This window comes from Mustela putorius, unplaced genomic scaffold, assembly GCF_011764305.1.
Source record: "Mustela putorius furo isolate JIRA1106 unplaced genomic scaffold, ASM1176430v1.1 tig00003858_pilon_pilon_pilon, whole genome shotgun sequence".
Lineage (NCBI taxonomy): Eukaryota > Metazoa > Chordata > Mammalia > Carnivora > Mustelidae > Mustela > Mustela putorius.
In genome coordinates, this window is record NW_025422010.1 from 46,676,182 (window position 1) to 46,820,360 (window position 144,179).

Genomic DNA, 144,179 nt, shown 5'->3' on the forward strand with positions numbered 1-144,179 from the left:
GAGTTGCTCATAGTATGTTGTTATAATTGTTTGTATTTCTTTGGTTTTGGTTGTGATCTCTCTTTCATTAATGATTTTATTTATTTGGATCCTTTCTCTTTTCTTTTTGATAAGTTTGGCCAGGGGTTTATCAATCTTATTAATTCTTTCAAAGAACTAGCTCCTATTTTCGTTGATTTGTTCTATTGTTTTTTTGGTTTCTATTTCATTGATTTTCATGTGACCTATTCTGGAGAATGTTCCATGTTCACTAGAGAAGAATGTGTATTCTGTTGCTTTGGGATGAAATGTTCTGAATATATCTGTGATGTCCATCTGGTCCAGTGTGTCACTTAAGGCCTTTATTTCCTTGTTGATCTTTCGTTTGGATGATCTGTCCATTTCAGTGAGGGGAGTGTTAAAGTCCCCTACTATTATTGTATTATTGTCGATGTGTTTCTTTGATTTTGTTATTAATTGGTTTATATAGTTGGCTGCTCCCATGTTAGGGGCATAGATATTTAAAATTGTTAGATCTTGTTGTACAGACCCTTTAAATATGATATAGTGTCCTTCCTCATCTCTTGTTATAGTCTTTGGCTTGAAGTCTAATTGATCTGATATAAGGATTGCTACCCCAGGCTTCTTCTGATGTCCATTAGCATGGTAAATTGTTTTCCACCCACTCACTTTAGACCCCCTTGGGTCTAAAGTGAGTTTCTTGTAGGCAGCATATTGATTTTTTTTTTTTAAATCCATTCTGATACCCCTTGTCTTTTGATTGGGGCATTTAGCCCATTAACATTCAGGGTTACTATTGAGAGATATGAGTTTAGTGCCATTGTATTGCCTGTAAGGTGATTGTTACTGTATATTGTCTCTGTTCCTTTCTTATCTACTACTTTTAGGGTCTTTCTTTGCTTAGAGGACCCCTTTCAAGATTTCCTGTAGAGCTGGTTTGGTGTTTGCAAATTCTTTCAGTTTTTGTTTGTCCTGGAAGCTTTTTAACTCTCCTATTTTCAATGATAGCCTAGCTGGATATAGTATACTTGGTTGCATGTTTTTCTTGTTTAGTGCTCTGAATATATCATGCCAGTTCTTTCTGGCCTGCCAGGTCTCTGTGGATAAGTCTGCTGCCAATCTAATATTTTTACCATTGTATGTTACAGACTTCTTTTCCGGGGTGCTTTCAGGATTTTCTCTTTGTCGCTAAGACTTGTAAATTTTACAATTAGGTGATGGGGTGTGGACTTATTCTTGTTGATTTTGAGGGGGGTTCTCTGTGCCTCCTGGATTTTGATGCTTATTCCCTTTGCCATATTAGGGAAATTCTCTACAATAATTCTCTCCAATACACCTTCTACTCCCTTCTCTCTTTCCTCTTCTTCTGGAATCCCAATTATTCTAATGTTGTTTCATCTTATGGTGTCACTTATCTCTCGAATTCTCCCCTTGTGGTCCAGTAGCTGTTTGTCTTTCTTTTGCTCAGCTTCTTTATTCTCTGTCATTTGGTCTTCTATATCACTAATTCTCTTTTCTACCTCATTTATCCTAGCAGTAAGAGCCTCCATTTTTGATTGCACCTCATTAATAGCTTTTTTGATTTCAACTTGGTTAGATTTTATTCTTTTATTTCTCCAGAAAGGGCTTTTATCTCTCCTGAGAGGGTTTCTCTAACATCTCCCATGCCTTTTTCGAGCCCCGCTAGAACCTTGAGAATCATCATTCTTAACTCTAGTTCTGACATATTACCAATGTCTGTATTGATTAGGTCTCTAGCCTTCGGTATTGCCTCTTGTTCTCTTTTTTTTTTTTTTTTTTTTTTTGTGGTGAGTTTTGATGTCTTGTCATTTTGTCCAGATAAGAATATATGAAGAAGAGGAAAAAAAAATACTGAAAGGGTGGCAAAGAGCCTAGGAAAATGTGCTTTAACCAAATCAGAATAGACCCCAAATCTTGGGGTGGAGAAAGGGGATAAAGAGAAGTCCAGAAAAAAATTTTAAAAAAAGAAAACAAATTTTTAAAAATATAAAAGAGAAAAAAAGTATATATATTAGCCTGTGACTAGAACAGGGTCAACCACTTAATTCTGGGAGTATTTTGGTCTCTTAGAAGACACTACCTCCCAAAATTTTAAAGAATGAAAAACATATATAAGGGTAAACACAATGAAGGAATGGAATATGCCTATAAAGATGAAAAAAATATATTTTTTTTAATTTCTAAAAAAGGAATTTATAAAGTAAGTTGGCTGGGAGAATAAAGAAAAAGAAAGTGGAGAGATTTTGCTCAGACTGGAGACTAGTACAAGCCCGGAGCTAGATTTAGGGTATATTTTGATCTATTAGAAGAAGTTATACCCCAAATTTTTTAGAAGAAAAAACCCTATATATATACAAAAAATAACGTTAGATACAATAAGGAAAAAAATATGACTATAATAATAAAGGTTCAAAAATATTATTATTATTTTTTATGAAAAGTATTCTTAAGATAAACTAGTTAAAAAAACATTAAAAGAGGAAAGGGTAAAAGTTAAAAAAAATTTAGAAGAGGAAGAAAAAAAAAGAAAATTAGAAAAAATTAAATTAACTGCAAGACTAAAGAATCATGGGGAGAAAGCCATGAATACCATGTTTCACTTTCTCCTGGGTAAATAAACTTGGTCTTGGCTGGATTTCTTGTTGATCTTTTGGTGTAGTGATTCTCAAGTGTCTTTGCCCCAGGCGGAATTGCACTGCCCTTGCCAGGGGCTGGGCTGAGTAATCCACTCGGGTTTGCTTTTGGGAGCTTTTGTTCCCTGAAGGCTTTCCGTAGAGTTCCGGGGAACAGGAATGAAGATGGTGGCCTCCCCATTTCCGGCCAGAGGAGCCTAGAGCCCGGGGCCCCACTCCTCAGTGCACTCTCAGAGAATAGCACCCAATTACTCCCATCTCTGTGGCCTCTGGCCACGCTCTGAGCTCACCAAGCCTGTGACCGGTTCAAGGTAAGCCCGAGTTGAGAGAGCTGAGAGCTCACTCCTCTGCTCTGTCTCTGTCGCCGGCTTCCCTACTCTAATACCTGTGAGCTCTGCGACACTCAGACACCCCTGATCCTTCTGTGACCCTATGGGACCTGGGGCCACGCTGGCCCCGTGGGCTTCACCCTGGTTTAGCCTCTGAAGTGATGTCCCTCAGTGGAGCAGACTTTTAAAGGTCCTGATTTTGTGCTCAGTTGCTCCACCACTTGCCGGGAGCCCCCCCCCCCCCCAACGGGTCTATCTTCCTGTCGCTTTGGATTCACTTCTCCACCATCCTACCTTTCAGAAAGTGGTTGATTTCCTGTTTCTAGAATTCTTGTTCTTCTCTTCGGTCTCCTGTTGGATTTGTAGGAGTTTGCAATGGATTGATAAGCTATCTAGCTGATCTCCTCCCAAAGGGCACTTTTGAGACGCAGGACCGGAAGCTGGAATAAACCCTGAAGCGCTGGCTCTGCGCATGCGCAGTGTCCAGGACTCCGACCCAGTGACCTTGCCTGAGAGCCCATGGGTGGTAACGCCCAGTATACACGAACCCAGATCTCAGGCTCTGCACTAACCTCTCATTTTACATTTCCTGGCTTACATCCTGAACTTTTTCTGCGTGGCTTGAGTTTGACTCACATTTGCTGAATGGCTACCCCATTTCAATGTATTTTATTTTCAGTTGACAGAAAATCCTGTTCCTTTTATACTGTCTCCATCTCTAATTTTGCTTTTCATTTTCTTTGAGAAACAGGTGTTCTGTTTTTAGGTCCAGAAGGGTCTAATGTTTGTGTCCCAATCTAGTTTGTAGAGTGAAGCCAACACAGTCTAAGACCGGGTAGCCAGGACTTGAAACCTAGTTCTCTCCCTTTCCATGTGAGCTTCGGCAAATTCCCTGATCTTTCTGTACCCTAGTTTTCTCAACTAAGAAATGGAGATTAAAAACCCCACTTCATGCATCTGTTGTGAAGAGTGGATAGATTAATATATATATATATCAGTCAGCCCGGCCTCTGACAAATGTTCAGCAAACGTTATCTGAGGATAATGGTGAATTCTTAGGTCAAAGATGCTCTTCCCTTGCTACCTAGCATGTTTCTGGCCATTTCTCCTTTTATAGTTTACAAGTATTCATAAAATTACAGCTCATATTGACATTCAACTAAGAAAAAGATCACAGGAGAGTTGAAGCTTCTCAGACACAATTTTCATATTGGTACCTCAAAGCTGAATAGAGGTTAGGTTGTGGTGGAGTTAAAAAGTACACGTGGAAAGACACTGCAATGATTAGAGGTGAAGGTTGAGTGGGAGATGAAAGGATTGATTCACCTTTCCTCCTGCAGGAAGAACAGAGTGAGTGTACTCTTAGCCAGCTTAGCCCGATCAAGAATTACACTACGCTCAAAGTGAGAAGTAGCCTTAAACTAATTTATTTTTTATTATTGGGAACCAGTAAGGACCACCATAGTTCAGAAAATTAAGATTTAAATATTTAAAAACTGTTTCAGTGAATGAAATATATTTTTGTATATATTAGTTTTATATGGTACTTTAGTTTATATGGCACTTCAGATTCTTATAGTCCCTTTCCTCAAGGATATCTTAATGACAAATATGCATTGAAACCAACTTCTCTTGACTGGGGTTGACTCAGGGCAGGAAGGTAAATTCAAATACTTTGGCAGATCTCTCTTTCCTCTGGGAAAGTGTTCTTATCACACACACCAGAATTTCTTTCAATAAAATGGCTGCATCTCTACAGAAAACATGGCTCATCACCATTTTCTGCCTAAACTAGCATCAGCAGCTCGTGGAATCCACATATGGAAGCACGGGGACTAGATGAAGAGCGTGCCTCCACCACTTACTCATTTGTGTATCCTTGAGAGAATCTTTTTCAAGTTATTGGAAATCAGCTTCTTCATCTATAAAATGGGGTGTTTGAACTTACTTCTAATGTTATTTTTAAGATAATCTGATGTCATGAGCCTGAAAATACTTTGCAGCTATAAAAGATCATAACAATAAAGACTGGTGTTATTATTTCTCCTTTTAGAGATGAAGAACTACTTGATTTTTTTAAATGTTAGGTGAAGGATGGTTTTATTATTCTAGATGATGGAAACTGTGATCCACTGTGGTTAGCAATAGGGGCTTTTTGAGGAGAGAGTCTTTGGTTTTAATCTCAAATGTAATAAATTGTGACTTCATGAAGGCCCTTAACTTATCCAAATCTTGGTTTCCTCATCTATAAGTTGGAGATAATAGTTGTGTATAATCTATAGAATTTATAAAATTAAATGGACGAATGTTCTTCGGTAGAGTACAGGCATTACCTTGGAGATATGACACATCTGGATCCAGGCCACCACAGTAGAGAAGATACTGCAATTAAGTGAGTCAACTTAACTTCTTGGTTTTCCAGTACAAATAAAAGTGATGGAAGCTATGCCAGGTCTATGGTGTCAATTCCAAACACTCAACAGTTACTCAACAGAGGTACCATAATGGCCATAATTGGTCAGTGATACCAACAAAAATCTAAATACACTGATAAAATTTCTTCTTTGCAACTTTTCATAGTTAAAAAGGAAAGTGGTAGGAAGCTTGACAAAAGAAAGCTTTTTTGAGAAGACAATATGGAGGGATAGGTTGTTTTTATGAATTTCGTGGTTGTGTCGTTTTAAACAGATGATGGGAAATATTTCCTGAGTGTTCACCATGAGCAAAACACTGAAATGAAATTTGAAATGAATGTCACTAAATAAATAGTTTGTAGCTTGGCTCAGAAGTTTTAAGAATAGTTCTGGAACCATCTGTGTTCTATGAGTGGCTTCTCCCTTTGGATGAAATATGATCATCCAAAGAAGGAAGATGAAAACTATTGATTAATTTTGGGACAGAATGTTGGGAAAATGTAAAATATCATAAGTACTAAGTTGACAGTTGAAAGCTTTGAAGACTGTATTAAAGTTAAATGCCCTCTTTAGCAGTACAAGCTTCTAGCCCATTTACTAGCCTTCAGAGCTAGTAATCCTTCCAAAATTCCAGGAGTCTCTCCCAAAGAGTCTTTAGTGAAATAATAACATTTGTTTGTGAAAAGCACCTGAAGGAAAAGAATAACCCTGCTGAGTGGCACAGGTAACCAAATCACAGAATTGTAAATAGAGCCAGAGCCTTCCTAGACATAGAAACAAATGCTAATCAATGTGACTTGGCAGTAATTTCAAATTTGGTAATGAAGTATGGGGGCTAACCATTCATCAAGGGCATCACTAAAAAGATTTGGCCAGGTTGCCAAATTTGGCTAGATTTTCTGAGAAATAATAAATCTTCAACAACAAAATCAAAAGCTAAAGAATTTGTAGTACTCACTGGCCCCTCCTGGACTTGACTTTCTTCCCTGTTGTTAAGGAGCTCTAGTTAGGAGGAGGTTGCTGCTTCCTTTTTTCTTTTCTTCTTTTTCTCCACAGCTATATATTATCCATGATCATTGGCTTCTTCTCAAAGTATAATTTGTTCCTTAAAGAACTTTACACAGCCTGTTGGCAAAAAAAAAAAAAAAAAAAAAAAAAAAAAAAAAAAAAAAGTAAATAAATAAAATAAAATAAAATTAAAAAATGCATATTTGTGTTGGAAAAAAAAGCAAAAAACAAAAAACAAAACAAAACAAAACACCTCAATTTGTACTCTCTGATTTTGGTATGGGTGCGAGGTCATGTTCATTCTTTTCTTTCCCCACTGTGCACAGAACTGAAAAAAAAACGTTAATCAGCTATTTTACGATGTCTTCCAACATTAAAATCACTTTGCTATAATTAAGAGCTTGGTGTCTGAAAGGACTAAACTTAGGACCACTTGAAATGAACCAGTGAAGGCAATGCCGTCATCTGGTGGAAGAAACCAAGGAAGGCAAGAAGCAGCCATTCTGACTCTGAGATGGAATCTGAAAGACAGAGGACCACCGAGCTGGCTTTTGCCTCATGGTGCTTCCCTTGGAGGGGGGCGTCTTAGACTTTCTCAGGGGACTGAGGCTCCCCTTCAGGACTCTCCATCTCCTGCCCCACCCCAGCTGTCCTCCACCCCCAAGCTACCAGAGAACCTCGGGGCTCCCGGGAAACAGAAAGCAGATCTTGCTAAACTGTGTCACACCTCCATGTCTCAATTTATTTAACAGTCCTGAATTACCACAGAAATGATTAGATGAAAACCTACTGATGGAGCAAGATCTTTCAACTAGAATGTGCCTGCTCATCAGTAATCCTCCCTCAGCCTTTCAATGGAGTCGTTTTTTTTTTTTTTTTTTTTAATTTTTTATTTTTGATAAACATATATTTTTATCCCCAGGGGTAATGGAGTCGTTTTGATGTGAAGATCAAAAGAATTGTTAAGACCGGCTGGCAAGTGTGGTCATCAGACATTCCAGCCCAACCCTCTATTTGTGGAAACAGAAGTCCTACTCCTTCCCTGGGAAAGACACATCTCCAAATGGGATAGAGAAAGTAAAGAGAGAGCAGACTCCTTCCCCCAGAGACACTATCCTGCCCCATTGGAAAGAAGAGGAAATCTCCCCTCCTTTAAACACTTTTCTAAGCTCCAAAGCAGTCTGGATCAGTCTCAGGCTGAAGTTAGTTGAATTTACCATTAATCAGTTCAAGTGTATGTTAGACTTAGTGCTGCTATACTTTAATAGTATTTTTTATTTTTTAAAATGCATTTATTCCAGAAACCGAGTGGGCACACAAGCAGGGGGAGGGGCAGACGGAGAGGAAGGGAATTTCAATCAGGCCCCTACTCCCCGCTGAGCACAGAGCCTGATGCGGGGCTTGATCTTGAGATCTTGAGATCATTAAATGTGTAGATTACTTTAGGTAGCATAGACATTTTCACAGTATTTGTTCTTCCAATCCATGAGCATGGAACATTTTTCCATTTCTTTGTGTCTTCCTCCATTTCTTTCATGACTACTTTATAGTTTCCTGAGTATAGATTCTTTGCCTCTTAGGTTAGGTTTGTTCCTAGGTATCTTATGGTTTTGGGTGCAATTGTAAATGGGGTTGACTCCTTAATTTCTCTTTCTTCTGTCTTGTTGTTGGTGTAAAGAAATGCAACTGATTTCTGTGCATTGATTTTATATCCTGACACTTTACTGAATTCATGTACAAGTTCTAGCAGATTTGGAGTGGAGCCTTTTGGGTTTTCCACATATAGTATCATATCATCTGCAAGGAGTGATAGTTTGATGATTTCTCTGCTGATTTGGATGCCTTTAATTTCTTTTTATTGTCTGATTGCTGAGGCTAGGACTTCTAGTACTATGTTGAATAGCAGTGGTGATAATGGACATCCCTGCCTTGTTCCTGACCTTAGTGGAAAAGCTCTCAGTTTTTCTCCATTGAGAATGATATTTGTGGTGGGTTTTTCATAGATGGCTTGATAATATTGAGATATGTGCCCTCTATCCCTACACTTGTCTCAAGCTGCTACTCCTCCACCATCTTGACTACTCCCTAGCACCTTGAGATCAGACCTGAGCAGAAATCCAGAGTTGGCTGCTTAACCGACTGAGCCATCCAGCTGCCCCTTTATTTACTTATTTATTTTTTAAAGATTTTATTTATTTATTTGACAGACAGAGATTACAAGTAGGCAGAGAGGCAGGCAGAGAGAGAGAGAGAAGAGGAAGGAGGCTCCCTGTGGAGCAGACAGCCTGATGCGGGGCTTGATCCCAGGACCCTGGGATCATGACCTGAGCTGAAGGCAGAGGCTTTAACTCACTGAGCCACCCAGGCTTCAGCCACCCCTTTAATAGTATTTTAAAAATTAGAAACATAAAATTTGCTCAAAGCAGACTATTTGGAGAATTAAAAGAGGTAAAAACTGTATTCACATTATCACTCTACAGTGGCAAGCACTAGAAACAGTTTGGTGTAGAGTTCTTCAGACTTGTGTGTGTGTATGTGTGTGTGCGTGTGTGTGTGTGTGTGTGTGTGCCACAGAGGTATCATGATTTCCCTCCAACATATATAATAAAGTACCTATCTTATTGAGAATTATTCCTTTTACCCCATTAGCAATATATCCTAAACTCTACCAGGTCAAAAACACTATTGTCTGACAACATAATATTTTTCAAGTATTTAAAATACTTTAAAATAATTTAATTTAAAAATTTTTAAATTTGAAGTATTTTAAAATACTTTAAAATATTTTACTGTATAAATTCATTATAGTTTAACCAGTTCCCTAAAGTTGGACATTTAGGTTGATTTCTATTTTTATAATATTTAAAAATATATATGCTGCAATGAACATCTTCAAACACATGAGTAATTTTTTAGTATAAGATAAATCTTTGTGTCTGCAATTTCTGGGCCAAAGTGTATGTACATTTTTAAGAGACTTACAACATTTTCCTACTTGTTCTTCAGGAAGGTTATACAAATTCTTTCCCACCAGAAGTATGGGAGAGTAGTTTCTTCACACCATTGCCAAATGGAAGAGTATTGTTTTCAGTCTTGACCAGACTGAAAGAAGATTGTTAAACATCAATTAATTTCATTACTAGTGAGATCGGACACCTTTTAGTTTGTGCTATTTCGTATTTTCTCATCACGTGTATTTTTAATGGAATTGGCCTAGTCATGTCTTCTGCCCATTTTAATGGGGTCCTCACCTAATTGATTTATAAGGGATTTTTACACATTAAAAAGATAAATTCTTTGCCTGTCATATGTGTTGCAAATATTTCCTCACATTGTAATTCTGTATTTTGATTTAGTTATGGTGATTTAAATTCCCAAGTATAAAATCGTTCTTCTCTGTAGATTGTCCTATCTTTATTTTTCTGTTAGTGTTATGCTTCTAAAGTTTCTTTCTCCAACACTAAAATTATATGAATATTCAAATGCAGTTTCTTTCTTAATATGGCTTTTCCCCCCACTATAATCTTTAATCCATAGGATTTATTTTAATTTTATAGGATAATATTCAGTTACCTTTATTTCTGAAGGGTTAGAAGTTTAGAAACTTGAAGGTACTAAAAGGCAGATGTGGCACATCTGGAAAAAATGACCAGATGCGGGGGAAAGATCTGAGTTCTGTGTTCTGGTCTCATGTCAGATGTATGTGGCAGGCAAGTTTCTTAACCTGCGTCTATGTTTCAAATAAGCTTGCCGAGTTGCCATGAAGATAAAAGGAAAGAATACTTTGGAAAAATAGGAGTACCATTTCTTCATGTCATCTTCAATTTCCTTCATCAGTGTTTTATAGTTTTTGGAGTACAGGTAGGTCTTTTACCTCTTTGGGTTAGATTTATTCCTAGATATCTTTTTATTTTGGGAGGAACTATACATAGAATTGTTTTCTTAACTTCTCCTTCTGCTGCTTCGTTCTTCGTGTGTAGACATGCACAGATTTCTGTACACTGATTTTTGTATCCTGCACCTTTACTGAATTCATCAGTTCTAGCAGTTTTTTGGTAGTGGAAGTTTTACTTCTTCCTTACCCATTTGAATGCCTTTTTTCTTTTTGTTGTCTGATTTCTGTGGTCAGGACTTCTAATGTTGTGTTGAATAAAAGTGTCTGGAGTGGACCTTCTTGTTTTGTTCATGACCTCAGGGGAAAAGCTCTCAGTTTTTTTCCCATTGAGGATGATGTTAGCTGTGGGTTTTTCATATAAAGGTTTTATTACGTTGGCATATATTCCTTCTAAACTACTTTGTTGAGGATTTTTTTTTTTTAAATCATGGATGGATATTGTACTTTTTCAAATGCTTTTCTTGCATCTATTGAAATGATCATATGGTTCTTATTCTTTCTCTTATTGATATGATGTATCACATTGGTTTATTTTTAACAATTGAATCACTCCTGCATCCATGGGAAAAATCCCACTTGATCATGGTGAATGATTTTTATGATGTATTGTTGAATTCAGTTTGTTAGGATCTTATGAATGAACATTTAATATTTGTATAATTTAGCTGTACTGGCAAAAGTTCACTTTGAGAAAATTTGAAAGTGTTAAAAAAGGTTCTCATAAAAATATAAATAGGGTTAAATGCATTTCACTGATAAGGGGGTATGTATCCTTAACACAACCAAACAATTAGTTTAGTTGGTAGATTCCCTTAAGTAAATAAGTTTCACGTCATTAAGGTACATACTCCCCCATATGTAATGATGTTTTTTTGAGGGGGAGAAAAAGTATTTTTCCATTATGGATACAGTCCTGTTTTCTTACACCCCTCCAAATGGAGGAAGTGCTATTAGTATCTAGCCATTTTGACTCATGATAGGTATTAGTTCTTCTCTGTAGATTGTCCTATCTTTATCTTTCTGTTAGTGTTATGCTTCTAAAGTTTCTTACTCCAACACTAAAATTACATGAATATTCAAATGCAGTTTCTTTTTTAATATGGCTTTTTTCCCACTATAATCTTTAATCCATAGGATTTATTTTAATTTTATAGGATAATATTCAGTTACCTTTATTTCTCTCAGAGAGAGAGATAGCATACACAAGCAGGGGGAGAAGTAGGCTCCCTGCTGAGTGAGGAGCCCAATGCAGAACTTGATCCTAGGACCTGGGATCATGACCTGAGCTGAAGGCAGGTGCTTAACCAACTGAGCCACCCAGGTGACCCTTGGTATTAGTTCTAAAAGAAGTATTTTCATGTTTATTTTTAAAGAGATAAGTTGTGCCCTTAAAAAAGAAGACAAGTCCTATGAAGAAGGATTTAAGTTTTGCTCTACCAATACTTCCAAAAGCAGTAGCTTTGAGGAAAGCACACCTTAGTAGAGGAGGGGAGACACCTGCTGGATGCCGCTTAGAAAGGACAAGAGTCACTGGACACCAGGCCTTAGTGAGGTGTTTTATTTCGTTTTTTTCCCATGTATCTTTGTGAGACAGTAACAAGTAAAATGACAGAGGAAACGGATATTAAAGATATTAACGCTGACTGATTTGCCTTCATTAACAACAATTAAATTTTTTTTAAGATTTTATTTATTTATTTGACACACAGAGAGATAAATCACAAGTAGGCAGAGAGGCAGGCAGAGAGAGAGGGGGAAGCAGGCTCTCCGCTGAGCAGAGAGCCCGATGTGGGGCTTGATCCCAGGACCTGAGATCATGACCCCAGCCAAAGGCAGAGGCTTAACCCACTGAGCCACCCAGATGCCCCAAGGATTAAAATTATTTTAAATGTGATTCAATTCTAAAAGTTTATATACATGTGTATATATACACACACACACATACATACATACACACACACACGCACATTTTTTCTTTAGCTAGTACCTCTAAATTTTTAATATAATTTTTAGCCCTGATATAGGTATTAATACGTTTTTTTGAAAACAATAACTACTATGAGCTATTCAAAGATATGAAGGAAAGATTCCTCAATCTATTTTTTGTATTGCTGTTGGCATTTTCTATCAATATTGTTTAAAGTGCACATGGAGAAAAAGCAATTCCATCTCTAGGACATTATGTCACTTGCCCACTGGCAAAAGTATACAAAGATAAGTGGAAACCATATTTATTAATTTGCAAAAAATAGAAACCTAGAGACAACTTGGATTTCCATTAAAAAAAAAGAAGAAAACATTTTTGTTATCCTGATCCAAAGTCTTCAAGAAGAAACAATGAGATTATATTTCCCAGCATTCTTTGCAGTGGGGGTAGACATATGACTGTGTGTCATGTGTGTTAGCAGGCAGGAATGATGCCTGCCACTCCCAGGCTGAGCCCCTGAAAACCTCCATATGCACTCTCTGGTGCTCTTTCGCTTCTAACTGATGGGACTGTTCACCCCCCACTGTGGGTTTGGAAGCTGGGTGATGGCTGGCCCAGCCGCTGTTGGCCTGTTCGGTCCTTCTGCACCCATCTCCATTGACTTAGAACCGTCTCCTCCTGTTTTATGATGGAGAAATAAATGTGTGTTAAGCCAAAATAGGTTTGTATCTATTATGTACTGCGGCCTAGCCAACCCTCACATACTGGTCAAAGAGGAATTTAACCAAGTCTAAATGATTTAGTCCTCTTTCCTCATTCAGGCCAAGTTAGCGACGAATGTCTAGGAATCCGTCCATTCAAATATTTAGCCAGAACCAACTGACTACTCACCAGCTGCCACATTCTCTGCTGTCTGCTGAAGATACCACAGTAAACACAGAAGGCACGGGTCCCGCCTTCGTGGGCCACGCAGAATAGTGGAAAAGATAGGTGATCAACAAATAAGCAAAACACAAAATGTGTTTTTAAGTTGCAATAAGTTCTATGAAGGAAACAAATAGCATTTGAGCATAGAAAATAAAAGGTATGCCCTAGGAGGATTTTATTTTATTTTTAAAGATTTTATTTATTTATTTGAGAGAGTGCATTGAGGGAGAAAGAGAAGCAGACTCTCTGCTGAGCAGGGAGCCCAATGTGGGGCTTGTTCCCAGGACCCCAAGATCATGACTTGAGCCAAAGGCAGATGCTTAAATGACTGAAGCACCCAGGTGCCTCATCTGAGGAGGGTTTTAGGTGGCTGAAGGTTTAGAAAAGACCTCCCTGAGAAGGCGATGTTGAAGCCAGGACCCATCAATGTGAAGACTGGAGTTAAAATCATTCCATGCAGAAGGAGTTGCCATCAGAAGTTGCACGAGAAATAACTTGGCCAAGTTTGAGGCACTATAGAAGGCCAGTGGGGCACATGGAATGAGAGATGTTAGCTGAACAAAGCTCATCTCCAGAGCAGTTTCCAGCCAGGTGAATGTGCCAGCATTCTGGCTCCCCGCTCGTAAATCTACTGTTGGACTAACCGAAGACAAGGATATTCACATCTTCTGTTTGCTTTACCTGATTTATTTTGTCCTGTGTAGACAGATGTCACTGTGGGAGAAAAAAACACAGCGCCAAAGTCAAAGTAGCCCAATGCATTTGATTCCACTTTTTTTTTTTTTCAAAAATAATTAAGGACCATCTGGGTTACTAAATTAATTTTATAAAACAAAAAAGCAGTTCTCCATGAAAATATCTTTTACTCTTTTTTATGCATAGTCATTTACATAAACCACTGATTAGAGTTAATCATTCAGAAATAGGAATGAACACATTGTCTCTTCCAGGAGTTAGATCATTCAACAGTATGTCATTATAATTTACTGATAGAAAACTACCACTTGTTTCAATTACTGTTACTCTTATTTAATTACCGAAAGATAACATACATAAAAGATACTCAGGTTTTATCCTTTTTTTAAAATGGCAATGACTTCCCTTATCTGTGGCATTCATGCCAATGATTTTCTTAACAGCCATGTCCCACCCTGGGTTAGCCTCAGTGCTGCTGTGACAAATTATCTTGTGGTGGCTCCATTGTAATGGTCTCCACAGACTTCCTGCAGTTTTATGCACAAAGTGGCACCTAAAGGATTCTTCACTCAAAGTCATGAGTCGAGGACACCTGATGTGAAAGCCATGGGGTATCATTTCAACAGCTCTATGTAGATGGAACAGACAACCTCCCATCTCGGAAATAGACCCCGGGCTTCTTCCTGGTAATTAATCTTACCCGTCTACACGGACATTTTGAAAAGGCATCAGCAGGTTCCTGGGCAAATTCAGGATCTACAGAGCTGCTGGCCCAGGACCCTGATGGATTCCCGTGTTGTCTGCCTCAGGGTTCTTCCACCACAGCTGGCCTTGAAAGGGAAATCACCATCTACCAAGACAGCCATGATGTTGGCCACCACAAATTGTTTCTTGGGAATTTCACTCTGGCAATGTCTTCTTCTCTGAGTTTTAAAGCTATACAAACACCATTAAACTCTCCCAATTGTGTGAGACCACAGGAAATAAAGCATCCTGGTTTTCATTCTTTTTTAATACCTTGGCATGCTGAGAACTGCTTGACTAAAGTAAATCGGGGTTTTGTGGCATGCGTTGTCAGACGACCCAGGATTCTGCATCAAAACTAAGTGAGATAATGTGATGTGCTTTATGTGAAATATTTAGCCCTATGCCAGGCACACAACGAACATGTGATATACAGCAGCTGTCATCGTCATACTGTTGTTATTCTCAGCTCTTACAAAATCTGTTAGAGACTGATTCCTTGAGCTTCAAGCCTACATCAATCAATTGAATTAACAGATGTTTATTGAGAACAGAACATGACTGGTTGTTAATTCAGTCGATAGCCAGAAAGTGTTACAGTAACTCAAGAGTGGGACAGTTCACAGTGGGGCAGATAATAAGATAACACACACACACACACACACACACACGCGCGCGCGCGCGCGCGCGGCGTTTAAGTCAGGATTTAAAGGATTTAGTTTTTTCATAGGCAGCAAGGGTGTGTCTTCTATCTCCTCCCCAAATTCTATTTTAATTTTGAAAAATTAAAGACCTGAAAAGAATGGAAAGAAGCAACACCTATTTCTCTTGACCTAGATTCCCCCGTCATCATTATTTTTCTTGCATTTGCTTTATATTCAGACTTCGTTTGGCTGAACCATTTGGGAAGAAGTTGTAGGTGTCCTGACACTTTAACCTGTGATATTTCAGCACACCTCTCCAAAGAGGTAACCACAGTGTCATGCCTTTATTCAAGAATGTTAAAAAATACTGCCTTCATATCATCTACTATACAATCCATCTTCAAATTGTTCCAGTTGTCCCCAACCTGGTTGTCATAGCTTTATATTTTTGATCTAGGACATTATCACTAAACAAGCATTTGGTTGTTGGCAGGGTCGTATCTCCTGGTTCAGACAATTCCCATGAAGGGAGAGACTCTTGATGCCACTCTCTACGCATGGCAGGATCGGGAATCATCAGTTCTTAAATTAATCATTTTGGGTGGCAAACAAATCCTCAAAATCGAATTCGTACTTGATAGGACTTTCTAGAAAAATCAAGCAGGATATTAAAACAATTACTCATATAGTTCATTTTTTAAGAGAAAAAATGCTTCATGTTAATTTTCTGATAACTAGGGGAATAAAGAGGAAAAAGGGGGGGGCACAAGTGATTGCTTTCCTTTAATTATCTGTATAATTGCTTCTGTCCTCCAGGATGCTTTGTCACTGACAATGTGGACCTAGCATTACACTGGGAATACAGGTGGTTCAAGGTAAATATTTTTCTGCATTCTGTGGTTCAGTTGGAATAGTTAGAAACATAGAGACCTATTTCTTTCCTTAGTGTGTATTTGTTTGTAGCAGAGAGATCACATCTCTTTGGAAATAATTAAATTAAGTTATAATGTTCTGCAGCTGCTGAGTTATTAGCCAAATGTTCACCACATGGGATCTCTCATTAGGATTTGTGAACAGGTAATCTTTTTTGATAAATGAACTTGTAATTTTCGTAACCATTTATACAATACCCAGATATCTTTTATATTGATTTCTAATGTCTCGGCACTTAGGATGCTATATTTGATTCCCCCTTTAAAAGGATATAAAAATCATTACTGACACTTGATTGAGCTCCTTTTCGAAATGGCATAGGACCCACTAGAAATCAGATGCTATGGATAGTGATACTTTATGCAAGAAGACTTAATTTTTTTCCCAGTTTTAACTTCAAAGGGAAGTCATATATTCTGATACCTTGATTTTTTTTTTAGCATTATGCAAACTTAGATGATAATTGTTATCCCCATAAAAATAGTTCTCATGTTTTTATTTAACCAAAGCTGCTCAATAGAAGTGAAAATTAAATCACAAATGAAAACAGGTGAAAGAATTAGTTTTTTTCCTGCATCTGAGCCAGATTGTTTTTGGATCTAAACTGCTCCCTGATAGCAATCTAGGAACTTTAGGATGGTGCAATCGTTTTCTTGATGAACTGAGAGAACTCCAGTATCTTCTCTCATTGCAAGTAGAAAAAACTTGCCTCATTTACAGGAGTTAATAAATACACCTGCAGCATTTCCATTTCTTTTTCTTCATTAAAAGACAGTGTTGAATTTGGAACCCTCCTACACTGCTGGTGAGAATGTAAAATGATGCAGATGCTTGGAAAACACTCTGGAAGTTCCTAAAAAGGGGAAACAAAGAGATATTGCATGACCTGAAATCCCACTCTTAGGTATATACCCAAGAGAAATGGAAACATGTACCCATACAAAAACTTGGTATCATTCAAGCAGCATTATTAACAATAGCCCCAAGTGGAAACAACTCTAATGTCCACCAGTTGATAAATGAAGATGCAAAATTTGAAATAGCCATACAATGGAATGTTATTTGGCCATAAAAATCAGTGTAGTACTAACTCATGTGACATCACAGAGGCTTCTTGAAAATGTTATGCTAAGTGAGCATAAGTCCCTTACAAAAGAATATTTTATGATTCTACTTTTTAAAAAAAGATTTTATTTATTTATTTGACAGAGATCACAAGTAGGCAGAGAGGCAGGCAGAGAGAGAGGAAGGGAAGCAGGTTCCCCAGTGAGCAGGGAGCCCGATGCGGGGCTTGATCCCAGGACCCTGAGATCATGACCTGAGCTGAAGGCAGAGGCTTTAACCCGCTGAGCTGCCCAGGTGTCCCTATGATTCCACTTTTATTAAATGTCCAGAATAGGCAATTCTATAAAGACAGAAAGTAGATTGGGGAGTCTGGGTGGCTCAGTCAGTTAAGCGTCTGCCTTTAGCTCAGGTCATGATCCCAGGGTTCTGGGATCAAGCCCCTCATTGCATTGGGAAGCCTGCTTCTCCCTCTCCCTCTGCCTGCTCTTCTCCCTCACTTATGCTTTCTCTCTCTGCCAAATAAATAAATAAATCTTTTTAAAAAAAGACAGAAATTATATTAAAAAATTATTCTTAGGGCTGGAAATGGGAGAGTTGGGGTCATAAGGGGTAGGGCCTGCTCATGAATACAACACTTCTTACTAGGGTGTGGAAATGTTCAGAAATAGGTTCTGAAAAAGCTTGCACAATTTTGTGAATAGAGTAAAGACCATTGACATGTACATTTCAGATGGATCAGTTTAAATGGAGTGAAGTGTGAATTATATCTCTAAAATGTTTTATATGTAACTAGTATATTTCTATAATGCATTAATATATTACATAATAATATATAGCATAATATTTTATATATAATTGCATATATTATATATATGTATTTACTTTCTCCTTCCACAGAAAGGAGCTATATATATATATACACACACACACACATATATATGTATTTACTTTAATATATAGCATAATATTTTATATATATATATACACATATATGTGTGTGTGTGTATATATAAATATATAACTCCTTTCTGTGGAAGGAGAAAGTGGTGGTTTTATTGTCATAAAGCCATGGAGACAATGCAAAAATTATTCCATAATTATTAATGCTTTTGGAAAAGTATTTTAGAAAGATCTCTATTCATCATATTTAACCAATTAGTATTTGAAAATGGACAGAGCAAAAATGTTATGGTTGTATGTCTGTGTTTATCATAATGTGAATGGGGCATTAGACAAGTCATAGTATATACGGCCTGGGGAATACTTTCTCCTCAACAACAATGAGGAAGTTTGAGATCACTCTTCTTATAGGCTCTGAGTTCCAAATATCCTTGGATGATACTAGCCTTGACACCTTCACCAAACATATATTGGGAGTGAAAATTACTGTCTACTGCAAAGCTCTTTTGGAATCTCTTTTTGCCTCAGGAGACCTCAGGTGATCTATGGTTTTCTGATCATTCTCCAAAATAGAATAATTCAGTTGAAAACCCTAATTTTTATCTTTTTTCAGCTTAGATTTGATCCATAGCTTCGGGAAAATGAAAGGGACAGGAAACCGTAGTCTGTTCTTCTGGGTCACCTTCCCTCCTTCTTGTTCTAGGTTTTCCAGACACCAGAGGTTCAGAACAGGGAGGAACAGGGGGTGGCTACCGCAACAAATATTTATTTCTTTATTTCCCTGGGTATGAAATGTGTAGGTTGTGATTATTCTTGTCGAATTAGCTTTAATTTGTATCCACTCTTTGGCACATGTCCAAATGTTGGCTCCCTCATGGGACACGGGTAGGACTTCAGGGAACATCACAATATCCAGTCTTATAGCCACTAGGGCAGGCTAGCTTCTTCTGCAGCACAAACAACACTGTAAAATTAGTGGTTTAAAAATGAGAATTTGGGGAGGCATGGTATATGTCTATCACACATATCTTGCACAGAAGGTAGGACTTCTACTTCAAACCTGCTCACTGACCCTCGCTGATGGTATCTCAAAATGGTCTCCATCACGTAGAGTTCTGGTGGGTAGGACCTCTGTAATGAATGCTTTAGAATAGAAGAGAGAGATGTAACTTCTGCTCACAACTCTCAGGCCTGAATACGACTTCTTCATTCCCTCACCCCACCATGAATTGGACAAGAAGTGAGTCTTGCCATGTGCCTGGGAATATTTGGCAAACACTCAGCATGGGAATTCTGGCTTTCTCAAACTCAGTCCATTTCACCATTAGCCTTTGATCCTTGCCAGCCTCTGGCTGCTGGAGTCCCTTTATCTAGAAACATGCCTGCGTCCCCATAAGCCTGTGTCCTCATTTCTAGATTCATGCCTGGCTATCCTCTGTGGTATCCATTGAAAAGCTCAGGCATCGCTGTCACGCAAAATTCACAAAAATATTCCATGTGTTTGAGCAACCAGGTGTGTAATGTTGGAAATGTTGGAGGCAAGCTATAGCAAGCTTGGGGACACCCCACCTTGCCTTTGCCCCCCTCTCTCCATCCTTGCATTTCTTTTCCCTCCTGTTGGCTTGAGGTTGAACTGTCAAACAAGGCATTAATGCTTCGTCTTTGCCTCTTACTCTGTTTTCTAGGGAACTGTGCTAAGATAACTAGTCATCTTTGGGAGAAAAGAGGGAGTAGTGATTTTGAAAAAGATAGAACTTCTTAGAGGCTGGTAATATTCTACTTCTTGACCTAGGAAGTTACAGTGTGTTTGTTTTGTGATACGTCATTGAACTGTACATTTATTTTTTGTATATCTTTCTAATTTAAAAAAAAAAAATTAAAACCTATGGGAAAAAATCCCCAGCATTACATTTTCTCTAAACCTGCCACAGAGTCAAATTCTAAAACTGGAGCAGAGAAACAATGGAAAAGGAGTTGGAGATGAACTGAATACACGAAGCCCGGCTTTGTATAGAATGTGAGCTCTTAAAAGCCTCCCTGTTCTTCCCTTCCTTTAGTGAGATTATTTCTTCTGTTTCACAGCTGGGGCTCTGGAAGCCCACAGAAGGAACAGCAAACACCATATCCAACAGGTCTTCATGGCAGAAGGTAAGAGCAGTCTTTGGTGGGACCAAATGGTCCCACTTTCTTGTTCCATAATGAATGTCCTTCACAAGCAGAAGATACTCCGTAATCTTAGCTAAAATTCAACTACATTGGCAGCATTTTGTGATTTTTCCCAAGTCTGTTCAACAGAGTGCTACGTCTTCAGGAAGGACTGTGAGTAACACCTATATTAGCGAGTAAAAGATACAAGATCTAAAGTTGTCAGTGCTATGAAAATACAAGATACCCAGTGATGGGTGAGAGCAGATTGCATTCTGTGCCCCTTGCTATAAGTGCCATTCATTAGCTCTTTTTCTCATTAATTGGAACTGGGCTTATAGTTCCTTAATGCTTCTAAGTTTCTCTCTCTCTTTCTCTTTCTCTCTCTTTTAGAATAATGCACAAGAACTGTTTGGCATGGCTCTACATCCGAACAGGCAATTCTATAAAGACAGAAAATAGGTTACTTATTCCGTTGGGTGGGAGAGTTGGGAATGGGAGAAAGAGTGGCGGCTGCTAATGATTTGAGAGCTGTTTTTTTAGGGTGGCACCTGCCACCAGAATGTGTCACCCAGAGAAACTGCAACACGCCACAGATGATTTGGCAGCCTCTCACCTTGCTAGGCAAGATCCTTCGGGCCTTCCCCCCAGTCTCATTCCCTCCTCCATCCCTATGGCCCAGGAGCTGAAGAGGTAGACCCGATAAGGAAGAGGGAGGGTTGACGAGCAGATGGGAGCCCCTTACCACTCTGGGTTCACTCTGGAGCTCGGGACGAGAGAAAACCTGTGCTCTGAGCTTCGGGGGCTGAATAAATCCTATAATGACTCAAATGAGATCTGCTTGTTTTGCAGCAGGCTCTGGCCACATTGCTTTACCCACGTGAATTCATTCGACTCCCAAGAGTCGATAAAGTCACCACTGTTTCTAGCATAATTTTATACTAAGGAAACTGAGAACCGAGAGATTTAATCAACTTTCCTGAGGTTACACAATTTTCAGTGACAGGCAGGTGAGCTCAGTACAGGATAGAATCTTTTTATGTGTTAAGGAGTAAAGGAAGAGATTTGCGAGTGTCCTTGAAATGGTTGAAAAACGGAAGAAAAATAAGCCACTTCATGATTGTACCCTCACAAATTCAGAATGATCTGGGGTGGAAATATACAAATATGAATAAAAAATACATGCAAATATATGCACAGAACTTAAGGCTGTTTATCAAATATTAATAACAATCCTCACCGGGAGGTAGAATTATGAGGGGTTGTCAATGTTCCTTTGTATTTTTAAGTGGTTTTCCCAAATTTATACTATGAATAGATATACTTTTATATACTAATTAGAAACAATACAGTAAAAATTATATAAATAGTCATAACTTAAGTCTGGATCCAAAACACACCCTTTACCCCTTAATTGTATTTCTGCTTGCAATACAAGTGAGAGAATTTAATGGGAGTTACCGCATTCTTAGGAATTATGTACATAATTGGTAAAACAGATAGCAAGAAAGGCAGAGAAAGGAATGAGAACTGTGGGTGTATTCTACGAGAAAAGACACACGTTTGTCTGGTTCAGCAGTGGGCCCAGCAGCAGTTAACCCAGTGCCGGGTGCAAGGACCTGCCAGGAAACCATGTGGCCTTTGTGTCTCTGTGGCCTCAGCTGCTCAGCTGTCATGGAGAACCACAGTGCTTCGTACCAAAGGTGGCACTTGGCAGAAGTAGCAGAAGTGCCTGGGGGACCCGCTAGGTGCTGAGCAGAGATGGAGCTTAGAGAAGAAATTAAACTGTAGAGAACACTATGGTTACTGAACAGGCAACAGACCTTTGGGATCTTCATAAATCCTCTAGGAGCGTACACAATTTGGAGATTAAGGTCCTACAAGAATAACGGGGCCGGGAGTGGGGAATGAATTGACCTAAAGTTACTACCATTAACTTCATCCTATTTCTAGACAACAAAATGGGGGCAAGATAGGCAAGTGCCATGCCTTCAAAGCCAGCTAGTGTTTGACGATGCATTTTGTGACATCGTGTAGACCAGCCTCCGAATGAGATTGGGATATTTCTACAGGAGGACACGTATCTCCATACTGGCAAATATCTGGGTCATTATCGGGAACTTTGAGCTCTCCTCTGAAGTCTTGGCTTTGTGTGGATAGGATACAATATTGCTAATTTTATGGATTATTACCTCAGTACCTTGGACAAAGATCTGTCTAAATGATAGGATATCCGTAAGTGAAAATGGTTTGATATTCACCTTTTACCTACCAGAGCTTGGTTAAGAGTAATTATAATTCTCAGTCCAAATTATATATGAACTGCTGCTCCTCGAATTCCTTTCCATTATTTTTTTGTTCCTGTTGTTGAAGAAGCTCTATTTCTTTATAAACACACAAAATTCAGGCCTTCATTAGTGAAATCTTCTTTGATGGAATTCAAATGAGTGCAATTTAATTGTAAAAATCATTTTGTTTTATTTTATCATTGTATTTTAGCATGTGCATTGAATTCTTAGTATCTAGCTCTGTTTCTATCTAATGACTATCGGCAGTAATATTTCTTGAGTAAATATCTCTTAATGGTACTTTAAATATCATCTTACATGTAATCCATGGACTTTGACACTAGGTCTGGCTGTTTGAAACAACTGTCCCCTCAATTAATAGGATTCTATGTTTCTTTGACCAGATAGACTGGCCCTGTTAAAAAAAAAAAATTTAACAGTTACTTAGTGCCATCTAGCGGGTAGTTTGTTGTGAACAAAAACTCTAAAAATCTTGTTTAGCAAAAAGGCTTATTTACATCTTATTTTGTTTGTGATGCTACTGAATGTATATTACTCGAATCTCAAGTTTTATAAATTAGGATGTAATAGAGCCAACAAATTCTAAAATTATTTTCTATTGCACTAAATAACTAGTTTTTGATTAGCTAAGAAATATGTTAGAGATTTCCCAAATAGTTTATAATCACTCTCTTTTATTGGAAAAATTAAAGTTCTCAAGACCAATTTAAAATTCTACAACACATATTTCTCATTAATCAAAAAATTTAAATTATGCTATTCAGAAGGAGTGATTTGATATTGCCGTTAAGTGTAGGAGTGTTAATAACAAGAACATAATTTCTTACAAAATTACTTAGTTTGGAGAGCATATGATTTACTACGAATAACTATTTTTAGGGAAATAACCTAGCATATTTTAGCATAACATTCATAGTGTTAGTTCTGTAGAATTTTTCTCTTTGTTAGTTTCAGAAACAAAATTTCAGGGTATATTCTGCCATTATTAAGCAATATATTCTTTTTAAAAATTTCATCTATTTTAGAGACAGAGAGAGAGAGTGTGTGTGTGTGCAATCAACGGAAGGGGCAGAGGGAGAGCGAGAGAGAATCCATAAGCAGACTCTGCGCTGATGGGACACAGTCCCATGACCCTGAGATCATGACCTGAGTCGAAACCAAACTGAGTTGGCTTCTTAACCAGTGGAGCCACTCAGGCGCCCTATAAACTGTACTTTTTTTTTAAGTCATCACATTTGTAGTTTAATGTGGAATTATTTGTGTACATAGTTGGTCAACATTATTTGTTGGTCAACATTATTTGTTGAATATCATTTCAACATTGTCTATCGAATGGAATGAATATGTGGGTGGAATGAAATAAATGAAGATGGAAGACACACATTTTTGTCAAGGATGGCAGTGCACAAGCGCAGGTGACAGCAGGGAAGGATACAGAAAACTAGAGCTCATGTGCCTTGCCAATCTGACATTTTCTTCTTTCCTTAACTGACAAAAGTTTGGTGATAATGAGACCTGTGCAACTGTGAGATGCACAGTCTTGTGAGGTATAGGTCTTGCACTGGATGTTTGCAAACTTAGCTGGATGGCAATGATGGTAGGGATGTGACAATGACAGGGACTGTATCACGGCATCCTAACAAAACTGCCGTTGGATGCTTGCTGTGTACCAACAAGTGTTCTCATTGATTTTCATAAATTATATTAATTACTCTTCTCCCAAACATGTGAATGGGTATTCTCAGTTTTCCCATTTTATAGAACAGGGGAAAAAGTTGCAGCGTGGTTAAGCAACCTGTTGAAGGTCACACAGCTAGTCAGGGGTATTAGAAGGAATTGAACCCATGTCTGTCTGGTTTTGCTTTTAATTTTGGTCTGTTACTAATTGCAACAATTATTAATGGGTTTTGATGCCATTTGTTCATCTTACTTCATTGTAAATGAATTTCTGGTTCACTTAGAAGGCTCTAGAATACCGTTGAAATGCTAACATGCCGTGTTTCTATAAAAGAATCTTTTCTCACAGACAAAAGAAATACTACGACCTTGCATTCTTTCCATCTCTAAGAAATGAATGTAAAACTCCCCTGGTGCGTCAGAATTGGCATTGTCGTTGACAGTTGGCATTGACAATTGACATTGACATTGTCGTCATCTGCGTTTCCAGGAAACTAAACCCCTTTCTGATTCCTGGGAACTGTCTTTGTGTAGGTCAAGGCTCCTATTACTCAAACTGACCCCAGCGAAAGACCAATGCTTGGTCAATCAGATACTTTTTCCTGGGACTCTAAGTCATGGAAAAATGATAGAAGGAAGCAGGGACAACCACCCTTCATAATGGTGATGATACCTGGAGACATTTGGTGGAGAAGGGGGCCTGTGCAGGCTAGTCCTACCAGAAGTTGATGTCCTTTCTGCTCCTTGGCCTCTTATGTTTTACCAGCCTGCTTTGGCAGGTTCTCATTAATTCTGGGAGCTGCTATTATGCTTCCAATGAATCCTATTTCTGCCTAAGATCATCAGAGTCAGTTTCATTGCTTGAACCTGAAAACCTTGACTGATACCCCACTTATAATACCAATACGGTGATATCTACAGCTACTGATATTTGTCAGTGTTGAAGAGATTATTTTGGTGCTGTCTCCAATAAATCAGGTTAAAGCATAGGAGTATAATTGATTATGGTTTTCCAGTGTAATAGAAAGAAGTTTCATGAGAAATTTGCTGACCCAACATTTCAGACTAGAGATTTTATCATAATGATGTTATAGTTTCTCAATACATCTCTGATGTATTTCACTTACAGAATGTTTATTGGTGTTTTCAATCTGTTGTAGAGGGTGAGACTCATGGTTATACACATGGAAGACCAAGAACTCCTTTGTCTCCCTGGGTTATTAGAGTGTGGACTTAGAAGAATTCTACATTCGGCATTACTGCATCTTGTGGATTTTTATATAGAGGCAGTACAACATGATGATCTTGGAGCATAGACTGGGGCCCAGGGACAGGTAGCGGGTCTGAATGACTCTCTGATCTACTTACCATGTGTGATCTTAGGCAAGTTACTTAACTTTTCTGTGCCTCTTTCCCCCTAATTTTTAAGAGATTTTATTTATTTATATGAAAGAGAGAGTGCAAATGGGGGGAGGAGCAGAAGATGAGGGACAAGCAGACTCCGTGCACGCAGAGGCTGGAGCAAGACTCTATCTCATGACCCTAAGATCATGACCTGAGCCAAGATCAAGAGCCAGATGCTCAACCGACTGAGCCACCCAGGCGCACCTTCCACCGATTTTTAAATGGCAATAGTCATAGAGATTATTTTAATAATCTTACAACTGAGTAATTTAAGGAGTCACACTTCTTGTAATTTTCCATCAACACCTAGCATAAAGACAAAATGAAGGCATATACTTATGGCATGAACTTAATGCATACAAATAACATTTTCTTCTGTTAAGGAAGAGGCAAGGTTCACAAGTTACCCTACGGCCTCTCAGTAGCTTTTGTTTACATTAATTAATAGAAAAGCGTCTAAGTGACAAGCCAGGAGTTAACATGAATACCATATTCTTAACTGAAGACCTTATTTGAACTTTACTAGTTTTTCCACTAATGTCCTCTTTCTGTTTCCCGCTGGGTAAGGGATATTTGGAATCTCTCTGTGTTATTTTTTGCAACTTTTCTATAAGTCTAAAATTAGTTCTGCATCAAAAATCATTTTTAAGTACAAAAAAGAAATGAAAGGCTGAAAGTTTGGGAGAGGAAAAATAATGTTTTACTTTTCTCTTTAAAGAAACACGCTGAGGGGCGCCTGGGTGGCTCAGTGGGTTACTGTCTGCCTTCTGCTCAGGTCATGATCCCAGAGTCCTGGGATCGAGCCCTACATGGGGAATCCATGCTCAGCGGGGAGCCTGCTTCTTCCTCTCCCAAGCCCCCTGCTGTGTTCCCTCTCTCAATGTCTCTCTCTGTCAAAAAAATAACTAAAAATCTTTAAAATAAAACAATAAAATGATGATGTGTAATAAAGTTATATAAAAGATTTTTACACATAAACTTTTTTGTTTTAAATTCTAGTTAATTAACATATAGTGTAATATTGGTTTCAGGAGTGTAATTTAGTGATTAGTCACTTCCATACAACATCCAATGCTCATCACATCATGTGCCCTCCCTAATCCCTCTCACCCATCTAGCCCATCCCCCACCCACCTTGCCTCCAGCAACCCTCAGTTTTACACGTAAAATGTGTTAGAGACTCTTTGAAGCTAGCCTGTCCCTAAACACTGAATGGCTTATCATGTATTTGGCAATACAGCAACAGTAGAACAGTGATGGCTAGAAAGATCTAGAACATGTTAGTGGAAAACAAAATTTTATTTCATATGTTTATTTTATTTTTTAAAAAAGATTTTATTTATTTATTTGACACAAAGAGAGAGAGACAGGGAGAGAGAGGAAACACAAGCATAGGGAGCGTGAAAGGGAGAAGCAGGTTTCCTGCTGAACAGGAAGCCGGACATGGAGCTCGATCCCAGGACTCTGGGATCATGACCTGAGCTGAACGCAGATGGCTAACGACTGAGCCACCCAGGTGCCCCGAAAACAAGATTTTAAAGACCCTTCTGCTGCTTGCCTCATCCAGCCCTCCATCACATGTAGACTAAATTCTTTTTATTGTATTTGTTTCCTTCTATCTCTCGCTCTGACTCTTCTTGCAACACACTTTTTGATCTTCTAGGAGACAGCTTTCTCAGATCAGTCCCTAGCTCCAAAGTTGCATTGCTCATTCAATAGCCTGTGGACAAATCACCTAAGATGCATGTTAATAATGTTGATTCTTGGATGAAACCTCAGACCTATCATATCAGAACCTCTGGATATTGGTCTCAGTAATCTGCTTCTCCCAAAATACCCTAGGTCTAACTTACAAGACCTCCAGGATGCTGTTTGAATGTCTACACTTCACATCTAGGACCCTCTTACCCCCAAAATGGGCCTTAGTGTCCATGGTTAACAACCTGGCTAAGAAGCTAGTCTTGGAATTTTTTTCTTCTGTATATTACTATATACCTTCTCATACTCATTTAAATTATTTTGTTTAAACCACAAATAAGAACTTTCTCACTAATTTCCTTCAGATTTTGGTGAAGAAAGAGGCACAAAGGCAAGGAAGACCACTGATGATGTGAAAAAATACTCGAGCAGTCAAGTGCTAAAAGGACTTTGGATGAAATGTTATCATTTACATTTTATTTTATTTATATTTCTTACTCAACTGCATCTGTATTTGCAAAATTATGCCTGTTACATGTGTACTGTTTGCCACCACATAGAAGTTATAAACATGTAACTTAAAAATAATATTATTTGCCCTGAAGTCAACTTTGATTTCAACATAGATGAGCAGGCTTCTCCATTCATGGCTGTTCTACTAGGACTGGCTGGTGGGACAAACAGAAGCAGGGGTGGGAAATCTGGGCTCTAAGAAAAAGCACGGTAGGAGCGTGGGAATCCGAAGCCACATAAGGGATTCCACAAACAAAAGAAGAAAATGATGCAGGGCTGAACAAGGCATGGGTGTGTGGCCTTCAAGGAGGTCAGATGTTAGGGGAACAAATGTCTGCTTCAAATCAGCAAGGTTAAGGGTCCTCAAGGAATGGGAGAGTTGGCAATTAGAGAAGAATTTTACCTAATTCTCACCTGGGACCTCCCACCTCCCCCTCCTTTTAAGGATTTTTTATTTACTTACTTGACAGAGGGATAGAATACAAGGAGGGGGAGGCACAGGCAGAGGGAGAAGCAGGCTGTCTGCTGAGCAGGGAGCCCAACATGGGGTTCCATCCCAGGACTCAGATCATAACCTGAGCTGAAGGTAGATGTTTAACTGACTGAGTCACCCAGACACCCCACATTAGGCCCTTTTAAGGGTCCATCTTCAGCAAATTTAACTGATATGTCCACAGGACATGACTAGGGTAGAAAAGGGAAAATCAGAGGCCAGGGATATCCTGGCATGGTCCCTGACTGATACTAAAAGTTTGTAACTCACAGTGGAGCAAGAATAGGACTCGAAGAGGCAGAAATAGGACTGATATTCTATCAGTTGCTTGATAGGACCTAAAATGTAGTACATTTAATTAAAAAAAAAAAAACACAATGCACTGTGTTTTTATTTTTATTTAAATTCAGTCAACATATAGTACATCATTAGTTTCAGACGTAGTGTTTGATATCTATCTCATCAGTTGCATATAATACCCAGTGCTCATCACATCACAAGCCCTCCTTATTTTATTTTTTAAAGGAAGAGAGAGCATGAGCAGAGGGAGAGAGAGAATCTTAAGCAGACTTTGTGCTGAGCTTGGAGCCCAACTTGGGGCTTGATCTCACATCCCTGAGATCATGACTTGAGCTGAAATCAAGAGTCAGCCGCTTTAACCCACTGAGCCATCCAGGCGTCCTGACTGTGTTTTGTTTTTAGTGGTGATGACAAAAAACAAACAAACAAAAAAAAACAAAAAAACCCCACAAAACTTGCAATATGTACTTTTTCCAAAAAGCTTTAGCCTAAAATTGGTCAGAGAAATCTTTGTTCTTCTCCTTTCCCTGGAATAGATCATGTAATTCCCGGCTTGATAGGGAATCCTGGTTTGAAAGAGATTATCTGTATGGTTCCAGGAGCAGCCCTTGTATTTGCTCATAGTTTCTAGGCTGTCACATTCCCCACCCCCCACCCAAGCACAGGCACAGCCTGTGACACTTTGAGCGAGATCACAGATTGGCCCCCACTAATGGTTAGTCAAGGATGAAATAGTGTTTGCTCTTCTGTGGGAAATTTCCGCCTCCCAGGCTTGCCATTTGGAGGCCTCAGACAAGATCATTTATTTCACAGCAGTGGGCACTTAACTTTGAAGCCTGTGTTTTACTCACGTGGGCTTGTCATCAGCGAGGCCCCCACTATCACTTGAAATCATTTCTGCAGAAAGGAAAACTATTACCGTGGCTCAGCACAGATGAATACATTGTGGCACAGATGAATACATTGTGGCTTATATCTCCAGTTATATCTCCAGTATCTTCCATATAAGTTCTTTCCTGATGCGTCAGCCAAATGTGGCTCCGCGCTCCTGTAAATTTCCCTGCAAATATATCTGTATTTCTCATGTCACTTACCACATTGTGGTTATATCATTGCTTTTCATATAAGACAGTGCTTAAATCTAGTTTGAAATGTGGGCTCTAAAGTCATAGACATCTGGGTTTGAATCTTTGTTCTAACACTTATAGGCTGTGTGGCTTTGGATGTTTCCTAATTCTGTTTGTTAATCTGTAAAATGGGGATAAAGAGAGCACATAGTTTGTAGGGTATCTGTGAGAATTACGTGATTAAGCATCTAGCACAGAATGATTTCTTGATGAATATTGCCTTCCATTATCATTATCTCTCTAATTAATCTATAAGCTTTTTGAAGAGCAAAACTCATGTTTTATTCAATAGTATCCTAGTCTGGTAGCCCATAGCATAGTGTGTTATGCAGAAATAAGCACTCAAAAACAATTTTTGAATGGATAGCAAAATTATGAGGCCTTGAGATTATGGAACACGAAAAGAAGAAAGAGAAACTCATGAAGGAATCTCGCAAGAAATTGCTTCACATTTGGTTATCATCTCAGTGTATTTTAGATATTATTGCTTAATTGGATCAAAACAACCCTGAAATAGAGATATTAATTTGTCCATTACATCTAGGAGGATGTTAAGGCTTAAGGGTTTAAATAACTTGCCTAAGGTGCCTGGATGTCTCAGTTGGTTAAGTGACTGCCTTCAGCTCATGCCACGAGACCGGAATCCTGGGATTGATCGAGTCCTGCGGTGGGCTCCTAGCTCCATGGGGAGTCTGCTTCTCCCTCTGATCTTCTTCTCTCACACTCTCTCCCTCTCTCAAATAAATAAAATATTAGGGAATAAATAAATAAATAAATAAATAAATAACTTGTCTAAAGTCGCCGGGACAACAAGGGGTGTAATTGGGCTTTGAGCAAAATCCTTGTTCCATGACCCTGTCCATCCTAAAGGGCTTTGCTGTCCATATTTGTTAGCTTGTTTTGTCCCATTAAAGGCTGTTGCTAGTGCACAACCTCTTTTCTCCTTTCTACGCCCTTAGCATCAGCCTGAGGGACCTCTGTCACGCAGGGTCTCACATGGTCAGTCAGATTACTGAAAGTCTAATGTGGATGACTGCATGCTTAATCCAATCAATTGTGCACTAAATCAGCCATAAAAATGGCTGACAACACAGACCCCTGCAGGCCTTGGGAGAAGTCACTGGCCACACACAGGGGCTGCGTTTTGCGTCACACAAACAAGGCCATCTGAGAAAGTAGGAGAGAGTAACATCTCTTGCATTTTCTGCACATTTCTACAATTAATTACCTTGTTTTCTTTTAGCTTTGCTGATTTTCTCTTGGGACATGGGAAGTTCTTTCCCTTCTCCCAGCTTTATTGGGGTATAATTGACAAATAAAATTTAGAAATATTTAAGGTATATAATATAATAATTCAGTGTATGCATATGCTGTGAAATTAGAATCACAGTCAAGCTAATTAATATATCCATCATTTCCCATAGTTACTATATTGTGTGTGTATGCTGAAAACACTTACGATCCAATCTCTTAGCAAATTTCAAGTATACAACTCAGTGTTATTAATTATAGTCATCATACTGTGCACTGGAATCCAAGAACTTCTTTCTATATTATTTAGATCTAAGGCTGTGCCCCAAATTCAACTCTATATGAATTTAAGGAAAGAATTGAAGTGAAATTTGCTCAGCAGTTTCTAAGCACTGTAATTGCTATGGTGTAAAAATATGCTGACTGCTATGTCATCTTTCTTCACTAAAAATTAGGGACAAAATTAAATTTATATTTATATAGAGGTGCTGTATATCCCATATCAAAACTCAGAAGCTATTAAGATAAATATTCATATTTAGCACTGCATGAAAGTCCTTAAATTTCTGCACAGAAAAGGGAAAATAACTCAAAATCAACAGCAAACTGGAAAAATATTTTCAACATATAGGGCAATTTAAAAAACATTTTTGGGTGCCTGGGTGGCTCAGTGGGTTAAAGCCTCTGCCTTTGGTTCAGGTCATGATCTTAGGGTCCTGGGATCAAGCCCCACATCAGGCTCTCTGCTCTGTGGGGAGCCTGCTTCCTTCTCTCTCTCTCTGCCTGCCTCTCTGCCTACTTGTGATCTCTGTCTATCAAATAAATAAATAAATAAAATCTTAAAAAAAAAAAAAAACAGGGGTGCCTGGGTGGCTCAGTGGGTTAAACCTCTGCCTTTGGCTCAGGTCATGATCTCAGGATCCTGGGATCAAGCCGCACATCAGGCTCTCTGCTCTGTGGGGAGCCTGCTTCTTTCCCTCTCTCTGCCTGCCTCTTTGCCTACTTGTGACCTCTATCAAATAAAATAATTACATATATTAAAAAAAAATCAAACATTGTTTACAGGGACACCTGGGTGGTTTAGTCGATTAAGTGCCTGACTCTTGGTTTTGGCTCAGGTCATGATCCCAAGGTCATGGGATAGAGCCCCGGGTTGGGCTCCATGCTTAGCGGGGAGTCTGCTTGTAGATTCTCTCTCTCCCTCTGCCCCTCCCCGTGCTCATTCTCTCCCCCTTCCTCTCTCTCAAATAAATATAAATCTTTAAAAAATATTCTTTATGTATACTGAGTATTTTCAAATTCATAATGTATTTTTAGATTCACAAAAAGATGGATGAAGGATATGACTGTGCTTATCCCAGAAGTAAACTATAAGTAATGCCTGTACGTGGGGGGAAGACATTAACTTCACTAATAATGAAGTACATAGAAACTACAAGAAAAGTGAGATTTTAAAAATAGGTTTAGGCAATGTTTCTGAAATTAATGTGTTGGGGTTTTTTAAGTAAAAGAGTTACATGTGCTTGGTTTTAGAAGCCCACTATGAAAAGGAAACTGCATTCTTAAAAGAACACATATATATAAAAGAACATTTTTATATTAAAAATAAAGCATCAGAGGACTCTACTACTATCCTTGCACATTGAACATAAAGACATAGGTTTTCCCCTTTCCCACTGTATTTCTCTTCTTTCCAGCTATTCTGGGAGACATAAGTGGCCACCGGCCTCTCTGTACAGATGAGTAAAACCCATGGGGTTATGGAAAGAAAATTCAGGTGTAAGGTATTCAGGAAAATCAGAAAGAAACAACTGTCCCTTTGAATTTTTTCCCAAAGGAGATGAGTTTTTAAATCAGTGGATTATGAAAGTGGTTCCAGTGACAGCTCTGCCACTTATTAGCTGATTCCCCTTAGATGTCATTGTTTCTTGATTTCCTCATACATTCTTTTAATCAGGAAATACATGCACCATTATAAGCTTCCAGAGGGCAGGGCTCATGTTTATTTTGCTGATTCATGTCTATGTAATGCTTGAAATATAGGAGGTGCTTTATCTGCTGTTTGCTGAGTGACTCTGAGTAAGATGAGGGGAACAATGTTTCATGGCATTATGAGAAGAAAAGAGGATTGCCCTCCGGCTTGATGGATGAGGGAGAACTTACAGGGGACCACAGATAACAAGAGAAAAAGGCCTATAGACGAGCTAGGAGAAATGGGGAAAGACCCTCAACAGGAAAATCAAGCCTTCTGATTACCACCGTGGGTCAAAGAATACTGTCTTTTCAAAGGGGATATTAGGGAAGACCTAGTATCTGGATAATAATAGAAATGCATTTTATTTTTTTTATTTTTATTTTTTATTTTTTATTTTTTTTAGAAATGCATTTTAAAGAGATGAAGTTTGAAACAATCAATTTAGAAAAGAAGTAGCAAATGGGTGACAAAGAGTCTATGGTATGTTTTCATACTCACTCTTCTGTGTATATGGGCATACTTGTATACACATATAGACACCAAAAGGATATACAGCAAAACTCTTGGCAGTGTTTTTTTTTTTTTTTAATGTGGAACATGATGGGATAATAAAGGGTTTGAATTTTTGCAATGAGTATGGACTGTTTTCATAATTAGTAAAAACAATAGGAATCCTCTCTCATAGCTAATGCTTATGACAATATGATCAATCTCCAAATCGATTTTAATAAACCAAAGGAAATGTGCCTCTTTATTTCTCTTCTACAAATCAATATCAATATAGTTCTGTCAGATACTAATGGAGATACATTTTATATGAAATTTGCTAGAAGGGTAATCTTTTTGTCTTTGTTTCTAGCATAAACTTGTGCTTTTTCCTCATACAGAAAGCAAGGGAGGACAGCCACAGGGATAAACCATAACTCTTTGTGTCAAACATTTGGGTCTTTTGTGACCCTGGGTCACCTCATACGTGCCAGATTGATTCTATAATCAAAATTCCATCAAATATTATACAGCTCAGCTTGTAACACTGTCCCCCACGATTGTATTTGAGGTAATATGTTCTCGATAGTGAGAGCTAAAACAACCAGGCCTCCAAAGATGACTATGAAGCAAGTCCAGAACAAGAGTTGAAAAATTCTAGAAACCTGAAAGTAGCGTTACAAAGTGTCAGCAGATCATGAAGCGGGGATATGGAAGATTCTATCCTTTCTTGTCCAAGTGGTCAGGTGCCTTCTGGGGGCCCACAGCCTGATGGACTTACTGATGTGTTTTTTGGTCTTTCCTCTTAAAAATGTACCTCACGTTCTGGGCTTCCAATGTCCCTGTAAGAATATGTCCCAAACAAGTACTGCTAACCCTTAGCTATTTTCCTAATTACTGCCCATGCACCTGAGCTATAGGGAAGAATCTGAAAAGCTGCGAGTGGCCACATGTATTTTTTCAGTTGGGTCATATTTGTGAATTGCCTTGTATGTGTTCCGCCTGGGCCTCACTCATTGGGTTGGACAGGGTTGGCTCTTTGCCATCTTGGCTATCAGAGGCCCTATAAAAGCCAGTGGAGTGCATGTGATGAGAAGATTGGACTATGAGCCCGTCATTCCCTTCAGACTTGCAATTAATTGTCCCAGGATATGGAGCGATATAATTTTCAGCACAGCCATACATACAGGGCTTACGTGCAGTGCTGAGTGGTGCTGGCGAGTGACAATTCCCTATGACACATCATCTTTTAAAAGCCAGACCAGAAGCAAAGAAGCCAGCCAGTAGATGTCTCTGTGGCGCTGCAGTTCGGTCAGTCATGTTCTTGGGTGCTTAGCACTGTTGTCTGTGGGTTTAGAAATGCACTGATAAGAAGATTTGCACCTTTTATTTTGCACAGGTGGGGGAAGGCCCCAAGTGCCCTAGAAATATACCTAAGTCTCCAGCAATAAGTTTTCTGTATGATCTAAATATAAACCTTGCCATTAACATCTGTCCTTCTGATCTCATCTTAAAAACAACCTCCCAAAAGTATGTTTTACTTAAAAGATGAGCAGTTATGAAATGTTGAACAATTTTTTTTTTTGCAAAATGATCACATTTTGTGATCATTTTCTTAGTACAATCATACTTAGTATATGTCCACGGGAAAGATGTCTGGAGAAAAAAACATATCATTTCCTACTCAGCAATTCCAGTCCTTGAGTAACAGGGGAAGTGACACTCTGGAAGGAAATGGAACATTATAAAAGGAGCCCACGGACAGGACAGATAACAATAACCTGGGGAGATTCTGGGGGCCACTGTGAGCTCATGCTTCTCATCTGTTTTACCTTTCAAACATTCTCCTGCTTGATATTAGATAGAAAATTCATTTTTTTCTTTATGAATTTACTATAGAAAAATATTTGATTAGTTAAAGAATTCCTGTGGCAATCCTCTTGTGAGATTAAAACTTTTTTTTTTAAAGATTTTATTTATTTATTTGACAGAGAGAGATCACAGGTAGGTAGAGAGGCTGGCAGAGAGAGAGAGAGAGAGAGAGAGAGGGAAGCAGGCTCCTTGCTGAGCAGAGAGCCAGATGTGGGACTCGATCCCAGGACCCTGAGATCATGACCTGAGCCGAAGGCAGCGGCTTAACCCACTGAGCCACCCAGGCGCCACAGATTAAAACTTTTTAAATAAGAATTTCCATAATATGTCTTTTCTGTAAGTACGAATCTTTTTTTTTTTTTAAGATTTTATTTATTTATTTGACAGACAGAGATTACAAGTAGACAGAGAGGCAGACAGAGAGAGGAAGGGAAGCAGGCTCCCCACTGAGCAGAGAGCCTGACATGGGGCTCAATCCCAGGACCCTGCGATCATGACCTGAGCCGACGGCAGAGTCTTTAACCCACTGAGCCACCCAGGCCCCCTTAAATAAGTGGAATCATACAGTATGCAACCTTTTGGGATTGGCATTTTTATCCTACCTAAATTCCTGGATATTCATGCAAATTGCTCAGTGTACAAGCAGTTTTTTTCTTTTATTACTGAGTTGCTTTCTGAGATATGTATATATCCATTTAACTGGATATATGTATATATCCAGTTAAAGGTGAGTAGTTAATCACCTGCTGAAGAACATTTGATCAGATTCTAGTATTTCACTATTACAAAATTCATATGTTGCCACAAAATTCATATGGAGGTTTTTGTGTGAACACAAATATTCATTTCTCTGTGATTAATGCTCAGGAGTGCAATTTCTTGGTCATACAGTATGTTTAGCTTTTATGCTACTATCTAAATTTTCAAGAGTGTACTATTTTTAGTTCCTACCTACAGTATATGAGAGATTTAGTTTCTCTGCATCTTTGCCGGCGTTTGGTATTACCACTTTTTAAATTTTAGTTATTCTGGTAGATATATACTAATATCTCATTACATTTTTAATTCCATTTCCCTAACAGCTAATGATGGTTGAACATCTTTTTGTATGTATATTTGCTCCATATACGCCTCTGATGAAATGCCTGTTTGTGTCTTTTGTCCATTTTCTAATTGGATTTTTTTTTGTTGTGTTTTGTTTTGTTTTACCGTGAGTTTTGAGAATTTCTTATATTTTAGATACCACTCCCTCATTGTTAGGTATGTGGTTTGCAAATATTGTCTCCCTGTTTATAGTTTGTCTTTTCATCTTCCAGTTTTATGCAATACTCCCTCCATCTCAGCAGAGCTACTGGAGCCCAGCATAATAGTGCCATCCCACATAAATCCTGACATACATTCACCTCTTCTTCAGAGTCGTGTCTGGATACCAAATCCAGAGGTGACATGGGAAATTTGAAAAACAGGGATGTGGCTGGAATTCTCAGAATGATCTCAGAGCCTGAGAATATTTGTGTTCCCTTGAGCATACTCCTAAAAGGTTTCTAGTGCAACAGAGGATCTTAAAAATCAGGCAGGAAGAAGGATCCACTTTGTAGATAATGGGCATCCTTCCTTTGCCCGTCCAGGGCTTGCGGACTGGAATCATGAATAAGGTGGCCATGATGATAGGAAGGGAGATTTGCCTTGCCCAAAATGTCAGTAGTGCCCTGATTTAGAAACAATGACAGAGGGTACGATCTGAATTTTACAGCCCCCCAAAATTGACGTTTGGTGAATCCTGACTCGACCAGAACGGCTATAGTGGAGATTCTCAGCCTCTTGTCTAATTTTAAGAGCTGAGTCCTTGAATAGAGGCAAGTCTCCAGCCTTTAAGAAATTGGGAGGGAGACAAACCATAAGTGACTCTTAATCTCACAAAACAAACTGAGGGTTGCTGGGGGGAGGGAGGTTGGGAGAAGGGGGTGGGATTATGGACATTGGAGAAGGTATGGGCTTTGGTGAGTGCTGTGAAGTGTGTAAACCTGGTGATTCACAGACCTGTACCTCTGGGGATAAAAATATATGTTTATAAAAAATAAAAAATTAAAAAAAAAAAAGAGTTTTCTTAGACACTCCCAAATTCTGTGCCCATAGATTTACTTCAGCTTGAAAAAAACCAAAAATAATAACAAATAAATGTCTTTAACCTTTTATTATGAAAACCTTCAAATACATTCAAAAGGCAGCAGGGTGTAACCTACCACACAAGCTCAACAATTATCAGATCATTTCCCCATATATTTGACAATGACTGTAGCCAAGTTCTGTAATGTCTTCCCTGAGGATTTTTCTGTTGCTTGCTTGCTTGCTTTTCTACGCTAGTTTGTATTTCCCCATTGAGAGCACATTCAGTTTGAACCCTGGACATGTTTCAAAGGCCATTAGGAAAATAAGACTTGAAGCCATAGTAAGATGTCACTCTATACTCCCTAGGATGATTACAACAGTAATTTTTAAAATCATAAAATAAAAATTGTAGGCAAAGTGGAAAAATCAGAAATCCTATACTTTTCTCACAGTAGGTTTGTAAAGTGGTACAAATGCTCTGGAAAATGGTTTGTCAGTTTCTCAAAAAGTTAAACATAAAATTACAGCCCAGGAAGTCTCCGCTCACGTATATACACAAAAGAATTAAAAACACACATGGGCAAAAATGTGTATAAGAATTTTCAGAGTAACATTATTCATAGTAGCCAAAGAGTGGTGTCCGGCAACTGATGATGAATAAACAGAAGTGGTGTATCCATATAATGGAATGTCATTCAGCTATAAAAATGGTTAGAGTAGCAATACATGCTATAACATGGATGAACTTTGGAAGTGTTATGCTAGGGAAAGAGTCCAGAAGGAAAAGAACATGTATCGTGTGATTCAGTTTCTATAAAATCTCCAGAACCGGCAAATCCATAAAGGAAGAAAGTGGATTAATTATGTTTGCCAGGGCTTGGGGGAGAAGGTGATGGGGAGTAACTGCTCATGAATTTGGAGTTTCTTTCGGGGTGATGAAAATATTCTAGAATTTAATAGTGGCCTTGGTTGAATAACCTTGTGAATATACTAAAAACCACTGAATTATAAGTGGTGAGTTTTATATGTGAACTGTATCTCAATTTCAAAAAGAGCACCAGGTCGCATTTCAGGATCAAGAGACTTCCAGCTATCTTCATGTTAGTTGCTGGGATCCTACCCTTTCTGCATCCTCCCCTAATCTTAGGTGAGAGATCTGCAAGGTTGTCCTTGTAGTAGCTTCTGAATTAGAGATCATTCCCTAAAATGAAATCTAACCTTCCTTTCAATGTCATGGCCAAAGCAGTGACGAATAGAAAGGAGTTCTCCTCACACGAGGGCACATAGTATTCCCGAGTTTTTTGTGTACTACATTGAAGAATTTTGAATTTTGAGGTTAGACTGCATTGTTTTGTCTTATTCCCCATTCCCCACCCCAGTTTTGAGATTCCTAATCATTTTGATATTGTTTGACCTTCCCAGAGCTCCCTGCTGGGCTGGTAAGTGGTCTTAAATGACGATAGATCACATGATTTGTTATTTATCCACTGCTCAGCTAAGGGTGCTCTTTTCCTTTCCTGGAGCATGGCCAAACTTTTTCTGTCATTACCCCCATTTTGATTCTCTAGCACATCCTAAATATGCCATAATCCCTCAAGCATATGTACTTACAACACATTACGGTCCCGATATGTGTATCAGTTAAGATTCTTTTTTAAGCCAAAGAAATTGAGTCTATTGAATTCATACCATAGTAAATAAGTAAGAGGAAGACTAATAAGTAGCTCACCAGGAAAACTACAAAAAGGACAAAGAGCTAAGTGCTCAAGTCTAGGGAAAGACAGGAACCAGGGCAGCTGAAGGAATCACAGTAGAAAGAGCTCAGTGGCCATTACAAGACTCTCTCCAATTATTATTCATCACTGTGTACTATACTTTTTTCCTCCAAATTGAAGTAATCTGGGAAAACTGAAGGTGGGGGAGGGGAGAGGCAGAGGGGGAGGCAACCATGAGAGACTATGAACTCCAGGAAACAATCTGAAGGTTTCAGGGTGAGGGTATGGGTTAGCCCAGTAAAGGAGGGCACATGTTTAATGAGCACTGGGTGTTAGACACAAATAAAATCATGGAACACGACATCAAAAACTATTCATGTAATGTATTGTGACTAACAAAACATAGGAAAAAAACCCTCAAATAATCTTCCAAAAAAAAAAATTCCAGAAGGCATGGATCATGTGCACCCATGAGGATCATGTGCACCCATGAGGAATGGTGGGTGTAGAGACGTGAAGAGAGGGAAATTGTTGGGGAGATAAATTTCATAATTATAACCTTTGTTTTCATTGCTTTGTGACGAACACCCTTGAGCTTAATTCCTTGCCCAAGTGTCAAGTATTTCCTTAGGTTGGATATTAATAGTGAATTTGTTGGGGTCAAGAAGTTGGAAAGTAGAATGAAAGTATACTTTCAGACTCATGTCATTATAATAATTGTTCCCTTAAAAGCTCTACTAATTTACAAGCTTCAAAATATACAAACAACAACTTCACTGTCTTCTTTCAACCTGAGTTACTTCCCTTTCAAAATGATTTGGCAGTTTGGTAGGCTAGAAGTAATATCCCTTTGTTATTTGCTTTAGGGCTAGCATATAATAATCTAAAATATAACATCAACCAAAAATTTCTTTAAACTTTTTCAGATTTCTTTTTAATAATGTGGGATTTATTTTTACATATTCAGCAAAGTACCAGATTTTTAAAATAAATAGTTTTATAACATTTAATTAGGTTTTAATGTTAATTAATTTGGAGGGGACTAAAATAATTTTTACTTTTTAACATATTCAGTTGTTTAATAGTCTCTCAAGTGACCATACATATTTTGTAGCTAGTTCTATAAATCATTAGAGGAAAAAGAATTAACTCACAAATGAAATTTTGTCATTGACATTTTGATTCTAAGCCAAGAAAAATTCCAGAATATAATGTAAAATCTAATGTGTGATTTTTCCATGTAACTATTTTAGTGTTTACAATGTAATTTACAGTTCAATAACCAAGGTTAAAAAAAAAAAAAAAGGACAATCCACAGTGATAGAGTGTAAATTTGAGAAGTCTTGATTGGTTGGCGGTGACACTTATGTCAATGTTTAATGAGAAAGAAGGAAAATCATGAGAGACATCAAAAGAAGGCTTTTTAGGGAAGAAATCAGATATAAATAAAAAGTAAAAGACTTTAAGTCTTATGTGCTATAATGGTTTGTCAAAACCCCAGATTAGAGCCACACTTTGGATTGTTGGAAACATAGTTAGGATGGTGACCGAGCATTCATCTGAGAGAAAGCACAGAAAGACTGGTTGCATAGCAACCGACAGGGATGTGGTAGCTGGAAAAGTCTAAGCTGGGAAGGAAGCAGGTCAGCGGCAGCGGAGCAGCAAGGGAATTCGACAACCACAGGGTAGCGTCAGCATTTCTGAGCAAAATAACTCCATAGGAAGATTCCCAGAGTTTGAAAGGGGAATACAATTACAGATTTCAAATCAAGGAGATCTAGCTGCTGAAACTTTTATTTCTACATTTTCAGAGAAGGTTCATCGTTTAGGGGAAAAGTAGGTTATGGGATTATTTGGGTAAGGTGATTCTTATTACTCCTAGAACACAAGTATTTTTGAAATATTATAAGGCAGACGAAGAGTAGCGGGGCCCAGTGAGGGATTTTGGTTCCAGTCTTAAATGCGCATTGTATCCCACATCTTAAAAGCCACAAGACAAGGGACGCCTGGGTGGCTCAGTGGGTTAAAGCCTCTGCCTTTGGCTCAGGTCATGATCCTGGGGTCCTGGGATCGAGCCCCGCATCCGGCTCTCTGCTTAGCAGGGAGCCTGCTTCCTCCTCTCTCTCTGCCTGCCTCTCTGTTTCCTTGTGATTTCTGTCTGTCAAATAAATAAATAAATCTTAAAAGAAAAAAAAGCCCCAAGACAAAAAAAAAAAAATGATATAAAGGAAGAGAACCATATGATACTGAAAATAATCTTTTACACAGACACACACACACGCATACACACTCCACACACATCTAGGATCACGTTTTCACAAGTTATCCAATAAATAATAGTTTCTGTCTTAATCCCTTTAGGCTGTTATCACGAATACCATAAACTGCTAGTTCATGTACTACAGACATTACTTGCGGTTCTAGAAGCTGGCAAGTCCAAGATCTGGTTAATTAACACATCCATCACTTTACATATTTGTCTTTTTTTTTGTTTTGTTTTGTATAGGGGGAGAACATGTACGTTCTATTATTTTTGCAAATTTCAATGATAGAGCACAGCGCACTCTTGACTTTTGTTCCATGTGAATGTGCTACCTATTTAAGAACGCATGATACGACTGAAAAAGCAAACAAATAAAGATGCCAAAAAGATGCTGACAGTTTTGGTGTCTTATCAGGGCCACTTCTTGGTTCCTAGACTGCTGTCTTTTCCATACATCCTCTCCTACCTGAAGGGTGAGGATGCTGTCTGAGGCCTCTTTGACAGGGTATGAATTCCATTCTGGAGGGCTCTATCCAAATGAGCCAAGCACCTTCCAAGCCTCCCCACAACCCCCGCCCTGCAAATACCACAATACCGGGGATTAGGTTTCAACATAGGAGTTTGGGGAGACACAAATATTTAATCTGGAGAAATTTCCTACCACCTGATCGAGTGGAAGCCTTATAATGAATTAAAATCAAGACAGTTGTTAACATAATTGGGGGAATAAGGCCCAAATAGGTGGGACCATTGAATAAATGAGAAAGAAGAAAGAGAAGTAAGCAAACATTTATCAAGTGTTCCATCTACGATGAATATTCTGTCTTATGTGTGTAGTATGTTCTATGTATGTTAATAACTAACTTCATGTGTTTTTCCATTTATCTTGATAATGATTCTTTAAGTTAATGTTTCTTTGTTTTGCATCATGGACTCATTTGTAGATCTGATGAAAAGTGTGGCCCTCCTATAGAAAAAAATGAAACTGTGTATATATTTTATATATGTATATACACCCTACACACACACACACACACACACACACACACACCTATATGGTGTGTGTATATATAACATTATGCTTATAATATTCAGGTGATTTGAGAACTTTGAGTTTCATCCATTGACTTCAAGTAAGAAATGGAGACTTATGCATTGCTCCTCATGTAATTAAGAATAAAACCTACCCATATAAGTTTGCATGTTTACTCTAAGATCATACAACAATAATGCATTTGGGATCAAATACCTCACCCATTTCATATAGGAAATATCTGTAGTTAACCAAACTATAAAAGGAAATATGATGTATGAAACTTACTTATAAAAATTATATAAAACCTTATAGAAATGTATTAGAAACTTCACAGAAGGGCTCTAGGATATCTCTAGGATGTTATTGCTGTCTCTATGACAGATTGCCTCTCTCAGTAGAGTTTTCACTATTAAATATTGATGAAGTCTTTCTGGAAATTTTAATTAAAGTTTTCTTGAGGTCAGTACCTGAATGAATGATTTTTCCATTCTCAAGTAAAAAAAAAACATACTAGCTCAAGTAGATAAATATTTTAATAAGTTAAAGAGTTTAAAAAATTAGAGATAAAGGGATAGTTCATGGAACACGAGAAAAGGAAGAATGGAACACTTGGAATGGAAGAGCTAGCAAAAGCCAAGGGCGGTTCTCTCTCCCTTTCCTTCTTGGGACGCCCCGACGCATCTCTGCATCTCCAAACACATGTTAGACAAGGGTGTACTTAGCTCTCAGGTTCTCTTGTGCTCACTTCCAGCAATTAGAAATACCTGCCATCTATCTTTCCTAATCTTTAATTCTAAATTTTACCCCAATACTCTGGTAGAGATCATTTTATTTGTTCAGTTTGGGCCAGTTTTTAACTTTCATGTAATCAGCTATTGTTGGGGGGAAAAGCAGGAATCAGCTAGTAAAAACACAATGTTAGGGATTCATTTCATAGGTGCCCAGGATTTGGGGAACATTGATATCAAAAAGGTGTCAATAAAGGGCCAGATAGTAAACATTTTGGAGTTTGTGGGCCAGATGATCTCTGTCACAAATGCTCAACTCCTGGTACAGCACCAAAGCAGCGATACCCCGTATCTATCTATCTATCTGTCTGTCTATAGATATAGATATCTAGATATCTAGATACCTGTGTGCCAATAAAACGTTATGGACATTGAAGCTGAATGCATGGATCACAATATATTATTCTTCCTTTGCTCCCCGCCCCCCAACATTTCAAAATGTAAAAAAAAAAAAAAAAAAAATTAAAAAAAAATTCCTAGCTTGCAAGATATATAAAGGGAGGCTTCAGGCCAGATTTCACCAATGGGTCATAGAGGGTGAATTCTTTGTTTAGCACAAGAGTTTACTTCTTACGAAGTTTCAGGGGGGCTTTCTTCTAGCAAATGGAGATCCGCTCTTTCTTCCTCTTGCCGTGCCCCATCTCAGCATGTGACTTCTAAGGTTGCCATAGCAAGGAGAAAGGAAGAATGTGCGGACCACACATCCTCTTATTGGTCCTGACCCAGGAGTGGCACAGATGATACATTCCTTTTTACAACCCATTCGCTAGAACTAGTCACATGGTGCTAAGCTAATTATGTGGCAAATTGGGGAATACAAGGCAGTAGATGTGGTTCCAAACCATGTGGTCTGTGGTAGTAACAATCTGTGCCACAGTATTAAAGCAAATAGTGGCCAGTAATTTATCTTTATGACCATCAATCAAAAATCTCAAGTTTTGTGTTTGTATTTGTTTGTTCTTCCTTGTACAACTGGATGCACATAACTGCAGAAAACTCTCCGCCCAAGTATTACTGTAAAACTAATGACTAGAGAGCAACTAGAGTAAATTGAATTAAGGTGAAAGATAGAATTCAATTCATTCCCTTGCTTAAATTATTTGGTAGTACTTCTGTACTTTATTGTTTTACTGCCTTATAAGATGTATTTTATGCTCATTGTATCCTAGAAACCCCCATATCTACAGCTCACTAAAATGAATAGAAAACATTTTCCATTATCCCATACTAGATGCCACTTAAAATGCCCATGCAAAAATAGCGTCCACTTTTGCAATGTTACAACGCCTACATTTTCCTATTAGTTTACTTTGACCTTGACCTTTTTAATTAATTAAATCCAAATTCTTTGATCTTCCTGATAGCAAATCTTCTCCATTAGTTGACCTCATCTCATTTATCATCCTGGTGCACGACCTTCAAGTGACATAAGTTACCTCTTTACCATTCTTGATCTATTTCTGTGTTGTTCTGCTATGTAAAAATCAGCTTTCTACTGTCATTACTTTCTCCCATTCCTTATCTTATGTCTCTTTCACATCGACTTTTATATTTCCCTACTTTCTGAAGCCTTACCAGATTAGCCTGACCTCATAGAACCCATTCCTAATCTTGATTGCTTCATACCATTGAGGATCTGAATCATTGTATTATTCACTTAATAACATAACAGCATACATTTTTATAGAATATCTTTAAATCTTATTTCCCCAGTTAGATCATAGTTATTTTTTTTTTCAAATGAGAGGGCTAGTCTGTTTCCTATATAACACAAAGTTGATTACATAAAATTCTCTGATTTTTTATATTAATCATTCAGACTATAAGGGAAACTAGAAAAGACCGTAACATATTTTATATTTTAACACTTTTCAGAAATAAAAATATTATCAAATGTTATTTACACATTTGCTGAATTTGAGAGGAATTTCTTCTTATGAGTCAGTGACTAGAAAATGCAATCTAGAAGACAGATGGTCAATGCATTATGGACATGTTCTAAAAGCACTTAAAGCTTCCCTCACAAGAATGAGCCCAAGCCTGTACATGCATCATTTTATGGGGAACATTTTATAGCACTGCACAAATACCAAAGATGCGGCAGACGTGCAGTTTTGAAAATAAAGGGCTCCAAAAAATGATTTGACCCTTTCCTCCATGGAATCTTCTCCTCAGGAAACAAAGTTGTGATCAAAATAATTCATTTTCATACATGCAGAAGACAAGAGTAACAGTGAGGTGTATTCATAGCTTTTGTAAGTAGACAAATAGCTTAAAAGGGGAAGTATAGATCGGAGTACAAGGAAGGTAAGTTAGTAGCTAAGCAACGTGCTACAGAATCAGAGGCTATAAATTGTAATTACAATGTCTTACATCAGTAGTGCTTTTCCAGCTGAGAGCTCAAAGTATACCCAGGCTGACAACTTGGTCCCAAACCAGGTCATTCACCCTCAGTTTAGTCATCTGAGAAATGAAGATGGAGTAATGACGTACTAACAATTATACAGATAACTTCAACAGGGAAGAGAGATGAAAAGAAATTAATTCCGGATGTGAGCAAGGCTGGTGACTCAATATTAAAATGAAAGAAACCAGAGGAAATATAGGAGATACCAAAAAATGCCTCTGATTTCAAAAAACTCTCTCAAATTGCCTCAGACTCTCATTTCAATGACTTCTAATGATGTAATTTTGGAAATTGTTAGTTTTTAAACATCTTGATCCAATAGAAAGTGATCTCAAGTTTCATGAAGTATTATACAGAAAATTACTTTTGAAAGTTAAATTAAGTTATTTTAGATTTACTTTCAATAAAGACCTGTAAAAACATTTTATACTACAAAACTAAAAGACTGATTTTAAATATAAAAATGAATATTTCTCATTGTAGCACCTTTGTAATATGGCCAAATAAAAAGTACTGAATGTAGAACCTATAAGCTACAAGACTAGCTTGAAACCATGGCATTGATTAGCTTCATGCCTTAGTTTCCATTCTTATTTTCTTAATCATAAATTGGACTGCACATCTTTGCATATATGAATTCCTTTCTGATAGTAAAGCACTAGGAAGATGATGTAATATCTTACTTATTCATGCAATAGTTACCTGTTAATTTATTGGGATTTTAGTACCTGCCAAAATTGGGATTCTTCCACCTGTTGGCTAGAGAGCATCTTCGTTCTTTTTATCACAACGAGAAGGAAATTTCAGACAAATAATGTTCAAAATGTGTCAGCCTCCCCTTATTCTCATTTAAGAGCAATGACCAAAAGATAGTTAGGTATTGTTATCTGGCCTTTACCTGAAGGTAGGAAACTTCATGCATTTAGATCTTCTTGGGCTCTAGAACAGACATAGACTTCAGAGGAACACCAAGAACTTGCCCATTTGCCCAAAACTAAATCCCTAGAGTTAAGATTACCTTAAAGCAATCCCAGGAGACCCTCTGATCCAGTGTTATAACATCCCAGGTCTAGGACCTCCACTCAGGTGAAATTCTGCTAGATCTGTTACTTCATTTGGAGAAAAAGGCACAAATCTCCCATATAGAAATCTGATAGATACATACTTTATTGAAATAATTCTGCAGGGTTCCTAGTTAACAGAATATCTTGCTGGAGATTTGCATATGATATTCTCTTTTAGGAGAAACTTGCAGATACTTTTTTTATTATATGTCAAACTACTTTGCTTAGAATACATTCATTTCTCGAATATTGCCTCAATGGAGAAGTCTTCCCTAATCATCATTTATAAAATAGATCACCTAGCTACATTATCACTTTTACTAATGCTCTTACTCTGTTTTATTTTTCACAGTGCTTACTATCGTCTGAAATACACACACACACTGACGTGCACACACACACACACACATTTGTTAACTTTCTTTCTCTCCAGAATAGAAATAAACTTCATAAAAGCAGGAATTTGCTTATTTATGGCCTAGATTAATGTTTAGTAATAGTTGGTTTTAACACATGTTCATTAAATAAATGGCTGCATGAATGGATAGAGGGCTGGATGGACGGACAGACAGTGTTTCGGTGCTTGGTTGTCTTCAGTGCACGACAAAACCAACATATTCCAAAGCATATTCTTTGGAATAAGAACATATTCTTATTCACGGAGAAGAGTGGTTAATAAAGCGTCATAGAAGGTGGAAGACCTGATGTTAACTTTGAAAGAGCTAGACAGGGAAAAAAGATAGGTGATTATTCCAGAAAGAGATAAAATTATTTGATTAGAAAGGCAAATTAGAGATATGTACATGTGTTTGTGACACTTAAAGACCAGAGATGTAGCTGTTAGGGTTTGTACAAGGGAATCTTGTGAATAGTGGTAGGGAAGGTAGGTTCAGGCCAGTTTTTAAAAGACCTTTGATGTTCCATTTAAACATTTTGAGTTTTATTCACTCAATAATGGGGAGCCACTGATGGGAAATGAGCAAAGGAAAGCAATATGAAAAATGGGTAAATTGAGAACAGTTGGGAGCTATTTCAATGACAAGTAACAAGTGGTGAATTTCAGGTATATTTTATTTTATTTTTTTAAGATTTTATTTATTTGACAGACAGAGATCACAAGTAGGCAGAGAGGCAGGCAGAAGGAGAGGGGAAAGCAGGTACCCTACTGAGCAGAGAACCTGATCCAGGGCTCGATCCCAGGACCCCAGGATCATGACCTGAGCCTAAAGCAGAGACTTTCACCCACTGAGCCACCCAGATGCCCCTGAATTTCAGATTTAAATGGTGAAGTAGATTTTTTTTTAAAGGAGTATATATACAAGTGAAAACATACATGAGAAATCAATCAAATCAATAACATTTCTTTCTAAGCCTTAGGAGAATAATGGAATCCATCTTCTTCATTAAGATGCTAAACATATTTAATCCTATAACACTTCATAATCATCACTTAATAACTTGGAGTAGTAAAAGGAATTATTTTAAAAAGGACATTGAATAAAACAAATTTTCTAGCTTATCTCGGTGTGTTTTATGTATTGTTTATAGTCTTCATATTTTATTTAGTCAAACTAAAAAACAGAACCAGATGATAATGCTTCCTCTATACAGCTGAAGTCTTGGCAAACTCACATGATCAGGACTGGTTCTCATATGGTTTGGGTTTTTTTGAAGGATGGATAGGATAAGACCTTAAAATCTCCTTGAGCTCTATAAGCCTATGAAACTCTAAAAAATATCAGCAATTAGAAAGAAAAGAAACAAAAGAACAAGAGAAAACCTTGATTTCTTGTAGTAAAGTTCATCTTTAATCAAATTCCTTTTGTTAATCCAAGAAAACGAGAAAGCGAAATTTGTAAGAAGATATAAAGAAGGAATGCTTTTTTTAAAAAAAGATTTTATTTATCTATTTGAATAGAGAGACACAGCGAAGAGGGAACACAAGCAGGGGCAGTGGGAGAAGAAGAAGCAGGCTTCCAGCTGAGCAGAGAGCCTGGCTGGGGCTCGGTCCCAGGACCCGGGATCATGACCTGAGCAGACTCTTAATGACTGAGCCACCCACGTGCCCCAAGAAGGAGTTCTTAAAAGAAGATAGAGAATGAGTTTATGCTGGCTAAGTTCAATGACCATTTTCAGTTTAACACTGAAGTCACAATGTATTTTTGACTCCTTTTTCATATTACATACTGAAGAGTCTGTCTTCCTGGTTGTCAAGATAATGAATATTAATCTGAAGGTCCCCTAAGGTACTATTTTTTCAGTGCATTCACCTATGCCTTCTGCATATGGCTATTTACTGCAGTCAACAGTTTTATAGTCAAGTGGCCATGCATTTCATTTACAAATACTGAAGTGGAATGAAACTTCATAATGCCAAACGGGACTGACCTACTCCCTCCCAACAAGATCATTGCAATGAAAGTACTGACTTTAATTAAGAAATGCTACTGATGGGGGCACCAGAGTGACTCAGTAGGTGAAAGCCTCTGCCTTCAGCTCGGGGCATGATCCCAGGGTCCTGGGATCGAGCCCCGCATCAGGCACACTGCTCAGCAGGGAGCCTGCTTCCCCTTCTCTCTCTGCCTGCTTCTCTGCCTGCTTGTGATCTCTCTCTCTCTGTCAAACAAATAAATAAGATCTTTAAAAAGAGAGAGATAGAGAGAGAAATGCTACTGATGGTCAGTACTCTAATTTTAGGAGTTACTAATAAGAAAGATTTTACTAATCTTTTGTATTTTTATTGCTTTTCAAAAATCAGAGAAGTAAGATAAAACGTCACAAAATATCTCTGTCCCTCTCTAGTAGGTAGATTCTTTTTTTTTTTTTTTTTTAAGATTTTTATTTGTTTGACACAGAGAGAGACCGGGAGAGAGGGAACATATGAAGAGGGAGTAGCAGAGGGAGAAGCAGGCTTCCCACCCAAGCAGGGAGCCAGATGCAGAGCTCGATCTCAGGACCCAGGGATCGTGACCTGAGCTGAAGGCAGATGCTTAACCGACTGAGCCAACCAGGTGACCTCTGGGCCTTGCCTTATATTTTATGTATTGCTCCTTAATCAATAATATCAACTTGCTCTTTAATATATTTCGCCGTATATAATGCCACAAGTAAAGTATAGCAATGAGTGAATTTCCCTACCCTTTTGTCCCTTATGTATAGAATCAATCTTTTCAGTTTTTGCCAATGGGATGGGCAAAATCCATTCCAGTTAGTAATGTCCCAGATTTGTAATGAGGTTGAAAATCTTTGCATTTATCTTATTTTAGATCTCCTTTGGAAATTTGCTGCTCATCTAACTTGACCATTTTTCTCTTAGGTGGCTTATTCTTACTTTCTTTTATTTGATAATACTCTCTATTCATTATAGATGTTACTCTTTATTTTGAGATTTAGTTTATATTTAAATTTTTACATTATTTAAACAGTTTTATATATCACTTAATAACTTCTAGGTTTAGTGTGTTGCTTAGAAAAACTCTTCAGAATATAAAAATATTATATTATACTTTCTTCTTAAATTCATTATAAGAATTATAATTACTTGGGGAGCCTGGGTGGCTCAGTAGGTTAAGCCTCTGCCTTCAACTCAGGTCATAGTCTCAAGGAACTGGGATTGAGGTCAAGATCTCAGGGTCCTTGGATTGAGCCTCAAATTGGGCTCTCTGCTCAGCAGGGAGCCTGCTTCCCCTCTCTCTCTGCCTGCCTCTCTGCCTACTTGTGATCTCTCTGTTAAATAAATAAATACAAATCTTAAAAAAATAGTTATAATTACTCAAATTACATTTGAATTTCTTTTTACATATGGAGTGATGAAAGTGTCTGACATCTTTCCCCAAAATGATAGCCAATTATTTCAATACTATTTGTGGAGTAGTCTATTCTTTCCCTACTAAATTTTTAATTTTTTTTTTTTTTTTTTGACAGACAGGGATCACAAGCAGGCAGAGAGGCAGGAGAGGAGGAGAGAGGAGGAAGCAGGCTCCCTGCTGAGCAGAGAGCCCAACTTTTCCTACCGATTTTAAACTTTACCTTTGTCATAAACTACATTTTCATAAATACCTGTTTCTGTTTCATGCTCAATGGTTCATTGTGAAATGTGTAGGTTTCTGCACCAATGCCACAATTTTCAAAGTTAATCTAGTTTTATGGTAAGCTTTGATAGCTAACAGGGCAGAGAAAGCTAATTATTCTTTTCCAAATCGGGTTGTTAATTCTTATGAAAATTCTTTTGGTGATATTCATTAGCATTACATTTATAGATGAATTTAGTGAGACTTTTTGCCTACAATATTAAATTCCTACAATGCAGGAACGTAGACTCTCTCTCTCTGTCTTAAATCTTCTTTTATATTCTTTAGTAAAGATCTGTAGTTTTCTTTGTGCAGTTCTGTAGTTTTTGTTCATTTCTAGTTGGGTTTATATGTTGGTGTTTTATATAGTACTGGTGCTATTATGGATAGCCTTTTTTTTTTTTTTTTTAAATCCATTTGACAGAGAGAGGGATCACAACTAGGCAGAGAGGCAGGCAGAGGGAGAGGGAAAAGCAGGCTTCCTGCTAAGCAGAGAGCCCGATGCGGGGCTCGATCCCAGGACCATGAGATCGTGACCTGAGCTGAAGGCAGAGGCTTTAACCCACTAAGCCACCCAGGCACCCCTGGATAGCCTTTTTTGCTTTTCAAATTATCTTCTTTAACTACAAAATAATGGTAATATTCGAAAAAAACATTTTGTAACTCACAATTTCACGACCTTAATAAAACAAGCATTTTCATTACATTGTATTCCCTTCCAGGGATTTGTCCATATGGCTGAATTTTTTTTTTCCAGTTTTATTGAGGAAATAATTGACACATCGTTGTATAAATTTAAGGCATACAGCATGATAGTTTGATTTACATATATTGTGAAATGATTACCATAATAGGTTCCACTAACATCCATCTTCTGATATAGGTACAATAAGAAGAAAAGAGAATAAAGGAAAAAAATCTCTGCTTGTGAGGAGAACTCTTAGAACTTACTCACCTAACAGCCTTCCTGTATGTTACACAGCAGTGTTCGCTTTAGTCATCATCTACATCACAGCCCCAGCAACTACTTCTTTTTTTTAAGATTCTATATATTTGTTTGAGGGAGAGAGAACGCGTGAGAGCTCAAGAGCCAAGTAGCAAGGAGGGGCATAGGGAGAGGGAGAAACAGACTCTCTGCTGAGCTGGGAACCCGATGTGGGGCTCGATCCTAGGACCCAGAGATCATGACCGGAACTGAAGGCAGATGCCTCACCCACCGGTCCACCCACGTGCCCCAGCCCTAGCCCTTACTTATTTTATTAACTGGCAGTTTGTACTGTTTGACCACCTTCCTCCATCTTCCATAATATTTTTATTTCATTGCGTATAAGTTGATGGTCTCATTTAGGCATCTTCTGAATGCATAGAATGCCCTCATTCCTCCCTTTACTTAGCCATCCCGTGTGAGTTGGACTTTAGGGCCCCCACACTTGCCACTTACCTGACGGTAGACATTGTTCAAGCCGAGCTGCTCCTGATCTCCACTTTCCCCATCCACCCCTCTTAGACTAGCCTGTCGTTCTCTTCCAGGACTGGTGGAATCCATGTGGCATTCACACCAGATCCACTGGTTTTATATTTAGCACATCACTAAGTGGCATGACTTAAAAAATTATAACTTATAAGGAAGAAATAGCTATAATAAATCTTCTGTTATTATTGTTGCAAAATTCTTCTAAACTTTTCTCAGAATAACAGTGAATGGAACCTGAAAAAAATAGATCTAATGAAGGACTCATCCTTGCCTCCTGCTGCACTTAGCATACCACACCCCCTGGGTCACCCATCGTAATTCCCACCTCCGTTAGCTATTTGAAAGCCATGTTCTTCAAGGCTGTTTTGTTGTCATAATAGTTTGAGTGCCTCTCAGCAGCCAGAGGAGTGTTGTTGGGGAAAAGATGCTTCTTGATAGGGTGGTCTGATTCTTTAGAAGGCAAGGCTGAAGATCGGTCAGAGAAGATGCTTCCAATACTTCTGTGATTATTAAATTATCCATGGCAGGGTCAGTGTTAAATTAACCTGCAGCTATGATAGGATAATTCCAAGCCTAACGGTCCCATTGAATTAGCTGACACTCAAATTCAATCCACTTTTGAGGAAAAATTTTACACTACTTTACAGATAGGCGTGTAGTGTGAAAAATATGAATTTATATGATAAAATGGGGACTATGCACAATGAAATTGGGAGACATTCATGTAATTTTAAATAGATATGTTTTCTTTTACTTTTATTTCATGGTGGAATCTTGAATATTTTGAATTAAATAGATAATTTATCTTATTCTTTTTGTGTGGGGTCTTTTCTGATTTTATTTGGGGGGGGTCAGATGATGATTACCTTATCTGGGAGAGTTAATTGGTCATTTTTACCTAAACCACAATGAAATAAATTAATTGCCTATCTACTGTGGGTTTTTTGTGGGGTTACAAAATCAATTCAATACTTATTTCAAAAGATAAAGACCTAGACTCATCAATTTAAGGAAGGTCCTTCAAAGTAAATGATTGGAACTGGGCAAAGTCTGTGAAATAAAAGTCTAAGATTGATGGACACAATCGTGAAAGATCTTGAAGATAATGTCAATAAGCAAACTGTTGTTTGATAAGCAAGCTGTCCAGGTGAGCAACTCTTTTCCTGGATAAATGGGTTTGCAAGAATTTTCTAAAGCAAACTTTTTTTTTTTTAACTTTTAAAAAATTGTTTATATTCTTATCTGTCTGGGTAAGAATTTCCTGGAAAACGCAGGCAAGTTATGTTGACCCAAGTATTCTGTTCTCAATCCCAACAGTTGACTGGCTTAGATGCAGATGATATTAGTCCTTATAAAGTAGTTTATAAGGCAATAAGATGAATAAATAACATAAATTTAGATTGTGGAGAATCTTGGACAACAAATTTGTTGTGTGAGTGTTCAATTTAGTTTAAGAATATCAGCATGTCGTCGCGAATTTGCTCCTGTGAAGCTATGTGACAGTACTGGACCCAACTTCAGTTTTCTGTCAGGCTTACTTGTCTCCCAAATACTGAGCCACTTGCTCTGCTTTGACAACTGTAGCAGCAACCAACTCATTTGGGGTTCGTTTCTACCCCCCTGAAGCTTACGGGCACCTCACCCAGTCTCTGAGGCTTACAGACACTTCCGGCAACATGCTACGAGGGGCCATGGGATTTGACTTCCCAGGAGATACCAAAGAGGCCAGGTCGTACAACCTGGGAGGGCAGGCCAGTGAGTTAACTTCCCATCAGGAAGCTCTCAGGAGTGATAGAACTATTCTTGGGTTCTAGCAGGTAAATTCTTTCCTCTCTCTCTCTCTGACAGACTATGTTGAGGCATGGTACAGATTTCTGTACCATGATACCAGATACCAGGCTGGTATCTGCAGAGAAATCAGCGTGGTCTCTCTGAGTTTGGGAATGAATCCATGGTCGGCAGAACAATACGCCCATGACATTTACTTTCCAGGCTTCCTTCCCTTCTCTCTCTTTCCCTTACTCTTAGCAACCTGGGTTTTCCCTCCCAAGAAAGCATTACAATTTAAGCTTGCCTTCAGCTCCATTTCCTAAGAAACCCAGTGACCTTAAACTATTACATCTCCATGCTCTTCAATTTTAATAACAGTAAAATGAGGAGATTGAACTAAATTATTTCTATGATCCTTTTAAGTTCTGGCATGCTATTATTATAATTTAATCACTAAAATTTTTGAATAAGGAAGTATGGTAGAACGCTGACCTTGGTAGCACAGTCAGGATTTTTGGAAGTATAAAGAAAATAAGCTAAAGCAAACTAGAGAGAACAGATACTTGTAAAAAGTGCTGTCTTCATCGGATAACTACTAAAGGGGAGATGACTCAATTGTGTTCTCATAAATGATGCTGAAATTGCACTATTGTAAACGTTAATGTGAAGAAGAAAGCAAACACTCCTGCAAAACACATGACTGTTGCCAACAGAGTCATCGAAACAAGGAGAGCTTCGTAAATCCATGAATTCATGCCCCAGACCAGGACATTCCATCCACTTCACTGTGGAATACCAGGATGCCTAGCCAATTCTAAATAGGAAAAAAAAAAAAATATATATATATATATATATATATATGGCGCTTAGGTGGCTCAGTGGGTTAGGCTGCTGCCTTCAGCTCAGGTCATGATCTCAGGGTCCTGGGATCGGGTCCTGCGTCGGGCTCTCTGCTCAGTGGGGAGCCTGCTTCCCTCTCTCTCTCTCTCTGTCTGCCTCTCCATCTGCTTGTGATTTCTCTCTGTCAGATAAATAAATAAAATCTTAAACAAAAAATATATTTATATATATTTAGAAAAAAATATATTTATATATAAATAAATATATAAAATAATATAAACAAGTAAATATATATATATATATTTTATATATATATATTTTTTGCTGCAGTGTAAGTTCAGTTTTGGGTAAAGAGGGAGATGTCCAGGGAGGTCTTGTAACACAGACACTCCCAGGGGCAGTCACACAACACAACACAACACAATGTGGGCTTCTCCCTGTCAGATCCAGTTTGCCTATCTGAGGGGCTGTCCTGGCTCTCTGCGCCTGGTGACGGAACCCAGATGCTAAGAGGTAGAGGTCGGCTCAGACGTCCCCTAGCTGAGCTCCCTGACTGGTAGGAAAAAGAAGCCCAGAGAACTGATACAAGTTTCCCAAGGTTATATACATCCAGACAGTGAAGGACCACATGCTAATACACCATGTTGGAGGCTTTTTAAATTTTTTTTCCTACTTCTTCTCATAACAAATGCTTCTTTGTCATTGGGGTTACTTACATTCTGTAGATAGTAGTAATGATGAATAGTATACTTTGCTTGTGCATCTGTCATCTCGAATTTTAGGAGTAAACAAATCTTTAATGCCAAAGAGAGATGACAAAACAAAACCCACCATTTAGTTTGTATCTAATGTAATGAACCAGGATAGAGTAAGTCTTCACTGCTTCTTAGTTTGGGAAATGTCCTCGAGGGAAAGAACCGCTTCTCCTCTGCTTCTCAAGTTGGGTTAAGCCCTGCTCCGGGCACCACCTATTCAGTGAAACGGATCAACACTAACTACGCTCATGACCTCTAATTAGAAAAGCCCAGATTCATCCCTGGTTGGCTTGATGTATTAGTATTTTATCTTGATGCATTATGAGGTATATGAATTGCATCTAACAAGACCCACATTTTAGGTGACTAAGGAGCAGTAGTGTTGTTGTACTAGATTAGATAACATTATTAGATGGCCTGAATCCATGGTGCTCTAATTTTTATCCCAGTGCTGGGTGACTCACAAGGTATCGGACTACTTCAGGTCTATCCTCCATTAAATAAATGAGCAATTCATTCATTTAGTCACTCACTCAATGATAATAACTATCTTGTGGAAGCCACAGCATAATGAGGATTCAAAGGGAAAAAAACACACAAACGTGCAGCAATTTAGGCTAAAACAAATAGCAAAACAAAATACTTTGGGAGGGCATTGTGTACAAAGTAAACATCATACAACAGGTACAAATAAATACATAACTACCATGGAGAGTTCATAGGAGGAGGATATATTTTTTGGCTGATGAAATGAAGCAAAAACGTCATAAGAGAAACTGCATTAAACCTAGGCTTTGAAGAATGGGTATGATTTGATGGGTTGGGCCGAGGGCATTAAGGTCAATGGTAAACACACATATTATTTATATAGAACTCGCCAAAAATATATGAGGGTTTAAAAATCCAGTATTAGAGAATAGGGAATTGTTGAATTATTTCAAGCTCACAGTTTGACAAAAGAAGCAAATTAAGGAATTAAGGTCTGAAAGGCAAGTTGGGGCCAATTTGAAGAGTATTCATTACCAATGAAAGGAATTTTAACTTCATTCTATAAATGGTATAAATTCATTGCAGATTTTTGAGCAGGAAATTAATATAATTAAAACTTTAAAAAGTAGACTTAGTCTAACAGGAGTATATATTAAAAAAAAAATAAAGGAAACTGTAACTATAAGGAGTAGACTAGTAAAAAGACTGCTTCAGCATTCCAGGGTAGAAGTAAAATATACCAAAATGAAGGTGCTCACTGATGGCCAGATATTACAAAGCCTGGGGTGAGAGAAGAGATTGAATGCAGATGTTGAGAGAAAATAGAGCCTGAGGGAGGTCGAGGAAGATAGATGGAAAACGAGGCACTAATATTGTGACCAAGAGATCCTTAATAGTGACCAAGAGTAAATGATCAACAGTAGGTGGTAAGAATGTATATGCAGTGGGGGTAAATATTCTTTCCAGAAATTTCTTTGTGAATAGCAGTGATGTCAGTTGGTGTAATACTCTGGAAGAAAATTTGGCCATATCTTCAAAAGCCTTATATAAGACATGCACTTTTAACCAGTGATTTAATTTTTAGGATGCCTGAAAAGATTGGTAAGCCCCGGTAGCTGGTATAGGAAAAAAATTGAAAATAGTCAAAATACGTACTAATGAGAAATTAGTTAATTTATGATACATTCATACAGTGGAACTATATGGCCATTAAAGGTGTGTGTTTTGGCAAGAGTTGGCACCTTTTCTTCAAAGGTCCAAATAATTTTATGGCACAGACAGTCTCTGTCATGCCTACTCAATTCTGCTGTTATAGCCACAGATGATATGTAAACCAATGAGCACGACTGTGTTCCAATAAAACTTTATTTACAAAAACAGGTAGGTCATAGTTTGGTGTATAGGTCATAGTTTGCCTACCCCTGTATTTGAATATCATGTAATGAATTAGAGACGATATGACATTAGTAACATAAGTAATTAATAATATGAGAAATGATGGCTTTAAAATGATACCTACAACATTTCCAATTTTGTGCAAAATAGTATGTTTGTGTAGGTGTTTGTACACCAGTCTTTACACAGGTCATAATCTTGAGTCTGGGCATCCCAGTGAATTTTATTTTCTATTTAGTGCTTATCTGTATTTTCACATTTTCTATAGTAATTATATATTACTTCTTTCTGTAACCGGGGGTAAAAGGGTATTTTTATATGAAATTTTGTAGTGAGAGAAGTGAGATAAAATAAGAAATTGACCTGGTTTACTTTCTAAGTCATATTTCCAAGCTAAAAATGTGGCAGGTCTTCATGAGGAATTGGAAAATTCCACTGATACATGACTTCTGATTTAATTGTGCATAATCTAAAAGGACTTTCTTGTAAGTTATGCCTGTTTGGAAATCTGCAGTCATAAAATGACTAATCAGTGCTTGCTAAGAGAAGCAAGGTCTGTTTGCCAAGACCATCTTCTTAACAGGGGGAGAAGATGTTGGCTGTGACAGGGCCAGTACAGGTATAACATGGGTGTCCATGAGCCTCGCTTCTCCCCACCTACCCAACTCATCCAGCTTCAATTGTTGTGCTATCTTGTTTTTCATTCATTTTATATTATTTTCCCAACTTGCTGTCTGCCCTGATATCTCTGCATGGACTGTTTCTTCCATGCAGAATAGGATTTTGTCTTGCTTTTGATGTTCTTTTAAGAAGATATGCATTATTGGGGCACATGGGTGACTTAGTCGGTTAAGCGTCCATCTGCCTTTGTCTCAGGTCATGATCCCGACTCCTGGCAGCCTGCTTCTCCCTCTGCTGCTCCCCTTGCTTGTGCACTCTCTCTCTTTGTCAAATAAATAGAAAAAATCTTTAAAAAAAGATACGTATTATTTGCTACATACAAATGATTAATAGAGGATATATATTAAGGTAAAAAGGATAGTAATATAATGAATGCCCATAAACACAAGAATTAGGTCATTACCAATAGAATGTTTGTCATGTTTCAACCCTCTCCCTTAGAAATGGTCACTAACCTTATTATGAATTCCTTATTGTTTAAAATATATTGTTTTGTTACATTCACATGTATGATTCAGCAATATAGTCTAATTCTGTTTTTTTATCTCTATAAAAACTTTATGTATCATGTTTAGTTTTTTGGGATTAACCCTTTTAGTTAATACTATGTTCTAAAATTTGGGTGTATGTAGTTTAAGATTATACATTTTTACTGCTGTATAAATAGAGCACAACTGGTTTATGTAGTCTCCTTTTCATGACTATTTAAATATTTCAAGTTTTCACTACACAAACATTGCTGCCATGAACATTCTTATATATATTTATACATACGTATATATATGTATGTATATATATATGTGTGTGTGTGTGTGTGTGTGTGTGTGTGTCTTGAGTATCATCCCATGAATAGTATTATTTGATTGTAAGGTACTTGTTCTTTTAATTTCTTTCATAATGTTAGGATTAATGAGACATTCAGTTTATTTTGAATCATTTTCAGTAGATTAAATCATTCTAGGAATTTGTTCATTTCCAAGTTTCCAAATCTACTGGTGTATAGTTGTCCATCGTGTTCTTTTGTTATGTTTAACCTCTGCTTTATCTGCTATTGTGTCTTTCTCGTTTTAATATTTTATTGAGGCATAACTGATGTATGATTGTACATATTTGAGGTGTCTAATCCGGTGAGGGGGCAGCCACAGCAATGTCCTTCTCAGATCTCCTAGTGCTAGAAGAGTAATTGGCTAACAGTCCGGACTACTGTGCTCTGAAATCCATCCCTGCCTTCTGGGCCCAGGCCATGCGTTGCACAGGCCACTCCTATCTAGTGACTACATAGGGCAGGGAACTAAGGGAGGTTCATTCCTTTGAGACACAGGACTCCACTCCTGGGCCCAGAGCACCGTGTCAGCCTTGCTAAATATCTTAGAATGACACTCTAGTCTAAGACCTTCCTGTTTTCCATTCTGCTTTCCTTACCCTAACGTCTCCCATATCTAATCAGTCCTTCCCCGGGGTCCCATGGCTCTTCCGGCCTCCTCTGACTCCTTCCCCCCCTTTCCCTCACACGTTTTCTCCCCAGTGGTCCTCATGTAGCACGATCCTGTCACGGTACCTGCTTCCTGAGGACTGGGCCTAACACAGTGGTCCTGGCCTATGTCAACACTGTGAAACCATCACTGAGGCCAAGATAATGAACCTACGAACCCAGCAGCCACCATCATCCTTCCCTCTACCTCGCCTCCACGCAGCCACTGATCTGATTTCGGAAACTATAATTAATTTGCATCCTCCAGTAGTTTATATAAATGAAGCCATAATTTGTACCTTTGTCTGGTTTTTGACAAATTCAGTGTAATTATTTTGAGATTCATAGATGTTGTCGAATGTAGCAAGAGTTAATTCCTTATTATTGTGGAGTGATACCCTGCTGATACACCACAATTTAACCATTCATCTCTTGACAGACACTTGAGTTCTTTCCTATTTTCTATTAGTACAAGTAAAACTCGATGAAAATTCATATAAGCCTTATAAGCCTTTGTATTGTTGTCATCTTTTCTGGACAAATGCCTTGGAGGGAAATGACTGGGTTATATGATATGTGCATGTTTAACTTTTTCAGAAATGAAAACACTGTTTTTTAAAGTGTTTCTTAATGGATTTTGTGCCCTCCCTCTTTTATCTTTAACTACTCTAGCCAAATACTTATCTATTTCATTAACTTTTTCAAAAATTTTCTTTTGGTTTTGTTGATTCTTGATGTTTTATACTTCTCTCTAGTATAGATTTGTTTTCTATCTTATTGATATATTCTCTAGTATTTATTATCTCTTACCTTAATTTTCTGTCTTTTTCATTTGCTGATATAAGAAATTGAGACTATAAATTTAAGTATGCTTTCAGAGCCTCCTATATAGTATTTTAATGATTATATATCTCTAGTTATTTTTAATAATCTTACATAACTTTCCAGATTCTGGTCCATTCTGAACCAATCTGCCTAAAACCAACCAAACTATAACTATTATACTTGGGGAGGCAGAAAAGAAATCAGTGTTGATTTCTCAGACCCATTTCCCTGGCTTAACCCCATATACATAATATCAAAACACAGAAACTCATACCAGATATAGCACACCCTGATTTAGTATTATTCATTCTCTTACAGCAAATAGTATATGGACACATAACTGCTTTACTACACACATATATTAGTATCTTTTCTCTACCTTTAAATTATAAGCTTCTTCAAGGTAAATGTAGACTTAACACAGACCTTAAATAAAATAGCTGCTTGGAGAGATGTGCTAGTCGAATTTAACTAGTTAGGGGATTGACTTCTGTACGTGCTTTCTGTAGTATAACGTCTCAGCTTACTGGTCCGTTTATTGTTTCCACAAATATTTACTGAGGACCTACTATGTGCTGAGTGATCTCCAAGGCTACTGTATCAAAGTAGAGAGAACTTGCTGGGGAAAAGGTCCTGCAAAGAGGAAGAGATGGGGCACAGAATAGAAGCAGGGGTGGTGTTTTATGGAGTCACCCTTAGACAGTTTGCTTCTTTGAAAGCAAGCTTCCAGAAGTCTTTTACGTTTTTTATTCTTGTGCTTATTTTAGTTTTTAGTTCTAGTTTAGGTTTTAGAACTGAAATTGCCATTAAACACAGAGTTTTTAGGCCTTTAACAAACACTTTCAGCAAATGGTAAGGAAAGACCTCAAACTTAAAAAAAAAAAAAATCCCCTACTTCTTTATTCGTGTTTCCTTTACATTTTAAACGTAAAATAAATAGGTAGCAAAAGCAAAATAGACAGATACAGTCCATATAGTATAGGTGCACATTAGGTTTCCTTTAAAAAGCCCTCCAGCTTTAACATTTTCAAGAACACCGTTTACTTAACAGACAAGATTATCTGTAATCCTTTTTGGGATCAGCAGCGGGGTCTGGAAATGTTAGCAGATCTGTTTACTCTTAATCACTTTTGCCAAACCCCAAGCCTTTGCCCTGGGTGCTTAACAAGCTGGGGTCCCCGAGAGCCCTTGGGGAGACCCTCTGGAGGCATCACAAGATGCAGGGAAGCTCTTCAGGGTTCCCGGGCGTGTAAAGGAGCGCAGGCACTAGGACCGCCCCGACGCCGCTAGGCAGCCGCGCTTCACAGCGTGTCAGCGGGACTGAACCGCCTTTGCTGTTACACAAGAGAGCCGACAGCAGCAGTAGCAGCTCAGCATCCTTCCCCCTTCTGGCCTGTTGGAAGGTATTTACTTGCTATTTATCATTCAGATTTTGTAGACCGTCAGTGTGCCTTTAGTGTTCACCTAGTCTGATGCTCTAGCAGGCTGTCCAGCACTCCTCGGGTTACTATATGATTTTATGTTAATTTCCACAGCTGATGGGAGCAACAGTGCCATAAAGAAATGGGCTAGATATTTCCAGAGGCTGAAATCTGGAGACATTTGGAGGTGTAAGTACATTGGTCACAGATCTCTAACGCCCTGGCTGTGTTGGTTGTACCTCTTGACCTTCTTCCTCACAGAAAGAGCCCATGTAAAATGCCATCTGCATATTTCATTCATGAAGGAAAAACACCAAGACGGTGACAGAAACCACTAATGATGGCCCTGCAGCTCCACTTTGGAGTGGCTGTGGTTCCCCCTCCCAGCCTGTGGGTTTGCAAGAGCAGAAGCTGGATTTGCAACAGAGTTTGGATGGGAAAGAGATTTTGCTCAGGGCTGCAGAAGGCTTGCTGGCTTTCTGCTTTCTGTTTTCAAAGCTCAAAGATTGTCCTTTCTAATCACTGCCATGGTGCAGTGTAGGAGTCTTTTTATGCTTTATTTCTGCATTCCAAATACTCCTCATAGATGTGGGCTGCCAGAAAGCTGTTACACCATTCTGCACCTCTCAGTATAAAGCCATTGAGGAGAAACTGAGTTTGCTTTTTCTTGGACCATACTCCACTCAATACTACAATTAGTAGATGACACACAGAAACATTAAAAAAAAATAGCTATTTAAGATTCCCTTTCCTGTTCAAAAATACATCTGGTTATGTGTGATAAGGGAGTACTTTGCTACTAGGAAACCCAAATGAATATCACTCTACAGAGAAAATTGGACATTCTCTTTAAGTATCTTACAAACAGTTGAAGATGCTTTTGTAGGGCCTTGATGCCAATTTCATGCATTAAAAGCTCTTTGGAAACTTTAAAGCCTTGTCAAATTGATGTTAGATTATTACCTTAGAAATCAGATCAAATGTCTTATTCCAAAATGAAACAGGTAAACGTATTTATGAATGAATAAAATGTTGAGTCATATTAATGGTTAATTCATGGGAAATTTTAAGATGAACTGTGGTATTAAATTTATTTCAGGAAAGAAAATATCCAACTGAGTCTCACAGCAAGGCATCAATACTGAAAAGGTGACTTTAATGAAAAGCATTTTTGAGTTAAAATACATTTAATAGTTCAAAAATTGTATCCTTTAAATACTTATATTTGAAACATTGAGTACCATAAATGAGGTTTAAAATTGTTGAAGTATTAAGCTTTTGAAAATACACCTATAATTCTCCTAAAACTCTTTATTTGGTACAAAAAGAGAGGTACAGAGCTTATGAGGGAGGCAGGGAGGGAGTCTTATTTTATTGTTCTGTACTTCTTTCTATTTGAACATTCTGATTGAATGTTTACTATATAAATATGCTACCTGTATATTTTTTTAATGTAACAGAAATTACAAGTGCTTGTAACAATTAATTTGCAATATCCTTAAATGCAAATGGCTATAATCATGTAAAAGTAACATGTTAATATTGCTCTATAATATTTCTTTAAGCAGGAAAAATCTTTTGAAAACAATGCATTACTTATAGACAAAGTTAGGGAAATCAGACTGGGGGTGGTAATAGGCTTTCGGTATTTTGTGAAGCAAAGGAAATTTTTTACATTTATTTTTAGTTGGTATAACAAAATACTATATAACTCCATGAGCTTTGTGTTAATAAATTTTCTTCTTTTTCCCTTTTAAAATAAAAAAAAATGTTCTATATTCTCAGTCTGGAAAGATGACTCAGTTCTTTCAAATTAGAACTTAGTTTTAAAAATTCTTGCCCAACATGTGATTTGCAGCCCTAAACTTTAGTTTTATGTCCTATATGTTATTCGTGCCTTATCATAAATAATCTAAAAATAATTTAATTATATGTTGGGTCTAAAGATTCATTGAATTCAGTAATGATAGGGGGGAAAAAGTAGAGAATAGAGATCTTATTCAGAATTTGATACTCTTTGCAGAACATGAATTTTGTTTCTGAATTTAAGTCCTGAAATTAAGTCCACCGGCCAGACCCGACTTTAGGCAAGGGCTCAGTGCTCAGTGGAAGTACAGACTTGCTGGCAAACAAGTGGGGCTTAAGCTTCAGAATAAAATGCAAAAGCTAAAACTAATTTGTTAAAGTGTGAAAGTAGTGATTATCTGGTGATGTTTATCCCAGAGGATAATCTCTTTAGGCCTTGAGGAGTCTGGCTTCCCAGGAGAGCCACATGAATATCAACATTATCTAGATTTACTAGATAATAGTGGGGTAGTGAGGTAGATATTTCTAAAAGATTACTTTCAACGTACAAATTTTTCTTGAAAAGAGGCTCAACAAATAACAAATCTGGATACACTGATTTTACCCTCCGCAGTGCTTTTTTTCCTAAAGGACATAATAGATTCTGAAACAGGGATTCTCATGCGAAGTGGGTGCTAGTAAGACATTTAAGAAAGAAATGAAAAAAATGGGCTTTTATATGATTAAACTACCCAGAAGGAGCTAATGTAATAGGAGAAGAATGTCAGCGAAACTCGTGTCATTTCAGTTTACATTGATTTTAGTCTTCTGCAGGGAGTAAGAAAAGATGTCTCCTGGTAGAAGCCACAGAAAATGCAAAAAATTAGTTGAGGGTTGACTTCTAATGGTCAGCCCTGCAGGAAACGCTGAGTGTTGAAGGGATAAAGAAACAAAAGGGATAAAGAAAGAAGCTCTGAGAGATGATTACAATGTTAACATGAATGTTTACAAACCTGTTGACCACACATACAAGCCACAGTGACTAGGAATTATATGTGACTCGAGAATTTCCTTGACGATTTTACTTGAATTTCTCTATTTGCGTCTCTAATTGTGATGTTTTTTTCTTGTTAAATGAAAGAGTTAGAAGAAATGGAACAAGAGCGTGTTAGTAGCATGTGGGGTCCACCTCACAGACGCCTGTGTGAACCAGGAGGGAGGGGACATATTTTGTGGGAGTTTGGCAAAAGGGAGAAGCTACTATCCATAGAGTTTTGGGAATAAACTTTTCTCAAAAGCAAAGGTTTTGTTTCCAAATTGATTTTACTTATAAAGAACTAAGTTTGTAGGTACAGCAGGAAGCTTTCAAGGAAATGAGAGTTAGCCTTTAGGTGTAAAAGACCAATTAGCAAAGTGAAAGGTATACCATGGATTGCTAATAAGCAGTTTTATCCAAAGCATTGTTTCAATTATCCCTCCCAGTTCATGCACTTGTAACTGAAGGGGATGTAGGACACCACTCATACACTCTTGCTTCCTTCCTTATGTCTTTTATTTAATACAGAAGAAGTTAAAACTTCTTCTTAAGGAAACTTGAGAAATATTAATCATGCTTCCGTACATGTTTAAGTAACAAATGAGCTTTGCTATTCCCCTACATATACTGTAATAATTACAGTTTACATTTTAGAATCAGTATAAGATCTTATGGACACAGCATTTAATATTTTTGGATTATATTTATTTATTAGATATTTGTCAATTTCTCACCACGTGCTGGGTATAAGGTCAGACCTGTAAATAAGATATGTCCCACCATTCACGGGCTTCGTCATCCTGTGGAGAGAAATCAGCCAAAAAACCCAAATATTATAAACCAAATACATTATTATTAAAATTCTTTTAAAATTATTATAACCTCTGAAAAAGTAAACCAGAATATATCTAATAGGCACTAACTTGAAAATCAGAAGAGAGTATTATGATAAAGAAAGACTTGGTGGTTTTTTTAAGATGTGGTTGTCTGGAAAACTCCCTGAAAAATTGGTAGATCATCAGGGATCTGAGTGAAAGAGACAGCCAAGCAATGAGCAGAAAGAGGGCAGACTTCATGCTGCAATTTAAATAGATTCTAGGTCACTCTGTAAGTCTTGAAAACTTGAGCATTTTACCCCCTTGATAAAACTTCAGAGTTTTCAGAAAAATAAGATAACATATGTGAAGAGTCCATGACAATATCTGGGGCAAAGTGAATTTCCATTATGACTTCTAAAGTGTCATTACAACTTTATGAATTCACTCCTTTAAATACCTAGTCAAATAAACAAGTACTGGACCATTTGATCACTCCTGTGTCCCTTTCCTTAGAGTTTTGTGGTGATTCTATTTACACAGTGGAGGGAGGCAAGATGGTCACTCCCATGGACAGCAGAAAGAGAGAACCTTATTCCTGAATCTTCGAAAGAAACCAAGTCTCAATTAGGTGCTTTGTGAGCTGCAGTTGTGGTACATTTGTGATTGTCTCCTCAGAAACCTCCAACATAGTGGTTGGTGGGGATTAATTAAGGTGCTTTTCCTCCCAGGGAATGCTGGAGGGATAGGACCACCTCCAAGGAGGTTGGCCTGGGTCCCCTGGCAGGACTGTGCTTGCTGGGCATGGTCTTTAAACACAACTTCTTAAGAAGTTCAGTGGATAAACATAGCACTTGACAGTGAACGGCACAGGGTGCAGGCTCAAGTTCAGGAAGTGAGTTCATGGATGAAGAAGGTGGTTTATTACTATTACTACTTGGAGGGACTCACGTCTGAACACTTCGGAGTTTTGTCATCTCATCAGTGCACAGCTAGAAAATATATACTTGCACACAACCACACGTATTCCAGATATATATCCGTACTAGAACACTGATACGTATTTGTATGTTGCAGTAGATATACATTATGTGGAGAATTGCTGTGTGGTGATTTTTAAGTATTTCCTCCCCTATTGCTAGTGACGATACAACTAGGTAGAGTGGCAAAATTGTTCAACAATATTTTCACTGAGTCCTTTCAAAGAAAAACATTAATCCTGGGTGTTATCAGCTAGACGTAGGTGAAGCTACTTTATCAGACAGAATCCAAAATAGAAAACTAAACTAGAGAAGGCTGAAAGAGGCTCACACTGAAAAGAAGCGTTGTTAGGGGGGGAAGTTCCCTGACATATCAAGATTGGATGCGGCAGCTACAGACAAATTGGCAGGACCAGAAAAAAGCAAAGGCCCTTTCTGAGGGTGAAAAGAAGTCCAGAAGGTCAGGAAAGGAAGTAGAATTCAAGTTCACGAGATCTTGCACTGCTGATGTTTAAATCTGTCTGTAGCTCTGTCACGTTCTATTAGTGTGTCCCTGAAAACATAACTTTAACTATTTTGGTCTTAGTTTCTTTATGGCAATCTCTTGAATTTTAGTAGTGAATGAATATCATTAAATGAGGGAAGAGGGTAATACATAAATATCTAATAGGCAGATAATTACTAAATTACATTTTAAAGCAGAAAACATAATTAAGGGGCACCTGGATAGCCCGGTTGGTTAAGCGTCCGACTCATGATTTGGCTCAGGTCATGATCTCAGGGTTGTGAGATTGAGTCCCTGGCTGGGCTCTGTGCTGGGCATGGAGCCTGCTTAGGATTCTTCCTCTTCCTCTCCCTCTGCCACTTGCCCATTTGTAACTCTTTAAAAAAAGCCATAATTAAGATTTAATTAATTTATTTGACAGGAGAGACACAGTGAGAGAGGGAACATAAGCAGGGGGAGTGGGAGAGGGAGAAGCAGGCTCCCTGCTCCGCAGGATACTTGGCTGGATCCCAGGACTCGGGGATCATGACCTGAGCCAAAGGCAGACGGCTAATGACAGAGCGACCCAGGTGTCCCTAAAAGGGCTGTTAAATAGATGATTAAACCTACAATTCACCAATAAGATATATCTATCCTGAGTCTGTAAGCAACTAATAATATAACCTAAAATAATTTAAACAAAGTATATGAAGCAGAGAAATGGATGAATCCACAGTCACAGTGAGATTGTCCTAAAATTCACTTAGAAATTGGGCGAAAATTAGTGAGGATAGAGAATTTGAGCAATACAATTTATAATCTAATGGGCATATTTGGAAACTGTGACCAATAAAGTTATTCTTTCTAAGCATACTTAAAAAGTCTTTTTAAAAATATTTTATTTATTTGACACAGAGAGAGACAGAAAACATAAGCAGGGAGAGCAGGAAGCAGAGGGAGAAGCAGGCTCCCCACTGGGCAGGGAGCCTTCTGCAGGGCTCTATCCCAGGACTCTGAAATGATGACCTGAGCCAAAGGCAGACGCTTACCCAACTGAGCCACCCAGGCGTCCTCATAAACAGTCTTTTTAATGCATAAAATTTACTAACAAAATACAAAGCAAGTATCAACAAATGACAAAGATCAGTTAATGTCCTTTGTCACAGTTAATGTCATTTGATCACAATTTAGTGAATGTTTTTGTATCAGAAACTTACACAGTTCAAGCTAACCATATCCTATATAAAAGGTAATATAATCCGACTTGAAAATGTAGAAAATAATGTCTAGGATTAAAATAAACTATTAAATCACATTTGACTCCATTAAAAAATTTCACTTTTATCCATGCATCTCATTGAGATTATTTCTAATGAGGCACATTTTTCAATTTTTTCCCCCAGGGTACTATGTAGGGGCTTAGATAAAAGTGTTCTAAACTGAACACTCTTGAAATGTTCCCAACCAGCCACTTCTGCATGATGACCAAAAACGTGACTGGTTTATAAGAAATCCATGATTCTGATTCTAAGACCAAATTTCAACTGGGCCCACTCCGTAACGATCATGTGCTGTTGGTAAATCCTTGTTTTCAAGGTTAGAATTAACCTCTGACTGGATTTTGGATGGTCTATATTGCAATATCCTGTATTTTCTTAATGCAGAAAATATTCCAATCACTGTAAACAAATACCAACCAAGTCCATTCTTAATGGAATCCCAAAATGATTTATCTGGGTTGTGAATATTGTAGGTGTTATACTTTTATCAATGTTGTTATTATTATTATTATTTTAATTATTATTATAATTTAATTATTAATTATTATTTTTCCTTTCACCCCTTTTTTAAACTATTTCCTAAAAGCCTTAACACATAGAAATTTTTCATGACAGACCACAATGCCCGTTTGGAAAAATTTTAGTTATCTGCAAGTTCCCATTCATTTAAGCTCAAACTGGATCAGAATTCACTTGACTGGAAGCAATCTCATTCTTGATCTCCTAAAGCACTTTTATTTGACTGCTGTGATTCAGGGACCCCTTACACTTTGCTTTCTATGATGTGTGCATTTGCCTCACCTCTTTGACGATGTTTTAATCACCTTTGTATGTCCCTAGGAGCTCAATAAATATTTTAATGAATCAAAAAAATTTCCATTTGAGATCTATAGCTACTTTGCACTCAGTATGAAAAGGGCATGGAGACTTTCTGAGGATTGCATATGCTCTCTGAAAAAGAATGACCCTATTTCAAGCCCTGACAAGAAAAAACTCTAGGAAAGCTATAAATCTTGTATCATTCTCTGTGTATGTCAAAAGTTATCTATCTTACCAACAAATGGCTCAATTAAAGAGCAATTGCTCCTGGCAAAGTGATCTCTTGAATGGTGCTTTTTCATTCTGAATGGATCCCTTTAGTTGTTACTGCAATAAAAAGGCTTCAAGTACTCCAAGTCCGTTTGAGTCCTTTTCAGAATGTTAAAATTTCTTTCTCTCAATAATATTCTGCCTCTAATAAGGTATTAAAACATTCAGTTTTAGAATTATTAAAATAAAGCTTGGAAGGGACTTTTGAAACCTCCCTTTTAGAGGTGAAGATCCTGAAGGTCCCAGTGGTCAGGTCATGTTGTACCGGATATGAGAGGAGAATCTTGTCTTAGGATTTTCACCTTGGCTTTATTATATCAGCATATAGTTTGTAAAGTGCAGTTTCAAAATGTAAAATCAAAGCTCTTAGGCATGTAGAAAATGAACATGTGTAAAGGAATATAATTCATTAGTTAATGAAGGATTATCAGTCAGATGTAATGAGCAGTTTGAAAAACACCTAAGCAACTATATAGGTTCCTATATATGCATGTGGGCAAGTTTAAAAAGAAGCGTTAGGATAAGATGGTGAATTTTTTTTTGAAGATTAATCTTTGCGGTTATCTGTTCCATCAGGCAAAAATTATTTGCATTTCTACAGGACAAAAGCCTACAAATTAACAAGTCACTTCACTGCATCTGGGACTTTTAATCAATAATAAACAATGAGATGAACTAAATATCTTCTCTTAGATAATCCTAGGGGTTGTCTTTGTCCCCATGTGTTATGGAAAGTACTTTCTGCGCCTCTTTGTGCCTTATTTCTGCAGTCTAGATCAGGGATTGACCAGCTAACCTGTGTGCCAAATCCAGTCCATTGCCTGGTCTGTAAGGGAAGTCTTACCCAAGCACAGCTTTGACCTGATTCTTTGCACGGAGGCGTCAAGAGTGTTAATTAACCAAATAGACTTCCTGGAGTTTGCTCTGTGAATCTAGGGTCTTACAGTATTACTAATCACTAAGACCACAAAATTAACATCTGTCTGGAAATTCTAATAGTCTTGAGTCAGACTTTTAAATTCTCTTTTAGTACCTCTTCTAAGTCTGGGAAACCAACCCCCAAACAGCTCTCTCCACTAGCTTTCACCTGCTGTTCCTATAAGTTTAGATGAAATCTTCCCTTCTAGAGCATCCTCTAATTTGTTCTGGTCCTTAGCCTTTTGGAAATAACCTTTTTATTGCCTGAAAGGCAGGGACTTAGGTACTAGACCAGCTTCTTAAAATGGTTTCATGGGCATCCAGTCCACATGTGTTCCTCAAAGATGAGCCGCCGTATATGATTTAATAAGAATCCTTCTCAGATATGGCACACTAAGCGTAACCTTTGTTGCAATATTGATTTGTGCAGTTATTTTCTGGTAAAAATGGGGACACATTGGCATTGATCCTATGCAAATAACCTATTGCCATGGAAAGTAAAGAGATGCAGTAAAAATATTTGCTTCTGAATTCCTAGTGGGTCAGTGGGAATCAGATACCATTTAGAACATCAATTTAATAATCTTCTAAGATTAGGATTAGGGATAGTTTAAGAAAGAGAAAGGGTTTCCTTACACATTTATAAAAAAAAAAAGTAGGAAGTTAAAATAATGCCAACCATATTCCCAACAAATAATCACAATTAAATATTCCTCATGAGCTCATTTGGTTCTGGTGATAAGCCCTCTTTGCCCTGGGCCAGCAGTCTGCTTTCATGTAATATTCTGTTTCTGGGCTAGGAAGAATCCAGCAAATCCTAACTTACTGCACCGGTATGGCCTAAAAGTTGTCCAGGCCGTGTGAATTTAGAAGCTATCCTTGGGAGTCTGTCTACTCTTTGAAGAGTCTATCCTTGGTGCTGTCTTTTTGACAAGGCTCTCAGACTGTACTTTTTTGTTGAAAACACCAATTTTAGCCTACAGCTTATAGCAGAGCTCTGAGGCAGCTGTTGATGAAACTGACTGTGGTTAATTTATAACAATAACCAATGATGTCAGAATTGAGGGGAGTAAAGTTTTCTAGTAGGTTCTCATAATGGTTTGACCAGTGTTTTCCCTGAGGGTAAGAACATATTATGGAAGGCACTGAAGAATCTCCAGGGCTTTCCCCCAAAAGCTTCTAATTTCTGAAGTATTTATATTAATTATCTTTTACTTATGCAGATTAGCCTAAGGAAGTCTGAGCCTGTCTCCTGACTTTATAATTTTTCCCTGTAGCTCTTCCAATAGTATTGAGCTAATGAGTAACTGTGGAGAGCTGAACAAACCTAATTGTTTCTTGCATCTTTTTTTCTCTTTCTCTCTCTTTTTTACTTTTATAAAGTAAAATAACAAATCTTTGTGATTTCTTAAATTTCTGAAAAATCTCAAAAATAAATTTAGGAGTTAATTTTAAGGGCCATTGGGGGTCATCTCCCAAACTGCTGAATTCTAATTTATCAATCATGACTCTGGCAAATATAAAACACACATCTGTAAACAATGTCACATAACTTATGAGTGAATAAGAGAACTAGATGTTATGACTGCTGCTGAGAAAATACACGAAATATGTATATATAGGCAATTTAACAAAGATGTGGTAGGATAACTCTACTGAGTCAGATTTAAAAACTTGCTAAAATCTAACAGACCATAAATATTTGGAGTTGTCTCACTGGGCAAAAAGTGTTTGCATATTTAGTAGAAAAATTCAACAAATCAATAAGTAATTTTACTAAGTCTTAAATTAAAAACAAAAAGTGAGACAAACTAAGTAGTATATTCTTCTGGACTTGTGCTGCCTGGTGAGGTAGCCACCAGTTTTTTAAACGTGGCTGTTTGAATTTCAATTTTAATTAATTAAAATGAAATATAACAAAAACTTTCAGTCTCTCAGCCACACTGTCCACATTCTACATGCTCAGTGACTACGCTTGCCTCATGGCTACCATACTGGGCAACACTGCCATTTTCACAAAAAGTTCTAGACATCCTACCTACAGAATCCTCAGGTGGGCATTGATCCTGGAGAATATTAAAGGTATGTTGCCCACATTTTTGCCTTATGTCCAAGGGTTGGAGAATGTTTTTTAATGGTGATAGAATTTAAAACCATCTAAAAGTTAAAATTTGATAGTAAATGCCTACAATTTGAGTAAACTTTACGTGTATCATGATCATGCCTGAATGGAAAGTTATACAAGTAAACCAAATGATGCATGATATATTTCGGTATTACTATTTTTAAAAAGGCTTTAGAGCAAATAGTTTTTTAAAAAGTTTAATAGTACCAAAATACATCATGCATCATTTAGTTTACTCGAGGCAATTCAAGCAACTCTCTAAAAAACCATCGAAGTTGGGATATGTGAATGGTTCTGGTGAAACAGAGCAGGGTCAAAAAAGAAAAGATGTGAGTCACGGCAACCATGGTATCTGAGGAGATCTTTTGCTTCACACAGAATTTCATTTTTTCATGCTCAATTATGGTAAAACAGAATTGCACATATTGCTGTTAAAGTAACTTCCACATTAAACAGAATCTATGTTTTACAATAACACTCAACAGTGCAGTAAGAAAATAGAACATGTATGAAATAGGATGCTATTTAAAATTGGAAAATTAATTTTTTAATAGAGAACTATTTTACCTTGGATTTCTCATTAACACAATGAAGGGATTTTATTCCCTGGATTTTATGAGTTTGTGAATTTCATCATTTATTAAACAAATATGTATGAGGTGCCTGTTATGCAAACAGGATGGAAACAGTGTCCACCCATATGGACTGCGCAGACTGATAAGGAAGACAGAAAATAAACATAACTAATTAATTACACCTGTTATAAGTTTTGTGAAAAAGTACGTATGTTGGGAGTCCTTTCCTAGTCTGTTGGGATGTGGGCTGACTGTATTTGGGGTGGGATAGAGTCAGGAGAGTCATGTCCAAGAAATCAGCATTTAAACAAGGATCTAGAAGATAAGTAGAGATTTTCTAGATAAGGGAGGTTTGTCAAGGGAGTGGGGTGGAAAGCTTCAGAAAGGAAAGGGCACGCAGGAGGTCTTGACAAAGGAGGCAGCATGAATGTTGACGCATGAAGCTTAGACTTAAAAGAATTGTGTTTTACTGCTATTATTTCTTTTTGTGGCAACAAAGAAAGAGGGCACAGATTACTTTCATATATCGAACCGCAATCAAGGAATTATGTAAGTAGACATAAGCCTAGTGCCCTACTCCTCATTTAAAATTACCAAACGTATCTCCCTCTGGGAGAAAGTCTCATATAGTTACCTTGATTTCCACTAAGATCTGAAATGGAGGAGTTAAGCTTCTTTTTTTTAACGATTTATTTTCTTATTTAGAAAGTATGTGTGCTGAGAGATGTGGCGGGGAGGGGCAGAGGGAGAGGGAGAGAGACTCTCAAGCAGACTCCCCACTCAACATGGAGCTCTATGTAGGACTCGATCTCATAACTCTGAGCTCATGACCTGAGCCAAAATCAAGAGATGATCACTCAACCAACAGCTACCCAGGTGCCCTCAAATCTTATGTTTGAATGTTGTATGGTATATCATCTTGGCATCATCTTTCTTCCTTTCCACATACCTCTCATGATATATCTGTCCTGTCATACATACATTTGTTGTGCTATATTTGACGTCTTTTCTAGAATGTGAGCCCATAATAACCTCTGTGTTTCTTGCACTTAACATAAACTTGCAAGGAGAGCTGTTCCATAAATGTTCATTGAGAAACTAAGCAAATGGATAAATGAATGGTCCTAGAATTAGGAATGTACCAAGAGAAAAAAAAAAAAGACCTTAAATTACCTGACTGAATCTCTTAAATGATTCTTTTTTCATTTTATATGGAAGTAACTTGATAATATCTAAGTTATTTGACTAAATAATATCGATAAGTCAAGAAATTTTCAAAGGTAAGAACATCCATATTATCAAGGAGATGTTCAACTTTTATTGAATGCCTCCTCTATACAAATCAGCCATTTAAAAAGAGAGATGATACAGTTTTCGCCTTCTAGGAATTTGAAATAAAGTTGAAAAACAAGAATGTGTGCTTAAAAATGCAATGACTAGTATAGAAAATATGTACTAAACACCAAAGGAATACAATAAAAAGTGGCAAATACTAGAGTTGGAAAAACAAACCATAAGGGTATTCCAAAATCCTGGTCATATTATAGGCCACAAATGAGGGAAGATTTCCATGTAATACCAGACCCCTTTAATTGTTCTTAGATGACCAAACATTGACTTATAATTTTGTCCTTTTGCGTATATTTCTATCATTTTATAGCTGGCTGCCTTTGAGGACATTACTTCTATTTTCTATATAAGAACAGCTGGAAAGAAAAGAATGAAATTAATATTTGTTGATCACCTACCATATCCCAGACACTGAGGACAGATTTTACATAATGTATTTGTACCTTAAATGCTTTTATAGAACATAAACATGTTCAAAAGGTTTTTAAAAATTTAATCTGCATCTTTTACTATTTGTGGAACAGATACTTTTTCATAAAACAACTTTGCTGTGCTATATTCTGCACATGACAAGCTGTATATTTCTTCTCGAAACATGGGCACAATCAAGTTGGAGAATATTATCACCCCCAAAAGACTCCTGTTGTCCTTTCGCAGTGAACCCTGGCCTTGGGCTGCCAGTAGTGTGCCATTTGTCACCATAAATTCCGTTGCCTTATGTGGCATGACATGGAAATGAAACCATATAGTATGTTCATTTTGTGTCTGACTCCCTTCACTCAGTACAAGGTTTCTGTCCTTGCATATATCAGCAGTTCCAGATTTTTTTTTTAATTTCTGAGTAATATTCTATCTCATGTATAGTTTATTGAATATTATATCTCATGTTTATTGACTATTATATCTCATGTATAGTTTATTTACTCATTCTCCTTTTGAAGGACATTTAAGGTGGTTTTCCATTTTTTTGGCTACTAGGAATAAAATTGCTCTGAACCTTTGTTTTCTTTTAAAGATTTTATTTATTTATTTGAGACAGACAGTACAAGTGGGTTGGGGTCAGAGGGAGAATCACACTCCCCACAGAGTAGGGAGTTTGATGAGGGGCTAGATCCTGGGACTCTGGGATCTCTGACCTGAGCCAAAGGCAGCAGCTTAACTGACTGAGCCACCCAGGTGCCCCGCTATAAACCTTGATTTCAAGTCTTTGTGTAGAAGTAGGTTTTTACTTCTCTTGGTGAGTACCTCAGAGTGGAATTGCTAAGCTTTGTAAGTGTGCATTTCATGTTGTAAGAAGCTGGTGAATGGTTTTCCAAAGTATTTGCTATATTATACTTGTCCAGAAGAAATGTATGCAAGTTCTAATTTCTCCACATTCTCAGGTACACCTGGTATTATTAATATTTCTAAGTTTAGTCCTTCTTGCAAGTGGGTAGTGGGATCTCATTATAATTTTAAAGTTCATTTCTCCAGTAAACTAATGGTGTTGACCATCTTTACATGGGCTTATTACACATTTGCTTATCTTCTGGGAGGTTATCTGTTCAAATCTTTTGCCCACTTTTGTGTTAAGTTACTTTTCATAGAGTTGTAAGAGTTCTGTAAGCATTCTGGATACAAATCCTTGTAAGATATTTGTATTGCAAATATGTTCTCTCATTTGTTAACTTGTCTTTTTTTTTTTTTTAAGACTTTATTTTGTAGATTAGTTTAAAATGGAGAGGAAGATACAGAGATTTCCCAGATAGCCCGTGCCCTGACACATGCGCCATCTTTATGCACAATCCATTATTATTATTTACAAATAATAAAGATTTATTTATTTGAGAGAGAGAAAAAGAATGGGGAAAGCGGCAGAGGGAGAGAATCCACAAGAAGACTTTGAGCACAGAGCCCAACCCAGGGCTCAATTCAATGATAATGACCTGGGCCCAAACCACGAGTTGAACACTCAACTAACCAAGTCACCCAGGCGCCCCCAACTTCCCCATTACTATCATCCCCCTACAAAGTAGTACATTTGTTACAGTTGATGAACCTACATTGACACATCATAATCACCCAAAGTCCATAGTTTGCCTTAGGTTTCTCTGTTGGTGTATACATTCTTTGGCTTTGGACAAACATACAATGATACATATCCACCATTAGGGTATCATACAGAGTATTTTCAAGGCTCTAAAATTCCCTGTGCTTTATTTACCTCTTTATCCTTCCTTCCTCACTTCAACCCCTGGCAACCACTGATCTTTTTACTTTCTACCTAGTTTTGTCTTTTCCAGAATGCCATATAGTTGGAATCCGATAGTCTGTAGACTTTTCAGATTGGCTTCTTTCACTTGGTAATATGCATTTAAGGTTACTCCATGTCTTTTCATGGCTTGATAGCTTTTTTTTTTTTTAAGTGCTGAATAATATTCCATTTCCTGTCTGTAGCACACTTTATTTATTCATTCATCTATTTGAAGGACATCTTGGTTGCTTCCAAGTTTTAGCAGTTATGAATAAAGTGTCTATAAACATCCATGAGCAGGTTTCTGTGTGAACATAAAATTTCAGTTCACATGTGTAAATTCCAAGGAATATGATTGCTGAATTGTATGGAGAGAGTATGTTTAGTTTCTTTTTCACTTTTATAAGTTACTGAGAGCAGTTTTAATTTTGATATAGTCAAAATTATATTGTCATTTACCTTTTGTTATTTATTATTATTTTTTAATAATTCAAAACATTTTATAAACATATAATGTATTATTAGCCCCAGGGGTACAGGTCTATGAATCGCCAGGTTTACACACTTCACAGTACCTTTTGTTATTTCTTACCTTGAGAGGTCCCCAGGTGAAATCTGAAATGGGCTCCTATACACAAGAGGGCGAGAAGGTGAGACCATAGGCAGACCACTCCATAAGGTAGGTGGCAAGCGAGGGAATTTTCACACCAGACTCGTTTTGTGGCTGCAAGACCTCTTCACCTGCCTTCTAGAATATTAAAGGCTTAGTTGTGTTCAGTCACTGCCCAGATGGTCTCAACAGCACATTGCTCTCTCTAGGCTGAATCCTTGAAACTGGCTTCGAAGTGGGGGATGGTGGGCAGAACCTATATTCCCAGGACAGGGGAGTGGGTGAGAAGCCTCTAGTTGCCTGGGTTCAGTTCTTGGGTCAACTGGTAGTCACATTCTCTCTCTCTCTCTCTCTCTCTCTCTTTTTTTAAGATTTTATTTATTTATTTGACAGACAGAGATCACAGGTAGGCAGAGAGGCAGGCAGGGAGAGGAAGGGAAGCAGGCTCCCCACTGAGCAGAGAGCCTGACATGGGGCTTGATCCCAGGACCCTGGGATCATGACCTGAGCTGAAGGCAGAGGCTTAACCCACTGAGCCACCTAGGCGTCCCTAGTCACATTCTCTTGATGACCTTCCCCAACTCCTCCTCTTCCTCCTTCTTCTTCTACTTTTTTTTTTTTTTTTTTTTTTTTTTTTGGGGGGTCTTTTGTGGTTTGTGCATGGTCTGGTGACAAATCCATGACTAGAGGAAGAATTCATCCCATGGCTAATATTATGAAAATTTCATTACTTGATTGGTTCTACAGAAGGCAGTAATACTGAGGATCTTTGTAAGAGTGATTTTATCTTACTCTTTTTATTAACTAGTCCTTTGGATAATGAAATGATTCAGAGACATTGTCCTCCCAAGTCTCAACAGCACATTGCTCTCTCTAGGCTGAATCCTTGAAACTGGCTTCGAAGTGGGGGATGGTGGGCAGAACCTATATTCCTATATATTCTATGTATATATAGAGTTATAGAGCCTCAGGGTTAGGAAGGAATGATAAGACATTCTTTCCAGCCATTGGATAAACATTTCAGAAGTCAGATCCTTTTTTTTAACACACATTTCCAGAACGCATTCTCATTATTGGCTGCAATGTAGCATAACTCATCTGGATGTTAGAACAGGAAAGGAAAAAGGAACTTCTCATTTTTCATTTATAAGATGCCTGCCTGAATTTCCTCAGCTTAGCAGTGAAACATCTCCAGACAACGTATCACTTACTTTCAAGTAGATACAGTGCTTTGGGAGAGCATAAAATGATCCTGTGGACAAGAGTGAGAGCTTTCTAATCAGGCAGATCTCAGTACTGTTGACTTAGTCACTTAAATGTCCTCGGCCAGTTTACCTTGTCTGTGAAATGTAAAAATTAGGATATATATACCAGAACATAGTAGCCTCCCACTAAATGGAAATTTTAAAAAATCAATTAATAATGCAAATGATGAAATATAGAGAGAAATACTATTTCTGGTACATTTTTATTAATAGAAGATAGCTGAGAAATTCAGCAGGGAAAAAAATGACAAGATTAAAAACTTGAATTTTATTTTCCATAAATCCTACGTAGGTTTTTGGTCAAGATAATAATTTAATAGTGGTCTACTTTCTTAATAAGATCGTTTTTGAATGTAGGGGAGGTTTGGTAGGGTGAGGTCAGAGCCTACAGCCAAGAAAGAATTCTTGAGGCAATCTTTGGTGCAAAAAGGTGGTTTTATTAAAGCCTGGGGACAGGACCTGGGGACAGAAAGACCGGCTCTGGGACGTGAGGGGCACCTGATTATATACTACGGGTCCGAGGGGAAGTAAAGAAAAAGTAAGGAAAAAGGGAGGTTTTCAAAAGAACTTAAGGAGTACCTGCAAAATACTGGAGGCCTCTCCTTTGTCAAGTTCAGATGTTTTCCCCTCTAGCAAGTCATTAACAGGAAGACACTTGGGAGCTTCCTGCAAGAATATCCTACAAATCCCATCCAGGAGTCAGTGGTGGAGGGTTGGGGGGGGGGGTTGGGGAGTGTCAGCTTGTGTTTGTCTTCAGCCGGTCCTCCTGCTCCCTCATCATTAAGAAGCATGTCCTTGGAAGTGATGAATATCTAATAATACCGTTGGCACACAAAACCAAAGAGCCAGGCGGTGTCACAATTATTTTCAAAGACAAAATAAAATGAAATATGATTAAGGGAGGCTGTATCTCCCGACAGGACCTTGTGAAATTTTGAATATGGAATACATTTTCGTGGTTCAGAACTCAAACAATAAGGCTGCACCAAGAAGACTGAGCAGCAATGCTCTCCTCACCGGTCAAGTTCGCCGTAGCTCTGCTCCCTACAGCGAACTGGTTCTGTTACCCACTCCGTATTGCTCTATGCCAATACAGACACATATGCACTTCAATTCTTTCCTCCCCTTTGGTGACACAAAAGTTTGTATACTACATGCACTGTTGTGCATCTAGCTTATTGTGTGTGTGTGTGTGTGTGTGTGTGTGTGTCTGGCAAGCCTCATAGATGAGTATGTCACCTCTGGAGGGTGACCATGCAAAGCTTCCATGCAGCATCTCAGCCTTATTGAATATGCCAAAGCAAGCCCTTTGGCTAATTAGAAAGTGACCTACCTCTCAGCCTTGCTGACTTAGTTCTCCTCTTGCCTAGAGGCAGAAGGTGGCAGTTGGTAAGAACTCAAGGCCTCTTCAAATTTTGAAGACATTTCTAGAGTTTAACTACCCATGACAATAAGCTCTGGGAATTTTGACATCCTTCCTTCCGGCAAAATCAGTTTTGTGGGATTGATTTTGGCCTGAAGGCTTGTAATGCGACTAAAGGTGTTTCAGTGTAAATGTTAATGCAGCTTTTCATCGAAGAGTGAAGGTTTTCACCTGGAAATCTTGAAAGGACAAAGGAATCTGAAGCGGTCTTCTTTTTCTGAGTAGGGCAAATGACCCAGGACGAAACCTTTCCAAGGCAATTACTTGTAAAGGTGACTTAATTGTCACCCTGGAGGAAAGTATATACTTCTCGGAACATCTCCTAGGAAAGTACAGGAGAGGCTCTTCTGTGAGTCAGAATGGTGGGTGGCTCAGTGTTGGAGTCACTGTGATGAATGCAGTTTATTTTGTAGCTAAAATTTCTGGAGATAGTTTTATCTTTCTGAGTTTATAAGCATCCTAGCTTGTTTTTAAAAACCCGCAAGAACATGTATAGAATTATCTGAATTTATAATGATGGAAGGCAGGAAGAAGTTAGGGTCGAATACACAAATATTAAAAAAGATAATGATCTCCCTGATATGAGGAAGTGGTGATCGCTTAACCCATTCTTAACTCATTTACTAAGAATTCATCTGCTATTTCTGTAATAGATATGCCTTCGTTTCTGTGTTTTGCATCTGTTAATAATCAAGTTTATGTTCATTTTCTGAGTATAAAGCAAGTAATTATAAAAACAGGTGCCCTGAAGACAGCTGAGTGGTAGGTGGAAGCCAATCTGGCTTCCCCATTTTCTGTGTTTCTAGACTGTCAGAGAGGGAGCATAGCTAATCCCTGGAGTCAAGCCAGAGGAGGAGACTGACAACTTGAATCTCAAGGCCAAAGGCTCCCATTGTATAACATTCTGGTTCCCTCTGCAGTTGGTGGCCATATCCCAGGTGTCAATGGTAGGTCTCATCTCCTCAAAAGTGTGCTAGACAACCCTATCAATTTTGCATTCATGTCAAATCATAGGGACAAGTTTTGATAGGATATTCCAACCCTGTACTACTTTTGGAAGCCTCTGAGAACCTGCTGTCCTCGGTATGAGAAGGGATTCTCAGCCTCTAGGCGGAAACAGAATAGTTTTCCCTCCTGGCCCTATATGGCATAATTTTAAGCATGCAGACACCCCAAACTCATTTTTGATGCCAATTATGACCCCTCTGACCCTTCATTCTATACTACAACCATGTGACTTATCATTCAAGTATCATGCTACTTAGCTGTTATCTGTTTTCAACACTTTATATCCTCTTAACAAACTGAATTATATGCTTTTTACTCAGAGGCATTATATATTATTATTGTTTATTATTTATTATTTATCCAGCAGATATTTGTTGAGTGCCTACTATGAACCAGGTCCTCTGTTAAGGACTGGTGATAGAATCCTTGCCATCCTGGAGTTCTGGGTAGAACACCAAAAATACACAAATGCATCTAAGGTATGTCAGATGGGATAATTCATGAAGAGCAGGGGCCCTGAGCGTGGCGAGGGAATGAAACCTTGAGTGTGTGTTCCTCAGGCAGAGACTCAAGTTCAGTGGGTGAATGGGACACACAGATAACAAATGCAGCAAAGAGTCTAGAAGGCAGAAGAATGGTAACTGGTAAATGGTAAGTGCCCTGGGTCTCGCACGAGACTGTGTTTGCCATGTTCAAGAAGAGCAAGGAGGTAAATATAGCTAGAAAAAAGAGAGAGGATAATAGGAGGTGAGATCAGATACACAAGAGACAGCCAGAGTGGAGAGCATGCATAATCTTGTGGAACTGTGACCAGGGAGATGGGAAGCCATTAGCGGAGGTGTTGAGGGCAAGGGAACAAGAGTAGAAGCGGAAAGACCAATTCCAAGGCTGTCAAAATAATCCAGACGAGAGATAGTAGTGATTAAAACCAGTAGGTGGAGGAGTAATTCTGACATAATTGATATGGCAAATATCCCTTGAGGGAATTTGCGCCAAGCAATGTGCCTGTGTCTGGGCTCTTGACCATTTGTGTTGCCTAAAACAGTGAACGGGTGTCATGTTAATTCAATAGATTGATTTTGTTCATTTGAAGGTTTTTGAGCCTCGGCTAAATGTACATCTTTTTGGCAGCTCATATTGGATTCAGAGAGGAAGATCAACAGATATGGATCTTTAATATTCCTTTTCCTTTTCCTACTTCATGTCAGGACAAGGTTTATAGTTATTTTTATTTCAAAATGTGATCAAGAAATCTATGAGAACATAGAAACCATTTTTTTCCTTTACCATTTGGACTTCACCGATAATGCTGGAATTGTGAGGTACAGATCATAGGTGACCCTGTATCTCATCACCCACAATCTAGACTTGTCACTTGTCTCCTCTTATTGAAGGCTGCATAGAAGGTCAGGACTGATGTCATCTGATAAAGAAGAATACTTCTAAAGGAGTCATTGAAGCTGTTCATTCAGTCAGTCAGTTGACAAATACTTATTGAGAGATGGTCATGGGTTGCCCACCATGCTGGTGAGGACAGATACAGAATTGGAGGTGCAGTCTCTTTGGGGCAATGGCACATGGACCACAGCTGTCTAGAAGCATGAGGCACAAGCTACGGGACATGTATGTGCAGAATGCTGTGGGAGCCTAGAGAGGAGAGTATCTCACTGGATGTGAGAGGTTCAGAAGGTGTTGATATATGAAATGAAGCTAGAAGGAGATTGGGCGGATGATGAAGTCCATTAGTAGTTTCGGTCTTTGAGAAGAGTGAAATTAGTAGTGGTTCTTCTAAAGAAAGAAATAGTCCCCAACTGGGGGAGAACTTGAAGGAAGATTATAGCATGGTTATTAGATGGCAAAAATAACCTTTAGTGAGGCCCCAAGTATGAGGTAAGAATTTTTTTTTTTAGGTAAGAATCCTAGTTGCCGGATTGGATAAGATAAAAACCAGGAAGTTGATGTTGGTGTCTGGACAGCAGGAATGTTATTCGATATAGCTGTTGCTATTGGGAAGCTCTGTGGAAGGCCTGAGCCCTCAGTGACATTGATAATTTTGAAAGACCTATTTTGAAGTATTTTGTGGGTCAGACCTTAATCTTTGAAAATGTTCCTGAAACTTTGCAAGTCTTAAACATAAACTTGACCTTATTTAATATAGATCAGAGTCGCTTGTAGGTATAGAAATCTTACACTTACTCCTCTTTACATGGTTAACACTCGGTTTTGGGAGGCAGTCGAGCTCGCAGTGGAGACAGACTGGAGAAATCAGACTGAGTGTAAACCTTTGCTCTATTCCCTACCTACTATCCTTGCTACATGAATTAGCCTTTGTTTTGGCATCTGAACAACTGAGAAGAGCAGGACCTTCATCCCGTGGTTACAGAGAAGGAGAACTTAGTACAAGTAAAACACTTAGAAAAATGGGTGATGTGTACTAAGTGCTTACTGCATAACAGTTACTGTTAAGCTCAGCCCCCAATTCCCTTTTTGTATGCCTGTCTTTCCATGGTGGTTTTACTCCAAGTAACTTATTCTCAGTATTATTACATAAACTAACCTTTATCTAAGAATCCTGGCTTGGAGGACAGGAGGCAGATGGCTTCCTAATAGCAAAGAGACACAGTACAGAGATTTTAGTGTTTCCCTGTAAGTAAAATAAAATCAGTCTCTCCTTGAGCTGTCCACTTCTCAGATCTCCACGAAGCTGAGAAATGTGCATCTGCTTCATATTCCCCTGTTAACATTCCATCAGACTAGCCAAGACAAAATTTCCATGTTTGGGTTTGGCTTTCCCTTTCATAGACCCCCTTCTCCCAATCTCAAATCCTCTATAGGCTTATGCTACTTCTGAGTTGTCTTCTAGTTTTACTTCTAAAAGACAGACTGCGTCCTGTAGATTCATTTTTTCTTTCCAATACCAATGACCAAGGTTGGCTAGCCCAATATCTCACAGTCTTTGTATTACCTACAAATTTGTAATTTGTATTACAAACAAATACAAGTTAATATAATAGGGGTTGTTAATAATCATGGCTGCCTTCTCCCAGGTGATGTGGTTAAAAGCAGCAAAAGTCTTTGAATCCATCGTTAGGAGTTTTAGTTTTAAATGTAGAGTAAACAAAATAAAAACCTTACCAAAATGGGATTAGATCCCTGCCATTTTGCCATGAACATGAATTATGAATTGCCAGTGATAGCTTATGGTGTCTTATAGAAAACCACAGTGGATGATTCAGTCTAAATAATGTGGGAGGATTTTAAAACAAAAGTGAATGATAGTTCTTGCTGTTTCTGTTTTGTATGTTTGTGTGTGTGTATGTGTGGGTGTCTGCATACACCCGTGTATGAGTTCATTTAAATTCTTTTTGCTTCCCACACCCTGCCTACCAGATAATTATGACATTCCAAAATATTCACAGATTTCATAGTCAGTGCTAGTTATTAGATTGTGAAATTAGAATTTCCAGCTCGAATATTTTATATTCTCTTTATTAAGACTTTCTCAGTGGTTGACCCTATCCTATTTAAAGTTCCAATATATTACATCCACAGAATCATCTCAGTTCTCATAAGGATTAACATTTTCTGTGGGGATGGCTCTGAAGGGTAAGTCTTTTGAGTAGAAAAGTCAGAATAACCGTTGTGAGAATTCAATGAGCTGGATTCTCCCAGAATTTTGTGGCAGTTCTCACATCTGTGCCTTGACACACTTTGGGATTCACGATGTGGAATGGCACAATTTCATGTTAGTAAAATGCAAAATTTCCCAAACACATAGCCTTATGTAAGCAGAATCAAGGCTCTCCCTAAAATAATGTGATTCTTTTGAGTGGAAGGGAAAGGGGCTGTAGGTATAGACTTTTTGTATGTGGTTTAAAAGAGATGTTCCCCAATTCTAGTATGCCTCTGAATCCTCTGGGGAGACTAGTCAAATTCAGATCCCTGGGCCCTACTTTCAAGGAATGTGGTGTCATAGGTCTGGGTTGAGGCACAAATCTGGATCTTTAACCAGCAACCCAGGGGACTCTGACACAGTGGGTAGAGATCACATTTTCACAAACAGTGGCTGGACATCACCAACGGCAGCCAGTCTCCCACAGAGCTCGTGCCTTCCTTCCAGCTTGAATGCCTTGTCTTAGCTCCCAGTCTAACACTCACTGGCATGTTCTCAGTCCCTAGTTTTGGCTCACAAACCCTAACTTCCTATGACAGGTGCTGAGAGCTGCCAGTTCCTGATAGGAGTCACCCTCCTCCTCCAATGCACTAACAGAGATTGTAAAGGGCTGCTGTAAATTACAGTTCACATCTCCCTACAAATAATAGCACAAAAAACCCTGAAAAACAATTTTTTTTACTTCCAAAAAGAACATGTTAATATTTTTTTTTAAGAGTAAAGTTAATTTATTTTATTTGTAAATGGTCCCAATGAACATGAGTGTACCATTAAAACAACAGAATTAGAAAGTCCATGGCAAACAATAAGGAGATCTAGTAAAACAGAACATGAGGAACATCTAAAAGCTACTTAGCACCTGAACATGTTAATATTTTTAAAAAGCTACTAAATAGGTGAGATAAGGGAGTCCAAAAAAGCTAAAATTATGAGTGACTGTTCTGGACGTGCAGAAAGATGACAGGGAAGGAAGAAAAGAACAAGATTTGACTAAGTATCCGTAGCATTCCCCAGCAACACCACGAACAGTACTTTTCTTTCCTGCAAGCTATCACAATGTTGGCTATATTTTTACAATCGACTAATACTTATTAATTATGCCCTTTGCTTTGAGCTTTTAAAAAAGTCTACTGTTTTAAAATACCTACTGACAAGCTTCTTAAAAATACCTACTGTTCTTGAATTTGTAATCATTGATTTGAGATTTTACATTAATTAGTGTCGTGTTTTCAACAACATGGTGCTTGAGCTAGAAAGAGAAACGAGGGGCGCCTGGGTGGCTCAGTGGGTTAAGCCGCTGCCTTCGGCTCAGGTCATGATCTCAGAGTCCTGGGATCGAGTCCCGCATCGGGCTCTCTGCTCGGCAGAGAGCCTGCTTCCCTCTCTCTCTTTCTGGCTGCCTCTCCGTCTACTTGTGATTTCTCTCTGTCAAATTAATAAATAAAATCTTAAAAAAAAAAAAACAAAAACGCTGAGATTCCTCAGTCTTATTTTAGAAAGAGAAACGACTCATGCTGCATTTATGTACAACGGAAGTTCCATTTTTCCTTAGTAGCCATTCTTTCAAGTATGTCTCTGACTGTTCATACCTGTCAAGGGAACTACTTCTTTCAGTTTTCTACCAGAAATTGATGACCCCTTTCAGGATCTTAATCATGATTCAACTCTGAAATATTAGAAGACAAACATTCTCTTTCCATTCAGATATGAGAAGATCAGAACTCTCTCTCAAAGTTCCAGGAAGGTTTGTTTCATTTGTTTGAGTAGCGAAGGGAAGGATAATATCACACATTTTACTTCGATTTTTCAGGTTTATCATTTTCAAATGGTTCTGAGCCATCAGGTGGAGATAGGACCTTCCTTTCCCTTCCTCGTTTCTTCCTTTCTTTCAGTTGTCATTGAGAGAGCAACTATTCATGGTCAGGCAATATGGTTAAGACCAAAGGAATAAAGATGAACGCAAAACTGCCCTTGACAGCTCTCCTGGAGGTCATAGTCTGGTTGAAAAGGGAGAGAAAGAGCACAGTAAGTACTATACAAGGCAACAAGGACTGTGAAAGCAGTATATACCGAGTACCGCAGAGGTACTCATAATTCACAGTGTTTGTTTGAGTGCCAGATTCTGTCTAGCTACTGACAGAGGGCAGTGGCTGAATTCAAGGAGCTTACATTGTAGACTAAGAGGAGAAAGAGGATTAACTTTAATGATAGATAATTGCTTAGAATATTATTAAATTATTAATTAAAATATTAATTAATTTAATTAGTCATTATTAAATAAATATTATTAAAAGACGAACTTGGGAGCCAATGGGGACAAGATACAGTTTCTTGGAAGAGGATGTAACATAGGTGCGAGTCTTCCGTGTTAGGTGGGAGTTAGCCAAACAAAAGGTAGAGGGCCAAAGGCAATGGTGACTAAGCAAGTTGGAGGGGACTGCAAATGATTTATTATTTCTGGAGAACGGAGTCCTAGACAAAGGCTGTTGGAAGCTGTGAGGAGCTGGGGAGACAGGTGCCCGTCCACAGAAAGATTCAAGGCCAGCTGAAGACACAGCACTTGATTCGTCCTGGGGATACACTGTCAGTTAAGGGAGCAGTGGAACAATATAAAATTTACATTTTATCTTCTGGCTGTTTCATGGCTGATGCATCTGAGAAAGACAATACCAGCAGCTTTGCGCTTTGCAGGAATACTCTTTGGGAGAGAAAAGAGCCTTAGCTAGGGCTGAGAGGGGAGGGTTGAAGAGAATGGTAGGAGAATCACAGAGGAGATGAGATTAGTATTAGTGATGGGTTGACATGAGAAGCAGTGAAAAGGGAAAAATAAAAAATGATGCCCTGAGTTCTGGCTTTTAGTTAACTAGATGGGTGGTTATGACACTAACTCAGAATTTGGGGGAAGAAGGCATGAAGAGGAAGATGATCAACTTGGTTTTGGACACCTTGTTTTTGAGGTGCCCGGATCATTCTGGAGGAGCACCACAGGTGGTGAGATATTCGAAGGTGAAAGGAATCTAGGCAAGAGATACAGGTTTGGGACTTATAAGACGACAGGGGCAGTTGAAAAAAAAAAATCTAAGTTAAGATTTTGAGCATAGTGAATTCAGGGATCCACTGAAATGGGGAAAGCAAAACCAAAAATTCAGAAGATATTGAAACCAGCAGCAAATGTGTGGATTATATTTTCTCTAATCCCATAAAATATGATTAACAAGATGGTTAAGTCTACCCAAATGCAGAAGGGAAGATATAAAAGATGAAAGGAAATTAACAAAGCACGGAATAAAGAAAATCCATAAAAACCGAGCATCACATCTATCCGGTTTGTGAGAAGGCACCTGGGGAAGAGTCATAGCAATTAGAGAAAATGCTGAGCTGGGAAGATCCTTCCTGAAGTTAACAGTTCTGGGGCTTCGAAGTAAGAGTTCCTACTAGTCAGGGGTTTTTAGTCGTCTTCAGTGGCCCCATCTGGCTCACATTCTAGGACCTAAATTGTGCGGTGAGGATGAGGACATGGTTCTTCTAGTCAGAGAAGTTCTTGTTGCTTGCAAGCATTCACTTAGCACTTCATAACACACCATTATAAATTTTTCTGTGTTCAATTCACGTGTAAATCGAGGCTGGGGAGCATAGCATGTGGTTGGCCCACTTCTGAATAATTCTGTAAACTTAAGCCATGAACCTGTCTTCATTCAGGTTTCATGGGAACTCTCAGCACTAGCTGCCCACTGGAATCATCTGGGGAGCTTTCATGAAGCAAGACGTGCTGACCCACTCTCTCAGAGATGGTGATTCACTTGTGGTGGGCTAGCGCCCCAGCATTCATGTGGTGCCTCTAATGTGCAGGCAACATCGGGAATCCCCGCTGGCAACCTGCTTTGCTGAATCAGTCGTGGGGGAAGAAACCCATTGCCTATGTACAAATAAATCATGTATATGAATCTATAATCACATTGTTTAAGTGGCTGTTGAGGAATGAACTAGCAAAAAGTCCTAAAAAGGATCATGGAGGGTGCCTGGGTGGCTCAGTGGGTTAAAGCCTCTGCCTTCAGCTCAGGTCGTGATCCCAGGGTCCTGGGATTGAGCCCTGCATCGGGCTCTCTGCTCCTCGGAGAGCCTGCTTCCCCCTCTCTCTCTGCCTGCCTCTCTGCCTACTTGTAATCTCTGTATGTCAAATAAATAAATAAAATCTTAAAAAAAAAAAAGATCATGGAATAGGTTTGGTTTTGTTTGTTGTCTTAAATGTTAAAAAGTACCTATTTTAGGGTGGGGAACTGACTCAGGCATAGAAATCGGGACATCTATGTTCCTTCAAGCAGCCAGATGTCTTTGAAAGCCTTCCTGTCAGAGCAGGAGAGAAAGGCCTGCTGTGACAGACATTTTACTCACCCCACCCACAAGAATGGAACAGCTATGACAGATGTATAGTTATAATTACTTATCTTGCAATTTTTGTGCTCTTCTCCTGTTTTCGAAACTATCCACTTGCCTCTCCACTTTCTCTGTGTATCTGTGTATCTCCATACAGGCAACACATTCCAAGACTCTTACTCTGATCTGTAGGCTTGGTTACTTGATGTCCTTTGGCTTCGGGCATTTTAATTCCTCTGGCAACTGTTTCATCCTCTGTACCCAAGTTGGTTGTGAACGTTGAAGGAGGTAATACTTCTGAAATGCTTAGCACAGTACTAGACAGATTGTCAGCTCCAGAAGAAAACGGGTAAAGCCACACAGCAGTTCTGTACATTATTTGTTAAATATTTTTGTTTATTTATTTGTCATATCCTCCCCTAGGTTTTTCTCTAAAACAAACATTTCTGTAGGCTTTCACAGGTGTCTTCATCCTTCTAAGTGTGTTGGCATTTACTTTCTTTGGAGCTAAGTAGAATCCAAGAAATCAGGCCAACAGTATGGACTGCATGGGATGGGATCACCACTCAGCAGTGGTGTTATTGTGCAGATGCCTGGTCTGACCCCATATCCCCCATCTTTATGAACATTCCGTGTGAGTTCCTGGTAGGAAAGGCCAATAATAGCAAATGCCCCTATTCCAGCAGAGCCATCAGAGTTCCTTAAGCCAAATGAATCTGTAAACAAGTAATCTAGATGTCAATGGGTAATGGTCATAGAAAGATATTATACAAGGGGACACTGAATATTACAGGGAAAACAAATAACAGTGTCACTATAATCTGTTCTTTGTCCAGAGCTCTGCATGAAATCAAAAACAATGAACTCACGGAGACCTCAATCCATTAATAGCGACTTTATTTCCTTGGCCATTTCAAGACGGATTTAGTAGTATTGCCTATCTGCAGTTCATTTGTTTCTTATGAAAGTGAAAACATCTCCCACTGAGGAGTAAGAATGATAACTGAGTAGTGTTATCAATCTATTGAAAAAAGTGTGAGATGATAATTGGTCTGTTGACTAAGTAATTAACATGAACTCTACCATACAAAATTCAACAAGAACGATCAAGAAGTTCCCAACCTCCAGTGACATATTTTTTTTTAAGTAACAGAAGTACAACATGAAAGTACCATTTTATTTTTCCTTGCAATCATTGGCATGGTTTCTTCCTTTTCTTTATGTCTACTGTCTGGTCCTCTTTCAGCTGGAAATTTTTTCTTTCCATTCCACAGTGCTCCTAACTGATTAGGTCTCAAAGCTATTTCAGTGACTCTACATCATACAGTCATTCAGAACACCAAATGCTTGTTCAGTTTTTCCAGACCCTAAAATGTTAGGTTTTTGTTGTTGTTGTTGTTGTTTTTTAAGCATGGGAACCAACCACTTTCTTATTTGGAACTACATGTTCAATGTGATAAGAGAATGCTTTGGCTTTTCACTCCAGAACTGTGTTGCTGGACAGACACCTCCTCTGCCGCCTTCCAGGCTGAGTGTATTTATGAGTCCACACAAGGGCGAGCTCTAGGCCACCCTGTGATGGAAATGTGTCCAGTTTACCTTAGCTGTTTGCCAGATACTCATTTTAAATGAACGGATGATGGAAGGTGAAGATACGTGAATGAATTACCAAGGTCAGTTGAGAAACTTCCTTTTACTTAAGAGGATGAATTTCCTGTTCCATCACCTTAATTTTCAGAAATTTCTTTATTTCTGTTTCATACTTTGTACCAGGAAAAAATTCCTGGGGTCATCTTCGTTGAGATCTTTCAACCAGGTCCACGGGATGAGGCCCACCATCGGTAGGGGCTTCCAGTAGGGTGGTTTCTGCAGTGGGCGCTAGGGGTCAGGATAGAGCCAGGAATCCGCTGGGCATAGGGCCATTAAGCTCCTGGGTTAGCTTAAGAGGAACCCATACCCAGCAGTCCTGGTCTCAGAGCAGGAACTCAGTTAAGAGCTATACACAAAAATGAATACGTGAAGCATGAACAGAGTAAGAAAGCAGGCCTATCACAAATTTTCAAAGGACACGAGAGTCAGAACAAAACAGAGATCCTGGGATCCCATGGAAACCCGAGCTAGTATCAGGGTAAGTTGGAAGCAAAATCAGCAGATAAAATCAGAACTTCCTGGGGACAGCAGAGGAGGTGTTTCTGTGCAACATCTGAGTGGGTTCTAACCACTGCAACTTGTCTCTTGGTTTTAATTAAAGGACTATTTCCTTATGTAATATTTGCAGTTAGTCATACCTTTTGGCCATAAGCTTTTTCATCTTAATTTGAAAGGAAGTAATGGATAGTATAATAATAAAAAAGATAGTATGAAATTCAATCCACCCTTTCCCGAGAAAGCTGTGAATTTTATACTTTTATCAATTTCTATATCTTTTTGTGTGTATGCCCACTAAAAACTGAATATGAACCTATTGTATAAAGGTAGCAGGAAAATGTAATCTGTTTCTAAGGTAGAGTGTTTTGATGGCATAGAGATGGAAAAGGGTTACATATTTATTTTTCTTTGTAAATATTTAAGAACAAGATAGTGGTAGTTGAAATCACCCTTGTAATAAAGGAAAATAATAGGTTTTATGTGTCCTGAAACTTAAAATTCTGGAGGAAGCCTCTTTCATTTGATTATAAATTAATTAATTATGAACACAAAATTAGATATGGAAGCAAATAATTATCTGAAATGACAAAAAAAAACACAAGAAATGTTGTCTTCTAAAATCTGAAAAATACAAGAAGCAAACTGAAAATCTAGAAATATTTTTATTAATAAATTGACACTTCTATAATACCTTGTTTTCCTATGAGGTTATTTTTGGCTTTATGTTCTTTATATGATAAAAATTTGTAAGATGGGACTCCTGGGTGGCTCAGTTGGTTAAGCAGCTGCCTTCGGCTCAGGTCATGATCCCAGCGTCCTGGGATTGAGTCCCACATCGGGCTCCTTGCTCGGCAGGGAGCCTGCTTCTCCCTCTGCCTCTGCCTGCCATTCTGTCTGCCTGTGCTTGCTCTCTCCCCTTCTCTCTCTCTGATAAAAAAAAAAAAAATTGTAAGATTATTTTTTATGGAAAGAATAGATAATTTGGTCTCTATTAGCATACTTGATCAGAATCTGCATGTGTGCACAGGCTGGCATATTTACACACATGTATATAACTGGTTATGTCAAAAAGAATTTTTTTAGCTTCACACCTTTTTTTTGGTAGCATGATACAAATTTATAGAATTGTAAACAAATTTGGTAAACCTCTCCTAGGTTTCCTCATCTATACTTTTTAAGATATTTTAGGTTTTCTTGTGCAGTATCAAATCTTAAGTGCTGTTTAAATTGATTTTGGGGGCACTTGGGTGGCTTAGCTGGTTAAGTATCTGCCTTCTGCTCAGGTCATAATCCTGGGGTCCTGAGAGCAAGTGCGTGGGGCTCTCTGCTCAGAGGGGAGCCTGCTTCTCCCTCTGCCTGCTGCTCCCCCTGCTTGTGCTCTCTCTCTGTCAAATAAGTAAATCTTAAAAAAAAAAAATGGTGAAATTCATTTACCAGTTTGTCATTGATGTCCTTGTTGTAATGACTTTTGTGAGTTCTGAGTTTTGTATTATACTTGTTGCCATCCATATTTTGTGTGAAATCTGAAAAAGAAATTTAAATCTTTTTCCAGGGTTGATGGATTTGTACCTCTTCATTAATTAAATTATCCCACTATGAAGAGCATTGATTCATTACATCTCTCTAAAAGGTATTTCTTCTCAATAAATTATTGCTTTTGGTAGAAATTTTTTTTAATCTAATGTTTTGTTACCGTCCTATTCTTTTTTTTTAAATGTGTGATAATTTATTTTATTTATTTTTTAGTTACAGTCCTCTTCTTGATACTTGATTGATTTCATCATGCTCATTATTACTTTTGTTTAATCTTCAGTTAGTTTTTTATGTGAGTATTCTCTCAGATCTTTAATAAATGCTGTTAAGGAGATTAAAGAAAGTGCTTTTCATGTATATGAAGTCAGGATATTGTAAATACCCAGACTGTAAATTGTGGTTAAAATAGCCAATTTTCAACTCCACATTCCCTTGTGATGTGCCCCCAATACTCATGGCCACTTATATATGTCTGATAGGAGAGGAAACATGACAGAGGAAAAATCGTAATGGAAATTGACAGTGTTCTTCACCAGTGGCAGCAAAGACTGTAGTTTTGTACTTTTAGCAAAATCCATGATGCTTTGATTATCCTAGGCAAGTAAGGGGGCCTGAAATTTATGCTTCATTGCATTTGTGGCAAATCTTCTTATGGATGACTCTTAACATAACACATATGCGATTTGCATATGAAAGTATGAGATATGACCCAATTATTTAAGAATCTGGATGGCACTAGGTAATGCACACACAACACAGACACACACACACAAATCATCATTTCCAAATGAGAAAGAGGTGATACTGTAAAGTTTTTTTGTTTGTTTGGTTGGTTTTTTTTTGGCAAGCAATCACATCTGCATTAGTGTTTGTAAATACACTGATACAAAAAGTAGGGAGGAAAAACAGATACTTGGAGAACAAGGAAATAAAAGCTGTAGCTTTTTATCTATCTCACACACATATACTCAGAGTGACACAGAACTGGTTTAAACTACCAGTAATGTGTCCTGTTTTGAGATATGATGAAGAAATACTAGCCAACCATAACTTGATGGTTCCTCACCCCAGATTTGGCATTTTTCTAAACCTTGCCATGCATACTCACCATATTATACCTAGGAAGGTCCACTCTAATTTGGACTATGAATCAGAAAGAATGTATGATTCTTCCTTGGGCTCTATCCCTGCTAAATAGCTATCTAGATTATACCTTAAATGGAGCAGAATCTCAATAAACAGTGACTTATTTTTATTGAATTGATACTTTTTTCCAGGTACTATTATCTATTTTTAAGTACAGCAAGTGTGTCATTATTTAGTAATCTTATTCTTCATATCTCAATTTTCCCAAAGCTTATGTACATAAACTTGACTCTTATCACTAAGCTCTCAAGTTCTGGCATTGCTGTTTTTCCATATTTCCAATGGAACAGTGTTGCTTTAAGTCATGTAAAATCTATAAAGGTGGTTATTAATATCATCTACACTGTACAACTGAGCCAAGAATAAAACATAAAGCTCATCTGAACCAAGAAATGATTTTATTTCATAATGTTTGGTAGATTAAAAGCTGTTGGACATTTAAATGAAATTATTATTTCATGAATTATTACCTGCCAAAAATCCATTTAAATTTTGTGTTAACTCAAATTGTTCCACCAGTTAGTGCAAAGGCTCTGAACTTCTACATGTAGCTCACCTGTTTGAATGATTTGATCCAAAATAAAATTTAGTGCCTAAAACCTCTGGCATTTTAGTTAAACATAGATGATCCTTTCAAAATTTCCTTTATAGTTTTGATTTATGTCTTTCCCTAACTCATCAAATTGGCTTTCTTGAATGCTCTCCTCGGAGTGTTCATTTGATTATTTATCAAATTTTCCTCTGCCCTCCTCTACCCCCTACAAAGAAATAGCAATGCCATCTTCTTTGGAAAGGATGTCATGCTGTAGGAAACCCAGCATAAATCAAGAATTGCACTTTTCTGTCACTGATCTTATTATTCCTTTGAAACAGGGAGAAATCCTTTTGTGAAACCAGTTGTGACTCAGTGAATGTAGGGTCTTCCTTTTCTCTGTGGAAGGAGGAAGGATTTTTAGAACAAAGAACTACTTTTTGAAGAATCTGGGGAATGTTAGGTGTAAGATTAATGGATGTCTTGTAAAAAAGTTTTTCTTGTGTTTTCCAGGCAGTGCTTTGCCCTCTATTAGATAATAACCAAGTATTCTTAAATCCAGTTTCTTTTCTTTCTTTCTTTCTTTCTTTTAAAGATAATTTATTTATTCATTTGAGAAGGAGCACAAACAGGGGGAAGGGCAGAGGGAGAAGCAGACTTCCCACTGAGCAGGGAACCTGACAAGGGGCTTGATCCCAGATGCTTAATCAACTGAGCCACCCAGGTGCCCCTTAAATCCAGTTTCTAGTTGGAGGCATGGCAATTAAAATTGTTGTCAATTCCCTGGTCATTTGATTCAGAAACTGTCTTTACTGTAATTTACAAAACGGCTACATATGTGGATAATTTCTAAAGAATTTCATTCAATTTACCAAATACTTATGAAAACCATTATGTTTTGGTATTATGTTAATAACTGTAGACAATCTGAAAATAAAACAGATAAAGGTTTTACCTTTGAGGAACTGACAACTCAGTAAAGGAAATTAAATAATCATCCAAATAAATATAGTGTAAAATTCAGTAAGAGAAATAACTGAAATATGTTATAAACAAATAATAGGGAAAATATATATCAAGTTTGGGAAGAATCAGGAAAGCCTCCTGAATACAGGGTCATCTGAGATGGGCCTCAAAGGTTGAGAGATTTGTAGACCAAGGAACCTCTCTTGAGCTTGCAAATGACCAAAATCAAATAAAAAACAGAGAAAGAAATATAGCCAAGGGACCGTGTTGCTTTCTTTTTTTTTTTTTTTAAAGATTTTATTTATTTATTTGACAGAGAGAGATCACAAATAGGCAAAGAGGCAGGCAGAGAGAGAGAGGAGGAAGCAGGCTCCCTGCTGAGCAGAGAGCCGGATGCGGGACTCGATCCCAGGACCCTGAGATCATGACCTGAGCCGAAGGCAGCGGCTTAACCCACTGAGCCACCCAGGCGCCCCGCCGTGTTGCTTTCTAATATTAATTTTTTCCCTAAGTTCATTTTATGTCACTCTGGACAAATTATTCTCATTTATCTTGTCCCTAAAATGAAGATATTGGGCTGTTGATTCTAATGTGGTCTATAGTATGTGAAGTAGGGACAATAAACAGGAGTTAGTGATATGAGTTAGTGAAATAAATTTGTGGGGGAAAGGGGGCCAGAAGACTTCAAAGTTCTCTCTATAGCTCTGGAATTGTATAATTAAGTACAAACCTAGCACCAGGTTCTATTATCATATTCTGACCAGAGGCAAGCAAACATTTCTTTTTCATTTTTAAAAAAAATTGTGTATTCTATCAATGAGCAGCACTGACCTTTGCACACAGTAGTTGGGCAATAAACTCTTTATCAGGTAAATTATTTATTATTAAGGTTTGTATCTTTGGCTTTCATTTGAAACATATTCCCCTGTTTCCTCATTTTGTTTGTCTCTTTGTGTTTTTTTTTTTTTTTTTTTTTTTTTTGTCTGTGTTAGGCAAAATAGCTACCTCTCTCAGTCTTGAAGGAGTGGCCTTGTGTAGGAGATGAAACTTATAGTTCAACCTTGCCCTAGTTCTTGGTTGTCTCTCAAACCTTTGTGATTATTGAAGTGGCCTGATTTGTTCTTGATAGATCATGGTTGTTGAGGGTGTACCAAGACTTGTCAGTGTTCTAAAAGGGGGGATCTCAATTAACACCAGTTTTATGCTGATTGGAAACCAGATCCTCAGAGATCAGCTTTTAAAGTGTGCAAATATGTATAATCATGTGGGACTATACTTGTAAACCCTGCTGATCCCATTGAACTGTAAACCACCTGGTCTGGAGGTACCCCCTAGGAACAAATATGTGGAGATTAGACAACATGCTACTGAACAACCCATGGGTCCACAATAACAAAAAATCAAAGAAGAAATAAAAACCCCTTGAGACAAATGTAAATATAACATATCTAAATCTGTAGGATGCAGCAAAAGCACTTCTAATAGAGAAGATATAGCCCTACACCAAGAAATAAGAAAAATCTCAAGTAAACAATCTAATTTTAACCTAAAGGAACTAGAAAAAGAATAACAAATGAAGTATATAGTTAGTAGAAGAAAGGAAATTACAAGATCAGAGTGGGTATAAATGAAGTAGAGACTAACAGACAATGAAAAAAACCAATGAATGAACTTCTCTTTTAACTACTTAACTTATTTACTACTTTAACTTAGAACTTAAAAGTAGTTAAAAGAGAAGTTACAACTAATATCGCAGAAATAGAAAGGTTCCTAAGAAACTACTATAAATAATTATACACCAATAAATTGGATAATCTAGAAAGACTGAATTATAAACAAGTAGAAAAATCCTGGGGCATCTGGGTGGCTCAGTGGGTTAAGCTTCTGTCTTCAGCTTATGTCATGATCTCCTGGGATCGAGCCCTGCATTGGGCTCTCTGCTCAGGGGAGAGCCTCCTTCCCCCACACCCTGCCTGCCTCTCTGCCTACTTGTGATCTCTGTCTGTCAATAAATAAATAAATAAATAAATCTGAAAGAAAGAAAGAAAGAAAGAAAGAAAGAAAGAAAGAAAGAAAGAAAGAAAATCCTATTAGACTGATTACTAGGGATGCCTGGGTAGCTCAGTTGGTTAAACATCTGCCTTCAGCTCAGGTCATGACCCCAGGTTCCTGGAATCAAGCTCCATGTCAGGCTCCCTGCTCAGCAGAGGAGTCTGCTTCTCTTTCTCCCTCTACCCCTGCTCGTGTGCTCTCTCTCTCTCTCTCTCTCAAATAAAGAAATAAAGTCTTTAAAAAAAAATTTGTTAAAAAAATAAAAAGACTGGTGACTAGTAGGTAATTAAGTCACAATCTGAAACCTACCAACAAAACAGAAGTCTAGGTCAAGATGGCTTTACTGATCAATTTTGCCAAACATTCAAAGATTACACTTCTTAAAGTAATTTCACGAAGTCAGCATACACTGATACCAAACCAGACAAGAACACCACAAAAGAAAATTGTAGGCCAATATCCCTGATGAAGATAGTCAAAATCCTCAACAAAATTTTAGCTAACTGAATTCAACAATGCATTAAAGGGATCATACACCATGATCAACTGGGATTTATTTTAGGGTTAAACATTATTTATTTATGGTTCAACATTTTGCAAATTCATCATCATGATACAGTACATTAATAAAACAAATGGATTTCATATGATCATCTCCATAGATGTAGAAAAAGGATTTGACAAAATTCAACATCCATTCATGCCAAAAACCCAACAAAGTTGGGTATAGAGGGAATGTAACTCAACAAAATAAAAGCCAGATATGATTGGTCCACAGCAACATCATACTCAAAAGTGAAAAGCTGAATTTCCTTTAAGATCATGAACAAGACAAGGGTGCCCACTCTTGTCACTTTTATTCAACATAGTATTAAAAGTCCTGGCCAGAGGAATTAGGCAAGCAAATGAAATAAAAGACATCCAAATTGGAAAAGAAGTAAAACTGTCACTATTTGCAGACATGATTTTATATATAGGGAACTCTAAATACACTACCAAAAAACTGTTAAAACTAATAAATTTACTAAACTGTAGGGTATAAAATCAATATACAAAAATCTGTTGTGATTCTATATACTAACAATTAAACTATCAGAAAAAGAAATTAAGAAAATTATCCCATTTATAGTTGCATAAAATAATACCTAGGAATAAAGTTAACTAAAGAGGTGAAAAACTTGTACTCTGGAAACTATAAGACATTGATAAAAAAAAAAATTAAAGGACACACACACAAAAATGGAAAGATATGTAATGTTCATGGACTGGAAGAATTCATATTGTGAAAATGTCCATATTACTCAAAGCAATTTACAGAGTCAATGCAGTCCCAATTAAAATTCCAGTAGCATTTTTCCCCAGGAACAGAACAAACAATCTTAAAATTTGTGTAAAGTCTCAGAAGACCCCAAATAGCCAAAGTAACCTAGAGAAAGAACAAATCTAAAGGCGTCATTCTCCCTGATTTCAAACTAGGCTGCAAAGCTAAGTAATCAAAACAATATTGAATTGGCATAAAACAGACATATAGATTAATAGAACAGAATGGAGAGCTCTGAAATAAAGCCATGCATATATGGCCAATTAGTTTAAGACAGGGGAGGCAAGAATGTGCAATGGGGAAAGACAGTCTCTTGAATAAATGGTTTTGGGAAAATGGGACAGTCACATGCAAAAGAATGAAACTGGACCACTTTCCTACACCATATATAAAAACGAACTAAAAATGGATTAAAGACTTGCATGTAAGACCTGAAACAAAAATCCTAGAAGAAAACATAGAAAATGAGCTCTTTCACATTGATTGGTATTGGTGGTGATGAATTTTTGGATCTGACTCCAAAATCAAAGACAGCAAAAGCAAAAATAAACAAGTAGGACTACATTAGACTAAAAAGCTTTTGCACAGCAAAAGAAAAAAAAATCAATAAAATGGAAAGGTAATGTACTGCAAGGGAGAAAATATTCGCAACTTGTATATCTGATAAGGGGCTAATATACAAGATATGTAAAGAGCTCATATAGTTCAAGAGCATAAATAAATAAATAAATAAATAAAGCCAATCTGATTTAAAAATGGACAGAGGATCTGAATAGACATTTTCCCAAAAAGGACATACAGATGGCCAATGAGCACATGAAAAGATGTTCAACATGACCATCTCAGGGAAATGCAAATGAAAACCACAATGAGATATCACCCCATACCTATTAGAATGGCTACTATCAAAAAGACAAGAAATAGTAAGTATTGAAAAGGCTACAGAGAAAAGGAACCCTTGTGTACTATTGGTAGAAATGTCAATTGGTGCAGCCACTATGGAAAACAACATGGAAATTTCCCACAAAATTAAAAATAGAGCTACCGTATGATCCAGGAATTCTATTTATCTGAAGAAGAATGAAAACACTAATTCAAAAATATTATATATACCTTTATATTCATTGCAGCATTATTTACAAGAGCCAAAATGTGGAAACGAGCTGAGCCCATTGAAGGTTGAATGGAGAAAGAGGATGTGGTGTGTATACACACACACACACGCGCGCGAATACTACTCAGCCATGAAATAGAACAAAATCTTGCCATTTACAGGGATGGACCTTGAGGGTATTATGCTAAGTGAAATAAGTCATACAGAAGACAAATACAATATGATTTCACTTATACATGGAGTTTAAAAAACAAAACAAATGAAGAAACAAAATAAAACTCATAGATTACGGAGAGCAGATCGTGGTTGCCAGAGTGGATGTGGGTGGGAGACTGGGAAAAATGGGTGAATGGGGTCAAGAGTTATAAAACTTCACGTTGTAAAATTAGTGTTATGGGGATATATTATACAGGATGGTGACAGCAGTTAAAAATATTGTAGTGCATATTTGAAAGTTGCCAAGAGAGTAAATCTTAAAAGTTCTCATCACAAGAAAAAAAATTTTGTATGGATGGTAATAGATGGTAACTAGACATTATTACGGTGATTGCTTCACAGTATATGCAAATATTGAAGTATTATGTTATATGCCTGAAATTAATATCTTCTTATGTCAATTATACTTCAATTTTAAAAAAGACGTATAATAAAGATATTTCTAGTTAGCTACTCACAAGCTGCTGTCAGATCAGTGCTTTTTTCAGTGAAAGGAAGTGATATCCATACTACAACGCCTGTGGTGAAGTATTAGGAGGATCCCATGTTTGGAGGGACATTGAATGTCTTTAACTAGAGCCCTGAGTTCTCTTACGAAAGGAGGACAAAGTTTGAGAGTCAGACAAGAGGTCTTTGGATGCCAGTCTTAGGATATGGAATATTCTTTAGGCAATAAATAAATAACAAGAGACCATTGTCAAATCCATAGGGAAAGACCAAAGAGAGGAAATTATTAAATGAGAGGCTTACTTGGTCTTGATTTTGTACTGAGTACTGGGAAATTTGCTCGAGGATCTGATACTGCAATGGGAATAATTTATAGTATTTCATTTCCTTCATTTTCCCTGCCTGTCCTGTCTCCCTGAGGTTATAGCTTGGGAAGTAAATCAAGATTACAGCTGAAACTGTTACCAAAGCACTTAGAAGTTCATATTGATTCTCATTATTATTTTTCCAGCCCAACTCCTAAGGCTCTTTAAGTTGTTAAGTTTGCTTTCTTCTTAGATGGGTGAGATCAGTTTTCTTCCCTAAAGAAAAATATTTCCATGCAAATAGATGCAGTGAATCAGAATACAGGGTTGTTTGGGTTCTAGTGTTTGCATAAGAAATGTAATACATTTATCTATCCCTGTCATGTGACTGTATTTCCTGTTCTCAGAACAATTTACTGTTGACTTTTGTCAGTTCAGACAACATGGGTTTGAACTACGTGGTCCACTTGTACACAGATCTTTTTTCAATAAATACATCATTATCGTACTTTAGATGCATTATTTCTTCCTTAAGATTTTCTTAAGGACATTGTTTTCCCTCTAGCTTGCTTTATGTAAGAATACATATATAATACATACAACAAACAAAATACATGTTAGTCAACTTCATGTTATCAGTAAGGCTTCTGGTCAACAGTAGACTATTAATAATTAAGTTTTGGGAAAGTCAAAATTTATACCTGGATTTTCAACTGAATGGGGTTGGTGCCCCAAACCCCTTTGTTATTCAAAGAATTTTGTTGTTTAGAATTTTGCTTTATTTGAATTGCAATAAAATATATTGTCATAAGCATACTTAATAAAAAACATCAGATAAGAAATGCCAAATATTAAAAAGTGAAAAAGGGCTCTTACTTCCTCTGCCTGGATACAATTGTTTGTAAATTGTAATTTGGGTTTATGCCTCTATTTAGGTAGTAACAACTACTGAGTTGCCACATTACTCTTTTTATTCCAAATAACAATGCTTTTCTTATTTATATATCAGTGAAGAAGAAAATCTCAATAAATCAATAATCCTACATGTTAATAAATCCCATATTATAAAAAATATATCTCGTAGAACCACTTCTCACCACCTCTGTGTTACCAACTCAAGCCACATGATCCCACAAATGGATTATTGATGTCTGAATGGCCTCCCAACTGCTCTTGATACTTCTCCCTTGTTCCCTACAATGGGTTTAATTATTGTCTCCCCCCAAATTATGCCCACCTCAGAATGTGACCTTATTTGAACTAAGGTCTTCACAGAATTAATTGAGGTGAGGATTGAGATGAGATTCTACTAGGGTAAGGTAGGTCCTAAATCCAATTAGCGTGCCCTTATGTGAAAAAGAAAAAGACAAAGCACAGAAACACAGGGAAGAAGGAAATGTGAAGATGGAGGTAGATACTGGAGCCATGTATCTGCAAGCTAAGGAGTGCCAAGGATTGCCACCAATCACTAAAAGCTAGGCAAGAGTACAAGATGGTTACACCTTGATTTTAGACTTCTGATAAATTTCTGTTGTTTTAAGCCACCCAATTTGTGATAATTGATTATGGCTGACCTAAAAAACTAATACACTCCCTAACAGTCTGACCTTAGTTCCTTCTACTCTTCTTTGCTCACTCTGCTTCAGCCGCATTGGCTTCTTTGCTCGTCCTATAGTTCTGTCTTTTTTTTTTTTTTTTTAATATTTTCTTTATTTATTTGTCAGAGAGAGACACAGAGAGAGAGGGAACACAAGCAGGGGGAGTGGGAGCGGGAGAAGCAGGTTTCCTGCCAAGCAGGGAGTTGGATGCAGGGCTCAATCCCAGGACCCTGGGACCATGGACTGAGCCGAAGGCAGATGCTCAATGATTGAGCCATCCAGGCACCCCTATAGTTCTGTCTTGAGCCTTTACACTTGCTATTCTCTTTCTTGTGAACAGTCCTCCCTCAGGTGTGTGCGTGGCTTGTCCAGTCATTTCCTTAAGTGCTTTAAAAAATTTTAAAGATTACTTTATCTTTGAGATCTTCCTTGATTGTCTTATTAAAATTGCTCATCTCCCAAGGATTTACATGTAAGACCAGAAACCATAAAAATCATAGAAGGAGTTATAGGCAGTAATCTGTCTGACGCTGGCTATAGCAACACTTTTCTACATATGTTGCAGACTAGGGAAACAAAAGCAAAAATAAACTATTGGGACTAAATCAAAACAAAAAGTTTCTGCACAGCAAAGGAAACTGTCAACAAAACCAGAAGACAAACTACTGAATGGGAGAAGATGTTTGCAAATGACATATCCACCCAATACCGGACTGGTCTCCAAAATATGTAAAGAACTTGTATAACACCAAACATCAAACCAACCAAACACCAACTCCCCCCGCAAAATCCCATTAAAAATAAGAAGACACGAATAGGCATTTCTTCAAAGAGAACATACAGATGGCTAACAGACGCATGAAAAGATGCTCAACATCATTCATCAGCAAGGAAATGTAAATCAAAACCACAGTGAGCTATCACTTCACACCTGTCAGAATGGCTAAAATCAAAAACACAACAAATAACTAGTGTTGCTGAGGGTGTAGAGAAAGAGAAACTCTGATCCATTGTTGACGAGAATGCAGACTGGTGCAGCCACTCTGGAAAACAGTATCTAGATTTCTCAAAAAATTAAAAATAGAATTACCATATGATCCAGTAACTCCACTACTGGGTATTTACACAAGGAATACACAAACACTTATTTGAAAAGATATATTCACCCCCATGTTTATTGCAGCATTATTTATGATAGCCAAAAGTAGCAGCCCAAGTGCCCACTGATAGATGAATGGAGAAAGAAGAGGTGGCATATATACACAATGGAATATTACTCAGCCATCAAAAAGAATGACCCATTTGCAACAACATAGATAGATCCAGAGTATAAGGCTAAGTGAAATAAGTCAGTCAAAGACAAATGCCATATGACTTCACTCACATGTGGAATTTAAGAAACAAAACAAGCAAAGGGGAAAAGAAAAGAGACAAACCAAAAAACAGACTCCTAACTATAGAGAACAAATAGATGGTTACCAGAGGGGAGGTCAGTGGGGGGATGGGTGAAATAAGGGGAAGAGATTAGATTTCACTGATGAGGAGCACTGAGTCATGCATAGAACCATTGAATCACTATATTGCACACCTGAAACTAATATAACACCGTATATTAACTATACTAGAAATAAAATTTAAAAACAGGAAGACCTAGAGCAGAAAGACAATCTTAAAGAAAGTTAAAATTGCACATCTTCCTTTTTCCCCTGCCCACTGCTTATCCTTCTTTCTTGCTTTCTTATTCTTCCTAGTGCTGATTACTCTTTGGCAAATATTTTACTACTTCATTTGCAAATTTTATGGCTCCTCCTTTACTCTGTAGGCTGTATGGGTGGGGTTTTTACTGTTTCTCTCACACCCATGTCCCCAGCACCTGTAATGTCACAGTAATACACTGTGTAATAATGCAGTGATCTGGCAAATGTGGCAAATGTGGCAATGCAGTGATCTGGCAGTGTGTCTGTCTGGCTCTAGTGGGAGAGAATGCTGGAGAGGCAGACGATAGGCGGGAGTATCTTGCACATCACACTGTTTTTATTTGATTCTTCTAATTGTGTTTGGGAGAGGGAGAAACAGGGATAGGAGGAGCGTGCCCTTCAAATATATTTGAAAAACTTGAGGACTCAGTCTTTTGCCCTTAAATCCCTATGCATCATTTGTTTCTTCTCCCTTGACCCATCCATTTTAAGTCCTAAAGCCTCATACTCCACCTCATACTCCACCCAGGACGCCAAAGAGTCTGGTCCTAGTAGAAACGGAAAAGTTGAATGAATAAGAGGTATTAATTGAGCCCATTTTCCATTCTTGGTTAGCCTGAGGGGAAGAAGTATTGAGAAGGGAATGTTTTCTAAGTTCTCACTCCCTGGTTGAGGTATTTGCATCTGTAATTCAACCATCCTCTTTGCCAGTCCTGACTTCTGGAACATCACTCTTTTTCATTTGCATGTGCTTTGGTAACCATGCCCTGTCTTGCATGTAGTAGGTACCCATGAAACAGTAAGTAATGATTTTTACTTCATTTGGCTTGTTTGTGGATTCCTCTCTCTTCCTCTTAGCCTTCCCTAGATGTAAATTCTCCCTCCCCTTTCCTTTACCTACCTCTACCATACAGTGAACTGCCTGCAAGAACTTTTGTATAGTTTTCAGTAAATTGAAGTACTGAAGGTTGAGATGCTGGCCGACACCCCAGTGCCCATTATGACAAGTCAGCTTATTCATGTTTTTTTCCATGGATGATTAGTTCTGACAGAAATTGGTGTTAGGCTCACACACAGAAAGAGCTTCCATATTCAAATATGTTTGATAAATAATGGGTTAAGTCAAGTTAAACTAGTTTATTTACAGTAGGACTTCTCAGATCTTGAATATGCTAATAGATGCATTGACTTTTTCTAGTGGGGACTCTACTTTCTCCAACTTACTTTATGATAAAACTCAAAATGTTTTTGTTGGGACACATTTGTGGATTTAGTGCCAACACTCATGCCTCTGGAATTGCCAGTTTTAGATCTCAGTACACCTAAGAATGACTGGCGTTCAGTTCTTGGTTTGTGATAGCTGCACAAAGGACCACATGGCTTCATTCCATCGCACCATTTTATCATCTACATGGTATACCTTGCAGGCATTATCAAAAGCAGCAAGTCATAAAAACAATATAAAGCATGCATAGGATGTTATAAATGGGGTCATTACTGATGAGTAAAAGGGTAGCGATGACCCTTTCTATTTAGCTCAGAGAGGTTGTTTGGTGGGATGAGTAGAAGCTGGTAGGCATGTACAGAGAGCACAAGGTTAGGATTTAGGACACTTGGGTTCCATTTCCGGCTTTGCCCTCAACTGCCTTTTGATTCATGCAGGTCATTGAATCTGTTCAGGTCCCATTTTTGGGGTTTCATTTATAAAATGAGCGGGTTAGGTTAAGTAAGTGCTAAAATACCTCCCAAGCCAAAATGTCCATGTCTGGGGTATGCAACTTCTTTATATTTCAGCTGTGACTCACCTGCACATAGAAATCCATGAGGTGCGCCTAAAGGCATAGGCGTAGTGCATGAGATATTAGAAATCCATGTAAGACATGTGCAGGTGACTGGCTCGTGTTTCACATCCTCTCCGGTGGTTTGTGTGCCGGTTTCCCAGAGACAAAATACTCTCTTAGTTTTGAAATGTCATTTCAGTTATGCATTCTGAAGTGAAGAAGCAATGGTCGCCTGGGGAATTCTCAATGTAAATCACAGAGCTAAATCATCACTAATGCATTGTAATGTGACTTTTCTAATGGCTTCTTTAGAAGGTTGTTAGTGGTTCCTTTTCAGCTCTTCCTTTAATTGTGCCAAATGAGAAGAATGTAGGCATTTGGCCACAGCTGGCACACATCCAACTCACTTCATTTGTGGATGATTGCAAAGTTGGACTCTAGACTCCAACAGAGAAGGTGGGAAAACTTTAGTCTATGACAAAGGTTTTCCCCACTCTGAATACCAAAGATTTTCTTTTCTTTTACCTGCACTTTCAACATATTGCTTAAAGGAAGGGAAACACCGAACCACTTTCTCCATTTCCTCTCGGAAATGTTTGCTCTAAGACTCCCCCAGCAGGTTTTCATATGGGTAAACAGTCTGGAAGAGTAAATAACTCCACATCTAATCAGGGTTTACTCAGTGGCTCCCACTGATGTACAGTACTCAGTATTGATTTTATAGGAGTTGCCCAGCTGTTCTAACAGCGAAATAGTTAGAATTCATAGTATGGTGCCCTGGAAAGATAATGGCTGTAGGGCATTTAATTGCAATAGTTATTTAGCTCCCGTATTTCTGAAAGAACCACAAGAAGATGGTGACTGGGTAATGGCCTTTCTTTCTTTCTTTTCTTTTTTTTTTAAGATTTTATTTATTTATTTGACAGACAGAGATCACAAGTAGGCAGAGGCAGGCGGGGTGGGGTTTGGGGGGGAGGAGGAAGCAGAGAGCAGAGAGCCTGACGAGCAGAGAGCCCGATGAGGGGCTCGATCCCAGGTCCCTGGAATCATGACCTGAGCCGAAGGCAGAGGCTTTAACCCACTGAGCCACCCAGACGCCCCAATGGCCTTTCTAAAAAGCAAGATACAATTGAAAATAATAGAGATAGGAACCTTTTGTCTCAAGAGTTCACAAACACCATTAGTCAATCACTTGTACATTTTAGACAATGACCCCAAATACGACAAAGTCCATGAATATTGTTTATTTTCTATTTTTATCTTATTTAATACATTCATTTCATTTCATGTGGTCAGTCCTCAACCAGCTGATGTCAGACTGTGCTTTTCTTTTTTCTTTTTTTTTTTACAGATTGTATTTATTCATTTGACAGACAGAGACCACAAGTAGGCTGAGAGGCAGAGGGAGAGGGGGAAGCAGGCTCCCCACTGAGCAGAGAGCCGGACTTGGGGCTCAATCCCAGTACCCTGAGATCATGACCCAAGCCAAAGGCAGAGGCTTAACCCACAGAGCCACCCAGGCTCCTCTGTGCTTAGTTCTTTTGCCTGTTTCCCACAGTTCACATAAGATCACACAAAATAACCACGGGTACCACCCTCTGCGTGTGGAATATTGTTATTATTGTATGATTGAGCTTTACTTATTGTGTGGACAGGAAGCTCAGTTTTATCTCCAATAAAGTAATTAGATTGTAAAGAAATGTTTTGCACCATAAAAGTAACCTAGGATCATTTCAGGGAATGCCTGTGTTGAAGGACCTAGTGGGAAGATTAAATGATGATTAGGAATATAATGATAAATAAGGGATCATCCTTTCTCCTGAGAATCCCCAGGCTAATAGAGATGTGGAGAAGACAGGTGAATAGTAATCACAGTGCGACTAGTAGGAGCCATGGCAGAGTAGAGACAGGGACGGTATAGCGGGTGTGGACGGGCACACTGGAGGAGACGGAATGAGCTCATATTGAAAGTAGATATTCACTGGGGAATTAAAGAGGAAATCCTTTCAATAGCAAATACCCCACCCCCCAAAACCCCCAATAGAATTAGAGAATGGGGTATGTATGGGAATGGAAAACTGTTCCCCTATGGAGAAAGCACGAAGGTGTTCATGAAAATGCAGGCATGGGAGGCTGCGATAATAAGCATGTGTGAAGTAGTGAAGAGGCTTGAATAGCAAAAAAATTTTTTAAAGATTTTATTCATTTATTTGACAGAGAGACAGTGAGAGAGAGCACGAGAGGGGAGAAGGTCAGAGGGAGAAGCAAACTCCCCATGGAGCAGGGAGTCCGATGCGGGACTCGATCCCAGAACTCCGGAATCATGATGACCTGAGCCGAAGGCAGTCTTTTAACCAACTGAGCCACCCAGGCACTCAGCAAACAATTTTAAAATGTTTTTTGTTTGTTTTTTTGTTGTTTGTTTTAAAGATACATCCTTTTAAAGATTATTTATTTATTTATTTGACAGACAGAGATCACAAGCAGGCAGAGAGGCAGGCAGAGAAAGAGGAGGAAGCAGGCCCCCGGCTGCGCAGAGAGCCCGATGCAGGGCTCAATCCCAGGGCCCTGGGATCATGACCTGAGCCAAAGGCAGAGGCTTTAACCCACTGAGCCACCCAGGCGCCCCTTAAAATGTTTTTAAAGAAGGCCTGCCTGGGTGGCTCAGTTGGTTAGGCATCTGACTCTTGGTCTCAGCTCAGCTCCTGATCTCCCGGTTGTGGGATCGAGCCCAGCATTGGGCTCTGCACTCAACAGTCTGCTTCAGAGTCTCCCTCCCTCTCCTTCCTCTGTGCTCTCTCTCAAATAAGTAAAATCTTTGAGAAAAAATATGTTTTTTATTTTTTAAAATTTTATTTTTTTAAATTACCCAAAGCCAATAAAGAGACATTGAGAACTTTTAAAATTCTCTTTCCTATACTCCAATCTATCTATGCATCTATGTATCTGTGTATCTATCTATCTATATATCTGTACATATATCTTAAAAGTGAATACATACAGTCTTTCTATATTTGATTTTGCCTTTTCCTCCTATAGTCTCATCACCAAACTGCCCACTTGGAGCAATCAGTATTGACGATCTCATCTAACCTTTATGGTTTTTCTCATGGTTCATACAATCATATTCAAATACATAAAAACACACAGACATACATAGAGGGGGCTGCCACTGTGTTCTAAAAGTCTGCAATTATTGTATACATCTTGCCTTTCTTACTTCATGCCTTTTTGAAATTCCTTCAAATCAGCTCTGCTTTTAAGTCTTCATGTTATATAATAATTCATCTATCCATCTATTTGTATGATTTTCTTTGTTTCTGATAAATATAGTCCTATACATATACATAAATGTTCCTAAAAACTGGTGTTTATTTTTCTAGGGTAAAGATCTAATTTTAATAAATTACCAGATTACATTCCTCCAAAGCTATAACAATACACATTTATATTAGAGAATTTCATTCCACAACTTTTCCAGCACAGGGCAATAGTGTTCTTTCTTGCTTTGACAGTTCATTGTATATCAAACTCCATCACATTATTACACAAGAGCCCCTTGTCTTATATTTCTTTACCATTTGGATTTGCTTTTTTGAACTTACCTTCTTTCTACTCTTTCTAATTCTTTTTCTGTTAATTTTTGCAAACTCTTTGTCTATACTCTACAATGGTAATGTTTCTTCAAAATCTGTTGTTTGCCTAGTGACTTTGCGAGTAGTATATTTTGTCACATGAAAGATTTAGCTTTTGTATGGTATCTTTTAATTGATAACATTGGATTTCTAGTTGTGGTTAAGAGAGTCTTCTTTTCTCCAGCATTGCACATACATATACTGGGATATATTCTTTGACAGTTTTGTGGTTTTATGTATTACAGTTAAGTCTCTAACCCTTGTGGCATTTATTTTTGTATACAACATATCTGTGGCCCAATTTCATTTCCTCTCAGTTAATAGCCCATTGGGCCAACACTGTGTATTAAATAAACTAACTTTTTTCTCACTGCATTGAAATACAATAACTTTATTATACACTAAGTTCTTTTATATTCTGAGATCTATTTCTGGATTTTCAATTCTGTTTCCTTGATCTATTTTTCTATCCCTGTACCAATACCATGCATTTTCATAGTGGCCACATAGTACTTTCTACTATTTGATGAAGCTTATCCTTCCTTTAACACTCTTTCTCAAATTTTTCCCAGTACTTAGTATTCCATATAAATATTAGCATTATTTAATCCTATTGAAAAAAATCTCATTGGGTTCTAATTAGAGTTGCATTATAATTTATATATTAATTTTAGGAACAAAGACAATATAGTTTTCCTCATTTGGGTTCTGTCCCTTTTCTATTAAACAGAAGCATCTTCAGCTAGGGCTAGACATGATCAGGTGGATAGATTTAAATGTTCAGTGCCAAATGGAGGACAGATCAGACTGCAAGAAGACTGGATAGGAAGACCAGTGTGTGGTGGTTGCCATCATCCAGAAAATGCAGAATCCAGGCTGACAGTGACCGGTGGGTCAAGAGGGTATTGAAGAAAGTTATTCGGCAGGTAAAACTCAACATTAATTTTTAAGGGAACTGATTCAGAAACTGAAGGAGACATAGGAGTATTTACTGGCTCAGGAGATTGACCAGATTGTGACTGGATTCATGGCTGTGCCATTCATAAAGAGAAGTCAGAGCCGGGGAAACATTTTGAAGAGTAGAGAGAGACAATGAGCTCAATCTTGGACACATTTCATTTTGAAGTGCCTAATAATAGATATGAATTTGGAACTGAGGTGCGAGATCTGGGTTAGAAGTAGAAGAGGAGAATCAGAAGCGATAGTTACATGTGTGCATGTGTGCGTGTGCATACGTGTGCCTTTGTGTGGTTAAGGGTGATACTGCCCCAAAGGCCATGCAAAATAAGAAGATTAAAGTTCATTAAAGGAACGCTCCCACTCTCAATTTGAAACATCACACTTGACTTCATGCTTGGCCAAGTGACAAAGGATATTTCTACTTGTAAAGAAGCCAGACCAAGGAGAAATCTTCACTCAGTTTTCCCAAAATAGTTAGAAGGAAGCACGAAAACTCAAGCCGTCTTGGACACTGCGATCTGAAGACTGCTGGCAGGAACAGGCATTGGTGTTTTATTTATGGTGTTGGGAAAGTCCAGTAATGCATTAAGGCAGTTAAGAGGAAAATATATCATGTATATTACTTGGTGAATTACAGGCTCACATCTGCACATACTCACCTAGCACACATGGAAAACCGCACAAACACACTGGTGTGTGTAAAAGCTCTTCAGTTTCTTCCTGTTGCTTTCACTTTTGACAAGCTACCATGTTTATTTCTAATGAGGAGTTTCTTTAGGGAATGTGTCTCTTCACCTCCAATGATAATATTATCAGTACAGTCACATAGAGGTCCTGGATGGGGACTGCTTTGTTAAATGACATTTGGCAGCTGGCTGATGAGGTTTAGCCAATTGCCATGCCAGATATTTAGTAGCATAATGTAGCATGGGTTGGATGCCAATGGTTCTTGGACTATTTCCTCTCCATGCTTACGTGCTATGGACCCAGGGGGTGACTAACAAAGTGGCACGCTTTATTCATCTGTGAATAACAGCATGTGCAAATGAAGCCTGGGAATCAGAGCTCTCCTTCCTTTGCTGGAGAAAAGAGGATGTTTTGGTGGCTCATCCTTAATTGTGCATTGGCCTCTAGGCTTATCCGTATTGATTGTTCCCACATTTCCATGCAGCCATTTGAATCAAAATGTGAGATCTTTCATTTTAAATGTTGTATGCATCCAAATTTCAAATAGACATTCAGTATGAGAACAGGAGATGTTTTGCATTGAGCTAATTACATTGAATTAGGATAGTTGAAATTCTGACTTGAAACCCAGTCCCTTTATTAATTATTGCAAAGTAATACTCACGATGTATTTTATAATCAATTTGTTGCACATATAATGACATGCTTCTTACTTATTAACCTATTAAACAAACTTGTTTTGAAGATATACTGTATACAATGAGCAGGCTAGATGCTGTCCCAGTGTATACACTTTCTTATATTTGCTTCTTACTGCTTTCATTTATTTGCTCATTTCTTCATCCAACTTTCCCTTCGCTGTCGGGCCGGATAATACTAGTTTTCTTCAAATTTAATTCCATGCTCTTTTCATGCATTTTGTACTTGATTACTTTTTTATATGCAACGACAAATCCAATGTATTTTCAGAAATTTTTTTAAAAAGCCATAGACCAATAGTCATGCCAGTATTTCCTTTTTTATCTTCACCAATCATATTTGGTTCATTTGGCAAAGATCACGCCATATTTTGTCCTGAATTTAATTGGATTGAATAGACATTGGCTTTGAAATTTCATTCTCTAAACCACAAAAGAAAATGAATGTTTTTATGAGTCAAGCAAACAGAGGGATCAATAAGTTCCTGTTCTTAGGGCCATGAGTCAATGTAGCAATGTTCATCCTCTCCAATACCCCTGGATGGACCTTCTAAATAGAAGTTCAGCTCCCATGGCATGCTGCCTGGGGGCAGTGGCTGAAGAGGCAGAGGAGGGGAGTGCACCCAAGGTAGAGATGACCTTGGCCTGAACTTCCCCAAAGGAAACAGACCATGGAGGCTCTGTAGAGGAAAGGGAAGGGGGGTATTGCCATGACGATGAGCCCCCCGTTCCATTCCATACAAGTGTGACCTAGTTTGATTGTCTCTGCTCTGTCACCGTGACTGTTTATGTATTCCTTTCCATGGTGCTGCTCAGGTCAATTTAACCTTATCCTCCAAGCTCTTAACTCTGTCAGGGACTGACTTAGGTGACTAAGGAAGAATCTATAAGGATGATTTTGTTATGTGAGAATGTACATTCCAGGCCATGAAGCAAGATAGATACCACTTCCCAAGGCCAGAAATTAGCAATTCATTTAACTCTTGAATAGTATGAAATACATCTCCTATTTTTTCCTAACATATCATTGCCTTCAAATGCTAACCATTTCTGAAATGCCTTTCAGAAACTGTATGTGAATTGCTAAAACACATATGGTATTTCCACCTATTTGTGCTCTCAACCAACAATTTACTTCCCCTCCCCACCCAAAAAAGTGAATGCTACGAGAAAAAAAAATCTTGTATTACTATTCAGAAATAACTGCAGCCCTGGAAGGCTGATTTTTTTCATGCTGGAAAAAACTTTCTTGAAGAGGTTACCTTCTATCCATTACCTTGTAATGGATAGCTTATATTGAACATCTGTTTGATGTGATTGGCTCAGAGCTAAACACTTGGTGTGTATTATCTCAATCACCTTTCTAACAACTTAACAAGAAGGTGCTATTATTATCCCATTTTACAGACAAGAGAACAGAGGCCTAGAGAGAAAAAGTAACTGGCAAAGCCTATATGGATTCTGAGGAATGAAACAGAAATTGAACACAGGTTGATATGTTCAGAAGTTTCAGAAGGTTGATGGCATTCTGAGTTCTAAAAGAACTTAATTATTATGAATGGTCTTACCCTCAGCTGATTGCCAGCTACTTGCTGTCTTTCAGAGAGATGGTGAAGTCTTCTGTGACTACATTGCATTTCAGTCTTGTTATAACCTGCAGAGATTGAGACTATTCAATTCTAATTTACAACAAAGAAACTCTGTTCAGTAATTGCTCAAGCCCCGAAATTAGCATTTTCTCCTGTCACTCTTTAATCCCCCTATCCTGCTTTACTATTCTTTTTCATTGAACCTACTTCCACCTGACAGTTTTGTATTGATTTGTGTGTTGTCATTCTCCCCTCCCTCCATCCGTGGCTCCTTATGTTTTTGTTCTCTGCTGTGTCCCCATAGCCCAGAGCCTTCCTTAGAGACACGAGGCTCAGGACAAGTATAGCCCAGTGGTTGAAGGGTACAACACAAAAGCGGCCTGTGTGCTTTGGGGGCTGTCAGTCACTGCGCTTTTATCCTGGGAGGAACTGGGTCTCTGTCCTTCCCACGGCTTCTTCCAAGGTCCTGACCTTGGGGAAGGCGGTTCAGCTTTTCATCCATTCTCAACTTGGGAGTGTGTCTACCATTCCCCTTCTATGCAGCCCTGACCCAGAAGAGGCAATGACCACAGTGTCAACAAAAATTAGCTCTGAAGTCATGTGAAGTCCAGAAGGGATGTCTGGCAAATCCTCAAGCTCCCATTAGCTCCATGATGGGATGTAGCAGATGCACTTTAGACCTTTTCCTTGAGTCTGGAATTGATGCCAAATTAACAATATTGCATCCAGAACTCTACCAGAGAACAGGCTGAATTTCTTGGCCCACTGTTTGTCATCCTGGCATCCTACTGTCAAGGAAAAAGTGTCTAGAGATGTGCTCCAACAGTCTGCTGCCCCAGGCAATGATGTGGTCCTTTCAGCATCCAGGAAGTCCCCCCCGACTCTTTCCACTGCCAACTTTTGCACTGTGGCCTTCAGGATGCCACTAATGTATGTGGGGCATATGGAATCTGACCCCAGAATAATTGTTCCAGTGAATTGAATGGGACATAGAATCCTCTGAAATCTAGCCCTTGTCTATCGTTTTTTAAAAGAAGATTTTATTTATTTAGGACAGAGAGAGATAGAGAGGGAACACAGGCACAGGGGTGCTGGAGACGGAGAAGCAGGCTCCCCGCTGAGCAGGGAGCCCAACATGGGGCTCGATCCTAGGATGCCGAGACCACGACCCAAGCCAAAGGCAGACGCCTAGGGACTGGCCCACCCAGGTGCCCTGCCCTTGTGTATTTCTTCAGCTTCATCTCCCACGACGTCCTGATGAAGTGAATTCATGTCAGCCACGCTGCCTCCACTCTGTGTTTGCTCACACGTTCTCCTCTTACTGAATATCCATCGTGCCCCTCCTCTTAGTGACCCAGCCAGTTCCTAGTGTTCCCAGCTTCCCCGATCCCCCAGCCTCGGGTTTGAGCGGTGCTCTCACTCATCATCATGTACTCGCAGAGTGCCGGATACTGAGGAAAACAGTGATGCTATAAGGTCACTGTCAGAAAATGGGACGACCCTCTGGCATTTCCCCAAATGAGTTCTCGTGGAAATAATGCTGCACTTAACATGCTGTGATCATAGCCTTTAAGCAATTTACTCTAAGATTTATGTGCCGCATAATCAGAAAACAGGTTCTATGTGGCCCAAAGACAGAACATGTAGTATTTGCAAACCTCTTGGTATAAATCCTGTTTGTTTGCAAACGGAAATTACCCAACTGCAGTGTTTTTAGGAAACAGACAGAAACTGGCCCTTCAGTGTTTCCAGTGAGGAAAGAAAGTGGCTCATAATCTCAGCTACAGGGAAAGAAGGGGGTTGGGACACCTTTCCATCTTGGAATAGTTTCCTGCTTAGATAGGCCAATCCTGGCTACAAGCAGAGCCCCTCACCAGCTACTCTGCACACAGCTTTGTATTCCACCCCAAAGAGCAAGGGAACTGGCCCTTCTCCATGGCCTTGACCGTTCATAAGATCAGCCACCCCCCACCCCCACCCCCAGAGAGCAGGGGCAGCCGGAGTCCTCTGTGAGTATTACTGGGCCCTGGGAGTTGTAGGCAGGAAGACTTGGTAAAGCTCAAGTAGTTGCTCTCTGTCCCTTCATTTCTGGAAGCCTCCATCTCCTGTGGTTAATGAATCACAGCACACAATCACAGGTTGTCCTTGCTGTACAACCCAGAAGAGAGGTGTCATAGCTCTTTTTTGGGAGATTGTAAGACAAACAGTGAGCAAAATAGATGACTTCCTTACTGTCCTGGAGGATAGATTCTGTGGGTGTTGCCATGACGCCAGGTGCAGATTTCTATGTAGGCCTCTTCAACCCTGGGCTGCCATCGCTGGTTTCTGTGCCTGTCTCTTGGACTGTAAAAGCCTCTAGGGTCCTGTTTGTCTTTGTGCCCACGGTGCCTAGAATACCCCCAGCTCCCGGTCAGTCACACACAGATTGTTTGGTGAATGAGAGAAACTGATCACCATAGCATAGGTTTATATATAAAAGTAGGGTGCTTAGAAGCCTTCCTAACTCAGTTTTGTGGGAGAAGTGTTTTGGGGAGATCCGTATGAATACATTTGGGAAGAAGTGAGAGAAATACTTCTATTTGCAACCTTTCATAGGGAGGCGTGTTCTTATAGCACAGGAGAATTGAGCTGGGCCAGCAAAGGGACAGGTGTCAAGAATGTGGATGGTGAATCATGAGAAAGGCGAGATCACGTTCCAAATACTCACAGGATCAACTGGCGGTGGTCCGGGAGCTGGCAGTGAACGAGAAAAATGTTCGAGAAATCCACCTACGTGAAGATCGATTTCTACAAAGGTAGAACCGAGGGCAGTATTTCCGCAGCCCAGCCTGCCTGCGAGGCCAGTGGTTCTTCCTTTGCATTTCAGTTGGGTGGGAAGTCCTCACCTAAACCCTGGAAGGATCCAGGAGAAATGCAGTCAGCAGCTTGGAGACAACTTCCCTTTCGTTTCGGTGATGAGAGAACCAAAATACGGATGGAGTTTGTGTACTCAAGAAGTATATTCTCCGTGCTCTTAGCTATAGTTCTTTAGGGAGACTATAGTTAACATGAAGGATTACCTTGAATTTGTTTGCTATTTGTCTTCATTTTCCCTTTTACCTCCTTAAGGATAGATTTAAATGGCAAACTGTATTTCCTGATTTCCTTCATGATATAATAAAAAACAAGAGTCCTCATAAATGTAATTAAGCGTTGACGATTTGGTTTTTATGTACTTCCTTGGATAGAGTAGAGGGACATTTGTTCCTCCCACCCCCACCTCCTTCTCTTTTGCTCCCAGACTAGCCCTCCCTTTCACTTATCAAGTCTGGTGAAAATGTAAAATAACAAGACTGTGTCAGACAAGGAAAACGTTTAAGAAGTCAAGTTAGGACAGAAGTCCACGTACCAGGGAGATGTCCCTCCCTCGCCGACCTGCTGTAACAATTTACTACTTTTCGGAATCATAACCTTGGGTGTCGATTTGCTCTCAAGAACTTTCTGTGCAGTGTTGAAAGTCCTGGCAGGTTCCTTTTGGCCAGTAAGTCCTATGCTCTCTTGCTAAATCCGTTAGGTGCTTCTTGAGTTTGCACTTGAGTGTCCTGCCGTCGCCTGTCACCAGACACCTTCAAAGTCGTACCCATCCCCTTTCTCCAAAACGGCGACTTGGCTCGAACCGCAGTTGCTGCTGCTCAGGGTCCCCAGGTCTCCCATTTCCCGCTGCATCACGACCGAACGCTCACTGCGTTGCTCTAATTCTTTGAAAACCTTTCCACATCTCTCAGCATCTTTCTTCAACATCTTTTTTTAGGATTGTAGACATTGAACAAATCTTCACTGTAAGGAACATACATGGAGGGTTTCAGCCCTGATACACACTAACTCAAAAGAAAGAAAAAAAAATCCATTTGTATATTAACATTTTTTTCATTTCCTTGCCATACTGACAACAGAAATATAAACTTAGTCTAAGTGTGCTAACTCACGAGCCACAGTACGCAGCCCTTCTCCACCCTCCATGCTAAGAGATATAAGAAGATGCTTTTTTACAACAATTTAATATGCTTTAAATACTCTAATAAACTTCTCTTCCTATGCTTAGCCCTTCCTATTTCTCCTATAAAATGACTCTAAGGCATAACTTTTTTTTTTAAAGATTTAAAAAGGGACAGAGAAAGAGAGAGACACAGCGAGAGAGGGAACATAAGCAGGGGGCGTGGGAGAGGGAGCAGCAGGTTTCCCACGGAGCAAGGAACCCGATGTGGGGCTCAATCCCAGGACCCTGGAATCACAACCTGAGCCGAAAGCAGACGTCCAATGACTGAGCCATCCAGGCGCCCCTCTAGGGCATAACTTTATGGCCCTATGACATATATTTGTCATGGACGGTCATATAAATTCCAAGGAAACCTTTACAGAAATTTTCAAAATTATTATTAAATCTCTAATGATTGTTCAAATTTGATTGTAAAGCATAGACTGCCCGTACAGGCCCCATTTTCTGAACAGTAGTGATGTTGACCCTTGTGCTACTCCAGAAAACCATAGAAACAAATCAGTAAGTAATAGCAAGGGCAACATATTTTTTAAAATTGGAAATATGCCATGCAGTTCTTAACATGGTTCCATTGACGAGATAGAGTATCAGAATCCTGTATGAAAACCAGAACTAAATGTGCAGCTGAGACAATGACAGGGTCATTATGAATTTCTTAGGATAACATTGATAAGATTCTTACGATAACATTTTAAACTGCATCTGGGAACGCACCAAGCTGATGATGATCATTATCACAATTCTTTTAGAGTTTGAAGAATGTGTTTTATCACCTCCCCTACTGTGATTTTGCAACTCTGATACCCATTTTTAAAAAGTATTTTGAATGTAGTGGCTGAATTAGTAAATATTTTGCTTTCAGCTTTCAAATGTTAATTGTGGAGCCTGTGGAGATGTATAAATATATATTTACATATTTATATATATGCATATACACACAGTGATTATTGTACTGTTAGATCTCCAATTGTTACACAACGTTCTTAGATTAAGAATTTTTTGATTACATATAGCTGTAACTACCTCTTGCTCACAGTAAGTGAAAGGCAGTTTATTGTCAGGATAGAGGGTGTCTCATGGAAGTCAGGGAAGCTGGGCCACAGAAATGTCGTGGAAGTAAGTGTGACTGCTCTCTGTGTCTTTTACCTCCTTTCTTCCCTCTGGGCATTGTTTTTTTTTCTTCCTTTTTTCTTGAAACCAAGTTCTTCCACTTCAGTCTTCGTTGGATCGAAGATCCAATGAATACCAACAGCAAGTTTCAAGCTTTCACCTCCACGCCTCAAAAGGATAGCCAGACTCTGTACTCTCTGAATTACACATACCCTTGGGGAGCCGCCTGTTGGTCCAGCTTGAGGTTGTGTCCCTGAACCAATCAGTTGTGACCAAAGGTAGAGTCATGTTATCTAAATATGCTTGCCCATAAAAATATGAGAAAGAAAGAAGTGGGGGGAACCAGTTCCCAGAAACCAGGCTACTGTCAGTTATGCATAAGGGGTGTAAACCTATGCCAATTGGACTGACACTTTTCGAAAACACATTATCCCCCCCCCCACTTTTTTTTTTCCCCTGTGGCTCATCTGCCTCTTTCTTCTCTTCTTTTTCTACTTTCTCTTCTCTCTTTCAAGATTTTCTACTCCTCTTCTTCCTTCACCTTTTCATCATTTTTGTCTTTGGCAAAATATTTCCTCCTTCCTTGGATAACATGATCTTTTCTCTCAACTTTACCAAAAAAGATAAAATTCCTTTCCTTGAGTCTTTTCAGAATTACTTTAACTGATTCAAAGTTTTGGGGGAAAAAAAAAAAAGAATATCAAGAGCAAAATGTCTTTGACAACACTTCCTGCCCTCCAGACCTGTTCTCACTTGATTTACACTTGATTTACACACTTCTGTGTGTACATCTCAGTCTAGTGAGAAGGAAAGTTCTCTGAGAGCAGCCAGGACCCAACCTTCATTTCTGCCTGAGTCCTGGTGATGCTTTAATACACAACTACTCAGTTTCATACACAAATCTGCAATAGGCTACATCTGTCTGAAGAATGTCTCATATGAAACACCATTGAAATACCAGGTTATATTAGAAAATATCTTTCAGTGCTTAATTAAGAAACATCTAGACATACCTCTAGACTCGCATAGTACATCTGTCACATATACAATAAAAGTGTGTGAGAATAGTCTTTAAATTACAGACCAATGCCATTTGAAATTTTAATGTGGTAAAAGCTTGAGAGATTCAAAGTCATTATGAAACTGAATTATTCAACTAATTTTTTTAGCATTCCTGAAATATATTTATCTAAAAGTGAAGTATTTGAAGTTTTACAGCTACAACCGAAGGATGTGTGTCGTAAGTGAATTAAATTAAATAACATTATTCAGCTATGAAGAAGTGGTATGATTTATTGCAACATGTTTGTATGCTGAATAATAACATTTAAACACATCTCTCTGCATCAACAGAGATTAATAAAGTTCTGCTGTGCTCATCTGCATTGATTAATTAGAAAATGATTCAAGTTTATTTACTTTGCTTAATTTATCATGTCCAAGGCAGTTTAATATTTCAAGATAGAGTGAATATGTTGAGTGGTAAAACTCAAGAACTTGGTCCCAATATTGAAGATGAGGTAGGAGGTATGTAAAATTAATACTCAATAGAAGAAGAATGAACAGAAAAGAGTTCAAAGTTTTTCTCTAGTCCGGTGTTAGAATACCTCAGAAAAAATATCTTCCCTTTAATTTTACTCTCTGAAAGGGACACCAAGAGTTGCCTTCATTAGATAGCATCAAAATATTGTCTGAATAGTCTAGCATTTCTCACAAAAGCAAGAGCCCGGAAAGGTTTAGGAGCAGAGTGAGTTGCAAAGAGGGATGGAGTCACCATCTGAAATCGTCATCAGGGCCCACTCGATCTCTCTTCATATCTTGGCTCAGTTCTTCTGGGTCGCTCTCTTGATGGGCAGTTTCTTGCCTTGTGGGGACAAGGTGGCTACCAGCTGTTTCAAGTTTATCATCTGCAAACACAAAATTATTCTGGAATCGTGTCTCATTGCCTTTGAGCCTTTGGCACTGGGTCATGTGCCCATCCCTGTTTCTGGGGAAGGTTCTCTTCCCACAAGCAGTCATGGTCTGAGAGTGAGTCTCCAAGTGTCACTGCAGTGTTGTTATTTTCAAAAGGGGAGGGAGCTGTGAGAGAACAAAAACAACATTCCCCTTACTACCACATGGGGACTTCTACATAACTCTGTGGGGGGCAGAGAGCGAGGAGATCACATTGCTTCCTGTTGAGAGAGAAAGCATTAGCTCTTGCTTAACAGGCAGAAATGTTGGCTTCTCAGTGCACATGAGCGGCCCGTGCACGGGCGCTGCCCCCCCCCCCAACATGGAGGCAGAGATAAGATATAAAGAAAGTAAAATCTAAGAATGGTAGTAGCTGAGTCAAACTTCAGGAAATGCAATAAAATGTAAAGAAAGTTCATCAGTGTAAGATTCCAGAAGAAAATATTTACTGGCTAGAAAACTGCTGAAAGCTTGCTACTCCCTCATGAGTTGATGAAAACCCGGTTTAGAGCTAAATAATGGCTTTACCCCTATAAGTACATACCTCAGTTAAGTCTTAACTTGTGCCATATAATCTACTCACACTGATTCTTTAAAAATCAATTTAATTGGTCTAAAGTTCCAGTGAAAGTTTCCATTCAAGCAATGTTGAACTAAAAAGGATTAAATCTAGATGGACCCCATTTGTCACCCAGAAGTCACTAGGCTAGAATTCATGAAGAGACCAACTTTGAGTGTCTCGCCCTTGTTGTCCACATCTGTGGACAATTCAGTATATCTCTTGGGGTTAATTGGAAGCAATGCAGCTTTAGAGAGACCCCTAAACTCCCCAAATATTTCAATATTTGCATGCATCACTGCTGATCGGTCATGGTGCTAAAATGTGGTGGTTCAGCTGATTTTTAAGAGCACTGAGTTTACAATGGTGACCCTTGGAAATCTGATAATTTTACTCAGGCTATCTTTCTCAATCTTAAAACAAAATTAGGAAGGAAAAAAAAAAACACAAAAGAAAACACAACATTTTTTTTTTCTTCTTGTCTCCTACCCTGACTCTTAGATGTTTCTTACTACTCTGGGGGCTGTCCACAGTTTCTTCTTTTTCCAGCTCTGACCTTTAGTATCCTCATCATTCAAAAGCAAAATCCTATCCCAACTAGTATTCCCCCCCTTCCTTTGGAATTAACAGCAAATGGGAACTAAGCAAAAGGAATAAACTTCACAATGGAATTCGCATTTAAGAGCCCAGGAACTCAGTGATATCTCCCAATGGTATTGTGTGGAAAGGAGCCATTTTTCAGTAGGGAGGGACCTCTGTTTTATTCCCTATGTATCAGGTAATAAAACATAGAGCTGGTCAGCATCTTGCCCCTTTGCTTGAGTCTTACATCCCAAGGAACTTAGTAGCGCAGGAGAGGTCCCCTGAAAAGTGTGGGCTGGTTTGTCACAGTACATACAAGAAGTCACTGAAACTGCAGACTATGAAATCTGCAACTACTATTTAATTCATGGTTGTAAGTAATTGTAACATTATTTCCTAACAAGTTTTATTCTAGATATTGGGCCTGATCATCTTGCGAGAGATTTTTAGCCCTTTGGCAGAAAGAGGTTAATTTTATTTTTTTAAAAGATTTTATTTATTTATTTGACAGAGAGATAGAGAGAGAGCCCAAGCAGGCAGAGCCATAGGCAGAGGGAGAGGGAGAAGCAGGCTTTCCACTGAGCAGAGAGCCGGATGTGGGGCTAGATCCCAGGACCCTGGGTTTATGACCTAAGCCAAAGGCAGACACTTAACTGACTGAGCCACTTAGATGGCCCTGAAAAAGGTTAGTTTTAATTCCAGCTGTGAGGTTGAAGGGCGATAGACCATCTGGACTAGAACTATAAGAAAATGTTCAGTTCCGGTTTACGGTGATATGCATGGCATCTTTCAAATACTATTATGAACTAAAAGCACATCAGCTATGAAATATTTTGTGCTTCTATTCATACCAATGACTTCAATTTATGTTTTGTTAGCCTACCAGTATCATTAATTTGGGCATTTTATGATATGCTTTCAGTCAAACTGATGTATATTTTTCTAAATTGGTATATAAAAACTGTTTAAATAACAATTATTTCTCTTTTAATTATAAGTCAATAAAATACAGAAAACTGTTTAGATATTCCTGCACCAATAATTTATAAATGATGGATATTTGAAAAGTCATAAAAAAATCCATTGTCCTATATTTACATATTCCTCTGATTATATTATTTCCCAGATATAGTTTTTGGATAGCCTATCTCAAAACCCTTTTTTCTGTTTTTCACCAGGGAGTTATGTTTTAGATTTGAACTTAGTAGGATGCTACAGTAAAGTTTTGCATTTGAACTTAATAAGATGTTACAAATGTCTTGTTAGGAAAAAACACACTACAAGTGGTTTTCATATTTTTTGCATGGATTTTTGTATCAAATAGTTTCTATAATATAATTAGCATATCAGAAGGACTGGCCATGTTTAAATTCAAATTACCTTCTGCTTGCTTCCTATTTCATTAGTAGAATTGAAATTAAATACAAGGAAACAATCTGTTACTAGAATTTTTTTCATGTTCACATTCCAATCCCACCACAGTCTAGTCTACATTACTAAGATTTGCTTTTACGTTCAAGCTGTGGACTATTTTGATTACATTTGAGATCTATTGCTGTAAATTGTTGTTGGATTTTTTTTTTTTTGGTAAATTTTTTTGACTAAATTGTTTGACCCATCATTTCAATCAAGTGCTGGATTTCATAGCTCTTTTTAGACATAGCTTATCATGAAATCAACTTCTTATTGAAGGAAAATTAATGAAATAGAAAAATGAACCATTGACATCTGATCACTCATGTTTGTCAGGAAAGGAAAGATAGTATTTAAAGATACCTTCACTTTATTAAGGAAATACATATGCCATTTGTTGATATTATGAAAGGTCATCTCCATAGATGAACTGTTTTAAACTAAGTATGGCTTATTTCAAAGAAAAAAAAAAAAAGACAGGTAGGTATATAAACCAGAGTGAAATTTAACTACAGTGTTTAAAGACAGTATCCAAAAGACATGTGAAACATTTTTCCAAAAAAAAAAAAAAAATGAGTACATTTGTGACTATTACTTTCCAAATATTCTGAATAGTCTTCAATGGCCACTGCCATTACCAACCTGAATTTATTTTGGACTTTGTGTACATAAAGGTCACCTGTGATTTAATCTTGCAGGATGCTAGCAAACACATAAGATTGTCTTTCACGTTAACATATAGAGGGGAAAAATAAAAAATTCACCGAAAAGCTAGATTATCAAAGAGTCAGGTAATTAGCATATATTCTTAGTGGTGTATTTTTCCTTTTTTAAAATTTTTATTTATTTATTTTCTGACACAGAGAGAGATCACAAGTAGGCAGAGGCAGGCAGAGAAAGAGGAGGAATCAGGATTCCTGCTGAGGAGAGAGCCTGTGGGCCTTGATCCCAGGACTCTAGGATCATGACCTGAGCTGAAGGCAGAGGCTTAACCCACTGAGCCACCCAGCGCCCCGAGGTGTATTTTTCAACAAAGAAAAAACTCATCATTTCTTGGAGATGTTTTGTGTAATGTGCCCAGAGTCTTGAAAGACTATCTAGAGATGACTGTAACAGTTATTATTTCAGAATAGCTATTTGTAGTAATATTTTTTTATCTTTTAAGGAGGCATATAAAATGTTGTTCCTAAAGTGTTGTCCTGGAAAGTTATGCTATCTTTTAATATTTCAAGGCTTGCTGTTAACCCACACAGAGAATGATGTGGCTCAACTCCAGCTCCTCTGTTACCATACCTGATTCAGAACAAGCTTTTGGCTCTTTCCAAGTATCAAATTCAGCACCAAAGTATCAAGACTTTTTATTGCTAAGATGTATTTCAGAGACACTTAAAGCAATTTTACAGGTGGAATTTTGAGAAACATCTTGAATAAGAACTTTGCCATAAGAACGTGGCCTTAGGTGACTAATCATTTGTCATTTACATGTTAGAATTTGAAGCAAGTGTTTAGATCCCTCTCATTAATTTATAGCCTTATAGCATAATAAAGGAGGATAAAAATCATTAAAACAAGATAAAGCACAGAAAGGAAACCTTAACTCTATATGGACCAAGAACATCAGATTCACAAACTAGTTTGGGTCATGCTCCCTACTAATTGGTTTCTCTGCGTGGCTATTTATGTCATCATAGATGCAAGAGTGAGGCCAGATAAATAGCAGTCTAAACCCCTTTACTGCATTGCACAGATGACTGCAGGTAAGAGGTAGGATGTCAGAAGAACACTTGTGTTAATGAGCAAAAATAAATATATTTACACACATAAGACAGAAGATAAATGGAATAAGACCATGGTATTCTAAATAATCATTTCATTTGTTTTTGCTAGTTACTACCATAATTGACACTACTATGCTCATTTGTATGCAAAGTAAAAAATAATTTTTCTTCAGGGCTCCAATACATCACACAGTCTTTTGTAATAAGGAGCTCATGAAGTCCTCTAGAGTAGTGCCAGGAGAAAATTTGCTTTACAGATTTCTAACAAACAGGAGGTATTCTAAAGCAGTAGTCATAAAAGGGAAAATATTTTGACATAAGAGGTTTGTAATACCATCACCAGGGTGAATAGTGTAATAGTTGTCTTTTTTATTGATGGCAACATAGCAGCCAACTTCTGATATTATTACATGAAAAATGAGACTATCACAGGTCCTGGTGTAAATGCAGTGGGTGTTTTATAAATTAAGGGACAGTTGAAATATCCTGGGTTTTTGAATAAAAACTCAGAATGAAAATAGAAGGAGAATCCTTTGAATTTAAAATAGTCAACTTCACTACTTAACCTAGTTTAGAAAAAGTCAGTTGAAATATCCTGGGTCTTTGAATAAACACTCTGAATGAAAATAGAAGGAGAATCTTTTGTATTTAAAATATTCAACTTCACTACTTAACCTAGTTTGGAAGAAGTCACTTGGTCTGACTCCTCATTTTCCTTCCCTGAGAATTCTCCCCTCTCAGGAAAGGGTGTCCTCTTTCTCATGGTTTGCAGTAGAAAGAAAGAAAAGAGCACAGATGAGTGATGAAGAGGAAGGGTTCCCATATATCCTGATTCAGCTTTAGTGGTCAATGGAAAGAGAGATGTCGAATTCTTACCTGGTTTTCCATTGGATTTGCTCACTTGTCATTTCAAATATTTCATAATATGATAAAGAATGAAAATTAGAAGGGACAGATCATAGAGGTCATCTGGTTCAAACTCCCCTTGGTTGAAAAAACCAAGTACTACCTATATCAGGTGGTTATTGTGAGAATAAAAAATATATATAATATATATGTGTATAACATATATATATAACATATTTTATATATATAATATATATATTATATAATTATATAAAGTATGTTAAGTACTTCAAACCTGGGACCCAGAAAACATGCTTTAAGTGTTCATCTTCAGTGCATTCTCTAGGCATATTTTTCTGAGTGCTTTTATCACTGACATTTAAGTCAGATTGAATTTTCATTTAATAAAGCACTGAAAATAATCAAAATGAGCTCCACTATCTCATCAAGAAGTATGCCTTTTGCACTTTGTTAAGCCGGACTAGGGAAATGCCATCCAACCCTGGCATGAACTTGAGTTGAGTAAAAAAGTCTTCACATTTTCCAAAAAATGAGATTTGGGCCTTACATGTAGGATAATTCTTGGGCTAGGAATATTGAGATAGTTTTATGACAGAAGTCACAAACCAATTGATCCATAAAATGTTAAAAAATTACTGGAATAACAGTTACTATTTTTTAAATGGTAGTTCACCTTAAATTCCCACCTTCTTCTGAAAAAAGGGAAGACCTGGCAATATGTCCTATGGTACAGTGACCAGCTGGTGTGAGCAGAGGTACGCCCTTGACAGTGGAGGAGCAGTGACCAGAATGCCTCAGTCCTTAGTGTTCCCTATCGCTTTACCTCTAGCATTTGGACGAGAGTCTCCTCAAATACGTTTCTGTTCATGGTTCCTTCTTTTAATATGAAATCATGAACAAGGCAAACAAAAACAAGCAAGGAGCCATCCTATTATGTGATACACAAATGGTGATTTCCTCTGAATGACATGGCTGGTTATTATATACGTTTGTTGCTTTCTTGGTGTTCTATGTGCTGCAGAGACTATAGGCATTCTATTCCAAAGTGACGCCCTTGGTTCCTAACGGCATGGCAGGCTGATCGTGTCACCAGCTTCCCAAATTTCTCATCCTTACTTGAGCTTTAGAGGAAGTTGAGCTTTAGAGGAAGTTGAGCTTTAGAGGGATTTTAAATTTTTTTTGTACTTTTATTTATTATTTTTAAATATTTTCTTGAAAGAGAGAGAGAGAGCATGAGCAGGGTAGGGGCAGAGGCAGAGGGAGACGCAGACTCCCCTGCTGAGCAAGGAGCCCGATGCAGGACTGCATGCCAGGACCCTGGGATCATGACCTGAGCCGAAAGCTCACCTCACCTACTGAGCCACCCAGGTGCCCCAGAGAGATTTTTTTTTTAATTTTTAATTTTCTTATAAACATATAATGTATTTTTAGCCCCAGGGGTATAGGTCTGTGAATCGCCAGGTTTACACACTTCACAGCACTCACCGAAGCACATACCCTCCCCAATGTCCATAACCCCACCCCCCTCTCCCCACCCCCCTCCCCCCAGCAGCCCTCAGTTTGTTTTGTGAGATTAAGAGTCTCTTATGGTTTGTCTCCCTCCCAATCCCATCTTGTTTCATTGATTCTTCTCCTACCCACTTATGCCCCCATGTTGCATCACCACTTCCTAATATCAGGGAGATCATATGATAGTTGTCTTTCTCCGACTGACTTATTTCGCTAAGCATAATACCCTCTAGTTCCATCCACATCATCGCAAATGGCAAAATCTCATTTCTTTTGATGGCTCCCGGAGAGATTTTTAAAGAAATTTTGATTTTCCACTTCAGGTTCATGCTACAGAATGTGTGGTGTTGCCATGCTGATCCTTGTCTGCTGGTAACATGCCCAAGTCAGTAAAATTGAAATACAGTTTCAAGATCCCTAGCTCTAAGACTAATGCTTCAAAATCTGGTCCTCAGTTCAAAACTATTAGTTACATTGTTGCTTTTATTCCTTTTCATATCATCATCATCATCATCAAAATGTGGCCTGCCAACTTCTAAAGGGGACATATGGACACTGATTGATCTATTGATAAATGTAAGGTAGTTAAGTTTGAGGTCTGATCTTTTTTCCCAGTTTTAAATAATCAGAGGTTAGCGTTTTGTGAGAATACGTTCTCTTCATGGACTCTTCCAGTTTAGACCTACAATTTAGACAAACTGTACCCAGGAAGGAGGCACTCATTCTAGTAGATTTGAAAGACAGAGTTGGCTGTGGGATAGTTGTAGTAAGAGCTGTGCCACAAGGGAGTTAGGTCTGAGCAGACATAGAGGTTCTAAAACATCAGAGTTTCAGAGGCATCTTTGCAGTCTTTGCCCTGTCAGAAATAGGAAGGCAGAGTTTCACCTCTCCTGTGCATTTCTGATGTGGTTCATTTCTAACTCTGTTGACATCAAGAAAATATTATTTCCAACCCTATCCAACTATGTGTGGATGAATTACGTATAAAGAAAGACAAGCAGGCATTTGAGTGTGCAAATATGTGGCTTTTAAGAATTTGTAATTAGCTATAGGGAGCTGCAGCTTTTTTAAAAATTGCAAAACTATTCATTCATTCCTTCTTTATTCAGAATAGTTGAGCCTAAATTATAGCCTTTCTCATTTATGGTAACAGACTAAATAACAACTCTCCATCTCTCTTTCTCAGTGACCTAACTAACTTTCCAAGGATCTAATAAGGAGTAAATATTAAAATGTACTCTGGTGGTTCTCCACTCTGGCTGCCCAAGAGACTCATGAAACAGAGTGATTTGTGGTATCTCTCTAAACCAAGAACAGTTAACATTTTTAGGTATGCAGATTTTAAAAAATAATTTCCATTTGCATAAGGGTATTTCTGATCTATTCCTTCTCTTTCTCAAATGATACTCTCACCATCATCTTGTCTTGGGATTCTCAATTCTGACTGCAAGAGAAATATCCATAGTTTTATTATCTTAGTTCTTGTTTAAATATCAGGTATCACCTCTACCTGGGGAGAGTCTGATTTAACTGATTGCAACGAAGCTGAGTATTTTGTTCAAAACTCTGTAGGTGGCTCTACTGTGAAAATCACTGGTCTGTTCTGTAACCTGAATGACTTCTCTTTCCCTTCAATGTTTCATACTGAGAGCCCATTTCCCCTTCCTGTTGTTTAGCAATTGGTTACCTGGGAACCTCTGAACAGGTTGAACCTCTGGACACCCTTCCGCAAAGACGGAGAGACACTGAGAGAAAACCCTCCGGAATTGAGGATTAAAGCATAATCCTTGATCTGCTCATAGACTCATGGTGGGTTAGGATTTGAAGGGACCTTAGGTACTGTGTTACAGAACTATTCCATTCTGCAGATGATGGAACAGAAGTAGGAAGGTGTAGGAATCAACGAACTCATGATAGCAGAACCCAGATGAGAACCAGATGTCATGGGGCCTCTAGACTCGCCCTGTCTCTGCTCTATCCTGATGCCATTCCTGTTGTAGGAGAGTAATGAGTCCCTCCAGATAAGCAACAAGGCAGAGGAAAATCACATTCTAAGTCAACCTACCAAAGTTTCTCTAGGTGTTAGGCCTTCAAAGAAAATAGGGAAATTGTTGCCAGGAGTGGCAAAATTTCAAAGTACTACTTACTTTGAAAAGGATAGGTCTTGTAAGTTTTGAAACTTCTAAGTTACCTACATTCAGTTATCTGTTAGTATTTCATGGTCCAAACTTAATATCTAAGAGTTACTAGTTGTTTGAACACTAAATAATATTTTTTATGACTGCTGTTTTCACTCAAGGTATTCAATATTAATGTAATGTATCTTCAAGTCTTGTACATGAAAAAAATATTACCATCATCAAGAGGAGTGGAGATTCAGGCAAAGATCAAATTGGAGTTTTTCAGTTTCATTCAATCATTCCAGGATCACTTACATAAGGAAAACAATCAAACATAGCCTCTCCGTGAGAACCACTGCCTGAGTTTAGCAGATCTAGATTGTTTAAGTGTAAAAGATATGGGCTCAGTCCACAAATGGGCAGGTCACTTTGTGCCATTTCCTGTTGAAACTGTCCCCCCATTTGTTGAGTGTGGGAGATGATTGCAGAAACGGAGAGGTAGCTTGAATCTGGGACGTGTGAGGACAAGGAGATGGAAAGTGGTAGACTGTGTTTCAGAATACAGAGGCCAAGAGCAGTGCACAGTTGGGTGTCCTGGCCCCTTTCCCTTCCCATTGAGTAGATGAAAGTCTACGGACCACGGGATTTCCCAAACAGCAAAGCCGCCATTTCTGTCATCGGGATGACTGGAAGGAGTAGAGCCAGGAGTCAGTTACTGAAGGTGCAGGGAAACCAGGTCATACCATAGTTCACAGCTGCCTTGCCTTTGCTCCAGGCCTTCCCAGCAGTGTCACTGGAGAGTGTGCTTTCCCTCCAGCAGTACGCAACCAGTAGGAAGTATGGAAGAAAGTCCCAGAGAGGGAGAACACTAAGGTTTGACTCCTGGGCTGGGCTGAGTGTCTCTGTTTGCTTCTTTGCTGTGGCAGACTGAAGTGAGTGGGTGCTGGGGCCACGGTCATTGTTCCTTTAGTCTTTCTTTTGGCCTTCCTCCGCCATCTCAGTACCTGCTCTTGCATCTGCTGTTTGGTCATTCCAGATCTAACTCGAAGGAAACCTCTCCATGTGTGTTCAAGGCCTGTCCTTTCTTTTCCTGACTGGACGTGTAAACTGATTAGCATGAATCAGATTCTCTTTTGGACCATGTCCATTATTTTAATAACCTCTTGACACTTTTTAAGGTTCTTGGTGAGTGATTTTGCCCTTTCTTGTTTATCTAAATGGCTACAGGTATTTTCTTATGTTTTTTTTAAAGATTTTATTTATTTATTTAACAGACAGAGATCACAAGTAAGCAGAGAAGCAGGCAGAGAGAGAGGAGGAAGCAGGCTCCCTGCTGAGCAGAGAGCCTGACGCGGGGCTCGATCCCAGAACCCTGGGATCATGACCTGAGCTGAAAGCAGAGCCTTTAACCCACTGAGCCACCCAGGCGCCCCTATTTTCTTATTTTTAAGTTCTTTAGTTATTTCAATAGAATATGCGGCAAAAGAAGTTTCAACGTGTAGGCTCAAATTGCCAGGAGAAATTCCCTGACTGGAATGGGGGACATTGGAATGCCTTCTCTGAGGATTATAAAGTTCAGTTGGACTAGTATCATTCTGCAAAAGTTTTATTAAGATCCTCAATGTAGCAAGAGGCATAGTCTAGGGGCTACACATCTTTCAGTGTCATTCTAGTCTAAAGTCTAAGCTGATTGAGCATTTGCAGATTTGGAAAGGAGATGGTGGTGGTGAGTGATCATGGGAGACGTGGTAGCTTTAATAATTCTTCATGGGAAGTTCTGTGCTTATGTAAATATTTTGATTTAGGTAGGGTAGGACTCATTTATTCACCTTTTCACTTAGTTATTCTGTTCATGTTTACTGAGTATTTATGTTATTCCTGACACTGTAGCTGAAATACATCAATAAAAAATACAATGTTCCTTCTTCTATGAAATTATATCTAGAAGGGGAAAGAAACACGAAGCAAGCAAGAAAATAATTAAATAACAAATTTACATAGTGGTGATGCTTATCACGAAAAATAAAGAAAGGTGGTAGAGAAGTACAGAAACTGGGGAAGGGGGCTTTTTCAGCTAGGGCAGTTGGAGGTCCTCCAGTTAGATGGCTTTTGAGCAGAGGTCCAAATGATATGAAGTAGCAAGCTATGCAAAGTTCGGAAAGAAGTATATCCAGAGAGAAGAACCATGGAGCTTGGCTGGTGAGAGAAAAAACAAGCTTGCAGGCAAGAGTGGGATGTGAGAAGTCACACATGTCCTTGCAAACACAGAAGGGAGTTTGGATTTTATTCCCTTACTGTAATAAGTAGTCATTAGAGGTTTTCAAGCTAACAAAGTGCTTACATTATTTTGAAAAGGTGTCCAGGGTGGCTGTGTGTAGGGGAGAAGAATGGAAGCTGTGAGACCAGTTAGGAAACAAGTGTAGTGGTACAAGGAAGAGGTGATACCTAGGGAGAAGAAGAGACAAGTGGAAGTGAATAAATTTGGGACATGCTGGAATTAGACTGTGTGGCCAGGCTGGTTGTGGAAGATGAGCAAGAGAGAAGGATCAAGAGTATCTCCTGGGTTTTGGAGTTCAACTCTGTGGATGATAGAGCTATTTACTAAGATGGTGGTTGGATTTGGGGTTCAGGTGGGGATGGGGGAAATCAATAGTTCCAAAAGTTTGGGATTTCTGGTGGTGAAATCAATAATTCTGTTAGACTTCTGGATGGGACTGTGTTAAACAACCATGAAGGATGGAGGGATTGGTCCGAATGCAGGAATAATTATATCTTCCTCTTCTTGACTGGTGTCTTTTTAAATCAAAGTGTGGTCAGACCCATCAATGCCCTCAGCCTTGTAGGAAACATACATGGATTTCACTATAGTCCTAATTATTAAAAATCTGCATTTTAAAAAGATCCCTATGAGATTCCTATGCAGTGATGTGTATTAGGAAGAAGTAACTGAATCTAATCATGAGAAAACAGCAGACAAATCCAACCTGAGAGACATTCTACAAAACATCTTGTCTGTAATCTTCAAAAAATTAAGGTCATGAAGGTCAAAGGGCTAGAGCTGTTCTAGATTAAAGAAAAATAAATAGACATAATAATTAAGTGAAACTCATGGTCCTGGGTTGGGGTTGGATTCTTTTGCTTTAAAAGATATTCTTGAGATAGGTGACTGAGTTTGAATGGGGTTTCTGGGTTAAGAGTATATAGGATTTTTTACTTAAAAAGGCAGCTACCTTTTTTATATACATTTGAAGGTTTTGTGGGTTTTTTATTTTGTTTTATTTTGGCTTGGTTTGGTTTTGTTCTGCCTTGTTTGTAATTTTGACTGGGATGGGCCATTTGCTGCAGTGTTGAGATAGAATTGGTGGGGGGGGGGGTTTCTGACAGCCTCACTTCAATCCAACAATGCCTTCCTTCAAATCTATAGTGGGTGGTGAAACCTTACAGGCTCACAAGGTGCTCTGTTGGCATCACACACATTTTACTCTGAGTGGGATCACAGGCTGAGAAGGGGAAATCTCAAGTATCCCAAGACAAAAACCTTGGGTAAACCTGGAGCTCACCATGGCATTCAGTCCTGAAAAAGCTACAAGAAAACACCACAGAAACTTTTGTAACTCTGGATTTCTTTTCCTTCTGGTCAATTTTTTCCATCGATGATTGTATAATGTTAAAAACTTTATACTTCCCTCCTGTACTTGTAGAAATTTTTGTCTTTTTATTTAAAATTGTCAAGATACTATACTAGTTCTATCTCTGAAATACAAATACAATTTTCACAGCCATAAATGGTAATGATTTGGTCTATCTGTTGGAGAATCCATGAGCAGGTTTGTCTTTATCCCGATGTGGTTGAAGACTTCCCTCACTTAAACCAGTAGTGTTGACCTATGGATCCTAGCATAGGTAATTTGTAAGTTTAGAGATGAGGTGCTATCATGCCCTGAAAATGAAGGGCAGAAAAGTCTCAGAAAATATTCATAGAGTTGACTGAATCTCAAGGTTAACTCAACATTCACCAACCAGGTATCTTTAATTATTGTTTGAAACTTAAGTTCCTACATCAAAGATCAGGTTTCAAGAGCTTGGATTTCATGTTGAATAGTAAGAGTGCTTCAGGAAAGTGTTTATTTTTTTCTTCATTGGAAAATATAATTAGGTCCCCAGATGCAGATTGAATAAGTAAATACAGCTCCCTGAAAATCATGTATTTATTGCTTGTAAGTTGGGACAAGCCCATTTCATGGGAAATAATGTGCTTATTTCCCCAAAATTGTTTTATTCTAGAACACCTGATTTAGCTGCTTAATCGAGACCCATTGTGATAAAAGTGAATGATGTATTGAGTCCATTTGATTTGTTCTCAAATGGGGTTTCCTTGAGAGATATGAGACACTTTGCTTTTGCTTCCTTTTTTGTTTCTGACGCCCACACTCTGTGCTCTGTGGAAAGTCCATTTTTGAGATATGTTGACAGCCCTCACAGATAAGCAATGTACTGGGCCTCAGGTCAAGGACTGGAAAACGTACCAGTATCTGAATCATCCGCTTCACTCAGAACATACCTCTTAGGGAGATGAAGCCAGATGTAGCATGGAGGCTATTGTGTGTTACCTTGTGGGGGGCATACCTTTGCTTGGAAGAGCAGTATCTCTTTGAAGCTCCTTGCTTTGCTATTCACTTTGATATCAAGTGTATACAAGCATACGTATCCAAAGGAAAAATGAAAAAATACAGCTTTCCCAACATTCTCGGGCACTTCTTTCCCGATGCCTATTTTTTAAGAGCTTAAATGTGTGCCTAATTCAAAAGTTATTATTACAGGAATTATCATGATGAAAATTCTCTTAATAGTAATTCTTTAGTTTAAGCTCTTTCTTTTGTGTTAGGTTTAAGTAACCCGGGTGTTAAGAAAGCGGATTTTCTTTTCCTCGGTCACTTAAAATGTTTCTCACTTTCAACATGACCTAGGCACAGAGCATGTGTTAGGGAGTTGGCTGCATTCCCCTGCCGGGGATGGAAGAAAAACACACATGTCTCTAAGACTTCTATCAAGCAGGGGCAAAGTTATGAGAGAAAGCAAGCACTGCCTGGTGAGGGAGGTTATACCTTTATTAGTCCTTGACAGTCTCTGCTTATTCAATGGATTTTGAAAAAAAATATTCAGTCTGTTTAACCTAAATGTTTCTAAAACTGCTTACTTAATAAAATAGTAAAAAAAACCCACTAGATGTTACAATTTTCAACTGAAATAAAGGCATTAAAATATTTATTTTAAGACTCTATGGCTCTTTGATGGTAGATTTATATAACTGCTAATACTAAGGCAAATTACCCATAGATTGAAAATTCTTAAAATAAGAAATGTGTGACTCTCACATAGCTGTGCCAATGTATTTCATTTTGGATACCCTTAACTCTTAGCTACGGGGAAGTAAATATGAATTTCCCTGGAATCTGAGGGAACAATTGACAACCAATACTGACCTGGGACTTTTTCTTGGATTAGCTACATCAAACGCTGGCATCTCATAAATCTCAAAGGAGATTTCACATTCCCTTTTGTAGTCTTTACATCAAGAAGTAGTATCATTTAACAACTTTTTTTACAGTCACCTGCTCCTCAGGTAGGATCTTAGCATTCTCCTTCTAGTTGTGAAATCTAGGGAAAAGAAGAAGTCACCAAGATTGTTCATGCAATCAATGAATCCACGAACACTGGTCATACCAATCTTACCCAAAACCATGCCAATGAAACATACCATCTATTAAAAAAAAACAACAAAACCCCCTAGCATCCTTATTTTGCAATTCATCAAGGAGTTGGTTTAATATCTCACTTCACCTGCACACCAGTAATAACAAAGGTATACAAATCCTCTACTCTTTTTTCCAAACTCTTTGTAGGAATTCTCAAGTTACCTCTGAGCATCTATATGTAACACTTATCATGCTAGGACCATATCTTGCTCTCAGTATCCTTACAATACGGTAGGTAACGAAACACAAATAAACCTGAAACAATGCAGGTCTTACAGGATCAATCAATTCAATGAGATCAATAAAGATACATTATTAGCTTTTTCTTTTTCCAGAGTAAACTATTTGAGGAAGCAGGTTATAGGAATATGTAAAGGATTTAAATTAGTAAATGTGATGGCTTTGGTACTCTAGGAGGAGAAAGCAACCTGAACAGAGATATTGAAGTGGAAAGGAATTCGCTCTAACAGACTTGAAGGAAATCAAACTGATTGGTGTGCAGAACTTACATTAGAAATTATTAAATATGAAATATCAGTGAGGAAGTGAGGCAGAAATGCACATTTAATGCTATAGGAATTAATAAACCAAATTTTGAGAAATGGAGGACATGTTAAAAAAGCCACACTTATATATTAAACTAACTTAAAGAAATGATACTGAAAAGGTTATATACTGTACGATTTGATATTCTTGAAAAGGCAAAACCATAGGGAGAGAAAACAGATAAGTAATTTCTGGGAGGCTGTGCTCCAGGAGAACGGAGGAATTTTTTTTGAAATGATGGAACTATTCTCTATCTTGATTGTCATGTGGACTAAATATCATACATTTACCAAACTTGCAGACTCACACACTAAAAATATGAATTTTGCTATCTCTATCATATGCTCTTAAAATTTAGAAAAAAACTTTTTTAAGGACAAATGTGGGTTAAAATGGGGATGAATGATGACAGGAACAAATGGAAGAATTGTTAAAATTTATTGCTCCAATCTTTTAATCAATAACTTTGAAATTTTCAGGCCTATCAAAGGAGATAGTATGTGGCATACAAATACATGTCTGAGGATATATATGTGTGATTTTACAATGTCTTTGTTAGCCTCATTAGATTAGTTTTCGGGATGTTTTGTTAGTTACTATCAAGCTGGGATGGTTAGGTAGCTAGGAAACATAAATCATTAACACCATCTTTAAACTGCTAAGGACTAACAAAAATAACATTCAAAAAAACAAAGAATTACATCAATACCAACCTGCTTGGTGTCAGAAGTATTCTAAATCCCCTAAAAGCAAACATGGGTAGGTTTGGGCCGATTGGATTGATTAGAAGATACTGAGCTCATTCTGAAATGTTGAAGCACTTTATGAGGTTTAATAAAATTAACTGGCATTTAGTTTTAATTTGGCTTTTCTTTTCCTGCTTTGAGATATCACCCATCATGTTAAATGTCAGTATGCAGAAAAAAATCTCTAAATGTTTTGATGGGTATTGAATTTGAGAAGCCTTTCCTGCGGGTTAGGGGTCAACAAGAGCCAGGTTTTGTATAAGTGGTCACTTTTGCCCTGAGAACATAACCCTGACAGGAACTTAGAGCTTTATAGGGGTGACTGCAACAACTTGACTCACCCCATCAAGCCCCCAACCTTTGACAAGATAAGATAACTCTATCAATATACATATTGTTTGATAGCCCGATGGAAATAAGCCTGTCTTATTCATGGTGAGTGTTTATCAGTTATGATACCTTTGTGGGGCTTAAGTACCACCTGCAATGTTTGTTAGTGATGTTTTAATAGTTTTGTTCTTGAGTACTCAGTGGAGAACTGACTAAGTGTACCTACACCGACACTCACAGGTGAGTTCTGGAGATGGGACACCTTCATGCTGGCAAAGGATACACTGTGAAAAACCACCCACACCTCACCCAGAGAAACAAGTTCAGAAAAGAAAAGACCTTTAAATTCACCTTACTGCTTTCTCAACTCCGGGAATATCATCTATCTCTGAATACAGGAGTACCTCGTACCTAGTACTCGTTCTTGTCTTTCACATCTTTTTCTTGACCCCAGTCTGTTTGTATCTTTCAAAATAGAGTTAATTTTGCACTAGTTACATGCTAAGCATTGATAATTAAAAAAAAAAAAAAAAAAAACAGCCAGAAGCCAGAGGAGTTTCCATCATAATTAGAATAATGTCCTATAAGAACAAACAAAATTGGCTACATATTATGGCGTTATAAATATTTACATTTTGTTCATTGTTTACTACATACGGTCCTGTTCATCTTCTGTACTCATCTGGATGAGCTCAGGAATGCTGTGGAAACAAGCAGCCATACCTAAGTAGCTTATGTCTTGGAAACATAGAGTCTAGGCAACCCTTCAGAGTAGTTCTTGTCTGCACAGTGGCCCAGCATTCTAGGCTCCTGAAATTCTCAGACATCTCCGTTTTGACCAGTGATTCCATGATCACTGAGGTGAGCCAGCTCAGAAATATTTCCTTTTGCCCGGTTAGCACTGGGTGTTATAAGCAAATTTAGAAACTATTAAATACTACATCTGAAACTAATCATGTACTATATGGTGGCTAATTGAATTTAAATAAATAAATAAATAAATAAATAAATAAATAAAATGTTTCCTTCCAGAAGTGGCACACATCATTTCTGTTCATATTTCATTTGCCAAAACCAGTCACATAACCAAAGCACACTTCAGCGGACAAGAGTAAAACCTTCATTGACACAGAAGTAGAGAAGAGCTGGAAACTTGGGAACATTGGAAATCTCCCCCGGTCATCCACAAATAATGCCACGTGCCACCCTGTTCCAACAAAGCCAATATACTAGTGGATTACGTTTTTTCAATATATTAATTTATGATTGATCATGCAGTTCTTGACTGCCCACACTGAATCAATTTATTTTTTCCAATCTATAGTCAAAAATGTAAAACAGTTATTATGTGTGCATGTACAAACACATACACATACCTTGAAAAGCTTCCAATTTTCAAATGGAATACAGAGCTAAATACCCCCATCTTACTAAAATAATAGAATTGACATAATAATTAGAACAACAAAAAAAAGCAGTCATTAAGTATCTAGCTGTCCTCAAAAATGAGAAGTCTTTACTAGACCAGGACTCTGAAAAATTGCTAAAAGAAAGAGAAAGGAAAGCAATGATGTCAAAATGAGGTCCCAATGAAAAGATGCAGCCCAGGGTCCACTGGGAACTTTGCCTAAGGAAAGATAGTTATTAGAGAAATTAGTACATGATAAAAACTTCTGAGGGAAGTTTTCCCAATTAGAAAATAACATTGGTTGGGATGCCTGGGTGGCTCAGAGGGTTAAAACCTCTGCCTTCAGCTCAGGTCATGATCTCAGGGTCTTGGGATCGAGCCCCGCATCGGGCTCTCTGCTCAGTGGGGAGCCTGCTTCCTCCCTCTCTCTCTGCCTTCCTCTGCCTACTTGTGATCTCTGTCTGTAAATACATAAATAAAATCTTTAACAAAAAAAAAAAAAAAAGGAAAAGAAAATAACACTGGTTGAAGCCACTGAAGTTTGGAGTGATTTATTACAGTACATTGTTGCATAAAAGCTTAACTAGTACAAGAGTCAAAGCCAATTGTTTGGGAGCAAACATGCTAAACATGCTTTAGTTAAGTAGATAGTAGTTGATTATAAAATAATTATTCACCTCAGAATATCTATTGGCCATCTACCTACATGCCACATAAGATACTATTCATGATTCAAAAATGAACATTATTAAACAGATCCTACATTAATTTCTTTTAAAAATGGGTTATTTTTCTTTAATGCTTTGTAAAGTACATTCATGCCCATTCATGTCAGGTGATAATATTTTATGTCATACTGATTTTTAAAAAGTTTTTTTAAAAAAAATTCTAGTTAGTTAATGTACAGTGTGATACTAGTTTCAGGTCTATAATATACACTTTTATACATCACCCTATGCTCATCATGACAAGTGACAAGTGTACCTCTTAAGCCCCATCACCTATTTAACTGATTTTTAAACAGCTTAAAAAGTTAGGTTTTAATTTTTTTTACTTTTTGTTTTCTTGTTTTTTAAATTAAATTAAATTAAAATTTTTTTAAAGAGAGGTAGGGAAGAGGAGTGATGGGAGAAAGGGAGAGAAAGCATCCCAAGCAGGCTGCATGCCCAGGGTGGACCCCTGTCATAGGACTTGATCTCAGGACCCTGAGATCGTGACCTGAACCTAAATCAAAAGGTGGACGCCCAACTGACTGAGCCACCCACGTGCCCCAGGTGTTACTGTTAGTTAAGAATCTAAATCAGCATAATTTTATTATTCTAATTCTTGTTTTTCAGCATTTGTATAAGTTGGAGTATTGAGAATATTGATCTGAAAATATTGTTGAAAACAAATAAACATCTTCAAAATATACAACAGAAGATCACATGTTCACAGTGTACCCCACATTGAGGGGTTTGAGTTGAAGGGGGAGGAGTTAAATAAGGCAATGACTGCATTTCTTTAAATGGTTGAAAAATAAGCCTAGTGTTATGTTTAGGTTCCTTTTTTTAGATGGCTTTATTAAACTTTAACCAACATAAAATAAACTGCATATAATTATGGTACACAATATGATACATTTTGACATGTGGACATGCTGAAGAAATCATCTCCATAGTCAAGACAATGACCATATTTGTCATCCCCAAGGCTTTCTCCTGCTCATTTGTAATCCCTTCCACATACCTCATTCTCTCTTGGTAAAATGAAACTTCCAGGTTCCATTGTAAATTCTCAGAGGTCTCACTTAGCAGGCTCCCAATAAATTTGATTGAACAGTATTTAACTCTAGGGAATACTGTGCTTTCTTATGTACATATTTATCAAAAATAACTGTCAAAGTGATTTTCAGGCATGCAACTCTGTGAGGTGACTATTGCTATTATTAGCCTTTTTATATAAAAGAAGAAATAAGGGATTGGAGAGAGATGATGGAATTGGTTCTGAAATCTAAACATAGGACCTCATAACATGTGTAAGTACTCACTAAATACCCAACTGACTGAGCCACCCAGGTACCTCACGAATTTTATTTAGTGAGCTCTACACCCAACATGGGGCTTGAACTCACGACCCTGAAATCAAGAATCACGTGCTCTACTGACTGAGCTAGCCAGGCACCCTTCTTAGTATGAATTTTAAGAGGTGGTAGCAGAAGCAATATTAAATTAGTCTGACAGCAGAACCCTTCTAATGCACACATGGTTATTAATATCTCTAGATATAATGTTCCTTAGAAGAGAACTTGATTTAAATGGTTGCTTTTAAAATTTGAGTTTCTGTGATTCCAAACTAAGTAACAAAGACATTTTAGGAATTACTTTTGTTAATAACTTTCTTATTTCTAGTGGCTTAAAGAAAAAATGAAGAAGAATTGAACCTTTAGTGTAAGGGGAAAAGTACATACACATATATGTATATATACATACATACAAAATATGCACACATACACATATGTATATATACACATACAACAAACATATGTGGAATAATGGCAAATAAAACTAATCATTTATGACATACTATCTTCTTGATACAAATGAGAATTCTAAGTCTCATCATGGGATATAAGATGAAGAAGCCTAGGTCCTCTGTTAAATCTCTGCAATTTTGGCCTTAATTGGCATAATTCAGAGAAGAAATAAACCAGATATCATGGCTTAGAAAATGCTAATACCTTGTCCTCATGTTGCTGTCAGCTGTGACTCCTTCCTCCAGGGCTCTGTGGTTCTTGTCTGTCGCTGTGGTGAGAATGTCCTTGAAAGGGTTTTCTTCACTCCTGACTGTATTCCATCTACTTCTTATTAAAGGATCATAGATTCAAAAGTGCAAGTTTGGGCCGTGTATTTTCTGGTTGTTACAAATCCGGTTTTGCCACTAATGAGCTGAGGCGAGACTGAAGGTGTCCAGCAATAGACAAGGTATTTCCGTGGCTTACTCATCTCCTTAACTAGTAGGAGAGAGAGTTGCCAATATGTTTACCTTCAGTTGTGACATAAGATTATAGTAACTATAGTGAGGGAGTCAAAGTTTCTTGTTGCAATTTTCATTGAGAAAAAAAACCACATTTGTACCATTATGCCTCAAGGACTTTCCTTAATTTGCTACTGGCAATTCTATTGTAGATCACACTTACTTCAACAGTGCAATATTTCCTGCTTTGAATATTTTCTTCAACTTTCAATATTTCAATTATGAAAAAAAAAAGATTTGCTGAAATATGAAGCACAAAAGGCAAAAGACTCCTGTCCATTTCCTTGAAACTTCCTTGCTAAGGCTGTCAAGGTAGTGAAGAGATTCCTTTATTTATTGACTCATTCAGAAAACATTCATTCTTGGGACACCTATAGTGATGTCAGACCCGTGAAATTTTTATAAGACATGCGAAATTTTTATAAGCAAATTATTTTAAACCCCTGTGGATTTAACATGTAAGATCAAAGATGAAGTCATTACAAATAGCTTTTGGGAGAACTCGAAGTCAAACCTAAGCCTTCGATTTAGAATTCTTGCTCATTTTACTCTATCCAGAACTTGGGAAAATCCCTACTTCTATAATTTTATACATAGAAGCTTCCAAAATGATCCCGCAACTTTGAAATGCGAAAGTCTCTATAGAACATCCTATTCTACTACAGAAAAATCTTGTCTCATAAATCCCCTGGCCATAGAGTGTAAGAAGCAGACGTGCTTTGTCTAAAATCTGAATCAAATGCAGTTAAAATTCAGTGTATATATGACTTAGAGCCACCTGCCACATTTGCCAAGGATATTAGGATCTATATCCATTCGGATAGTTGCATTACTGGAGTTGACATCATCATCTTATTAGGCTTTTAGATATTCATTGTCATTCTTGAAGACCCATTCTCTTTCTACCTAGGTCAATGTAGAAAAGCAGGTGGAAATGTGATAGGAATTACTTTCTTTACATCATTCAAGTTCTTAATGGCAAAGTGATACTAATATCTGCAATGAGTTCCAGGAATACTTGTCCCTTTGGATTTTTTAAAAAAATTTTAAAAGATTTTATTTTTTTATTTGACAGACAGAAATCACAAGTAGTCAGAGAGGCAGGCAGAGAGAGTGGGGGTGGGGGGAAGCAGGCTTCCCGCTGAGCAGAGAAACCGACGTGGGGTTCGATCCCAGGACCCTAGGATCATGACCTGAGCCGAAAGCAGAGGCTTTAACCCACTGAGCCATACAGGCCCCCCCCCCCCCGCTTTGGATATGTTATCTAGGTTTGTTTGGCATGAGTTCAATATCAGAGACCCAGAAATTAACCTTTTGATCACACTGACCCTTAACCTATAGGTTAAGGAAAAAGTGGCAAACATGGGATGGTTTTGAGACTCTTGTTGAACCTCCTGTAAAGTAGATTGGATCAAGCCATAAGTTCTGACTCTAATCTTTGAATTGCAGTGACTTTCCTGTTATTCAGTCATTAGTGACACTTCAGAGTCAGCATTCTATCCTGGAAAGTTTCTTGTTCCCCAGTGCCAGTTATCTTGGAAAATAATTGCACGATCTTTTGTGAAAATGTAGAAAGAAAACATTCTCAATGTACTTGTAATGTTTCAGTGTCCTTCCTAGAGAGCAAGTGTGCTTTGAATTAAGATAGGGCTAACTCTAGGTTTGAATTTCATCAAACTGAGAAAACAATTATTAGCACTCTTGATCAAATTGCATTTTATCCTGGGCATCCATATTAATCAATTCATCCTGTTCTAAAATTGTGTTCCTTCTTCCTTGGAATCCATTCCCATTCATCTCTCCCTCTCTCTCTTGCTTATATAATTTAGCAAGTTCCCTATTTCTTCTAATTGTAAAATTGCTTTTCTCAGGTTTCATACTGTGTTGTCCCCCACTCTAGGGCAAGCTGGTTTAGGACCAGAGCTACAAGCCTAACTGCCTTCCGTTATGTGATTGGAACTCTACCCTTGGAATCACTCAAAGCTACTGCATCTAGACCCTGTATATTGCCCCCCTCAGGAGTGTCTGACCCCTTTGGCTTTTATAGATGACTCCCACCAAGACATGCATTAGATTGAATGCCTTATACCCAGAAGAAGACTAATATTTACCACATTTTATAGGTGGAGAAATTCAAGCAAATGGGAAGCTCTTATTAACTTTGTATCTTCATTCTGGTCATATGTGTTTTTATCAGTTCCTTTAAAACGACTTCTCTCTCAAGACTGTCACCAGATATATAACTGTAAAAATAAATAGTGTCTAGTTTATTTAAGATAGGCTGAGTAGTTCTAACAAAAGCCTACATTTTACATGAAGTATGCAGGGACTTTCTTGCATTCTCTCAATCTGCAGTAGTAATGAAATCTGTAGCTAAAAATTTCACAGAACAGGAACTTAGTGGTTATGGTGGCAATGCGTATTTTGGGAGGTAGTGGATGGCTATGGTACTGAGAATTTTCCAGTCAGTTTGGAAATAGAACATTTAAATATATATTAGAAATATAACAAAAATTTATTATGGTCCTAGAAAGTTTTAACTTTTATTTAATGATGATAAAAATAGATGATATTTCATTTCATTTCATTGTTTATTAAGACAGTCAGACTATTTCTTGAAAATACAGTTTTAAAAAGTAATCACTTCACATGGGATTCTTTGCTGTGACCAAATCTTCATGTACTAGTTGTTGTTTTTGCAAGTTATCTTTTTAATATCATATATGATCAAGTATAAGGCAACATCATTTCTCAAATTATATGTTAAAAAAAGAGATGTTTATCTTACACTGGTGTCATTATAAATCTCTTATAATGGGACATTCATGAAAGTAATTTGATCAAAAGAGTATTTTGGGGGAAGAGTATTTTTGCCTGAAATTATGTTGATTAATTTTAGTCTGGACACTTGGAAAAATTACCTGATAATTGGTTAATAGGCTGGCAAAAAAAAAATTAAGAAAGATTCAATTATTCAATTATTATTGAATAATTATTCAATTATTCAAGTATATGACATCATTATTTGAACTGTTTGCAGATAA

The 144,179-nt window shown here is 38.1% G+C and overlaps 1 long non-coding RNA gene across 1 annotated transcript; it reads left to right on the forward strand.

Moving 5' to 3' along the window:
- Positions 1-16,049: 16,049 nt before the first annotated feature.
- LOC123387673 lies at positions 16,050-92,761 on the forward strand. Its single transcript, XR_006602184.1, has 3 exons — positions 16,050-16,113; positions 20,219-20,284; positions 92,683-92,761. It is a non-coding gene; the product is annotated as an uncharacterized LOC123387673 (long non-coding RNA).
- The last annotated feature ends 51,418 nt before the right edge of the window (positions 92,762-144,179 follow it).